The sequence below is a fragment of the Nuphar pumila genome, chromosome 6, assembly GCF_984573655.1.
Source record: "Nuphar pumila chromosome 6, dmNupPumi1.hap1.1, whole genome shotgun sequence".
In the NCBI taxonomy this organism is placed as follows: Eukaryota; Viridiplantae; Streptophyta; class Magnoliopsida; order Nymphaeales; family Nymphaeaceae; genus Nuphar; species Nuphar pumila.
The window spans coordinates 124556416-124700594 of record NC_143254.1 but is presented as its reverse complement, the minus strand read 5'-3'; the positions used below and the strand labels follow the sequence as shown (position 1 = coordinate 124700594).

The 144179-nt window shown below is 36.3% G+C and overlaps 3 protein-coding genes and 3 non-coding genes across 6 annotated transcripts; 2 read left to right on the top strand and 4 right to left on the bottom strand.

The window, feature by feature from the left end:
- Positions 1-36130: 36130 nt before the first annotated feature.
- Positions 36131-38369, bottom strand: LOC149836052 (gibberellin 20 oxidase 1-D-like). The gene is made up of 3 exons (XM_090009693.1): positions 37810-38369; positions 37007-37328; positions 36131-36415 (listed from the first exon to the last, which is right to left on the bottom strand). Exons 1-3 carry the CDS (start codon positions 38367-38369, stop codon positions 36131-36133), a joined length of 1167 nt encoding a protein of 388 aa, XP_089865819.1.
- A 29756-nt stretch (positions 38370-68125) lies between these two features.
- On the bottom strand, positions 68126-68208 carry LOC149836051 (small nucleolar RNA R44/J54/Z268 family). The gene has a single exon (XR_016432913.1). It is a non-coding gene; the product is annotated as a small nucleolar RNA R44/J54/Z268 family (small nucleolar RNA).
- Positions 68209-68540: 332 nt separating this feature from the next.
- LOC149836050 (small nucleolar RNA snoR122) lies at positions 68541-68620 on the bottom strand. The gene has a single exon (XR_016432917.1). It is a non-coding gene; the product is annotated as a small nucleolar RNA snoR122 (small nucleolar RNA).
- Positions 68621-69319: 699 nt separating this feature from the next.
- Positions 69320-69390, bottom strand: LOC149836049 (small nucleolar RNA Z267). The gene has a single exon (XR_016432899.1). It is a non-coding gene; the product is annotated as a small nucleolar RNA Z267 (small nucleolar RNA).
- A 13082-nt stretch (positions 69391-82472) lies between these two features.
- On the top strand, positions 82473-123780 carry LOC149836048 (uncharacterized). Its single transcript, XM_090008951.1, has 12 exons — positions 82473-82701; positions 91042-91160; positions 91267-91373; positions 91490-91577; positions 91718-92792; positions 92897-92951; positions 93045-93126; positions 93615-93695; positions 104106-104210; positions 104312-104361; positions 114158-114281; positions 123508-123780. The coding sequence occupies exons 1-12, from the start codon at positions 82569-82571 to the stop codon at positions 123577-123579; spliced, it is 2091 nt and encodes a 696-aa protein (XP_089865077.1). The 5' UTR covers positions 82473-82568; the 3' UTR covers positions 123580-123780.
- An 18366-nt stretch (positions 123781-142146) lies between these two features.
- LOC149836047 (histone H3.2-like) lies at positions 142147-142748 on the top strand. Its single transcript, XM_090010768.1, has one exon. It carries the CDS (start codon positions 142205-142207, stop codon positions 142613-142615), a length of 411 nt encoding a protein of 136 aa, XP_089866894.1. The 5' UTR covers positions 142147-142204; the 3' UTR covers positions 142616-142748.
- Positions 142749-144179: the final 1431 nt, after the last annotated feature.

Genomic DNA, 144179 nt, shown 5'->3' with positions numbered 1-144179 from the left:
TTTATATTACTAAAAATTAATTAAATAGCTCAGGCCTGTCGGCCGTATCCGGTAGCCCGTGGGCCAACCCGGTCCTAGCCCAGTTTTGGCCTGGTAGCTAATCTGTCAGGGCTTAAAAACTTGACCCAAACCCGACCTATGGCCGGTTTTACTAAATCCAGCCCAAAGCCCATGGTTCGGATCTTGATGGCCAGTTCACCAGATGGCCGGTTCGTCGAGATCCAAACCATGTAAGTTCTGTGTTCTCGTGTGATTGTAATTTGTGTGACCCCTTTCACCTTGCGCTCATTTAAGGATACCCTGATAATAAAATTGAAAAACACATCAATATAACAAGGATCCTTGACATAAATAGCAAAATAGTACATCTGGAATGGCTCGCATGTTGTAGATTACTCAATAAGATGCTAGATTGACAGACATTGTGATGCCCATTTGTAGTCTTTTCTGAAGGAGATGAATTCTTTGGAAAATCATTTACAGTATTTGATTCTTTTTTTTGTTTGAACATTGCGATGCCCATTTGTGGTCTTTTCTTAAGGAGATTAATTCTTTGGAAAACCATTTTCAATATTTGATTCTTTCTCAAGGATATCAACCACCTCATTTAATAGGAAATTCAAGAATTCATGTGCATCCTACACCCACGTAAAAGAACTGCAAAATTGAGTTACCTTCCAAAAGAATTGAATATGTAGGGACAGCCACCACACCTTATGCATATAACTACGAAAAATCTCATTTTGTTTCTTCACTCTCTGCACAAAACGTTTGGAGCAATAACACCGGTTTTCTTCTTCTGAGAGGCCATCCCAACTTCCCTCTAAATGTGGGAGACTTATCTTTACAACCTCATTAGGTGGGAGACTTATCTTTATAACCCATTAGAATGGGGTTTATTACATTTTACTGCTACATTTTATATTCTATAATTGTTGTGATAATTCTAACACTCACCTCAAGTTGGAGTGTGAACATCTAGAACGCCCAACTTGATTTTCAATTTCATGAATTTCTCACATCCCAACTTCTTTGTGAACATATCCACACATTACAACGAAGTGGTCAAAAATTTAGTTTGAATCAGTCTGCTTTGGATCTTTTCATGAACAATATGACAATCAATCTTGATGTGTTTGATGCGTTCGTGAAAAATAAAATTTGCAGCAATGTGGAGAGCTGCTTGATTGTTACCTAAGATCATAGGTTGTGGGTGATATATCTCCAATTCATTCAACAAATATTTTATCCATGTGACCTCATAGCATGCTGCAACTATAGACTGATATTCTGCTTTTGCCGAGGACCTTGATACTGTCATCTGCTTCTTGGTTTTCCATGATATTGGGCTTTATCCTATCATAGTGCAATATCCCGAAGTTGATCTCCTAGTCATTGGACATGCAACCCAAACTGAGTCACAATATCCAAATATTTATAATTCACTGTTAGAAGACAACAAAATAAATTGCTTGGGAGTTGCCTTGAGATAAAACAGTAACCGTAAAGTTGCTTCTAGATGAGGTTTACAAGGCCTGCCCATAAATTGGCTAAGAATATGAACAACATAGACTATGTCCGGCATCGTAATAGTGAGATAAACATGTCTTCCTATTAGGCATCAGTATTGTCCATGATGATGAAGTTCCTTTCGATCAGTATTTATTGGTGAATTTATAGTGTTGCTCCATTGAGAAATCTGCAAGTTTGGATCCAATATATCCTGTGTAATTTTGATATTCAAGGCATATTTTCGCTATTAAAGAAAATTTTCTTTCTTAGATCGGGAAACTTCGATTCCTATGAAATATTTTAGACGACCCAAGTCCTTGAGACGAAACTTCTTGTTGATGTGATCTCTCAAACTAGATCACTATTGTTTAGTTGTTTGAGTTAAATGAAGTAACAATATATTTAGCCTGCTAGCCTTTTTCGCTTTAGTGAATGCCTTTTCCCGTTTTTGTTCTTTATGTTTCAGATAAGTTATGCTGAAAGGTATTGGGGTGTTAGAGCATATTGCACTTTACGTTGATGTGTAAAAGGATATTTTATTTTAAAAGGATTCAGTCTGCCCTTTCACTTGCAGTGATTTAGGGTTTTACCATTCTTATCATTGTTTCATTTGATTGTGCTTTTTGTTTTAGTACTTTGGTTAAATGGCGTTAACATTTCATGTGTTTTGTCTATGTACGTAGTTGTTGGATGCACAACATTATTAATTATCTTGAGAGTAAGGATTTGCGAGCAGTTGGTGCCTGCATTGAGTCTCTTCAATCTTTTGGAAGCACTTGTTCACTCTTTTCTACTTTCCTTGGATCTTTTACATAGAGGGTTATTGTTGTTCTGGATTTCTCGCAGATCACGTTCGCTATATACAACTTGACCAAGAGAATGGAACTTGGATTTAAGACATTTTCGAGTGGCATGATAGTCTGATCTAGTTAGTTCTTTAGTGGTTTGCCTTTTTTATGCCTATTTTATTTGAATCTAATGGCTTGGTGCAAGTGCAAGCGTATAGTTCCAGGACTACTATACTTATGATTTCTCTTCTTTTCGTATGAAAACTGGTGTTTAATAGGGATTTTGTTTTCATTACCTTTGGATATGTGGTCAATAATGGAGTTACTATTTGTGACTCGGATGGTTTGCTACCTGAGGCTTTTTTGGTTTGTGGTTGATAGGTTTGAACCTTTATTGGTTGTATGGTTCTTAAACTCCTATAGGGGAATGACAGAGCATTTAATTGGCCTTTAGTGAATATTTTGGGTGTAATGCCTTTTCCGTTTTTTGTTCTTTATGTTTAAGATAAGTTGTGCTGCAAGTTGCTGGGGTGTTGGAGCATATTGTGCTTTAAGTGGATGTGTAAAGGATATTTTATTTTAAAAAGATTCAGTATGCCCTTTCACTTGCAGCGATTTAGGGTTTTACCATTCTTATCACTGTCTTATTTGATTGTGCATTTTGTTTTACTACTTTGGTAAAATGGCGTTTACATTTCATGTGTTTTGTCTATGTAGTTGTTAGATGCACAACATTAATTATCTTGGGAGTAAGGATTTGCAAGCATTTGGTGCCTGCACTGAGTTTTTTTTCCTTTTCTTTTTAGAAATTTAGTTTCTCTTTTGATTTTTGATTACCTGTTGGTCCACGCCTGTTTGTGCTAACTGAAAGATTTTAATTTTGCTAGACTGCGTTCAACAACATTTGTTGTTTGCGTTAATTTCTTGTTATTTTCTCAAAACTTTGGAGGGTCATTCTGATGGTTGTGGTGTTGGATGGACAAGTGATGGGCTATGTGCAATTGTTATAGTAGATCTTAATTGATGGGCGTTATGTATATAGCTCCATGAGTTTGGAGATGACTATGTAAAGCTTTTTTGGTACTTGTATGGACTCACTGTTGTCATATATTTGTCTTTAATGTAAATAGAACTGGAGCCAATCTAGGGGCCATGGTGTTCATTATGATATTATATTAAAATATTTTGAAAATTGACTTTATGTTCGCACTATTTATTTCGTTGTTTTCATAATTTGATTTAGAGAGGTTCTTATATATCATAGTAGAGAAAAAGAAAACATTTTTTATAGGTAGAGGAGAAAAACATAATATTATTGTAGGGTATTTCTATGTTGGTACAACTTATAGAGGAAAAGAAAACATTCTTATATAGTAGAGAAACACATAATATTATCGTAGGGCATTTCTACGGTGGTACACACTTGATCTACTTAGATCTAGGCTTCTAACCATCAGATCATGTTTAGTATATTTTATTTATTACTTTCATGTGTAGTAAATAATTCATGCTAAACATGTCTCTACTATTAGATTTACAATTAATTGGAGGCTAGATCTATGCAAACAACCATATAATTTGTTCATTATTGTATATTAAAATCTCATGGGATGTGACTTCAAAATTTGCACAGATCATGCTATGTACAGAACCAGCATATAATTTTTCCATTATTGTATTTTAAAATATCATGGGTTGTGACTTCAAAAAATGCACAGTCATGCTATGGAATAATATTGTTAATGCGACTAAATTTTTTATGAAATATGGTATATTAAAATATTCTGACATGTGACTTCAGAAATTACAAGATTTCATATCATGAAATAATTATATAATGTGAAATGCGATTTTGTAGGATGCAAAGATTATAATGTTCATATTGTGGTATAGTAAAATATCATAAAATGTGACAGGCAACTCCTTCTAGAAGGAAGATAGCATCACAATTTTAAGTTCCATATAGAAGGTACCAGAATGTGGTATAGTTGAAATGCATCTTGATGGTAATATGGGCTTAAGTTTGTTTCTTGGCAATATGGTAATGTAGGTGCGTAACATTGCTCGTGATAATGGATTCATGGATGCGTTGGATTACATTGTGGTAGTGTAGGTGCATAGCTTGTATTTCGGTTTGTTCCCACATTTAAGTGTTTTTTAATTTTCAAGTGACCACCTTTTTCTTATTGTCATCTCCTAATTAATAAATCTATCGTCTATTTGAAAGTTGTTTTGATCTTTGTAACTGTTCTTGTATCCTTTCTTGATTGAGTCCCCTTTTGGCATTTCTTCACGAAGAATGTTTGGTGTATGCTTAATTCAGTTCTGTTTTTTTTTTTATTTCTTTTAACAAACAGATATGTGTCTCGTGTTGGAACTATATCATGGACATGGCATAAAAGGATGAAACAGAAGGGAGATGTCCTGCTTGTTGAACACGAGAAAATTGTTAGAGCAACTGCCAACTGTGAAAGGTATGCTTCTTTGTAGCTCTTACATTTCATAAAATTTCGTAATCCATGGTTCAGATCATTCGACCTTTTCCTATTTTAGATGTTACTCATGGGATGTGAATGAAAATGAATTTCTGTGACTCATGGTTATAAACTTGTAGTCATGAATTTTCATTTAGTTTGCGACATCCTGTATGTTTTAATCTTCTTTCCAGTTCAACTAGGTTGGCAGAAATGAATTCTGAGAGGAGATAGAAATTATAGAAATCAAAGTCTAGAGCATCAGACGGACATAAGCATCTCAGCAATGTCCGGGTGTGTCAGAGAAACCGAGTATGTATTGTCCGAATACCTCCTAATTTAGCAGAAGAAGAGGTATATCAATTAACTCTTGTCTATTTTTCATGTAGATTACCCCTCCGTATCCTCCCGTGCACCTAAAAATTCTCATGCATTGATGTTTGAGTTTTGGTTATCATTCCTATAGAGGTCATGATGAATATGCATGGTCATGATTTTCGATGGACTGCCACAGCAGCCCATGCTATATGCCATCCAAATACGATTTTAGGTTTGTAAAATTAAGTCGAGAGTTCAACAATTTTTGTTTACACTTAATAGATTAGTCTACCTTCATATAGTTCTTTTAAAAAATATTGCACTTCATTATTTAATGATTTATAGCAGAAAATTAAATCATTATTATGTCAAACATCATTGTTAATCTCTTTCCTATTCAACATTTTGTTCAAGTGATTTTAAAAGAAAATCGCTATTACATTCTGTAGATCTTTGTTTTAGCAAATAGTTGTCAGAAAATTATGAGTCCTCGTGCCTTAAGGCAGAATAGACATATAATTACTGAAAAATTGGAGCTCTGTCATTCTCATGCCCTAGACACTAGAGTAGACATAGAAGAGCCCAATCATGAGAGATGGTTGCCTGAAAGTGGACTTTCCAGAAAATGGAAGTAACCCTATAGTTGGAACTCATAGGGCTAGGCTGTTTTGACCAAATCCGAACTCATGGATGTGTGTGTAAACCAAGGTTCTATTCTCTCTCTCTCTCTCTCTCTCTCTCTCTCTCTCTCTCTCTCTCTATATATATATATATATATATATATATATATATATATATATATATATATATATATATATATATATATATATATATATATATATATATATATAGGCTTCGAAGGGACCTACACCAACCTTCTAGAAACCGTGGGTGTATGCTGCATCTTCGAAATCAGACCTTATTGATGCATTCATGATGGTTTGTTTGATAGAAATCATACCTTGGATCATATTTATTGGACTTAAAAGTAAGGTCTTTTTAAGTCATGAAATTTTGGTATAATGTGAACAGTTCATTTTTGAAGATCGTGAAAAACTACATGCACGTCACAATCATTTTTGAAGTGCCCTTTTTACTTTAAAGATGAATTAAATTTGATGATGCTATATTTCAATGCATCAAAAATCAACTAAAACCGACATCTAAATAGGAAGTTATGGTCGAAACAAGTTAACCTGACAGGCTTATTTTTACCCAATTTTGCTGACGATGAGTTAAGTTATCTTTAGCAGTTGCCCAAAAATGCTAATGACAAGATAACTTGTTGTTAGAGGTTTGAAGGTCTCCTCAACATATTATTTTATGAACAATTATCGTCAGAGGTCAAGAATTGTTGTTAGAGTCTAACTTTAACAACAACTTAACTTGTCATTAGAGAAACATGTCATTAGAGTAACTTGTCATCAACTACCATTTTCATGTAGTTAGCCACCTTTTTGACAGGCCTCTTGGATATGATTCGCCTCCTCAACCTTCAAAACTCATATTTGGAAAGCTTTCAAGTTCTAAAACCCATTTTCTTAGAAAAATTCATATCCTAGGTAACCTACCTTAGCTAAATCTCAACCCTTAATTCACAATCTGAACTGAGTCCAGAGCTTTGAATTCCAGATATGCAAGAAACACGTTCAGATCCATCTAAAAAACTATAAATAGAGAGGCATTCCCTATTCTCCATCCACTACAAGAAAAATGTTAATTAGCGACGGAAATTTGCGACGGATTTTTTCCGTCGCAACTTTGCGACAGATTAGCTAGAGAAAACTTTCTTCATGAATCTGTCGCTAAGTAGCGACGGATTAGCGATGAAAGTTGTTTCATCGCTAAGTCGCCGCTAATTAACGACGGATTAGCGATGAAAGTTGTTTCATCGTTAATCCATCGCTAATTAGCGACGGATTAACGACAATGATTTTTTCATCGCTAATTCTCAATACAAGAAAAAACATTTTAGCGAGGGATTTAGCGAGGGAATTTTTTCGTCGCTAATCCGTCGCTAATTAGTGACGGATTAGCGACGGAAAAATTCCCTCGCTAATTTTCCATTTAACAGAGCGCGAAATTTTCCCTCTCTCCGCGTTCGAAATTTAAATCGGCTGCGCTCGATTTAAACCGACTTCTTTGGAGGACGGCGACGACGGAGAGCATGACGGCGACGAGGCAGTTTCACGAAGGACGGCGACGCCGGAGGACAACGACGTCGGAGGACGCTGGAGGACGGCGATGCTGGAGGACGGCGACGCCGGAGGACGCCGTCTCACGAAGGATGCCATTTTACGGAGGACGGCGACGAGGCAGACGCAAAAGCGGTGGCCGGAACCTCAGCTTTTGGCAGCTCGTTGGAGCCGAAGATGGCGGTGCCAGCAGCTGCAGTGGATGAGAAGAAGTGGCCGGCCTCTGGACTGTCAAGGAAGGACAATATTGAAGACGGAATGCTGTCTTTCTCCTCTGCGATCGTCCTTCCGTTCGGGGTGAAGTCGGAGGGAGACTCGAACCACTTTAACCTCGAGGCATCGGTGTGGGAGGCCGGTTCACGGAGGACGGCGACGCCGGTTCACGGAGGATGACAACACCGGTTCACGAAGGACGGCGACGCCGGAGAGCATCGGTTCACGGAGGACGGTTCACGGAGGACGATGACGTCGGTTCACGGAGGACGGCGACGCTGGAGAGCACTGGTTCTGTGTAATGTCTGTCGAGTGCGGTATAAGTCCGGCTTATTGCTGCCGGAATACCGCCCGATAGGGATCAATTTTTTTTATTTTTTTTTTTAAATTTAGCAACAGCTTAGCGACGGACATTATCTGTCGCTAATCTGTCGCAAATTAGCGACGGAATTAACGGCAGATAAGTTTTTTCGCTAATTAGCGAGCAAAAATTCATGATGGTCTCTATCCATCTCTAATCCGTCGCTAAACTGTTTAGCGACGGATTAGCGATGGATAGAGACCATCACTAATCCACGATTTTCTTGTAGTGATCTGATATTCATTTAGTGTTCACGTCCCTACTCTTAGCGAGTCTCTACAAGGTCTAGCCTAGCCAACCTAGCCTAGTCCACCTAGATTAGCCAACCTAGACTAGCTTAACCTAGGACCCAGATCTCTTGTCTAACCCCTTTTTTGATCCAGCACCTAATCGAAGTGTCGCTTGTGCTCCTTCATACTCGTTAACCATAGAAAGGGCTACCTAAGCCCGAGGTGAGATCCAATTCTTTATTTTTTGTCTATTTTATTTATTTTATGTTGTTTATTAAGTTTGATTTTTTTAACAAATATTACATTGTGTTTTATATTTTTCTCAAGTTTTGGTGGTTTTTACCACCAAAACTCACCTTTTCTAGGAATTTGTGCCTAAGGTACACCCACATTCTCAACGCAAGCTCTAACAACAATGATCTTCAGTCTTTTCTCTAGCTTATCCATGCTCAACAAAGGAGGAAAGACATGAGATCTTGAAGAATAATTTGCATAATCTTCTCAGATTCAGATCTAAATCTTGGATTAATTTTCTCAAATATTTTTGATGAAAAACTTGTATTTTTATCCCTTGAAAAATTCATGATCCACAGAATGGCGATTGTGATGAGACCATTCATGTGATTTAAAGATCGAAGATGCTAGGATAGTGTTACGAGGTTAGTACCATTTTTCGGATCCGGATCCACCTCAATTCCAAATCCTGCTTTGTTTTTTATTTTCTAGCACTATCGTAGTGACAAAGCCATATCTCTACCCTTTTAATTCCCTTTTTCACATCCTTAGATTTATTGGAAAGCAGATGAATGTGGCTATGTTTCACATGTTTGGCATGTTTTTAGATTTTGTCTTTGCTACCTCTATAAATAGGCATGAATAGTATAAAATAATCATTTTAGTAAATATTTTCACATAAATACCTATTTTTTATCTCTATTTAAGTGATCCAGTAACAAAAACTCAAGCTTTTGAGCTTAAAGATGAGACTCAGATCAAGATCTGCATGGTTTTGAGTCAGAGCCAAAAACTCCCCTGGAGTGCTCATTTTGTTGGAGGAGTATGGAGTATGTTTTCAACCTAGATATAAATCCTTAATTTTTTTGGATTCAACTTCATGGTAAGTTAGCATGGAGTTACAAGGGAGGTGTATCCTCTGCCTGTAAGGTGGGTGTTCAGGAGCGGTAGCCCTGAGTCAATTTTTTTTAAGGATAGTTTTATAATTTTACCTTATAATCATTGTTATATTCAACTGCACTATTAGACTCCATGTAAAATTAGCAGATTCCTCCAATTTAAGGAGACATCTTCCTCTGTATTGTGTAACTCAATCAAATAAAGAAAAAGGCTCAGTGTGGTTGTGGACATAGGCAGTTCTTGTTGAACCATGTAAAATCCTTGTTTTCATGTATGACTATTGTCTCTTTTTGCTTTTTTCATGCTTGTTTCTTTGATCCATCTGTAGGTCCAAGGGTCATTCCCTAACACACTTTTTTTATTCAAAAATTGGCATTGGTATTCCTCATGTGTTGTGAAATAGCCAACTAGTCTATATTCATGGAGGATTATCTCTCCATCCAACTATCAGATCATTATGATTGTAAGATCCATAAATTTTCAATAAATTTTTTTAAAAAAATGAGAGGTATTTTTATGTAATTTCATCGTATTGACATGAAATGTGAAACAACAGAATTTTGCAGAGCCAATTATACTTATGACGTGTATATCCTTAGGGTTATACATTTAAATACTTAGAGAGTTATATCACACTCATTTGACAAAATGAGAGAATTTTGCAGAGCCAATTTGTTTCATCTTGTCTAAATGAAGAGAATGGCATACTCATTTTTTTCGCAAAAAATATTGATGAAACCCCAAAAATATGTGGGCCCTATATAAATATCTCGTGGTCTCCATATAAATATCTCATAAAAATATCTTGTGGGCCCTACATAAATATCTCATGAAAATATCTAGTGGACCCCGCAGGGATATGCATGTCATTTTATTACTTTAGCCTTAAGTTTGGATCTGGATAAAATGATCTGAATGGATCAGATCCAATCTCTACCCAGACCCAAGATTCATATCTTGGGCTATAAATAGGAGGAGACCCCTCCCTTTTAGAAAATCATCATTTTTCTCTCTCTCCCATCTCTCCTCTTTCTCTCTCTTGGTTCTTGCCTGGACCAAGCCCACTAGACATGAGCTTGGACATGCCTGACCTAGCTTAAGCCCACTTGGGTCAAGTCTACTTAACCTACCACATTAGCTTTTCTCTCTCTTCTTTTGTTTTTGGTCTTAGCATGGGTCAAGTTCACTTGACATAGATTGAGCCCACTTGAGGTAAGCTTGGATGTGTCGGACCTAGATTGAGCCCAATTGAGTCAAGATCCATGGACCTTGACAGCTTGACCTCCTCTATCTTTTACTTTACTAGGTCTAACCCATCTGACCTGGACTAACTGGTGTAGCACCGACTGTGAGTTGGTTTGTAGTCAAGACTTCGGTCCTATTAGTTTTATTGCAGAAGCGAGTAAATAAAAGGACCTAAAATAATTGGTGCAACACTGCCTGTGGGTCTTTTCGCAGCCGAGACTCTAGTCCTATTAGTTCTATTGTGGAAGTGAGGAAACGAAAAGTTGAAAACAAGACAGAGTCTGATAATACTACAATTCGGTCTAGTAAATCACATAATTTATAAAAATGGTAAACTGAGAAAATATAGTCAATAAAATTATCTTCTCAATGCAATAAAAAATAGAATTTTTTGATATTGGAGTGCGGAGATATGATCTGATGAACAAGATAGACTGGTATATTTTGGAGACTGTCACACTCCAGACAGATACTCTGTTCACGTCCATTTTCAAGGATTCTATGTACAGAATCTACAAATAGTCATAACATAGAAGTTTGAGGTATTTTTGTTACCTCTCCAACAAATCCAAGAACACTGAAAACAACTATTAGGTTGAAGAGATATTACCCAAAACATTGAGATTGTCTGACACACTAGGACACTGTTACGTGAATGACAGAGTCCTCTATTCGGGTCAATTTTTTTGGAGACTATAGGAATAAAGTATTCCAATGGACTTGGATACCAATATTGATGTGGTACCAATTGTGGATCGGTCCATGACCCATGATTTGAATGGATCAAACACGCAAAAGCACTAAATGGATATCCAAAGTTTTGACAGGGTTTAGTTCGGAGGGGTTTAGACTCAGCTACTCGCCTAATCTAAAAATTGAGACAACACAAAAAGTGTAGATAACATTTTTTTCCTTTCTATAGAACCTAAATTCATAATTTTTTGACAACGGGTTTTTGAGATACAGCTAGAACAAGGGGACACGTTGTTGGATTTATAAATTATCATACTTGGGACAGACCAGAACAGGCACTAATTTTATTGTTTTTGTCAAAGAACAAAACATAAAAGTTTTAGATAAATTTATTTTTGTTCCAACAAAACAAAAATCAGTAAAATCTGTGTTCGAATGTCTCAAATATGACTCAAACACTAAGCCAGACTGGTATTGGCCTGGACAGTCACTCGAGTGGTTGTCCTCTTTGTTCCGGAGCATTTTCAACAGAGTTAATGCCTGAATCAGGAAACGAGTAAAACAATAAATTTATAGGGGCACTTGATAGCTTTTTGAAAAACTAAACCACACAATTTTTTGACGCTAAAAGAGGGAGTTATACTCAAAATACTGACAAAGAGTCTTCTTTGACAGAATTTCAAAATTCGCCGAATCAGTCATACAATTTATCAAACATCAAATTATATTAATTCAGTTTTAGTTTTTACTGTTTAAAGTTTATCCTGCAGAGAAAGACACTTCAAGTGGTAGTTTCTACAATGCGAAAATCTCGTCCTCCTTAACCCGACTTCAGTTAGTCAAAAAAAATGTCGCAAATAGATATTCTATTTTACAATTTATCTTTAAAGGCAACTTAGAAATCTATTTCTTTAAAGCAAAGCTAAACCAGTTTTCTAATCTAAAAATCTCTCAAGTTCAGGTCAAATCGATGACGAAGACAAGAGGATGTAAGTTCCAGCAATGGCTCGGATATTCAACACTAATAAAGATAATGGTTCAACAATGACAAGTATCTGCTCAAGTCGGCAAATGGTTGCGGGACAACCGCAACAACGTGACAGCAGGAACTCTTGGTATGCTGGTGGTTCACAGCAGCAGTGTTTCATGATTAGCAGGCTCACCAGGGAATCTCTCAACAGCTATGACAACCAGCAACTCAATCGAGCACCAGCCACGAGTCTGAAAGTCCAATGAAAGCAAGATGTTGTTCACGGTTTCACCAAAAAAACAGCAACAGTCTTCACAACATCGAAATGAGTCACACGTTCAAGGACCAGCAGCTTCATGACAGCAGTAACAACGATGTCTCCTTCAAGGAACGACACCGCCAAGAACATGATGGAGAGTTAAAGTAGACGACCCCTCCACTCAGCGTCTCTTACGCCCAACTCGATTTTTCCCTCAAACTTGAGCTATCTCAGCTCTCTAGGGTCAGACGTCCCTCACAAGGGTCTCTCCCTTTTTTCCCTTCAAAATATTTTTTCTCAAAAAAAAAAAAAGATAGCAAAACTGCTCTGCATGAATTTCTCTAAAACCTTATAGAACTCAGCAAGGTTGAGTTAATTGTTAAGGTTTTTTATTCCAGTGCCACCTCCAACGTGGCCAATTGTTGCATTTGAATTAACTTAAAAAAAGGACTTAACTCACTTTCTCAAATAGTCGAAAGAATAAAGAGGCTTCCAAGACTTTTAAGAAGTCTGGTAACTTTTTTACACGATTTTTGTAGAGGATTTAAAGACTAGAAATTGGGTCCATATTAGTTTAATAGATATAGGTGCCAATGTAGACCCAATACTTTGGATCTCTTGCAAGATTCAATACTTTCAAGTTAAACCACATTCAAAAGAATGGATCAGCATCCACGATCAAAGTTGATATAAAAATAAAAAACTACCCAAATACCACATACACCCCTCTAATGCCCAAAATAAATTCTAACAGACGCCAGAACTATCCAGATCCGTAGAATCCAACACCTAAAAAATAAATAATAAATAAAATAAAAAAATACAAGGGCGATTCTAAAATTCACAAAAATATAACCACTAAACAAAAATATATTTTTTGAGATGATAAGAACCAAAATTCTCAAAAAATAAAATATGTATAATGATGATTTTACCCTTTAGATCCATTTGGACCTAAATGGTCTGGATTTGGATTAGATCTTCTTGGGTATCTCTTTCCAAATTTAGTATGCAGAGTTGAATTTGCATCCAACTCTACATCACTAGCCCACTTGAGGTAGTTTGAACCTAGTTGGACCTAAACTAGGGTCAATCCATTTTTGGCCTATACTTTTTTGTTTCGCTACGTCGATGAGGTCTACATGAGACACTCTTGGTTGTGACTATACCAAACATAAATAAGTATCAGTCATGACCTAGGAATGCCTCTACGATGTGCTAATCCACATCTATCGGATTTTTGGTGGGTTTGCATGCCGCTCGCTCTGTTTCAAGTTATAATTGTCGTGTATGGTGGGATTTTCCTTATTGTACACCTTTCTAAAACAATATATGGTCATAGTCCTTGGTTCATGCTCTCTAGAGCACTGCAAGCTCGCTTTGGTGTTCATGGGTGTGCCCTTATGACACTTCATAGTTTTTGCAAGAAGTGTCATTTTGAGTCAATCTTTTAAAAATGTCTTCGTTTGACTGCATTTTGTCTTGCTTGTTTCGTCTTGAAATTAATAGTTGGTCATTGGCAAGACATCCCACTTTACATAGCTACTCATTATGTCAGAAAGACTCTTGTGTGAAATAAGGTTATTGCTTTATCTTAAGACCGATGGTTGGTCATTGGCAAGACCCTCCTACCTTGAACAACAGAACATTAAGCCAATGAGTAAGGGACATCTGAAATTGCATTCTGTCAACATAGTTATTATTCATCAAATATGATAATATCAACTTTAAGCAAGCTAATGACAAGTGTTTTCTATATTATTTTCTCAAAAATTTGATCTTGCATGCATTAGAAAATTTGTGCTAAGAACTTGTTGTAGGATCACCTTGATTAAATCGGTAAAATCAGAGCATTTTATCATGCATCATCATGTCATGTCATATGCATTTTTCTGCATGCTACTAACAAGATTTCTTAATGCTGACAGCTCTTAGGAACCTAGTTGTCCCATGTCCTATTAGGAAAAGCCTAACTAGTCCTATCTTAGAATTATCCTATAGATAGATGGACATTAGGTTCATAGGTTGTCACACAGATTGATGGAGCAATCCAATAACACATCTAATTAGCACATAAATTGTCCTAAACCCAATCCTGTTTTTAGAAGTGTGTTTTCGAAGAAGGTATCATTTCATTCCATCCAGTTAAAAGTCAAAAAGGTCTCAGTTTTTTTAATGTTATTGCCCAAAAAAGTTTGTCTTTGTCTTTTCCAAAATATGTCTTTGTCTTTTCAAAAATAAGTCGTTGTCTTTGTCAAATCATCGGTTGTCTTTTATGTGATTTCAAGCAACATGACACGTGTTTCATCTTTGTTTGACCTCGTTCATCAAGACTTTTCACTCACATCACTGAGTTCAAGGAAAAACCCTTGTGAGAAACAAGGTACTAGCTTAATTTGTAGACCAACTTCATTTGGCTAGATCTCTCTGCCTATATGAGCCAAAAACCATAGAGAGACCCTCGTGTTGGACTATGTACACATCTTTAGCTAACATCACCTTCAAACCATTTATGTCTTTGTCTTTACAAGATTTCTTTTCAAAAATTTTGTGTTAGAGTCAATCCTTTCATCTTTCAAATCCAATGTGTATATCTTTTTGTTATCGATTGAGTTTCACACACTCAACGACAAAGAGGGGGCATCAGTAAACACCCAAATTTTGATTGAGTAATTAAATGTCATGAGTTGTGTACCAAAATCCAGTGTTTTCGGGCTGTTTTAAAGTTTTTTGAGTTTCAGCCTCATTTTTTGCCTCCTCCAAGGAATGGGCGTAAACCAGATCCACCTGAAACCCTATAACGAATTTGTGTCTAAATTGGGTCCCCTGGGTCGGGTACAGACCCAATCCACCCAGAACCTCATAATGGGATCGAGTCTGGATCGGGTCCTCTAAAATGATTACAGAACCAATCCACCCAAAAACCCACCAATGGGTTCGGGTCTGGATTTGGGTCCTGCCGAGTCTGGTGTAGACCTAATCCACCCTAAAACCCTCTAATGGGTTTTCAGACCCGGTTCGAGTCCCCTCGAGACGGGTGCAGACCCGATCCACTCAGAACCCAGGATCAAGTCTGAGTTCAGATAAGGTCTCCCACCCTGATCGGGTTTTACCATAGTGATTACAATAAAACCTAATGCCTCCTCTCCCAAAAAAGTCGAATGGCTTTGGTTTATGAGGATTCCACACACACACACACACTTTTGGCCTCTGTCGCCTGCTATCACCTCCAATGGCCAGCCCCAGGTGCCACTGACAATGGCCAGCCGTCAGAGTCCCATGCCATTTGCCGATGACTACGGCGATGGAAACCCAACTTAGGATGGGGTTTTGCCCCCTTTCACCACCTGAAAACACAGGTAGCAGTTGCCACCACCTAGGCTCAATCTTAACCGTCGACGATGACGTTTGGCCTCTGGTGGCTTGCTTTTGTCGTACTCGAAGAAACTGCCAAAGGCGGCAGCCTACAAGAAGGCCTACACTATTGACTATGGTTGTTTATAGCCACAGTCGTCGACAGTTTCCACTGGACGCCTTGAGTGGCTAGCCTTAGGCAGCTAGCAATGACGACCAGCCTCAGGTGACCAATTGCTGCCTAGCATGGCATGACCTAGCCTTATGGCCTCTGCGGTGGTTTGGTGATGGTGGAAGGGTTGGCTCCTTGCAAGGCGGGGCTCCACTTACCTAGCTAAGAACCAAATTCCAGCATCTTAGCTTGTCGGTGGTGACCACCGCCAGCCTCTGCAGGGAAACAACTACTATTGTCGACCCACATGCAGTGGGTCGCCAGTTGACGCCCCTTCCCTCGTCGCTAACCTCCCAAAACCAAATGGGAGTTTTGTAAGGGAGAACAATGCCGACAAAAAATTTTGGTGAGCGCCGCATGGATGCCATCGCACCCACACCCCAAACATGCGCAATGGAAGTGTGGTGGGCCCATAACCCAATATTGTTGGCTTAAAATTGATCGAGAAGAACCACTTATTGGATGTGGTCATGGACAATCTAAACATCACTTCAGTGAAGGTAGGTGGTTGGCGTTCTCCTCATCCAATCAACGCCCTCAATGAGCCCTGGCTAGAATGCCGAGAGTTCAGCAAGACCCTTGAACCCCATAAATGGTGAGAGACCGAGAACATGTAGGTAGTGCTCATCACACTACTACGGGTCTCCTATTTATAGGGACATATGATGGAGCTCCATAATGAGCATGCATAGACATTTATGAGTCTTGTAACCCCCAAAATCCAAAAGACTGTCTCATGTATGTCCCTTGATTTGCCCATGTCGATATGGGTCATATCCAAGTTAGATCTGATCTGATCCAAAATCCAACATAGCAGACTCCATGTAAAATTTATAGACTTCTCCTATTTAAGGAGACATCCTCCTCGATATTGTGTATCTCAATCAATAAAAAAGAAGGCTCAGTGTGATTGTGGACATAAGTAATTCTTGTCAAACCGCATAAAATCCTTGTTTTTGTGTAACTGTTCTTTCTCTTTTTGTTTTCTCGTGTTGGTTTCTTTGATCCATTGATAGGTCGAAGCTTCGTTCCCTAACACACCTGACTGGATGTGGATAAGGTCTAGGTTACTTTTACCTTGAGAGCAAATCAAGTCTAAGGGGCCTTATTATCCAAGGCACCTTGGATGTCGTCCATCAAGAAAATGAAAGGGTACCCAAAAATGTACTGAAGCTTCATCCTAAAAATATACTCAAAGCTTCATCTTTTGGACAATTTTTTTTAATCCATCTTTTGGACAAATTTCAATTGTACATCTTTCTATGATTGATGTCATTCATGTAGAAAGTGGATGACATAATTTTTTTGGGTAGAGCCCATTCTATTTGATGGGTTTTCAGTGTCGTTTATATTTTAGATGAACGACATCCAAGGTGCCTTGGACCTGCTGCTTTCTTAGTTCACGTGGATCATCGTACTTAAAAAATATTGCACTATAAAGACTACCAACTAACTTTCTCATAGACGTTGCACTTATTTAACACTTTAAGCAGTCGAAGAATATGAATTGCATTGCCCTCTTTTTCATTGGGTTACCACTAGGACCATCCAAAAATTATAGTTTTAAGTGTTTTATGCTAGTTTTGTACCCTTGGATATCTTTATCATTGCTTATTCAATAGAAAATATGTGTTTAATTAAGCATCTTCGTGCTCACATATGTATTTTAAAGAGATAAAATATCAATTATTGATATTATACTAAAATTTGATAATAAAATATTCACAGTTTTATATTAAATCAATTCAAAACAAAGCTTGCTTCTTAAATAAACAATGATAAAGACATCTAACAGTCCAGATCTAACATAAGAAACTCTACATAAAATATAAGTGAATAATAACCAAATATTTACAAGGATGAAGAACTCCACATAAAATATAAGCAAATAATAACGAATATTTGTGAGGATAAGGAAGTCAGCATAAAATATAGGCGAATAATAACCAATATTTAAGAGGACGAGGAAGTTTGTAAGGTATATGTGAACTTAGTCCAATATTTGCATAAAATATATGCGAACTTCATCCACTATTTGTGAAGTTATGTAGTTCAATTTAACTTCACATATATTTTCATAAAATTCACGTGTATAGAATTATGTTTGCACAAATGTATTTGTGAATTTTCTGTAACTGAAAATGTTGTTACTTCACAAATAGTGCATAGACAATTCACAAATTTACTGAAAACTTAAATGTGAACCTCCCCATATTCGTCATTTTTTGCCTATATTTTATGTGAACTTTGTGAGGTCTTTTTGTTAAAATATATGTGGACTTCTTCATCCTCGCATAAAATATATGCAGACTTGTTTGCATTCATTATATTCTCTCACAAAATGACGGCACTCATACATTGCAATCATTTTATTCTTACACAAAATAAAGGAGTTTATACATTGCACTCATTTTATTCTTTTACAAAATGAAGTCGCCTATACATTGCATTCATTCTATTCTTTTACAAAATAAAGTTGCTCATAGATTGCATTCATTTTATTCTTTCACAAAATGAAGTTACTCATATATTGCATTCATGACATTCTTTTATAAAATAAATGAATGGTAATACATTGCATTCATTATATTTTTTCATAAAATAAAGTCACTCATATATTGCATTCATTCTATTCTTTTTACAAAAAATCTTGCTTATCATTGCCTCTTTGATGGGGGAGAAAACATTGTTTGTGCAGTGGTATTTTCATCTTTTGGGCTTCAAGAATGTTGTATATCACTGCATCTTTAATCGGGAGAAAACATAATATATTATCATTGATTCAACACTTTGTGTTGTTCTCTTAATTTTTCTTATCTCACCCATGCCATGTGATCAAATCCTAACTGTGAGATATGTCAACTTTGTGTTAATGGAGAGAAAATACAATATAACATCATCATCATCGTTTACGTTCTCTATGATAAGAATGGATTTTTAGTTGATCAACTGCAACACTCATAAACAACTTGTAGACTCAGGAACAATTGTTGTTCTCTTAATTTTCCTATCTCACCCATACCATAAGATGTCTTTATCGATAAAACTCATCGTCGATGATTTTCTACTGATGAAACGCCACCAATCTTCTCACTGTCAATGCTTGGCCCTTAAAAATGGTCATAATTTTTTACTGTTTGAAGACCACAAAATCTGTATATTTTATAAGAAGATCGCATACCTAATTGTGCGAAGAGACGCAAATATGTTGCATCCTGAAATTTCTCAAAATATGTAGTTTTTCTCATGAAAATTATATTTTATAGGCACCATATATATACAATTTTGCTAAAGTATTTGCAAAATTACTATCATAAGAAGGTTCACAAAACTTGTTTTTGTGCGCTTTGTGAAAACCACAAAAAAATATGTGTGAACATACATTTAAGTGAGGGTTAAAGAAAAGAAAAATAAGGTTAGCAGGGTTTTTCGCGACTTTGATATAAAATATGTGATTTTATTATGGTATTTGTGATTTTACGATTACCAGAGAAGGCCACATAAATAACATAATTTATTGCGATCTCCGTGAGGTCCACAAAAAAAACATGCAAAACTCCTTTTAAGTAAGAGTTTGTGATACCGGACAAGTAGAGTGATATCTTGCGCAAACTTCTTGAGTTTTGCATATGCAAAGGGTAAAAAGGTCTTAATAAAGATGGCTACATGTGGTTTTGATCATGGGGCAGATTTTAGAAAATTATAGGGCTTTTAGGGAATCATCATTTTTACCATATAGTACGGTCATGTTCTACAATGGTTAACCATCAGAAATAAAAATAAAAATAAAAAAGATTTAAAACCCTTTAAAATATTAAAAAATTAAAAAACATTAAACCAAATTGGCTCTTTAGAAAATCGATTGTGAGCCGTTTCGGTACCCCGATTTGCAACGATTCTTACAACAATGTGGACTAGTGTTTTGTATGATGTTCATTAATTTATAGGACCATGTTTCTTTATGGCATACCTTATAAGACAATCAATGCAATGGTGTGTCACACTTGCAAAAAAGTGTACGCCATTTTTAGTTGATCAGACCAAGCTCTATAAACCCTTCCTTTTTGCTGCATGACTAAGCATACAATAAGGCATAGAGTGGACATATCTTTACTCATTGGAAGACATGTTTGCTGCTGCTCTTTTTAGGGAAATGTTAAATGCCGTGCCATCTTTTTGTCATTGCATAGGTGACATGATATGGTGGAGGGACTGTTCTTGGCTTGATAGAGCCAAGAAAGAATGCTTTTAGATGTGGATAGGGGTGTTAACGGGTCCGGTTTACCTAGACCCAACCCAAACCAAACCCTATAGAGTCCGGGTATGATGATAAATAAAAAGACCCATCATCGGACCCAGGTATAGTTTGTGAAATCTCATACCAGACCTGGGCCCAACCCTTGTTCCAATTAAGACCCGCAAATTTTCAATGTAAAAAGGATAAAAGTATTATTTTAGAGGGTATGGTCCAGGTCTGGTTCATGTAGTTCTGATCGGGTCTGGGTATGGTTTCTCTTATAGTAGACCCGATTAAACCCTGGTTAAGACCCAATACCATACCCAAAAATCTAGCCCAAGTCTGGTTCTACCTGGTTTCCAACCAAACCCGACCCGTTGACACTAGATGGGGCCAACCCTAAAATGCTCTCTTAAACTTGCCTAGACAGGTCCTGAGCTATATACCCAGGGATCTAAAGTTTAGTCACCAATGTAAGCACCTTACACATAGGAAATTAAATTGTTGGCAGGTCAAGACCTTAGTTCGAAATTAGGCCTAGACTGGGGGTCCTATTTACTTTGGCTAGCGAATCCTACTAATGATGTGCGGAAATATCTAGTAATTATCATCTCTCTCTCTCTCTCTCTCTCTCTCTCTCTCTCTCTCTCTCTCTCTCTCTCAACCCATTATGCCACACAAAAAAAGAAGATAAAGACAGCTATCCTTGTGTAAAATTATATTAAAAATAGTATAAAGGGGACATGACACAGGACTAGGGGTGTCAACGGGTCCAGTTTGGTTCAAACCCAGGTGGAATCAGACTTGGACCAGATTTTTGGATATGGTATCGGGTCCAGACTCGGGTCTAATCGGATCTACTATAAGAGAAACCATACTCGTATTTGATAAGAACTACATGAACCATACCCTGTAAAATAATATTTTTCATCATTTTTACATTGAAAATTTGTGTGTCTTAATCGGAACTCGGGTCCGGTCTGGGTATGGTATAAAATTTCACAAACTATACCCGGATCCATGTATTAATCAGACCTTCTAGGTCTTAATCGGGTCTTTTTATTTGTCACCATACCCGGACCCTATAGGGTTAAGGTCTTAATTGGGTCTTTTTATTTGTCACCGTACCCGGACCCTATAGGGTTTGGTCCAGGACAGGTCCGGGTAACCAGACCCGTTGACACCCCCTACACAAGAGTATCTAGCACAAACCCTCGTTTGAATGACAATATGGTGATGTATTGCCTTTTGCTATATCGGCAAGTTGGTGACTCAATGATTTTCTTTCAAAATTGGAATTGCCAAAATGTTTGGTAAGAACATCACAATTAGTGGATGAATCACCAACCCCTCCTCATCTTGAGATATATTTCACAATTTTTTTGAATTTTATGAAGTCAAAGCTTGTACATTTTTTTTTCATCAAATTCAACTTTCTCATCTTGAGATCAAATTTTATATGGACAATGATGTGGATGGCACTAATTTTTTAGCACAATACCATAACTGTCCGTGAATTAGAAAATATAACAAACATGGTCAATTTACTGTTTTCTTGACATTTTTGCTCTTTTGTTTGGTTGACATCATGACACTTGATTTTTTCAGGCGACAACTTACATGGTGCTTGATTTTTCCGGGCCACAACTTACATGGTGCCTAATTTTTCCAGGGGACAAAATAAAATGATTTGCATCCAAACCGGATCAAACTCAAACCTTGTAAGGCTTCACATGGTATCTACATACCTCATGTGAATCCGAGCCAACGGGCTTTTGAATTGCTTGATTCTCTAGGGAGATCCATGGGCACGTGGATCAAGGTGTTAGCCCCATGCCTTGATCTGTCTTCCACTCAAATAAGGGATCTCATATTCAAAGATCTAAGATCCTTGATTTAGGCTAATTAGTCCTTAACTAGAGATCATTGGGTCTTAAATCCCCATATCTTTGGGCTAAGACCCCTCGGATTTGATATGCAGATACAAGGGATTCAATTCAAATGCACCCTATGGAGAATCCCCAGAAGCTAATGTCCTGGGTTCTATGATCAATTATGTTTTGGGTTAGGTTAAGGGAAATACCAATATTATCAGTATCGGCTGATGCACATCGTATCTGCAGAAAATCGATATGCTTCACTCTGAATCGGCTATTTTTTAAATAAATGCAAAAAATACTAAAAATTATTTATTATTATTATTATTATTTTAATGGTTTTAACACGTTATGATTGACACAATATTTTTTTTGTTATATTCTGGTTGATACAGAAGGATTCACTTGAGTATCGGTATCGGCCGATACAGCTGAATCGGCGGCCCAATGATTCAGGGCCGATACTGATACTAACAACATTAGGAAAACCCTCTATTTACCGACCATACATTGGCAAGCCTCCTGTTGGGTAAAACCCTTCGGGTCTCCCTTGCCCAACTTGGACCTTTTGGCAAGGGCTGCATTAGAAAATTAGTTGGACATGCCAATGATGCATGGAGAAATCAGGTTCTAGGCTCATACACATATTGCAGCTGGATACTAACATAAGCTTTAGTGGGTTTTTCACAATCTGACCTTGCAGATGTATTTGATATGGTCCATTTGCTGGAAATTGAAACTTGGATTATGTTTTTCACTGAATAAGTATGACTTTTCTTTAGCTTGAATACTTATCAAAATTTTATGTTATTGATTTTCAACTCTTAAAAAACCTGCTCATATGTCGTAATCAGATAATCCAGTAGTTAGTTTATACAAAATAAGCATAAAGAATACATCGGTATGGTCAGATTTAAAAAAATTTGAAAGTGCCAAAAATGCTGATTTTTACAGCGGTTTATACAAACTTGATTGGTGTGAACAGCATGTAGGCCAACTATGTAGGTGGAATCCTGCAAAAAAAATGACATTTAACTATGGTCACTAAAACAGCGCTAAAGGCATCCAACTTTTAGCAGCGGTTTTGATGTCTTCTATACTGAACTTCATACTAATAGGATGGCTAATATTTTGACCCTTCAAGTATTTTTTTTTTCATCTAAAACACATGATCCCAATCAATCAACCATATCGAACACATCTATGGGTCGAAATCACAGAAAAAGCACTGAAAAGGCTGAAAACCCCATTTAGCATGTTTACATTTAGCATATTTTATTCAGTATGTTTGCATCTCTCTCTCTCTCTCTATTTTCAGGCAGACCCCGGTTAATTTCAACAAGTTAGTAAATTATATTTTGGCGGATGTATACGCATCGTTACGCATATGCCTTCCGGATCTTCAACGCCACTTGCCGCTAAGGCCTCCCCCGGATCCAGACTGATCGCCTTGGTTTTTATCTGTATTTTATATCTATTTTTGGCTTATGTGTTCTTTGTCTTGTTTGTCGGTTTCAACGGCTGTTGAACCGGTCGTAATGTTGATATCTTTGATTCGGCTCTCTCTCTCTCTCTCTCTCTCTCTCTCTCTCTCTCTCTCTCTCTCTCTCTCTCTAAATTGATTTTATTGCGAGATTTCAAAAATCAATATAATCCTAAAAAATCGTAATAGTAGTACCATACATTGGACAGGAGTTATTGGTCAACCGTATTGAATTGTATAAATAAAGGAACATGAAACGAAGAAGATGATGCAAGTTGAGAGTCACTGGTCGTGTTCCTTTCCGCAAGATCGAAGCTGGGTGTACTCTCCGGTGGACAGGAGGGACCACAAGGGTTTTTTCAACCGGAGGTCAGCCAATGTGGTTGGTGAGGTTATTCCCTTAAATTACCTAAAAAAAAGTTGGGTATAGTGTGTATATATATATAGGGGCTGAGACAGGAATTTAAACTAGAGTCAGCAGGAATGTACAGTAAAAAGGAAAAATAAATCCTAATAAACTATACTAACAACATTTTAAAAAAAAACTCAATTATTCTAAAGCATAACTTTTACAAAAAAAACTAATTCCTACAACTGTCATAATTATGCATTTATATTAATTGATTAAAAACAAAACCCTTAATATTTTAACTAAAATCCCTGAAACCATAAAAAAATTTATGCCATTTTTTAATAAATCAAATCAAAACCTTGAATCCTAACAAGCATTGCTCTTTTATAAGCTATTTGGTAAAAAAAACTGAATTTTTTAACTAAAAACAAAAAATGTGGAATCATGTTTAATGTTGATTTAAGAAAAACAGAAATACCTAATTAAATCTTCAACTTATTAGAACACCACAATAAAAAATCAAATTGCTAATTAAAAAAAAACACAAAAGACCCTAAAAACTAATTAAATTTTCATGCCACTAAAAAACCAAAAACCTATTTCCTAACAAACATTATATATTTATATATACTAATTGAGAAAAAAATACAAAACCTCAAAAAGTTTAACTAAAATCAAGCATGTGGAATACCTAAATAAATATTCATCTCATTTAAAAATCCTAAATAAAAATCCTAAATGTTAATTGAAAAATAAAAAAACCTAAAACTTAATTAAATATTCATGATATTTAAAAATTAAATCAAAAACCTATTCGCTAACAAAAATCATTCATATATATATGCTAATTGAGAAAAAAATAAAACCCCTAAAATTATAACTAAAATCAGGCATGTGAAATCATATCTAATGTTGATTGAAAAACAAAAAGTATAGAAATACCTAATTAAACAAAAACCCAAATGCTAATTAGACAAAAAAAAACACTAAAAACTCAAAACCCTAGAAAAAGGAAAAGCACAACAACAACAACACAACTAAATGATATGCCGGAAAGGCTGTCGGGCGGCAAACAACCAGATGTAAGTGGCATGCCTAATGCCCTAACCCTTGAGCAATCAACAGAAAGAGAGAGAGAGAGAGGTTGGGGTTGGGGTTGTGCTGGGGCACATCGCTTTTATGATGTGGGAAAAACCCCCAAATTCGGCCTTGATACCCCCTATTTGAGGATTTTTAGGTCTGGGTGGGCACGTGCCCACTCTGGCTACAACATAGAGCGAGAGAGAGATAGGTATAGTGTCGAACTCACAAAGAGTTTGACACTACGTTGGATGCGTGCGGCACATGCACTGTTAACATTTTTAGACCATTTAGCGGTGGTCCTGGACCACCGCTAAAGGGTTCAAAAAAAACATGCATGCGATGAGCGTGCATTCGATTGAAGTTCAATGATACCCCTTTCGTATAGAGTAATGCATTCCTTAGACCCCCTTTTTCGTTAGGTCTCATTAGGCCCCTTCAAAAATCATAGTTTAAGTATTTTTTTCTCACATCTAATACCATAGTTGTGATTTATAGGTTTTTTTTTGTGGGAACCAGGTTTTGGATCACCGAAAGTTGACATGTATACAAGTTTTTTCGGTAATCCAAAATCAAAGGCTACGAAGGTACCAGCTTTTTCTAGCTCATAAAATCATGTTTTTTTGTCAAAAAAACATGATCCAATAGTTAATTCCGACTAAATTGATCATGTTGAACACATCTAAAGGTTCAATGTCTATCATAAAACATTTAAAACCTATAGGGCAGAACAAGGCAAAACGAGAAATGGGGCCTAATATGTTCAGTATATATATATATATATATATATATATATATATATATATATATATATATATATATATATATATATATATATATATATATATAGAGAGAGAGAGAGAGAGAGAGAGACTAAAATATGAGAACTAATGTGTGAATTGTGATTTTCATGAGTTTTTGTACTTTTCTCTTGAATCTAACTGTATGGATGTGATCTACATTCTTGGTTTAATAAGAACCCGCTCTTGAATCATCCAGTTTTGATGCTTAAATAAGATTTTTTTTAAGGCTTTAAAATCAATGGCTCATAATCTTCATAAATATTCAAGCATTCAAAAATCATGTTTTTCATCCAAAATACATGATCCAATCCAATGGTTGATTCCTAGCAAATTCACCATGCCATGCACATCCACATGGTTCGATTTGCAAAAAAAGTGTTTAAAATGCTCATATTTCTAGTTTACATATTTTGGTTCTCATATTCTAGTGACTTATATATATATATATATATATATATATATATATATATATATATATATATATATATATATATATATATATATATATATATCAAGGTTGTTAAATGCGATGAGGCGAAGCGAGGCGTTGAGCCTGTTATGAAGCGAGGCGTAAGCCTCGAGGCGTTGAAGCATAAGCTTCATGATCAAAAAAATAAAATATATAATATTAATAAAAAATGAAATTTTATTAATAATTTTACCGTAAAACATAGATGATAAAGAACATTCATTTTTCACTTTAGCACCACTATAAAAATGCAATATGTTGCTTTGGCATTATATTGGCATTTTTAAAGATCTTGCTTTTGGCATTATATCGGTATTTTTAAATATCGCTTTGTATGTGTGTTTTTAAAACACACATCATCAAATTTGGCCCGAAACAAATCCCCCCCCCCCCCAACCTCCCTTTCTTCCACTGCAAGCTTCTTTCTCTCTCTTTGGTTCTCATTTTGATCGTCGATTCAATCTATCGTTCTTGCCCTAATTTTCATCTCCAATCAATGATGGACGCCGCTTCCTTGCTCTCCTGCTTGGAAAATCTCAAAATCAAAAACCTTCGTCAGGACTTCACCGCCTTCTTTCAGCCTCTCCTGCAACACCAGAAGGAGAAGCAGAAGAAGAAGAAAAAGGGGTGCTCCTGCAGAGCGCCTCCTGTTTCAGAACTCGCTCGATGTCTTCCTCGAAGTTGGAGATTGTAGAGCTCAGCAAAAATCGTAAGATTTTTGGGGATTTCGTGAGGCAGATTTCCTTTTTTGGCATTCTTTTTTAGTTTACATTTGCATTTTTTTTCGTTACGTAGGCAGAGCGCCTTCTGTATAAGAAGATTCAGAACTCACTCCTCGTCTTCCTCAGAGTTGGAGATTGCAGAGCTCAGCAAAAATCGTAAGATTTTTGAGGTTTTTTAGTGTTTCGTGAGGCAGATTTCCTTTTCTGGCATTATTTTTGAGTTTAACAGAGAATTTGCGTTATTTTTCTTTTTTGTTACGTAGGCAGAGTGCCTTTTGTATCAGAACTCGCTCTTCGTCGTCCTCAGAGTTAGAAGTTGCAAAGCTCAGTAAAAATCTGTATGATTTTTGGGGATTTTATACTTTCTCATGAGGCAGATTTTTTTTTTGGCGTTCTTTTTGAGTTTAGCAGAGAATTTGCGTTATTTTTTTTCGTTGTTGAGCTCTGCGTGGAGGCCGGGTCTGGTGTCGCTGATGCTTACGCCTTAGAAGCGAAGCGCGTCTCGATGCGAGGCGCACGCATCACTCATGTGAAGCGTGCGCTTCAAGACTCAAACGCTTCACTACAACGCCTCAGTACCTTCAGCGTGCGCTTCGCCTCTGAACAGTACGCTTCAGGTACTTAGGCGTTCGCCTCTGACAACACTGATATATATATATATATATATATATATATATATATATATATATATATATATATATATATATATATATATATATATATATATATATATATATATATATATATGAGTGCTTCTATGGTGGTAATGTGGTACACACTTGATTTACATAGACATAAGCTTCAAATGCAAAATCTTGCCTTTGGATCATGTTTAACATGTTCTATTTACTATCTCCATATGTTAAAGTTGGCTCAAATATGATGTTTTAGACCATTTCTAAACAACCCTTATTTTCATGAATTGCTAGCCATTATTTTTCCCGGTTTCAAAAATAGGATCTTATGATATATTAGACATGATAAAACATTCTAAGATACAAGAGTGTACCACCGTATGTTATCACATTACAGAACCACCTTTTATATATATTGCCACTAGAATACGTGAACAGGAAATATGTGAACAAGAGTATGAATTGAGATTTTCAAGTTTTTTATTTCAAAATAAAGGCCTTCTTCCCCAAAGCATGAATCGAGTGAACCGCCTCATGTGCAAGAAGGCAGCAATCATGGAGATGGCGACCCAGAATGAATGCGATTGAGCAGTAAAGACGAGCTTGTCAATGATCTTGTTGAACTTATTCGTCGAGAGACTTTGAAATGATCTTAAAGGACGTGTTTAAAAGTGAAATATAGGCATAAATTTTTGAGTATCTTCGCAAGCCAATTATTTGGGGATAAGGACTAGAAGAGGACTTACCCGCGGGCAATTCCTTGACATCCAATCCCATTTCTTCCAAAGAGAAAGGTAAGGTCAAGAAGGTGAGTTTATTGAACTCCATGGCACTCATGTCTAAACTTGCACCACGTGGAGCCCCCACCCACTCTAGTTATTGAGTTCATGCCATAAGGCCTTTTTGCATGCACTTGTGGTTGGTCCATAAATGAAAGCCAAGCAAAATAGGTCTAGACTATATATGGGAACCCTCAAATGAATTTGTGATCGAGAAACTACCGACCATGAGATTCGATGCAGCCAAGTGATTAGCATACCCTCAGCCCAGTCATTTGAAGTGTGAACCTTCCAAAAAAAGGTGAAGCCGATCAGTTACACCATCATCCCTGGGAGTAGGGATGGCAGTGGGGCGGGGCGGGGGACAAGGTCTCCACCCCCGCCCCGCCTCAAGATTTTATCCTCCACCCCCGCCTCCATCCTCGGTGGGGAATGGATTTTATCCTCCATCCCTGCCTTCATCTCCGTTTCATGTCCTCCATCCCCGGTTCAAACGGGGATGAGGTGGGGCGGGGATATTGCGGGGAAAAGTGGTCGGGGCGGGGATGAGGCGGGGACGGGGTGGGGCGGGGAAAGGTGCATGTCCATCCCCGCCTCCACCCCCGGATGGGAATGGATTTTAACCTTCGTCCCCGCCTCCATCCCCGTTTCATACCCTTCATCCCCTGTCCAAACGGGGCCAGGCGGGGCGGCGCCCCGCTTTCCCCCGGTCCACTGCCATCCCTACCTGGGAGAAGCGCCAACCCTCCTTGGGTGGGGTGCTTCAGATGTGACAGCTACACTATGTTCTGGTACTGACATTTGGCCTTCCATGTTGCTGGAGATTCAACCGAAAAAACGATCGATGGTGTGCTGTATTTTCCAACGAAGACCTGTTCTATGCTAGTTTTTATAGGATTCTCACCCCCTGATAGCTGCTTTAGACCTTCCTCTCGAGCAAAAGTAGGCCACACCCAATGGCTTGTATAGAATCCATCATGTGTCAGCATCGTGCTTGTCCGCAGCGGCAGCTGTTTGAGGAGCCATTGAAGTTGAGTTAATTTGTCACATGAATAATGGGAATCTACCCCACGAAAAATGCCTCGCATATTCGATTATGTTGAGGCTCCCTGCTGCTTCTTCAAAGGCTCTACCCTATACAGAGATGGATGCTCTATATTTCTCCTTATTTAATCGTTACGAAGCTTCCTCCACTGTCAGCGCCACAAAACCAGCAAGTTTGGTTGTCTTTCTTTACTCCCTCTATAGAAGAAACACCAATTCCTATGTCGAAAATTAAGTTTTCCATATTTTTTGCACCACCAGTCGCCCGTCCTGGCTTGTGTGGTGGCAGTTCAACGAAGGAGTCGAAAGATACGTTTTTCCCTTTTGGAAATGACTGTACTACGATCGGAGTATTCCATCCTTGGGTCGCTATAGAAGAATGGGATGTGGACAGTTCGCAACCTTCATGAAGCAGGGATCTTCGGTGGGACGCTTCTTAGGAAATTGATGATGAGTTCATGTTGGAGAGAACCCACCTCTAGGCAATCCTTCAATGCTCTAGCAAGTCTTAAGAACTCCTGATTGAACAATTTCAGATCTGAGGGACAATAAAATCTTCAACTAAGGGCCTGCAGATAATCACTGTTTGTCGCCTTGTCTTATGCCATTGCAACCCCCATACCTTATCCTCATGAAGGGTAAGCGTGCGATTAGCGGGTTTCCTTCCATAGCTGGGGACCCTTCATTCATCACCCCAAGCATAATTATTACTGTGATGGTATTGCTGGAAAAATCTCACTGTTGTTGTGGTCCAAAATCTAGAAAAAACAATGATCCAGGATTCAAACTTCACCTGATCCGGTCAATAACATGCTGCTCTCCTACAAATAAAAAAGTTAATAAAACACATGTTCACACTAAAATAAAGGAGAAGGAAACTTGTGGAGTTCATAAGGAACCAACTTGAAAAGCAAAGAAGGAAAGTCGAAGATGTCTCTCCCTCTTTCTGATGCAGCACATGATCCACCATTGAAGACATGCTCCAAGAAGACATACCCTTAGCATACCCAAATCCAAAATGGCCCAATCGAGGGAAAATAGGGTATAAGGGTATTTTTATATTTTTATATTTTTTATTGTCTAAGCTTTATTGTCATAGATATCTCAAAATTTTATTTCGATAATTTAATTTTAAATATAAGAATTTTTATAGAACTATAAAAATATTTTTTTTTTTTTGAGTAAGAACAGAATTCTACTTATCTGAATAGTTATAGTACTCAATAAGATCTATTTTGGGTAATAGAAGGTGTAGAGGTAATTAACGTGAGTAGATTTTTTATTTTTTTCAGCAATAAATTGAGACCTTGATTCATTTTTATTTTGAATTTAGAGAATCCAATTCACCCCACAAGTGGATCCTTTTTATGAAGGTGGTCTCTTGAAACGTCCAATCCAAGAGTGATCACGTCATTAGTTTCTTATGGGCCAATAAAAAGGTGATTTCTCAAGAAGTTCACTTCACACATTTTTTATTGTTCTTTTTATTGGTTGAAAAGAAAAGAGAATAAGACAGGCTTGCACGCCTTGCTTTTCACCTCACATGTGAGCCAATAAGAGTTAAAAGGCTCTTGTCTTCTTTAAAAAAAAAAATCCAAAAATGTTGGAGGGGTCTTTTTTGGATTTTTTTTTGGACCAACCACAAGAGTTAAAATGCTGTCTTTTGAGCTTAAAAAAATATATAGAATGGAAATGGTGGATTAAACCTTATGTGTGAAAGATGAAGGGTGTGTGAGGTTGAGAGAGAAAGCTGGATTGTAAAGAGATCGTCCAACGCCTCTTCGTCATGTTCCTTCATTGGGACGTCAACCATTGTGATTTTTTTTTTTGTTCTTGGAGTTATTGCTGCACAAGCTGGGTCGTTAAACCACAGTTGAACCTGTTGAACCTTTGGTGGTAGACGTCTTGGAGCTACTGTACCTGACCTTTGGTGATTTTGAGCAGCTGAGTAATTCATTTGCTGGAAGAGTCGTCCCCACTGGTCGCTAGTCTTTGAGTTTGCAATCTCTAGTATCTACATTGTGCTTGGCCGTATTTGCTATATATTTTTTTTTAATCTGTTAAAATGAGCTTGGATTGAAATATTTTGTTGCTTGTTTGAAATATAATCAACCAGGATTGTTATGCAGATTTCTTGTATTGTTGAACATCATTTTCACTCTTGAAAATCAAGTTATATTTGGGGAATCTTGATCAGTGATAAACACAGAATATTTGCTTTCCCTGGTATTGATTGGATTGTCGTGCTTCTATTCTTTTAAATCTGCATTAATATTGAATTCTGTTACAAAATCGTTTAACTGATAGTAGGACAGCTTTATTGTTGTGCATTTATTTTCCTAAACATGCATCGAAAATCTGTTTGGACGGGAATCAATAGGTGTTCAACTAATTCACGATTTTCTAATATAAGACTATTTAAATGCTTGTCAAACTGAATCCATTTCAACATTAAATAGAATTGGTTCTGCTACCGACGCTAACTGTGTTGACAGTCTCTTAGAAGGTAGCATACTGGAGGTTAAAATTGTTTCTTTCCCTGGATTTTTGTGTTTAGAATTTTCTGTTGTAACTGGTCGCAAGTATTCATTGTTTAGACTCTACACAAGTGACTGAATCTTTTCATTTTTGAATTTTGTTAAGTCTGGTAAGTGATTATGCGTAAATCTCAGATTTAATAATTTTTATTTGTTATTTAATTACTGCATGTTAAATCTGAATTTGTGAAGCCTTTGTGTGTGCTTACTTGTTCAAAAATTAAATTTACAAAAGCGCATAAATTTCAAAATTTTAAGCTGTATTCTCAATATATATTCCTTTATATTCAAATCTGATTTGAGTGGTTCAAATCTATTAAATTTGGTTTGCTTGTGTATTAAGTCAGAAAAGTGTTTAAATTCAGATTTAGTGTGAGTCGTAATTGCTTCCACATTCAAATCTTACATTAGATCATGTTTGTGAACCGTCGTAGTCGGTTGCACCACTTTTCCCACTTTCCAAATTATGAAAAGGGTCCAGCAAGTCAAAAAAAATGCTTAATTTATTTTTTTCGATAAGTTTAAGTTGTACTTAGGATCTGGTTATGATGAGACTCCAGTTAGTCCAATTGACCCCTCCCTAGGAAGTTAGAGAAAAGTGTGGTTCATAAGAGGGCACCAACTAGTAAGGAAGAAAAAAAAAAGTGAAAAATGTCTCCCCCTCTTTCTCACTTTTTAAAATATGAAAAGGTTTCATTAAGACAATATTTCTTTTTCTTAATTTATTCCTTTCTAATTAGGAAGGAGATTCAGTCAATCAATCTAACTGACCTCCTCCATATTCTAGTTTTGACGGTCAATTAGGTCTTATTTTGGCGTATGAGTTTTATGGGTTGAATTTTACTTATTAGAATTAGACTCAAACTCCGGCCAAGCATTATAAATAGAGGCATTGAGTCCACTTGTTTTGGTTTTATGATTATGAAACTTATGAATTGAAATACCTTCTCTCTTTTTCCTTTTTTTTTCTGGTTCATGTGAAGGTCAGGCTTCCCTCGGTTGGTTGATCACCCCTTTCAAAGAGCCCAAGCTCTTTGGCAACAAGATTTGTGTGGTCTTGACTGGTGTTGCTGCGTAGTGAATCATGCTTCAGCATTCCAGAATATAGAGAACTTTTTCTCAGTATGCTATAAGCTTATATGTGTTTGCCAACCTTTGATCCTAACCTTAGCAAAGTCTCTACCTATTTTTTTAAGACTTGAAAACCAAAATTGAATCCCACCATTAGACTGGCCTACCCGATTAAATCATTTTGGTAACCCCTAACTGTTCACAACCTCTCCATCAGACCAGCCCTTAATCAGACCCTAACCAACATCTTAAACCTCTATCACCAAGCTCGAGAAGTTTCGTTGAACTCCTGGGACAACCCCTTGAACCTAGCTCCTTCAACCAACCTAAAAGAGTCCTATAGATTAGGAAACTAACTGCGGTTTGGATCGTCTGACCTCACCAGCACACACCAAACTCCTACCTTTTATCTCAAACCTTTGGAGACTGTATCAAACCCCTCAACACGTCCCTAGACTAGGTCTCACAAGTTTTAGACCTAGATCCTTACATGAAACTCTCAATGAACCAAAATTGTCCTTACCCAACTAACCCATTTGACCCAAACCTATCGCACCTCTTCTTCTGCAACTTCAAGAACCCTACCACCTCTTTAACACAATGCAAACAAGGGTGCTGACCTTAATCATGACCATAACCCACAGACCCAGGCCTAAGTGACAGCAGGTCCGATTTGTTTGAGTCTTGGGGACTCCAATTAAAGGATCTGGATCTACCAATCGAACCCAATTTTGATCCCAACTCCGGTGCATATATCCAACACCACTTCAAAAAATTCTGGAGGGCCAAACACATGCAGATCAGCATGAGGGAAGCTCCCCCATCCCGCTTGAACAAAGAGAGGTTGATGTTATGTTTTAACTTTAGGAAGGAGGGCAGAAAAGATGGGTTTCTTGCAAGGCAGATTTTGGACCTTAATGGGGTTAAAAGAAGATCATAGTTTATCCATAGTGATGGCCGTCCAGGAGCAACCACATTAATATATGGGGCTATTCTTCCCCGGCTGCAGGCTCTCATGCGATGAAGTGAACACATGGGCTATGGGGACTCCTGCCCTCTTTGAACCCAATTCCACTCACGGTCCCCTGTCATTCTTATCTTCATACCTCATCTTGGGTTCATGTTGGTGCAGGTTTTGATCAAAACTCATTGCATAGACGTAATCCACATGGTCCATTTAGTGAATATATAACAACATTTGAATGGCCAAAATGCAACCGTATAGGATTTTTTTTTTGGTGATTTAAAAGTTAACGGTTATAAAACATTAAAAAATCATGTTGTTTAGCTAAAAAATGCAATTCAAGGGCTAGTTCCTTTCAAATTGACTATGGTGAATCTATCCATATGTTCAGATTTGATAATAAAACAACTTGCATCAATGAGGTTCCACATGGGGTTATGATGATGGGACGACATAAAGAATGAGTGTAACTAACCAACCAAATAGATGAATGGTAAGCAGGGTCGTGTGTCAAATCTGCCACAGGGGGGGGGGGGGGGGTCCGCTTAACCCCAGCTTGCTAGGGATGGCAGTGGACCGGGGGAAAGCGGAGCCCCGCCTCGCCCCGTTTGGACCGGGGATGAAGGGTATGAAACGGGGACGGAGGCGGGGACGAAGGTTAAAATCCATCCCCGTTCAGGGATGGACTTACACTTTTCCCTGCCCTGCCCTGCCCCAATCCCCGCCCCGCTTCATCCCCAGTCCTTCTAAAGGATGACAATAGACTACAGGGAAATGGGGCCCTGCCCCGCCTCATCCCCGTTTTAACCGGGGATGGAGGTGGAGGTTAAAATTCATCCCCGTGGGGGGATGGGATGGAGGCGGGGATGAAGGTTCTAATCTTGAGACCGGGCGGGGGTGGAGACCCTGTCCCCCGCCCCGGTCCATTGTCATCCCTACAGCTTGCCTTTCAAAAAAAAAAAGATGAACTATATGAAAAGTAATGTTGTCAGTGTCACTGTGTCAGGCCGATGTATTGTTTGGTCAACGATTCAGGGGAATTGACCGATACCAATACTCAAGTGAATCGTTCTGAATCGGCCAAAAGATAATTAAAAAATATTATGTGTCAATCAAGATGTGACACCTGTTGAAGTTATTAAAATAATATTTAAAAATAATTTTTAGTATTTTTTACATTTATTAAAAATAGCCAATTCGAAGGTGAAGGGTAAGTATCGATCGGCCTATACAGGCCCATACTCACTGATACTGACAACACAACATTGGTGGAAAGCCCATTTCCACCTGTGGAAGGCCCTTTTTGAAGTTTGTTCCAACCATCCGCATGCTAAGTTTTGGTCCCATTAATCATCTCAAAATGCACTTTTTCTGCAATTGTCCGAACCATATCATCCACTCATCCCTATCGTCATGCCCCTTTTAAGATGTCATTGTTACAAGTTGTTTTGGTCAAATAGAACTTTATAGATGGGATCTACATGGTACATTTTAGTAAATATCAGCATTTGAATCGGCCGAATCTAACATGCATGCATGATTTTCTGACGATTCAAAAATTGACAGTTGAAGATTTTTGGTTAAAAAATATTTTTTTTTAATTGAAAAAATATTATCCAAAGATCGTTTCCTATCATGTGGACCATGCTAAATCCAATCTAGGGGGTCCAATTTGATCCAACCAACTTGCAACAGTGGGATCCCCAGGAGAGGTATGATGATCGGGATGATTTTTAGGAGTGACTTGATGTGGTTCCACATTGGCATAGCATGCATCAGCACCAAACAATTATACACCACACACACACACAGGTGAAACCGGCCTTTCTTTTGGTTTATAGACCAAAACAATAAAAAGGAGATTCAGTGCTCGACTCCAGTTATTGCTCTTCATTTATGTATTTGACTATTCCTTCTATAATAAATGGCATTTTCAGGAGTGGATGACCCAAAAGCATTAAGTATCTGACACTTGTGGTGCAGCAGATGACAAGTCTTTTACAACTATACTTGCTCCTTTATGTAGCCATTTACTCTCTCCATTTGTACAAATTCCCTATTATTCTCAATTCCTGGCTAGCAAATTCCGGCAACAGGCTGAGGAAAAATAACAGAAAGGGATGCAGGAAGAGAAGATAGTTTAAATCACTAACAACCATCTATTCAGAAACATCAAGTGATCTTTTGTTTGGTGTCTGAATCCACTGGGCAAAGGTGTCAAGGGTTTTCATGTCTGCTCTATAATGCTTCTGGGTGAACTCAAGCAGGGCCGACCATGTGAAGTCAGGGTACATTCTTGGGTTCTCTTCGTCTACTAACCCTCTTGGAGGTCTCACAATCTTGTCCATTTGGGGACACAGAAAGAAGGCCAAGGATTTCCTAGGCGTTTCACTGTTCACAACTGCCCTGTGCAGACAGCTCTTGTACTTTCCATTGGACAATGCCTGCAACAGATTGAAATTCATCAGTTCATTTCTCCTAACAAAGCCATCATCTATGTTGGTTAGATTTAGAAGTGGGTGCAAGAAGCTATGCACAAATCATGAAGTGAGAAGCAAGTATTTAAGAAATGTACGAAACATGAAACTTTTAAGAAACAACAATTGAAGTGAGCAAATTTGGTAGAAAAAAAATTACTTACATCATCTTCTAACCTTTTCTCAAAATAGCCATCATGTGTGTAGGTCTTTAAATGGAAGAAGTCAAAGCACAATCCATAAAAGTGAAATCCTTTTAATGTTATAAAGCATTTTAAACATCAAGAAAGTTTGATTTCATATTGAAAAAAAAAACAAGCTTTTCAATTTCCAAAAAAGAACTTCTCATAGTGTTTTGGAAGCATAAAAGAAGCAACTGATTTCATGATTGAGGGAAGTAAGCTTTCGAGGTTTTCAGAAGTTTCTAGTAACTATGGCTTTAATTATATTTGTTTAACGTTTATATCAAATTAAGATGGAAAGGCTTGATGATGATGAATGAGGAGAAGCAAATAATTAGCTTTAAGAACTTAAGAATAACAAAAATGAAATTCTAACCATGAACGTATCGCCAATGTTCACTACAAAGGCGTTGGTATTGGGTCTAATTCTATGCCATTTCCCATCAACGAACACTTCTAGACCACCAACATCATCTTGGTGAAGGATGGTGAGAGATGTAGGATCGCAGTGAGGTCCCGTTCCGAGCGTAAGATCCGGCCTTCGGCATGGGGGATAGTAATTCAACCTCATAATTGAATTGTTCCCTTGGAAAAACTCTCTATAATGGATCCGATCCACGCCTAGGCTCATTGCCAAGACCTCCATGATCACTAAGGACAAGTTGCTCATGGCTTCAGAATACTCTTGGTAGACCCACCTAATTTACATACAACAAAATGCGTACTCATAAGCCTTCATTCAATTCATAAGAAACAAACAAGCTATTTGGCATTCGAGTACAATCTTAAAAATCTGTTTCTCAGAAAATCCCACAATATTTGAAAATTTTTTAGTTTTTCGTGAAAATTTTCAGGAAAATGTGGGCATATATAAAAAATATAGATAACATGTAAAGCATATACAAAACCACGCATTTTTTGGGCATCATCATATCAGCCTTCCATCCTGATATTTTCAAAATATTGTTGACACTTACGACAGCCAATGCTAGCTGTTGGATGCATAAACAGGCATACCCTACGGATCAGATTTTAGAAAATGCTCAGGATGCAACCAACCAGTGTAATCACTATATTGGTTTAATTTAATTTTTTCTTTTCTTTGAAAAAAAAAAGGATGGGACTAATCAGAGGTATATAAGAAAAGAACAAATATAAAAATATGTAGAGTTTGCTCACCCTGATTCTTCAAATTCATCACCAATAACCCTTTTGAAATATTGATGCACGGTTTGTGGATTTGATGAAGAGTACTCCAAAGAGAGCGTCTCCTTCCATGGAAGCTTAGAAGAAAACCTCTTAGTAAAGCTGCTGGCATAGCCACAACTCTCTCCCAACTCCCTCTGAGCTCTCTGTTTCTTAGACAGAGGCAAGCTGAAGAAGGAGCACATGTGAGCATGAGCAGCTGCAATAAGGTCTGGGCTAACTCCATGGTTTATGACTTGGAAGAAGCCATGCTTCCTGCATGCTTCACCAATCATGGTGACTGCTTCAGTAGCAGCAGCACTCTTGTTGTAGTTGTTGGAGGAGAGGAAGTTGGAGAGGTCGATGAGAGGCACATGGAGATCCTCTAACTCACAGCTGCGCTCCTCTTCCGGCCACACAAATTCTTTGGGGATGTTCTGTTGGTGTTGGATGAGTGCAGCATCAAAGACCAACTCTTCTCTTCTGTTGATGTTGGTGTCTTGATCACTGAGATGGGGGGTGTTGAAATGCAAGTGGGTAACACCACAATCCATTTGAGTGTATACAGCGGAGCCCTATGAGGTTTAGTTTATATAGAGGCAGCTGGAGAGAGAGAGAGAGAGAGCCCACTAGGGTGGTGGGTGACAAGCATTTGCAATCCAGCTGATCCACATTCCACCCCATTGCTGTCGTTTTTCCTTGGAGGAAAGCATGGAGACCAACATGTATCAATTTTAGAAAGTCTCACTGCCATCGTTTTCAGCTGCTCGTCGTTTCTCTCCAGTTTAATTCCCTGGTTTTCCTTTTTCTATTTCTTTACCAACTTTTCTGGAAATTCGGAGAGAATCTAAAAGGTCAATATGAGACTCTCTCTCTCCCTCTCTTTATATTTATATTTATATATATATATATATATATATATATATATATATATATATATATATATATATATATATATATTCCAACATGACAACCCACGTGTGCATGTTTGCATGATAGAGAGAGTAAATCACGGTGTAAAGATTAATGACAAAAGAGGATGGAATGAGAGGGAGAGAGAAAAAGCCTAACTATAAATATCAACATTACTAAAAGGGTCAACAAATATTGAACCTAGGGACAACGCAAAACAGGCTTCAAACAGACCGAGAGCACATAAACAAAACTAAAAACAAAAAGAACAAAAACCAGACGAGATCAGTGTGGTTCAGAGAGGGTCCAAGGCGACAGAAAGCGCTGAAGATCGGAGATGATAATGCGCAAAATGGCGTATACATCCGCCAAAATACAATTCACTAATTTATTGAAAACTGCCAAAACTTGGCAGAAAATTGCATTGTTGTGAGTCATCCAAACAACCCACCAGGATTAGAGAAGTCACATTCTCCAAATAATATGCCAATACTTGCAACTGCCTGGCTGAGGGCCCCACAAAAGGTCTTTAGCGAACGACTCCTGACACATACTAACGACAAGCTTATTTCAGGTAACCTTAAAGAGGTTCTAAAAAATAGGGCACTCGCAGAAAAGGTGAAACGCAGATTCTTCGGTCGCCTCGCACAGAACACATTTACTCGAAAGATGGAAACCGATAGATTTGAGGAAGTTGTCCACCTGCACCCGTTCATGAAGGATTAGCTATGCCAGAAAACATGATCAAAGAGTAGGTCCTTTGTCCTAGATAAGGCGTGCAGGTAACTAATCCACCCCCGAAGGAAGGAGATAAAGGTAACAAGCTCTTGTGTGGAAAGAGTTGTTAAGAGCGAGAGTGCGACGAAAGAACTGGGCCTGAGAGACATCATCGCCCTCATTAGCAAAAGTGACAGACCAAGCTTGGATCCACGAGCGACGCAGCTGCGAAACAGTTGGATGTATCACGCGATGGTCAACAAACAACGATTCAACTGATCCTTATTTAGCAAGAAGAAAGCTTTCACATGGGGACCCCAGTTGGTGCGCAAGCCAGCTTTGCTTCACGACTAGAACAATACTTCTCAACCTGGAATCCAGAATCCCCAACCCTGCCCTATTCTGAGGAAGCATTAGAGATTCTCAACCCACCAGGTGGCGCTTGTTGTTGGTACTTCGCCCAAATTAAAGGATATTTGCTAACAATCGAGAGAGCTTCTTGTTGACCCCATAGGCATCAGTAACATAGACAAAGAATTTTGGCATAGCATTTAAAACATGCTTGATGAGAGTAAGTCTACCAGCGACAGAAATGTAGGATGTTTGCCAAGCCAATATTTTAGTCTGAACCTTTTGAAGAATTGCATTCCAGGTTGTCGATGGGATACGCAAGATCTGTAGCGGCAGACCCAGGTAGGAAAAAGAATTTTCCGAAATAGTGCATCCAAAAATCCGCTGACCAATAGCCAGCATAGAAGGAGGGGCATTTATCATGGACAAACAGTACTTATCATTGTTCATAGATAAACCTGACATCGATAGAAAAAAAAGAAGGATAAGCTTGATTCTTAACATTTGTTGGATAGAGGCACTGCCGAAAATTATCATGTCATCGGCATAAGTAAGAATATGACTAGGGAACTCCTAGATTTTGAGAGAAACAATGAGACCACACTCTACGGTCCTCTTAAACAAAACCACAAGGCCTTCAGAAACAACGTTAAAAAGCAAAGGAGACAGAAGGCATCCTTGCCGAAGACCGCGACCAAGTTTGAACTACCGATCACGGACCCCGTTGATCTGAATTTATAACTGAGCATTTGTAACCAGCTCACGCACTCAACTAGAGAAACGCCATCCAAAACCAAAGTTTGTCAGCATGTGAAAAAAAAAAGGCCAATGAACTGAGTCATAGGCTTTGTGGAAGTCAAGCTTCAGAGTGAAGAAAGGTCGCCCACTGATCTTGAGAGAGTGTAACACTTAAATGGCCAGAATGAATGAATGTTGCAGTCATCTGTGAGGGATGAAGGAGAATTGTGCATCCGAAAAAATCTTAGGAGCGACTGAACGCATCCTATTCGTCGTGACCTTGGCGATAATTCGGTATATTCTCCCTAAAACGAATATGGGGCAGAATTGTGAGATGTCTGATGAAGCTGCTTCTTTAAGAATAAGATAAACAATGGTCATGTGATAGTGAATCAGTAAACAATAGTTGCGATGAAACTCAGCGAAAATACTAAGAATGGGCTAAAAAATGCGAAAGAAATCCACAGGATAACCGTCAGAGCCTGGAGCTTTCCAACCCGACGAATCTCGCACGGCAGAATAGATTTCTTCTTCAATGAAAGAAACTTGCATAGACGAGAAAAGAGCATGGTCCATTGACCAAACGAATGCATGACTCATTGAACCACCGACCGAGTGGCTGAAGGAATACAGATTAATGAAGTAATTGGTAACCGCTAGTAGAACATGGTCGCCCGAGTAGGAGACACCCTCATTGAAAGAGAGTGAATGACTTGCCTCCTATGCCTATGAGATGCAAAGGAATGAAAAAATTGGGTGTTCCCGTCACTACGCTTTAAGCTAAATCACGTGAGACCGCTACTTCCAGCGAATCTCATCCTTCAGTCGCCAAGAATGCAATTGCAAAGTCAGCTCAGCAAATCTTGCATTGAAGCTTTCAATATCGAAGGCATACAGGGAGGTCGTAGCTGAGAGAGACTGATGAATAGAAAACAGTTTGTGCTTCTATTCCCCCAGATTCTGGAATTTGCTGATGTTACTGAAAATGATCCAAGATTTGATGTCGCGAGATAAGCGAAGGAGCTTGACCAGGCAACGGGTTGCCGCCCTAGCCGCAGAGCAAGGTCTACTCCAAGAATGGAGGACGACCGACTCGAAACCAGTCTCCTTAAGCCACCATTGCTCAAATTTGAAACTTTTGTAGCCAAAGAATCCATGCCCCCATCGGATAACAACCTGACTATGATCCGAGATGGATTGGGGTGGGAGACAACACGAGATATCATTAAGAGAGACCAGCAGAACCGAGGAGACGAACACGCGGTCGAGCAGGCGGTAGCATGGGCGAGATTGCCGATTGGACCAAGAGAAAGCTTCACTGATATGGGGGATGGGATACAGCTGGTGCATCTGAATAAAGTTTTGGAAGTCAATCATAGAAGCCGAATAGGAAACAAGAATGCTTGAGTCAATTGATGACAACAGGCAGTTGAAATCGCCCATGATAAGATATTGCTCCTCGAAGGACTGAATGACCCTATTCAGGTCCGACTAAAACTCCTTCTAACGGCTCTGACGGTGAGGACCGTACACCATGGTGACCTCGGCCAACACAGGCTTGGCAGGAAGAGAGAGAGAGAGAGAGAGAGTTTGTGCATGTGTTTCGGAATTATGGGCTAGCTACTTTTGGCACTAAGCTCTTGAGAGTGTGCCTTCCCTTGTTACGGGCCCCCTCCTCCCAAGGTTTTGACCCTTTCTCAAAAGGGTAAAAAGGGGGAGAGAGGACAGTAAAGTTAAAATCACACTTAACCACGAGTTTCATAGTTTTTCACCGTCCTTTCATCTGTGATTCCATCATGTAAACCTGCCTTTTGCATTTCTTTTCTCCACGTTCCCTTCCTTGTATTGGGACGTGGAGAAAATAAATGAAATCAGATTATAGAGATATGTGAGACTTATGCATGCATATGAGATAGAGAGAAAGGTGCTTGAAGAAGACCTTGTTCTTTGGGTAAGCCACTGATTGGTCTTTCACATTTATTTAGATTACTATACAGTGCTCAAGTTGACATTGTTTTTTCAGTGATAGTCAGAATTGACATTGCTTTAAAGACATGCACTTGACGTCATGTGCATGTATATCCACTTGAAGTTGCTTCAAGTGCATGTATATCCACTTGAAGTTGCTTTTACTTCATATGCCACACTTGTCCGAGGGAGGATCAGGTGCCCACGTGATTGAACATTTTTACTGTGCTGTTGTGTCAGGGAGGATTAGGTGCAATGTGATTGCACACTTTTAGTGTGTTTCTGCATCTGAATACAGCAGCGCACTAAAAGTGTGCAATCACATTGCACCTGTCCTCCACTTGTCCTCGAGCATGTGTGGGTACTGTCGGATAATGTTTTCTTTGAGTTTGGCATTTGGGACACAAAAGAATACAGGGAACCACAATGTTTTCTTTGAGTTTTTTTCATAATCATTGCAGACTTATATGGATCATACTCAAAAACATCTCCACCTTATTTGAATTTTCAAAATTATCATTATATTTCAAAATGCAACTCTTCTGTCATGTGACATCTAATTACCTTAAAGATGGTTTTGCCATGGTTGTCAAAAAGGTTGGGATGATTTTGAGAAATGGGATAAAGCAAGGATGATTTTGAGTTTCCCTTATAAGGAATGAATAATTATGAAAAAAAAACACTTCTAGATGTTAATTGCACCACCCCAAACTGTTGTTACTTTTGTCACCATGCTCATGCAAGGTCTACATCTGATATCCCGAGAAAAAAAAAAGAGGAAAAAAAATTCAAGTTTTACGTTAAAGTTCCTACTAGAAGAAAAAAAACAATGTACACTTTGAATCTGCAGAAAAAGTGGGGTGTTTTTTACCTTACGTTGTCTACCACTAGTGCCACTCTTATTGTTCCTTTAGGTTGTAACGTGTGATGCTTCATGTTCTAAACTTTGGTCCGTGACCTACCCCAACTTAATAATTTCACCTATGCAGGGACACACAAGTAAAGAATCTAATAAATAAAATATCAACCTGATCTCCTTCTACGTTTGTTGTTTCTAGCTAGAAAACATATCTTCCTATACATAGCACACCTTTTAGACATGTCATGATACATATTTTCATGCTAGAGCTAGCTTCTTGGGTTTTATGCACACCATGTCACGTCCCATCTTCAGCACTGGATCTTTGGCTTGGATCATAGGGATTTGACAAATGATCAGATCTTAATATAAAGTTTGTTCATAATGGTTTGGACATACTGAGAGACTGTGTCGAACATACACTACAAGAAAACTAACCTTTGTGGGTGCTAAAATAGCGAAAGTAAAGGCCTCAACCAGGCTAGTAAAAGACTTTTATTGGCGTTATTTTAGCCCCAGTATATGGTGCTAGCGGTAAAGGCTTTTCCGACACATTTTTTTAGCGTCGGATAAAAAAGGCTTTTCCTGGTGCTATTTTAGAGACAGAAAAGCGGTCTTTTCTGGTGCTAATTTAACGCCAAAAAAACCCTTTTCTCGCCAGAAAAGCCTTTTTATGATGTTAATTTAACGTCGGAAAAGGCCTATTTTATGACACTTTATTGTTAATTTAATTTTTTCTCATACATTCATTCAATAATAATTATGATGTATGCTTCAAAGAATGAGGTAATTCATTCAATAATCATTCGATCTGAACCATGGGATAATCAACCAAGGATCAATCATGTGTTTTGCTTTGCTCGACTTGTCTAAATCAATGTTTTATTCCTCAATGCACAAAGAATCAAGTATGCGCTATAAACTTTGGAAGAATGTAGATTGAAAGTATGAAGTATGCTTCATAGATTGAAAAATACTAGTATAAAGGACACTTTGAAAATCATGAATTGCATTGAAAAAATACTTTGAAGAAAAGGAAAATCGATTTCTGAAGAAATTCTTATGTTTTGAGAAAATTGATTTTGAGGAGGAAGACTTAGAGAAAATCAATTTTTTCTGATATGGAATTGAAAAATATCAAAAGGAATGGGCATGTGCCCTGTGAAAGTCTTTTCATGGTGCAATCTAACCTAGATGATGTATGAATGCAGTTTACAAAAATATTTTTTGAAGGATTTCTGGAAATCATTGATAAAAAAAAATGTGCCTTATAGAACTTAGATGAAATAAATTTTTTATATATCCCTGACTATGGCCACGAATATGTATTGAATATAGTTCATTTGATTCTAAAAGAAAAAATACTTTGAAAAGCTTTAAAAATATGCAATAATTTCTGAAAATGTATAAGAGTGTTAGGTCATTTGTGGCTTAAAAGAAGATGATAAATCTGGATATTGTTCGTATTCTGACTATGGCCACAAATATGAATTCAATCAAGTTTATTAACTCCTTAGAAGCGAGTGCACGTGTCATTCGTGTAGATCATGGTGAATTTAAATATGCATGAATCATCATCCATCACACGAATCATATTATTAAAAATAAACTATATGCAATGTTGCCATAATCTAAGCAAGAAAGAAAATTCTTATTCTAATATTTATATTTACAATTTACATCAAAAACAGAAAAGAAAATAAAGAAAAATACACTCTTGAGTGTCTCTGCAAAATTAGCAAACTCATTAGTGGATATATAAATGTCGGATTTTCTGGATTTATCCAATAATATCTGAAAATTGATAGATTTATCCGGATATAAGTCTTTTTCCATGTTTCTCTGAAATAAATATAATAAAGGATGATGCAAAATTGAATAAATAATAAAAATAAACAACTTTGAAATTCTGAATTTTGAGAAAAATGGCCAAAATACCCTTGAAATTTGATTTTTATTGCAAAATAGGGTTTAAAATAAGATTTTTCAGAAAAGATTTTGGTAATTTGTTTAATCAAGGGATCAAACGAATTAAAAACAACACCAAATCGGATGAAGGGCACCCTAATATGATTATAAACATGATCAAACCATAAAAATATAGATCTTTTCATGAAAAGATCAAAATATTATAAAAAAATCATATTTTGCCCGCGTTTCGTTTGAATCTGGACTCTATGGGCATCCTACTTTTATAAAATAAGCAGATAATGCATCAAATGAATGCCAAAGTTCACAAAAATCAACATAGACACTTCTAATAACCTTAAAATTAAAATGCAATAAAAAATACATTTTGGTATTATTTTGATATAAAAAGTAAATAAAAACACAAAAATATACAATTTTGCCCGCAGGCACGTACCTGTCACAGTGTCAGACTCGAATCAGGTATCAAACAGTGGTGAAAAACTGTAAAATTTCACATAGAAAAATTATACAACTTAACAAAAATAATCTTTTTTACGGATCGGAGAAAGCATATTCGGTTAGGGAGATATCATTCCGAAAACATACGCTTGATTCTGGAGAACTCATAACGGTTCTAAAAAATGAAGTTTTGATTTCAGTTTAAATAAAAATAGCAAACAGAGTTCAAAAATTACCAAAATCACATTAATAAAACTATACATGTTGAATCTGTGACTTTTTATGGATTGGAAAAATGATCTCTGGTTAGGGAGATATAATCTGTGTAAGTTGACCTAGAGTTTAAACAATGCATAACGGTCTCTGAGAAACAGATTATGATTTCTGACAGAGTAAAAATAGCACATGGCCATAGAAAAATTTAAAAATTTCATAAAATATACTAGACATTCTGAAAAATACACTTCTTTTTATGAATTATCGATCGGATCTTCAATGAGGGAGATACGACTTCGACAAGCCATCCATGATTCCATATAGCGTTTTCACAGTATAAGAATCAGAGTTCGGTTTTTATTTTTTTAGCAAAGTTACAGAACTCAAAATAACCCAAATTTTTTATTGAAAGTCACTAACACAAGCATGATTCAACCCTAAAAAAAATAGATTTTATTGACAAAAAAACGCACATGAAATAATGTTGTTTTCGCATGGCTAGAATCAAGATGTGTATATTATTGATAAAACACATGAGTAGCCCTAATCTAGGCATGAAAAATCATAAAAAAAAATGTAGAAATCATATAATGAATCATGATTGGGTGCTTGAACAAATAAAGTAAACATGAGCTGATAAAATATAAAAAAAAAAATCAGGGATACACGATTGAAAATTTGATTTAGCCTTTGAAAGAAGGATTTGATCTATAGAGGGATAGAATCTTATCTTCTCTTTGGCATAAACATAAAAAGTGATAACCTAAGCTATTTCAACAGATTAAAAACGTAGAAATCACCTTAGCACAGCCCTACATCGTATTCTTGAATTTGTTCCATGGTTCTTGAAAGAATAATACACTTGAATCCAATACCAAGGGGGGCGGCAATGACTAAAATATTAAATAAATTAATAAAAACTAATAAAATAATGAAAGAAACCTTACCTTAGGACTACAACAATGGAGGAGCCTTGGGAGGAGAGAAAGGGAGCAAGGAGAAGAAGAGGAGAGATAATGAGGGTTGACCCCTTAGAGGCCTTTTTATAAAAAAATTCAACTCTTAATTAAAGAGTTGGGTTTTTTTAAAACACTTTAATTAATTGATTAGGATAACTCACAGGGGGGGGGGGAGATTTTTCTTGAAGTGTTCTAACCTAACAAGGCACTCATTACTAACCCTATTTGAGCCCTAGTTGAATTAAAATCATCTCAAATGTGGTGCCACTCCCTCTGGGCCCACTTTTGGTTTTTCAAAGTTTTAATTAGAAGTTAAAAATAAGTTTTAAAACACTAAAGTGAAAATGGAATTTTTAAAATTGATTTTGACTCTTTCAAAATTCTAACTTGAGTAAAACACTGACTAAATCTAAACTAACCTAAGCACTCTCTGTAAGGCCCGCAAATTTTCTGAGAAAATTCAATGCATAATAAGAATTTTTAGAGAAAAGTTTTTGTATATCTACGAGGATCTTTGCATACACATGTGTGTGTATGTGTGTATGTATATATATATATATATATATATATATATATATATATATATATATATATATATATATATATATATATATATATTAAAACAAATGCATATGTATGCATATTACAATGCATTTTTCATCAAAACCCTAAGTTTTATTCAAATTGCATAAGATCAATCAAATTATAAATCAAAAGTTTAAATGAATTAAAACCTTTTCATTTTACGTAATTTGACAAAGAATGTATTTTAAAGAAGTATGGATCTTACCGGAATTGAAGCGGAGCATTTCAACTATATATATATATATATATATATTAACACTAAGTGTAAAATGCTAATGAAAAAAAAAATCAACATTTTTGTTTAAGGGTTTGGTTGGGCTTGATTGGAGGGTCAAACCTAGCCTTGGCTCGACCTCACTGGGCATCACCCATATGAGGGAGCCAGCTGGATGAGTTGACCAAGCTGGGCGGTGGCAAGAAGGTAAGAAAGGTAAGCTATTCTAAAGGAGATGTGTGGATTGGCCAAGTGGGCGGCTGCCCATGGCATCCTTGTAAATTCAAGAAAGGTAATCATTAAAGAAGAGAGCTCTCATTGGGTGCATGGGGCGGCAGCCCCATGGCACTTTTGAAAGAATGAAAAGGAGATTTAAAAAGGAGAATCTGATTGGGAGTGTTGGGCGGCCATGCAAAGATATTGCACCCTTGCCATTGCCGAGAGGGGTGTGAGGTCATTCTAAACCGTAGATCTTCTCAAATCAATCCTAGTCGTCCATTTGTCATGCATACATATAAAACCTTTTTAGAAAGAAGGAGAGCCCAAAAGTGGCAATTTTTCTTGAGCTCTCCCTCTCTTCTCTCTTCTCTCTTCTCTCTTCTCTCTTCTCTCTTCTCTCTTCTCTCTTCTCTCTTCTCAGTCCCACCGAATTTTCAAGTGTGGCTAGTGTGGTTGTGTGTGTGAGTTTGTTGTGGGTTTCATTTCCAAGCAAGAGAAGAGACTATCTTCCCCTTCCTCAAACTAAATCCGAAAAAAAAAAGTGAGATTCTTCCTTTCTTATACCATTTCCATGGTGTTTTTTGTTAGTGTTCAAGCATGAAGCCGAAAATCCCATTTGCACCTGTTGCATGCAATGATTTTTGGTGGATTAGTTATTGCATTTGATATATTTTGGTTGTGTTTCACATTTTGAACACACACACACGTTTTTGTTGCTATGATGTTGTGTTTTTCTCTGTTGTGGTTGGGTTTTTCCCACGGTGTTCATCGTAGCCGTGTGGGGCTCCAGCTGAAGGGAAAAACCGTGTGGAATGGCCGGAACACTCCTTCGTCAAGTTGTGGTTCTGGCATTCCCTGTTTCTTCTCCTCTTGTGCTCGAGCTCAAGTCCTATTTTCCCTATGTCGGTTGTCCTTTTTCTATTTGCTGTTTTAGTTTTTTGCTTAGTTACAACAGCCCCCCCCCCTCTACTCGGGCCTGTTGTAGCTCGCTTTTTTCGGCCTGACATAGTCCAGACTGATTCAGTCCAGACTTGTGAGTGGAAAAGCTGGTCTGAACAGGATTCAGTTAGGGGTTTCTTGCCCTGCAGCCATGCGGTGTGGCAAGCATCCTGGCGCAGGTCGCATGCCTGCGTCGTCCCTCTCTTTTGTCGTAGGGCTACAGCAGCATCCCAATCAAGGCCTGTTGTAGCTTCTTATGCTTCAGCTCTGGCCAGTCTGAACCGCCCTGGTTCAGACCTTGCCAAGGGCTCCCTGGTCCGAACGAGGTTCGAACAGGGGCTGCTTTGCAAAAATCTGGTAGCCGGGTGCAGGCTGCACCCGAATCTTGTGTGGGTTGTGTGCTCTCCCAATGCAGGTCATGGCCTACACCAGTGAAACCTGGACTAAACCACCCTGGTTCAGACCAGGGTCTCTCTCTCCCCCTTTCGTTTGGTCAGCTTGGTCTGGTCCCGCATGGACCAAACCCAACTGGTGTGTTCGGCGTTGGAGCGCCCGGACTGGCACAGTCTGGGGCTTTTGACTGTGGGCTGCACTGCACCCCCTGGTCTGAACCGCCCTGGTTTAGACCAGGCGTGGGTGTGGTTCAGGCTGGTCTGGTCCTACAAGGACCAGACCCTATTTTTGTTGGCGTTAGAGCTTGGATGCCCAGACTGAAGCAGTCTGGAGCCATCCGCAGCAGGTTGGCCTTGCAACCTCAATGTTTGATGCCATCGGCGTCGACAGGAGGCCATGCCCTACTGTTGGCCGTTTCCAGCATTTATGCAAGGCAGAAGCCCTGTTGTGTTAGCAGCATATGCGCTGCTATGCTTCACAGTCCTACGAACTGTCGCAGAGTATGTCTCAAGGAAGCAGGTTAAGCTACCTTGGCGCTCCTTCTTCCTGCACATTCGTGCTATGTATATTGTTGCAGAATGCAGTCCTTTATTCCCAACACTTTGGACATATATTAATTTTTTTTATTCAATATGAATGAACCCTTACAATCATTTATTCATTCATTACCAAATGAATATGTTTATACATACATACATTCAAAAAAAAATATGATCATACATACATTCATTTCATTCATTCCAAATGAACTTGTTTATTCAATTCATTCATTCATAAATGAACATATATGCTCTTACATACATTCATTTTTTGTATTCAATATGAATCAACTCTTGTAATCATCCATTCATTTATCACCAAATAAACATGCTTGTACATACATTCATTCAAAAATAAACATGCTTAATCATACATTCATGTCATTTATTTAAAATGAATATGCTCATTCATTCATTCAGAATTGAACATGCTTATACATACATTCATTTTTTGTATTCGATATGAACTAACTTTTATAATCATTCATACATTCATTCATTACCAAATGAACATATTTATATATTCATTTAAACATGAGCATGCTCATACATATATTCATTTTTTTTCATTCAATATAAACCAACTCTTACAATCATTTATTCATTTATTTGTTCATTCGTTCATTACCCAATGAAAATGCTTATATATATTCATTAAAAAATGAACATGTTCATACATATATTCATTTATTTATTCAAAAATGAATATGCTCATACATAACTTCATCATTAATTCAAAAATGAATATACTTCTATGTACATCCATTCATTCATTCATTTCAATAATGAACTTGCAAGAAACACGGCATTTAAAGTATACATGCACAAACAACTATATATGTTTTTTCTTTTAACTTTTCATAACTCCAACCTCTATAACTCTAATATTTATATTTAAAGCTTTATAAGAAACATAATATTTAAAGCATATATACACACAACTTTTTTTTTTTTCTTCAACCATCCATAACTCTAACATTCACATTTGAAACCCTGTAAGAAACACAACATTTAAAACATACATACATGCAGTTATATATATTTCTTCCTTCAACACTCCATAACTCTAACTTACATAACCCCAATATTTACATTTGAAACCATGTAAGAAACATAACATTTAAAGCATATATGCACACACAATTATATATATTTCTATATTTAACCCTCTATAACTCCAATATTTACATTTGAAGCATTGTAAAAAAATATGATATTTAAAGCATACATATACACACAATTATATATATTTCTTTATTCAACCCTTTATAACTCTAACATTCATATTTAAAGCCCAATAAGAAATACAACATTTAAATAACACATACACACATAATTATATATATTTCTTCTTTCAACCCTTTATAACTCTAACATTTACATTTGAACACATATAAGAAATACAACATTTAAAGCATATATATATACACAAATATATATATTTTTTTCCTTCAACCCTTCATAACTCCAACATTCACATTTAAACTTAAAATATTTTAAAAAAAATCATCTAATAAAAAAAATCTCAAATATATACAAACAAATTTATAGTTCATGAAATAATGAAAGGATGGTAACTCATAAGCCGAAGTTTTATAGTTCAAAATAATGCATCAATTGTAATCACTAATGAGAAATGAGGTAAGGTAAACATGCTATCAGGTGTTCATCGAGAGTATTATTTTATTTGATAATCTAAGCTCGTGCATGAAGTTTCTTCAAGCTTTTGTGTATTCCTTCAACACTCATGCTTTTATCATCTCAGGAATGTCAAACTTTTTTACAATAACAATATTTATATCTTACCTATAGTTCAATGAATAAATACTAAAAAATACATTATATATATAAAAAAAATATGCATACCAGCATTAAAGTTCAAGCATCCTTCTTGTAAGAATCTAGTAATGTATACCAAGAAATAAAATGTAAAGGTGTGTAGTCAGGATCTCATGTGATTGTTCTTATGAAGATACTTAGCATTTGTGTCTCTCGCCCTATGGGTTGGTCATGAGTATTAATGTTAACCTTATGCTTATATCTTTGCATCGATGCTTTTGAGGATACACAACTATGACGCATTTATTAAAAATTTAACAACATTTATGACAAAATAAGCATTCAAAATAAGCATGCATTCAATAATATATTATAAAAATATAGATATTGCAACAAAGAACAAACATATCACTAAATAAATGAAAACCTACCACTATCATGTAGACATTCTTCTATGGATATATCAATTGGGCTTTCAATGTTTGTTTCACTGATATTTGTTCTGACTCAATCTATATCAACATTATCATTTACACTTTAGACAACTTCAATAACATGTGGTTTACTATCCCAATATGGTTCTGGCTCATCATCGTTCATGTCATGCAATTCACCTACATGTTTGTTGCGCATATCAAATAAAAATTAAGGTTTTTTTTCTAATGATAACTTGCCAATATGCAGCAGTAGGATCTTGCGTATAAAAGATTTGTTCTACTTGATATGCAAACACATAGAGTTCATCCTCCATGCAACGCAAGTTCATGTTGAGAAGTGTGAAACCCAATTCATCTTTTTGTATCCCTTTTGCATAAGGAATAAGGGCAGCATACCATTCACGCATGAATAGAACAAAGTGCATATCTCTAGGATATTCAACCTCAATAATGTAAGTAATGTATTCATAATAGATGACATCACCAACTATCAGGTTTCTATCTTTTGCACTTGAATAACCTGAAGTTTGGGCACTGACAATGACACCACTATTTTGGAACTTATTTCCTTCTTCATATCATTTTGTATGAAATTGAAAATCATTTATTTTAAAACTTGTGTATGTCCTTGCAACTTTTTGAAGATACCGAGAAAGCGATATTATCCCATTCTGAACTTCATTGTTGGTACGACAATACATATTCCTAATTAAATAGAATGTATATATGAACTTAGTTTAATGTTGGGGCAAGAGATTAAACAATTCGTGTGTACCCAACGTATATCCCCTTCACAACATTGAGTTACTATCAGCTGCAACACCAACATCTTCTTCATAATTTCTTTCTAGCCTATTGGATCTTGTCTCCACACTATGTGAATATCTGAAGCAAAATGTTAAACTTTCTTTAGCCAGATATCTCTCAGTGATTGAGCCTTCAAGTTGACTTTTGTTGTGCACATATGCTTTTAAAATACATAAGTACCTAGTTTTAATATGTACACATCAATTGTAATCATTGATAATACATGATTGGTTAAAAAATCAAATATTTTTGCATTTATAAAGTATTTTTGTTTATACCTTTTGATAGGATACATCCATCAGTATGCAACTAGCCCACCCAACCTAACCTTTCATGCTAGATGAATTGGTAAATGCACCATGATATCACAAAATGAGAGCAAAAAAAAAATCTCTAAATGACATAATATCAAAACAACATGCTCTTTCAGTTGCTACAACTCATCCTCGTTCACAGCCTTTAGAGCACAAGTCCTTGAAAAATGTACAAAACTTAATAAGCACTGCATTGTGACCTTATTTGGTAGTCCTTCTTAGTGCTAAAGGAAGAAATTGATGAATAACGCATGGCAGTCATGACTCTTCAAGCCAAAAATCTTATGATCTTTTGTGCGTACACATCGTGACATGTTTATTAAATAATCATTTGAAACTTTTCTATTTTTCAATACTTTATATAATGTAGTTTTCTCCCTCTTGCTCATAGAAAAGTATGTAGCAGGTATGAACACTCTAGTAGAATTAGAATGCCTTCATGGATGAAGTGCATGTCTTACATTCATTGCTTATAAATTGAGTTGAGCATTGAGATGATCCTTCTTATCAATGTTCAATAATGTTTTAATGATGTTGTTGCATATGTTCTTCTTGATGTGCATGACATCCAAGTTATGACAAAGTAAATTATTCTCCCAATAAAGCAACTCAAAAAAATTATTTTTCTTCTTCCAGTTACATGGAAGACTAAGTTCACCAATGATTGAAATATGTGCATTAGTCAATTCCTGCAATGCATTCATGCTTGAAAGAATAGTTGGAGTTGTATTTGTTTCAACCATGTCATTGAATGCATGGTTGTCGCACTGATATCTATAAATTGTGGGCAAGAACCTATGATGCCTGATATAACACATTTTCTTGTTTTTAACTGCATAGAACATGTATCCTTATGGCATAACGGGCATGCTAACTTTCCTTTTGTACTTCATTCTGATAGATTTGTGTATGCAGAAAAATCGTTGATAGTCTACATCAAAGTTGCATGCAAATGAAAGTACTTGTTATTTCACGCAAATGAAAGTACTTGTTATTTAATGCATCATAAGTGCGAACATCATTGGCCCACAATGTCTTCAACTCCCCAACAAGAGGTTGCAAAAACACATCTATGTATTTCTTGAGAGATTGTGGTTTAGAAATAAGCATTGACATCATCATATAAGATTGCTTCATACACATTCATGGAGGCAAGTTGTATGCAATGACAACGACTGGTCATATGTTGTAAGTGGTGCTCAAAGTTCAACAAGGATTGAATCCACACTTGCCAATCTGAGTCTAACATTATGAATGTCAACTGCAAATGATGAATGCAAAAGATCAAAAGTTTTTCATATATATGAGTTTGCAAGATGCCTTAGACTGCCATCTTTGGCACGCCCTTCAACATACCATCTCATTTTTTAAGCAGACTTTGTTGACATAAACAACCTCCGCAGCCTCAGAATCAAAGAAAAAGACTAGAACCTCTTTGTTGGACACATTACCTTCACTCTTTATTCATCTTAAAATTTCACAATGCACGCATTTCTCCTTTTTGTCTTCTTTCTAATATAACATGCAATTTTGGGGACGTATTTTTTTTTTGTGTAACACAATCTTAGTTTTTCAATATTTTTTTGTCGCGTAATAATTCTTAGGTAATTATACACTAGTAGAAAAAAGTTTAATGCAATAGCACTAGCAACATATCGAAGGACTTATTACTCCACATGTTAATGCGTTTCATATGGAACAAATGCACGAGAAAAGACAGTTTAGTAAACTTTGAGCATTCAGGGTATAATTCATGTGTGTTATCATTTATCAACTTGAAATATGCATCGCCTTCTAGACTTTCACCATCAAGTACAATATCTACGTGGTCACCGAATGTCAAATTTGGATGTACTACAAATCCATCTGCTATCAACTCATCCATATCAGTTGGCGGATCACTATCACATGGTCTCATTGGTTCACCATGAAAATGCCAATTGACTTAACTTTCTAGAAATCCATTAAACATTATATGATCGAACACATCCTGCATTGGTTGCCATAAGATATTAACAAACTTTCGGCATGGGCACCTGAGATTTTCCTAACAAATAGTAGTATTGTTCTCGACAACTTTTAAGAAATTCTTAACTCCTTTCAAATACAGATTAAGGTCGCTCCTATGAAATGAAGGTTATTGAGGACATGTCATCATCAACTATTGCATTCAAATACAATCCTAACTTGCATATAAAGTAACTCAAAAAAAATTACTTAAAGTTACCTTCAAATTTGGATCCAACTTTTATCGTTCATAATGTAAGCACACTTCTTCAAATATGCGTAATTTCAAAAAGTATTGCCTAACTGAATATCATGTAAAATATATTGAAGTATTATGTACATATATATAGTTTTATATATTAAATTAATTAGAAAACCCTGACAATCTGGATACATATACACACACACATTTATATATATATATATATATATATATATATATATATATATATATATATATATATATATATATATAATTACAAACATATGTTTTAAAATGCAAAGTCCCTAAATTATAAGTCATATATGAGATGCAAAGCCCCTAAAATCTAACTCATACTTGAAAAAAAATTGGATTTAGCATGCATTCACTCAATTAATTACACAAAATTAGAAAATATACTACAAGAAAATAAGGTTTTTATTGGCGCAATTGTTGCACCAGTAAAGGTTTTACTGATGCAATTTACATTCGTCAGTGAAAAGATCTTTTCACTGGCACAAATATGACACCAGTAAAAAAATTTCACTGGCACAAATTCAATGCCAGTGAAAATGTTTAGCTAATGAGTAGCTTTTACTGACGTTGAATCTGCACCAATAAAAGTGATAATAGACAAAAAATATAAAGCAGCACGCTCTAAGATTAGGAGAAGGTTGAAAAGCCTTATTCAGTCTCCTCAAAATAAAAATAAAAAGAAGCATGCTCTCCTTTTCTACACAATTAGCTTCCTACCCCATGAGTTATTCTCCCACTTGTTTTTCACATCTGTAATCAATATGCATTGTATTATATGATGCCACAAAATAAGAAAGGATGATTTAATATCACATAAAAATCAAATCCAACTTGCAGATGGGGTGACAAGCCCCATCGTTGAGGAAGGAATTAAAACGTCAAATAGACCCAAGCTGCACTAATCCAATGTCAAATTACATTTAGACAAGGCTATGGTTATAATATGGAGCATCACAACAAGTTTTAACTTTATACCTACGGTCTCCGTTGTTGCAATCAAGGACTTCTTTTTGGTGATCCTCGGGATGTCAATCTTGATATTCTGTCTTTGTTTACTCTGAAATTCCCAAGTTCCTAGTTCCTTCTGTAGTTTATGTGAGCATGGCAGAAAACAACTGTCAGTTTGTGAAATGGGGAACCATGTTGGTCACAAGCATTTAGTAGCAACAGGATTTTAAGTGTGTCCTTAAGATACCACAAAAACAATGACTTGAATATAACTAAGACAAGCACACTGTACTACAGTAATTTGGCAGCTACTGTGTAAGGCAAAACCTTTATAAGTTTGGTAAATAAGGATTGTAAAAATTGAATAATGCAGCCATGATTCATTGATTTTTTTCATTGAAGTTTCTGAGGATATGCAGACAACTTGAATCGATCAGCCAATGGAACAATTAAATCTCTAAGGTGTTAAATATATATATGGCTACAAAGTGCCACAAAAGAAGGGTTAATATATTGGAAACAGTAATATAGAATGCATGAACAATATATTTTTATATATTGGGATATAATTTGTGAAGGCTTCCATGATCAGAGAGTTGTGACTCAAGCTCATCTACACACCTGCAAAGATTGGATTTAATGTTGCATACCATTAATTCCTATCCTTACATTTCCACCTTTTGCAGACCCTACAAATAAAGAAAGAAAATGCCAGTTTAATCCACCCTTGCTTCTATTAATTAGTGTGGCAGACAAAAAAACTTGTCGTCTTTCTTATTGTGAACTTTTGGAGGCATCTCAGTGGCTGCAGCTCTTACAGGTTGCAAACTCTTGGAATGCTGGAGCCTACACAACACAAGGTGCGCAACACAAGGTGCATAGTCCAATAGGCAATTAAGTATGCTTTCATCATCATGATATTTAAGTCAGACTATGCCTCCAATGAAACTACATTGAGCAGATGGACGCATGTGCAAGATTTGAGTATTAAAAAAGATAAAAAAATGGTAGATCCCCAAATACAAGCTAAGGGTGCAAATCAGCTTAAGAAATCAAAATTCTCCAAGCTCATCTACACACTTACTGTATCAAAGAAACATTTCCAAAATGATAAGAGTAGCCCAAGAAGTTAGCTTGGAGCCTCCCCTGCTGCAGCTTAAGCTTCTCAAAACAAGACCTCTGTCAAACAAAAAAAATCAAGAACCTGTGAGAAGTAAATTCAGAAAGGTAAAATTGAGAATAAGCCAGTGGTCCCAAACAGTCAGTTACAAAGTGTTGCAACTCCATGGTGCGAAGATCATGTTCTAACGCACTTAAACTTATAGGTAGATGTAGATATGTTACATCTTAATCACACATGTTCCGAACAATTATTTCTCTTACTCAACTCAATTACGACTTGACTTAATAATATAAAGAACTACATCATCGCTAGATGTGCTTAAATTTGAACAAAAGATAAATGGCCGAAATTGAATCTAAAAAGTCAAAAACTTCAGTTGAGAAATATTTGAATATAAGCACAAGCAACCTCCCTAAGATCTGGATGAAGGACTAGAGTCAAGAATGATGAATTGGCTCACCTTAAAACTAAACCTTTATACAAGTGAGAAAAGAAAAACAATGAAGATTGACTGAGACGAACAAGTTAGAGGGAAGAAAGGATTATCTCACAAAATCGAAACAACAGGGAAATAGAAAATCATCTCACAATGATAAAGCAACATGGCAACAGAAAATCATCTCACGAAAAGAAAACAACAGGAAAAGTACAAAACTATCTCACAAAATCAAAACAGGAGTAAAAACATCATACAAATTGAAAAATAAATAACAAGATTGAATAAAATGCCAAAATATGCTCAAAAGATAATGTGGATACGCAAAAACTGCAATCACAACCCATGAAGGACAAAAAAGATTATCAATGTTGTGAAGTCTCAAAAGTACTACATAAATCAATCGGAAACGATAGCTTAAATATACAAACTACATAAAATAATCACACGTACAAGCACAAAACACATAAAAACCAAGCAAGCTCTTCAAACGAAAGCAAGTAATCGGTAAAGGAAATGTAAACACACAAGTGCCCTTGTGAAAACTTGGAAAATGATGAAAATCCCCAAAATTTTAGAGTGAATCTCGAAAAGTTGCAATTCCAAACATAACTCTGCACGATCTCGATTAACACAGAAGATAATCCAAAAAAAACATTGGAAACCACGATGGCCTTGAGGCCGAGCACTAATCGGGAGAAAAATCTTTAAAAATCAAATCTCCCAAAAGAGTCAGGATCATCACACGAAAAGGAGAAGAGTCACCAAAAACCATTCTGTAACCTCATAAAAGGCGCCAAGTCGCAGTAATATCTCAAGAAATCACGAAAAATTGCTGAAAAAGCAGAAAATATAGAAAAACTCATTAGAAAAGAAGACGATCAAAATTTATTAACCCTAAGCGACGCCACAAGCAGCACACACAGAAAGCTCAACATCAGAAGTTGTTTTGATCGCATCCCAATCCGTAGGCGTGTCATATGCATGGTCCACCAACTGAGGATCGTGTGTTTCAATCGCCAGCATCCAACCTATGTGCAGGATTTTCCGACGATTCGAAAATCAGAGAGGGGAAAGGGGAGCGGTCGGTCCTGCTCCGCCGTGGGGAAGAGAGGGAATCAGAGAGAGGGGAAAGGGGGAGGCGACGAGAGAGATTGGGTGATGGAGGGAGATAGGGGGAGGGGAAACCTAGCACGAAAAACTGGAGGGAGAAAGAGGGAGGGGGAGTTAGCGCCGAAATTAAATTGAGTTGTTTACTGGCGCACTTGTAAGCTGCACCAGAAAAAGGCCCTAAACTGGTGTAAACTTCCGCTGCGCCAGTGAGTAAAATCTCATGTTTTACCGGTGCGCCCGTAAAATATTTGTTTTTATAGTGATAACGCGTAAAAGTCCTATAATGTCATATATATATATAATTAAATTTAGTATCCATTCATTAAATATATTACAAAATTAAGATTTCAATTGCAAAACTCTTAAAATCTAAAATCATACATAAAAAAAACATAATTAGCATGCATTAACAATATAAATTATACAATTTTGAATTAAAATACAAAACCCTTAAAATCTATCATACAACAACTACGCCTTCATCCCAAAACAATTAGGGTCGGCGATATGAACCAAAAAAGAAAATCATTCTGGGTCTTCCACATGAATCCTTCTCCTCCAATCATTTTTATCCAATGTCATGTCCTCAGTGAGATTCAAAGCATTCATATCCTTTCCTATCATCTTCATTCATGTCTTCCTAGGCTTACCCCGACCTCTTTTAACTAATATATTAGCATAAATAAATTACATAACTAAGACTTAAAGTGCAAAATTTTTAAAATATAAATCATATATGAGAAAAAAACAGAATTAGCATGCATTCACTCAATACATAATAAAATTAAAAATTAAAATACAAAATCCCTAAAATCTAAATCGTACACGTAAGAAAAAATAAAATTAGCATGAATTCACTTAATAAATTACACAAAAGTGGTAATTAAAATACAAAAATTTTAAAATCTACATCATATATGAGAAAAAAATCCCTAAATAGATTTAGCATGTATTCACTCAATAAATAATAAAATTAACAATTAAAATATAAAATTCTTAAAATCCAAATCATATATGAGGAAAAAAAATTTAACATGCATTCACTAAATAAATTATACAAAATTAAGAATTAAAATGTAAAACCCCTAAATGTTAAATCATATATAAGAAAAAACAAATTAGCATGCATTCACTTAATAAATTATATAAATTAAAAGTAAAATAAAAAACTTCTAAAATATAAATCATATATAAAAAAATTTAGATTTAGCATGATTTCATTAAATAAATTACATATTTAAAAATTAAAATATAAAATCCCTAAATTATAAATCATATGTAAGAAAAAATAATAGATTTAGCATGAATTCACTGAATAAATTGCATAAGTAAGAATTAAAATACAAAACTCCTAAAATTTAAATCATATATAAAAAAATTAGATTTATCATGCATTCACAAAATGAATAATAAAATTAGCATTTAAAATACAAAACTCTTAAAATATAAATAATAAATGAGAAAAAAAGTTTTAGCATGCATTCACTAAATAAATTATAAAATTAATAAATAAAATGCAAGACCCCTAAAATCTAAATAATAAATGAGAGAAAAGTCAAGATTTAGAATGTATTCAGTAAATAAATAACAAAAATATTGATTAAAATGCAAAACCCTTAAAATATAAAGCATATACGTTTTAAAAAATCAGATTTAGTATGTATTCACTCAATAAATTATAAAACTTTGGATTAAAATATAAAAGCCTTAAAATAAAAAGTATAAATGACAAAAAAAATAAATATTTAGTATGCATTCACTCAATAAATTATAAAAATATGGATTAAGATACGTAATCTCTAAAATCTAAAGAATACATAAAAGAATTTGGATTTAGCATGCATTCACTCAATAAATTATCAAAATATAGATTAAAATGTGAAACCCTTAAAATATAAAGCATACATGAAAAAAAAAAGATTTAGTATTGGTGAAAGAGAGAGAGATAGAGCACCTTCGATCAAATGCTAGAGAGAGAGAGAAAGAGGTCGGTGTTCAGCAATCAAATTCCTCAGAGATAGAGAGAGTCATCGACAATTGAACACCATAGAGAGAGAGCCTATGAACTAGTGAAAAGGGCTTGAGGTTGGCCTATTTTTTTTTTATTTAGACCTTTCTTCTAGCGCAAATTTTATTTGTGCTAGAAAAACTTATTTATACTGATGCACTTTTTGTGTGCATTAAAAAAAGTTTATGATATTTTCGCTAGATGGGGTAGTTCATCTAGCGCCATTATAACAAGCATTTTCATTGGCGCTACGTAAAATAGTGCTAATGAAAATGCCTTTTTATTGGCATGCCAGTTTTACTGGTTTTCTTGTAGTGATATGTGTGCATTGGATTCGGATTTTGATCAATATTGATCTGATTTACCTCATATGCCATGTAACGAATTGATCCATATCTATATAGAAAACATTTCTGAAGATTGCAAATCCAATACCGAAACATAATAGTAAAAGCAAACATTTCTGGTCTTGGGGGCATTTGTTTCATTCCCTTTTATGTGAAAGAGGCCTTCTTGTGGCCTCTTTATTAAGAGAGTGAAACAAAGATCTCTATAGGAAACATGTGGTGGGGGCCCACATAATAAATGGAAAAAAAATCCTATCAAAATATGTTCACACCTCTCTATGGAGAATCACTTTCCCTCTTGCATGGGCATCCCTTTCAAGAGAAAGTAGCTTTCTTTGGTTGGGACTGTAATAAATACTCATATTTTGCTTGCATGCCGTCTCAAGCACATCTCTCTTTCTCAGTTTCATGCCTCGCCTGGTCAGGAAGGTGGAGTTTCAAGAAAAACTTGAATCCTCAACTAATCTATAACTTCTTTTATATTTGCACAGAGAAACTGCCCACAGGATCAAAGACCTAGTCACGTTGGCTTTGCCTGCCATACTTACGATTGCTGTCCTGGCACTGTAAAACTCTGTGGGCTTACCCCTTGGCCCCATGGAATCACCACACTTAGGCTGGCGCAAGGGGTGACACCCATGGGATTTGAACCTAGACCGAATGCCTAGCAGCCTAGGCCCCATCCCACTACGCCAAACCCCTTTGGGGTTCAACCAATCTATAACTATCTTAACTACTCTTCATATGGATCTTCATCATATGCCCTGTTGATCCAACCCAAATTCGACATGCATGATAACCAACCATGGAAAAAACTCTGGAATGTGGCTCTAATACCTGAATTTATAACACATTGTGGCCCCATCATGTGTGTGAACTTTCAATTGGATATTTATATCACACTGTAGCCATCTCAACCCAAGTATGTTCTTGTTTGTAGGGCAGATTGGAACAAGAAGTTCTTTGCTTTATCAACTACTTTAGTGAACCTCCAGCTCTCCATGTTCCAACCAAGTTGGACCAAGAGACAAAGGAGCCCAACATGAAACACTGGCTAAGGTCATGTAAAGAATGAATTATGTACATCTTTGCTTTATCAACTACTTCAGTGAAAGTGAATTATGTACAATACATGCTTGCAATATTCCACTCTTTTGCAGAAAGACTTTGAGATGTGTTGCTGAAGGTCGTTTTATTATGTAAGATGACTATTTGCTTCGAATTGAATCGGCCCCAGATAGATTTGCTTCAGGGTTGACTTGGCCCTATATACTTAAAAAATTGGCTGATTCAACCCTGGATCGGCAGAATTGGCCTGATTCGAGCAGGATAGTGTATTGAATTAGCCCCTTCTTATTTTTTGTAATTTTTTATGTTTTTAAATTTTTTAATTTAAAAACATTAAATCAACCAATTCAGCCGGATTCGATTCGAGCCTGAATCAGTCGATTCTATGAATCTTTTTTAAAATTGATACAGTTCAGAATCCGATTATGACAACATTAAGGTTTTTTAAATCTGGTTAGTGAGCTACTGAACTGGCTTCATTAAATGCATTACGCCATACTTTCTGTTTCAAAACATCAACTTGTTAATGATCAAAGACGATGCTCAACTGACAAAATGGTTTTCTATATGTTTATCGGTGCTTAGAACTTGTTTGTTCGAGTACCAAAAGCAGAAGTATATTCAAAGAATAAGGAGATCAGATGGTCTTGGTGATTTTGCCTTAGTTGTTATGGAATTCTCAAGCATCAATGATGCTAAGTTCTTTAAGCCTGAGGAAGGGGCATACGCAGGGTGACCTGATCTTCCCCTCCTATTCATTTTAGTTATGGAACTACTAAACTACTTTCTCAAGTGCTTGAGAAATGTACAAAGAGGTGAACTTACAGAGCAAGGAGCACTTCTCTTACATTTGTTTTTTTGCAGATGATGTGCTAATCTCTGGCAAACTTCTAAGGGTAATATATGTTGTTTGGAGCTTATTCTTAAGATTTTTTCAAAAATTTCTGGTTTAAAAGTAAATATGAGGAAAATTAGCTTAGATTTAGTGTGAGAAGGAGTTGCCTATGAAATACTTAAGAATTTCATTGCATAGAAGGGTGACAAAAGTCAATCTTTGAGCATCAGTGGAGGTCAGAAGTAGATGCAAGTGGAATCATGAAAAATCTAAAGCCTTGTCAAAAGCAGGTCAATATGTATTAATTAAATATGTCTGGTTGCTCAGTACACTATCATCCTGGGCAAAATTGATATATCACTTGCCATAAAAATCAAGTTCTTTCTTCTAAACACTGTCAAGATTACCCTTCTTCTTGGAGACTCAAATGATGTATCAGGAAACTTGCTTTTTTTTTTCTTTTTGTGACTAGGAACAGAGATCTTAATGGGTACCAACCAACCACCTCAGGTGAGTGCCCTAACATGCAAAGGTAGGCTGACAATGAGTCGGGTTTGTACTGGGTACCCGACCCGCCCGCAACCTGAATTTTTTAATATGGACATAAAAATTGCCAACCAGAGTAATATGTGGATCGGGTTTGGGTTATGATTATTGCTGGATAACTGAACTGACTCGAACTTTTTTTTTCAGATATCCTACCTAACATAACTGTTTAATATATATTTTTAATAAAAATGTGTTTCTAAAATTATAAATATGTGGGTTTGGTTTGGGGTTTCATTTTTAGGACCCAGCAAATCTCACAACTTGTTATTTGGCAAGTTTGGGTACACAGTGATGGGTCAGACACCCAACCCATTGACAGCCATAGGCAAAGGACACCCACCAGACAGACCAACCAAGGGATCCGCCATCTTACCAAGCACCCCCCTAACCACTGGGCGACCTGGCTGGGCAGGCTCCAAAACTTGCCTTTTAGTTAACACAAAATTTAAGAGAAGTTAAGAAGTTAATTGTGAATTTCAAATAGGTATTTTAAGACAAACCTGATTTACAAAGGGAATTTCTAAAAATATATATTAAAAAAAATTATGAGAGAACTGTTAAGAAAATCTAAAAGTATTTTTCTCTTTTTCTTAATCATGCAGTGGATTGGGGGAAAATGGGCCCCACCCTTTCTCGCCCTGTTTGGACAGGAGATGGAGGGCATGAAATGGAGATGGAAGCAGGAATGGACATTAAAATCAAAACCCGTGTGGGGATGGGGGCGGAAATGGACATACGCTTTTCTCCGCCCCGACCTGTCTCCAATCCCCACCATGCCCCGTCCCATCCCCCATCCTTCTTTAAGGATGGCAGTAGACCAAGGGGAAATGGGGCCCCACCCCGTTTAGACCATGGATGGAGGACATGAAACGGAGATGAAGACGGGGATGGAGGTTAAAATCAAAACTTGTGCAGGGATGGAAGCGGGGATGGAGGGCAGGATTTTGAGATGGGGCAGGGGTGGAGACCTTGTCCCCTGCGGGGTCCACGGCCATCCCTATAAATGTATTACATTAATGAAATCATCACAACGACCCTAATCATGAGCAAGGATATATATATTATTGCTCAAAATTCCTGAAAAAACAAATCAAACTTGCCCCATACAACCACTTCAACTATAATAGTTGCTCGATTTTAAAAATCTACTACTTTATAGTCTATATAAAATTAAAAATATATATATAATTTATGAATAAAAACTAAAAAATATGAGTTCAACAATAAAGTAAAAAATGGCTTTTTTATAAACTGTATAAAATTATAAAATTGCTTTAGATTTCATTAAGCATTTCACTACCTATAGATTGTAATGTATTCAAAAGTAGCATCATGTTGACCTAATTTTATTGCATATTTAAAATAATAATATGCTACCAATCTCAAAGCACCAAATTAAGTTTTTGTTTCTTTTTAAATATAACTTCTCATAATTTCAACATGATATTTACAATTTTGATGATAAATCACAATTTAGAATTTTGATGGCTAATCACAAGTTGCCAAAAAGTTTTCAGGTCAAAATGCACCAAATTTTGTTTGGATTAATCACAATTTGATAGAAAAGAAATTTTCCAAGTAATAATTAAGGTCATGTTTGGCCACTATAATTAGGGCTGGAAAATGAGTGACGCTAGGTTCGTTTACCAGCCTTAACTATAATTTTATAACAACTCAATCGGGCTTACCCTAATTTTTTAAGTGTTTCAAGTATGACTTGCTTCATATTGTTATGAGCATAAATTGATTGCAGCACAAACAAATTCCATTGAAAGATGGTTTCCAAACTGGATCGGTCAAAGTACCTACAACAAAGAAATAGTTGGATCGGATACAAAACCAAATCAGGTGGAACTGACTAGTTTTCAAACTGATTCAAGCTTTGAACCCACTCAACCTACGACCCCACTAAAGTCAAAATCAAATCCATTCAGTGGGATTGATGCCTGAGTTTAGAGCTCTGTTTAGAAACTGGTGACCAAAATGAGAGTTTATGCATTTGGAAAAAATCTGTTGGAAAATTTTTATAAATGCACTTAAATTTGAGCATCAATAAATAACAGACAAAAGTTTTAAAAAACTTTCAAAATGCACCTAATTTTTCCACTGTTAATAAAAAACAAACCTTCATCTAACCCAAGATGAGTTTAAAAGTCATTTTACTAGTTTACTCCTATTGACCGCTTCCCTCTTTTTTGATTTTGAAAATATGATATTAAGAGTAAAATGATAATTCTAAGTCACATTTAACCAATGTTGTCAGTATGGGTATCGGCCCTGAATCGTTTGGCCATAGAACCAGCAGTATCGAATACTCAAGTGAATCGTTGTGTATTGGGCCAAAAACAATAATAAATTATTATATAAGAATCTTAAAGTCACTTGTGTTAAAACTATTAAAATAATTTCAAAATAATATTAAAATTTATTTTTTGTATTTTTCATATTTATTAAATATAGAAAAAATCAGGCCCGATTTTCTGCCACTACGATGTGTATCGCCTGATACAGGTCGACATGCACCGATACTGATAACATTGCATTTAACAGAAAACTTGGTGATAAGTAAACTCTTGGATCTTTTTATAGTTTTTTTAGATGCATTTTTTTAATTTTTCAAGTGTTTTTTATTAATGCCCAAACTTTAAAAGCCTTTTTTGAAATTTTCCCAAACTTGGTCAATCCTGTTGATGGTAGATGTTTTTTAAGAATTTGCAAATGTAGTTCATATAATTTTGCCTTAAGTAAAACCACATACCCTTTATATTTGCACCAAATCCTAGATCTGATGACTATTGCTTTTCCAGATACTTATTTAACTCTTACAGGGCTATGGCTATGGCTCGAGAGAGTGATAGGTGGCAAGAAAAACTGAGGCTCACTTTTACCAGCATAGATTTGACGTTTGTCTCACAGAGACCAAAGTTAAAAAAAAAAGGACACAATCACAACACAAAATAAAATAAAAAGTTTTTGTAAATCTCCCATTTTTTGGGCAAAAAACTAGCAATGAAAAATAAAGTAAAATATAAAAAATAAAATTTTACAAAGAAATAAACACAAAAAAGACGGATGTTTTATGTTAAAAAAGACAATAAAACATAAACATTATACATAAAATGAAATATTTACTCTTTACAACAAATCATGAGAAATTATGAAAATGGAAAAGAAATTGCCATTGTTAACCATCACATAATTTTTTATGAGATTTAGAGTTTACACAATTGGGAAGTGAGACCTCACCACCTTGTATTTGAATCAAGTCTTGGATTTGGTATGGTCACTTTTTCAAATGCAACAAAAACATTACCAGTTTTGAGTTCTAAACAAATCATGGAGGATCAAACAATCAAAAATTTCCAACTTCATCAAGTCTTCAGCTAATCTATGGGCGTTTACATAGGCATTACTGGAGAGCAAAGTTAGACTTAAACAGGAAGAACCTTTCGGATCTCCATTATGAATATCAATCGTTAGGTTTTTTTGAGAAAGAGTAGCCCCATTGGCGAAGGCGGTAGGAGAGGTTATATAATTGCAGAAAACTGTCTAACCAAGAAACTATGATAGTCTCCACTAAAAAGGTTGCAAGAAAAACTTTGTTCACTAAGGGTATGTTTGACTCACTGGAGTCCGGACCCATTAAGGCAGACCGGGGACTGAATGGCCCCTGCCCGGCTTTTGAAATGGGAATGTGGATCCCGTACCAGACAGGACAAACAGACGGTCCTTCGTTTTAAATGGGGTATGGTAGAATCACTGGGGTGCATCCCACAGGTCCTGAACACCCCTCAAGGACCAACCAAATTTTCAGAGACGTCATGTCTAACAATGTGTCAAAGCCACAAACAAAGTCCTAATGCACAGTCCACGGCCCTAGTAGTATTAGGGGATAAATTCAAGTTAAATCTCAGAAAGGAAATAAGATTTATGTGAGCAGGAACATTAAAAAACTAAGAAGGAAAAAAAGAGGCCATAAACAAAAGAGTGATTACCAATAAAAAAGCAACAGAAATCGTAAAGTAATTTCCTCAAAGCTTCCCTTTTATATGCCAGGAAACAATGAAGCCTTTCAAATTTGGAAAAAAAAGGAAGCGCAAGAGCAAAAAGAAATCTGTAGGTGGTGGTAATCATACGGGAAGAATATGAAAAAACAATTATTTTATAAAACTCAACAACAAAAAATGAAGTTCAGCCTAATTGGATGAGTAACCAATGACTCAAACAAAAGGAAACTGAAGACATGAGGAAAGATGTGTGTCCAAAACTTGACTTCGAACTCCTTGAACAAAACTCAGCCATTGTAAAACTCAAAATCTGTTAATGCATCAGAGAGATTCCCAAGACAAGTCTTCAGTCTCCATGAGAGTGCAGATGTCCCTGTCTGTTTTTCATCACTTGCAAAAACATTTTGATTTGCATAAAACAATAAAGGTTGGGTCCAGATTAAAAGAAAAGTGTATCAAAAAAATAGGAAAGCTTATAAACATATAGCAAATACAGCTTACCGAACTTGAAACTCTTCCATGGTATTTATTCAATATATTAAATCCATCATAGGAACAAAGATAAAAAATGATCAATGGGCAGTGATGATAAAATGCCTGACTAAAGAGAACAAAAAAAGATCTTAGCAAAAAAATGATAACTAAGTGGGGCAGATCAAAACTGGTAGAAATAAAAAGGTCACCAAGTTTAAATAAAAAGAAGAGATAATCTAAATGATAACTGTGAGAATGCCTCAGAGGTAGTGACAATCAAATGTATCATCATTACATAATTCTGATAATACGTGCAGGGTCAACACATCACTGGCAATCTAAATCCCAAACATTAAAAATAATTAATTTAACCGTTACCAAAAAAACTGATGAAACTAACAAGAAACGCCCCAATTGAAAGATAATCACGTGATATCGTGATAAGCATTCAAACTGAATTCAATGCCAAGTCCACAAAACAAAAAAGACTCAACTGGTTTCAAAATACTCTGGTGATAAACAATTGATAAAAAATGACCCCATAATTATGGTAGAATGTAGAACATAAGAAACATATAAGATTGGGTCATTTTCTAAACAGAAATATTCAAGGAAAAAGAAAATTTGATTACAGAGGATCATTACAGGGTTGATTATCAGGTCTAACGTTGAATATGCATTACAGCAAGTAAGATGTGTAAAATTTTGGTGCAGGAAAGGTCCACCAAGGATAGAGTTTTGAATAGTGAGGGCCAGATAAGACAAGTAAGATGCACGGATTTGATGGTCAATGCATCTACGGAGGTTCACTTATTAACAGTTACACTCACAAAAAAAAAAACATTCAATCCTTTTCAATCAAATATATTAACTTCACCTACAAATCTGTCAGCAGATATAGTTGAAATCACACTATATTTGATTCAGTCCGCCAATCAGCCAATCTCAAAGGACCAAAAGATAACCATGACAAAAAAGAAAACACAAGCTAAAAATCAATATAAACATATAACATTGATGAAATTTAAGCCATACAAAATGCCTCAGAAATCCTTTCTTTTCATAATAGTTACTCAAAGTATATTTAAAACCATCATGGGCATCAATCACGGTCATTCATCCATACCTCGACCCAATTAACCAAATAATTAAAAAAAATGAGGGAACAAGGAAAACCCATCTTGGGTACAACAACAAAAAAAAGATTAAGAGATGAATAACTATTATCAAATCAACGAAACCAACCATTAAAAAAAGGAACATATAAAACACTAAAAGGGTGGAAAAAAACAAATCATTTAAAGGAAATCATTAAACTATACAGCACGTCCCAGAGTACCACCATTTCATCCTTCAAAAAAACTTTGATTACAACCATCGGACAGTAAAACCCAATAAAAGAAGGAGAAAACATCCACACAAAATAGATCTAAGAGAAGAAAAAAAACACAAGCAGCATGATTAAAGATACAAAATGGTGAACGACCAAACCAACCATCGAGCCATCGATTTGGAGAAACACTAAACGTCGTATTGCCCAAAAAAATAACAGTAACCAACCATTCACAATCAGATCGAAGTAACGCATTAGCAACGAAACGATTCAGTACCGGCAGCAACGAAATAGTAATAACAAAACCCTAGAATTTGGTAGAAGACAGGAAAGCGGAAGGAGAGAGGGGTCAAGGTTTATGGAATCCCGTCAGAAGAGAGGGGTTTTTATCCCTTTCTCCTAGGGTTAGGGTTTGGGTTTTGGTTGGGGTTTTCGATCTTTTAAGATGGACGGTGGATCAGCCGGTGTTAGTTTTCTGTGTCGGATGTAAACGGTTCGGATAAGGTTCGGATGTAGCCAATACCAAATCCGACTAATTGAATATTAGGTAAACGGATTCGAATTCAGATTAGGATACGGATGGTGAAAAGCTCGTACCATATCCGGTTTTAAACATGTAATCGGATTCGAATATTTGTCGGATCGGTAGCATAAAGTCAGAACTATATCCATATCCGGTTATAATATGATATTGTTCTGGCTTACCAAATCTGACTAAATGGAATCAGATTTGGTTGGTTATTGGATAAAATCTGATCCATTGACGCCGACTCTACAAACAAGGGGTTTGAACAGAGTAGAGTGTGTGGGCTCAATGAGATTATACAGTTGTGCCTACAATTGGGATCATGTATTGTTTTATAAGCTGCAAAATTTATGTAAAATGTAAAATGAATTTCATTCTTAATTGAATATGTTTAAATGATAACATGATATGCAATATGATATGACATTCACATGAACTTATGATAGTAAATTTGATGTCATGATATGCATTATATTGATATATGTTAATATTAAGTGTTATGAGACATGATATGCATGCTTGCACATGTGAATGCTCACGAATGAGCTTAAGGTTCAAGAAATGAATTCAGTACACACTTGATATGTTACGTATGCTTGTGAATTTTGTGTTCTAAGACATGAAAATACATGTTTGCACATGGCGTTTCAGTAACATTCATTAATGTATTCACATGATTATTTCAATAACAATGCACTTTCACATGGCCTCATCCAACCCATATATAGCTCAATTATAGTTGTTATACGATCTGTCCCGCTTAAACTAAAGCATATCCTCACACATGCATAAAAAATAATACAAATGTATATCCACATCAAATCCATATTCATGGCTACATTTAGTTTCATGAATATAGTTAAAATATCATATTCATACCGTAGCTAAGAAATCAATTCCAAAAACATAGCTACAAATCGGATTCATAATTATTGCTAAAATCGGGTTCACAAACATATCTCACATTAGATTTGTGAGATATGTAAATTCAGGTTCATGAACATATCAAAAATCATATCTACAATTTCCAAAATCCATATATATATATATATAGTCATTTTCAGATTTCAAAAATTTCAAGAATATCACATACATGTAATCATTTCCCATATTCACGATTTTAAGAATCCACATATATATGCATTTTTCATGTTCATAATTTTAAGAGCCCACATAAGTATGCATTTTTCATATTCATAATTTTAGAAACCCACATAAGTATGCATTTTTCATATTCACAATTTTCATGAAACACACATACATGTATTTTCATATTTCTAAAAACATATACATGCATTTCCAGATTTCTAAAGTTTCATACATGCATTTTGAAATTTTCTAAAATTAACATACATGCATTTCCAGATATCTAAATCACATAAATGCATTTCCAGATTTCTAAATTAATAGACATGCATTTTTAGATTTCTAGAATCATATACATGCATTTTCAGGTTTCTAAAGTCACATATATACATTTTTAGATTTTCTAAAATCAACATACATGCATTTCCTGATTTATAAAATCACATACATGCATTTTCAGATTTCTAAAGTCACATATATGTACTTCTAGATTTCTAAAATTACACACATACATTTTTAGATTTTTTAAAATAGATATACATGCATTTTTAAATTTATAAAATCATATCATGCATTACCATATCCATATTTGCATTACCTAAAATTGTCTTACACAAAAACCCATTTCTGAATTTTTTGAAGCTTGATTAACCCATTCCAAACTCCAAACCATTGAAAAATGTAGAGCTTGTACCTTAGCTACAGATTGATGGAAGATTCGGTTCCTAATGGAATGAGAGAGATTGGAATCGGTTTCCTAAAAAATGACAGCACCCCTTCAAATTCTAATCACTGGCATCCTCCGAGGTAGGTCATTCTCTAAGCAAGGTGAAAAAAAAGGGCCTACACCAAACCGTGGTGCCAGATTTCTAAAATCAATATACATGCATTTTTAGATTTTTAAAATCATATATATTCATTTTTAGATTTTTAAAGTCACGTACATACATTTTCATATTTTCTAAAATCATATGCATGCATTTCTAGAGTTTTAAAATTGCATATATATATTTTTAGATTTTCTAAAATCAACATACATGCATTTTCATACTTATAAAATCATATACATATATTTTCATATTTCTAAAGTCACATATATGCATTTTCAGATTTCTAAAATTATATACATACATTTTCATATTTTCTAAAATCAACATACATGTATTTTTAGATTTATAAAATCATATACATGCATAACCATATTCATATTTGCATTATCTAAAAGTGTCCTAAACAAAACCCAATTTTAATTTTTTTGGAGCTTGATTAACTTGCGCCAAACTCTAAACCATCGAAGGATGTAGAACTCGTATATTAGCTACGAATTGATCAAAGATTTGGTTCCTAATGAAACAAAAGAAATTAGAATCGGTTCCCTAAAAAATGGTAGACCCCTTCAAACTCCAGTCACTGGCATCCTTCGGAGTAGGGGCATCCTCTAAGCACGGTGAAAAAAAAATGGGCATCCACCAAACCTTGTGGTGGTGGTGGGGGGGTCTTAAAAAAATGGGTGAGAGAGAGGCATGAGATGAGATTCACAAAAATCACAGAAGACGCATATTAAGGAGGAGGATGTGCGCCATGTCTCACCAAGAACAAGTCAGAGAAGGTAGTGTGTGCACCGGGCCTCACAAAGAAGAAGGCGGTGTGCGTGAGCAGGGTTCAGACGAATACTATGTCAGCTGGGGTGTGTTGACTCTTGCTATCCGGGAGGGAAGAAGGATTTCACCAGGAAAAACACAAGAGAGGAGGGTGTCAACATAGTGAGAAAGAGAAGAGAGATGGAGTTCTCTCTTTTCCTTTTAATATGCGTGAAAGGGGGAGAGGGCGTTGTTTGAGGTGAGGAAGGGAAGAAAGGAGAGAGATGGAGGTTCCCTCTCTCTTTTTCTTCGTAAAACACATGAAAGGGGGACTCTACCCCTTTTTTCACTTTTGATAAAATGGGTTAGGGTTACCTTAACCTAACCCTCCCATTTGTAAGACCCATTTCTTATTTGGGTTCAATCTGAACTCTAGAGGGGACCACTTGGGACGCCCCACCTCGGGTAGGTTCCTAAACCCTTTTTTTTTTTTTAAATCCACATACACATGTCTCCACCTCACGTGAGAATCCTGGTGGCAACTTCATATAGATCTCCTCATCAAGATCTCTATGGAGAAATGCATTATTTACATACAACTGATGTAAAGGCTAATAAGACTTAGCGGCAACGAAAAGCAAGCACCATATTATAACTAATTTTGCCATAGGAGAGAAGGCATCGTGATAATCTACCCCTTCTTGTTGAGTATACCCTTTTGCAACGAGCCTTGCTTTGTACCGTTCTACAGTCCCATTGGATTTGAACTTAATTTTGACGACGTACTTTGATCTGATGGCTTTCTTTCCCGAAGGCAAGTTAGCGAGTGTCCAAGTTTTGTTTGCCTCAAGCGCTTTGATCTTAGCTTCCATGGCTTTTCTCCAATTCTCATCTCCCATGGATGTATGGTAATCTCTTGGCTCATTATGTGCGAAAATCGAGACAAGAAAGGCTTGATGGGCGGAGGAGAATTGCGATAATGAGAGAAATTGAACAAGCAACCCTTCAATTTAGAAGTTGATGTTTGTGCATAAAGAGCATCATGATTATATTGGTAATCATCTAAATAAGCAGGTCTAATTTTAGCTTGACTGGATCGTCTAAGAGTAGCTTCATCAAAGGACGGTTCATGATGATTTGGATTAGCATTGGACTCAAACGGGTGCTATGATCTGATGGGATCATTGATCACATCATCACCATTAAGTGGCTCATTAGATGCAGGTTGGCCATCATCAACAGGTATGGCCATTTCAAGAGGGTCTAATTTTTGTCCTTTATTTATGGGTAACGGTAAAACCGTATCATGAACTAATTTTCCCATTAGATTCTTGAAGAAAAACATGTTTTCATAAAATATCACATCTCAACTAACAAAGATGGATTGAGTTTCAAGATCAAAACATTTGTATTCTTTTTTATCAAAAGGTTAGCCCACAAACACACATCTACGAGCACGAGAATCAAATTTGTGCTTGTAGTGGATGTTATGGGTGAAGTAAAGACAACAAAAAATATAAGTGCTTATTAGTGGGTTTGATTTTGAAAAGCATTTCGTAAGGTGTTCTCTCAACTTTTTCTCTCAAAAAAGTGATAGGGGTACGATTTATCAAATATGTAGCGGTAAGTATGTACTCCCCAAAATTTAACAAGCAAATTTGCTTGAAAATGTAATGCCCGTGCAACTTTAAGCAAATGCATATGTTTGCGTTCAACCACCCCATTTTGTTGCGAGGTGCAACACAACTCTGATGATGAGATATCTCATTTTAATTAAAAATTAATTGGACACCATGAGAGAAAAACTCAATTCCATGATCAAATCTAATTCCCTTGAGAATTGAATTAGGTCGATCATGATAAAAAAAATCTGCATTTTTTTTTCATTTGAGATTTGTACCCCATAAAAAAACACAAGTAGTTCTACTAACATCGTCAACGTCCATAAGAAAATAGTGTGCCTAGTCATGGAGGCTGTAGAATATCCACCCCAAATGTCAAAATGAACAATGTCAAAAGGTCACAAAAATCGACTCTCGCTAGTTGGGAAAGGCACGTGAGTTTGCTTAGTAAGAGGACAAATATGACAATGACAATTATTTAAATGAATAAAATCACATGTCTGAGATAAAAGTTTTAAACGATGACTAGATAAGTGACCTAATCTCCAAAGCCACAAATCAAAATTAATAGAATGACTAATAGAAGAAGCTGCAACTTTATTCGAATCCAAGTTTAGAAAATATATCTGGACTCGCACTTTACCCACTCCAATCGTCTTCTTTAATCGAGGGTCTTGTATTTCACAATGACCAGGAAAGAAGATGACATTACAATTTAAGGACTTTGTGAGATTACTTACAAATATCAAGTTGAATATAAATGAAGGAACAATAAGAACATGATCAAGCTCAATATTAGGAGTAATACATGCTTTACCTATATGCATGATAGGAGAAAAAGAACCATCAACCAATTTCACAGGTTTAGAAGAAGGATTTTTTTTAGACAATATAATGCTCGAAGAGAACAACACATGATTTGTCGCTCCCATGTTTAAGACCCATGAATTAAAAAAAGGAGGCAATAGTTGTGAGAGTGTTACCTGTCATGTTTGCCATTGATTGGGTGTTACCTGCCATAATGAGATATAAGAGTTGGGTGTATTGCTCCATGATAAGCAGAGGAACCAAGCTACTCAATGCATTCTCATAGCACTTTGATTCTTTGGAGGAAATCCATGGCGAATATAGCATTAGTCTTTAGTGTGACCAAGCTTTCCGCAATGATCACATTTGGGGTGATCCTTGAAGAGTCTTTTTCTACGTTTTTCTTTTAAGAAATGATTAGGTATCCCTCCTTCTATAATTGTTGCCATGTTTCCTTTAAGAGTAAGAGTAATGCACAAATCTCTTTGCCACTCTTATTGTAGCAAAAGTTTATAAGCCTTATTCACAGTGGGCATGAGATCCATTATCAAAATTTGACCACACACTTTAGTGTACAACTTATTCAGTCCCATCAATAACTAAATAAGTCTTTTTTTTATGAATATCAGTCAAAGATTTAGACTCACCACAAGAACAAACAAGAGGAACTATATGAGTCAATAGTCCATCCCATAAAGAATTCATCTTGGTGAAGTATGCCACAATGGACAAGTTTTCTTGATGTAAGGTCATAATGGCCAGTTGGATCTAAAATATACGCGGTCCATTGGTTTGCAAGAACCTTTCTCACAAATCATTCCATACTGTTGTCGCAGTTTCTCCATGAATGACACTTTCCGATAACTCTTTTGAGATTGAATTCAAGAGCCAAGAAAGTATCATATTATAGCATTTAGTCCAAGCTGCAAGATTAGATGATGACGAATTTGGTTTGATGACAGTCTCATCAATAAAGCTCATCTTATTCTTAACTGAAAGGGCGACAATCATCACTCTACTCCAAGACGAGTAATCATCACCAATCAATGGACTTGATACGAGGACTTGATCGAGATTTTCGAAATGGTGCAAAAAGAAAAAATTATCAACAGAGTTTGATTGGTTGTGCATGTTGAGAGTGCTTCTGCCAACATAGTCTTTGCTGCTCATGTTTGATGTGAATGAGAAAACACAAGCTCTTCACAAATAGGAAGCTCCACACCCAGGAATAAGGAATAAGCAGCACGAGGAGATCAATGCTTTGATACCATGTTAGTGAATGGATTCACGGAGAAAATTGATTCAATGTATTCAATATTGAATATGACTCAACCAGAAAAAACTAAAATAGCTAAGCGTCCCACAAATTTAGGATCTGATAGATTTTACGAAAACAAAAAAACTATCTACGTTACAAATGATACAAATGAGAACTTATACTTTACAAAAGGGAGTCCTTGAAATAAGGAACTACCTCCCTTAATCATGCACTTTTGATATTCAACATCAGTTGGCATAAGGAGGATAACACAAACATGCATGCATATCTTTCACCTGGGTGACATCCAAACTGAGAATGGTTTAACACTAGCAGCTCCTATCAAACAAGTAGAGCCCCTGTTGGTAAAACAAATGGTTTTTTCTTATAATATGTTTGGATTTCTACATTTTTAAATAATGATGGCCCATGTTACCCTTTTTCTTTTTTTTATAATTGAAGTTCTATAGATTTTGTAGTTCTTGGATATCTATCCAAGAAATACAATTTTGTTTTTAGATGTCTAATGCAAATGGGGAACGTGGGTTGATAATCCACCAGATTGGTTTCCTTCATACGAAGCCCACAAGGGCTCCACTCATCTGATAGGGACAACTTGTAAATGTCACCAAGTTGACGGGATGTCGTGAATTCAAAACCCACAAGAAGTGTCCCTTGTTGCAAGGTCAAAACTGGGTGCACTCTCCCGTGTGTGTGTGTGTGTGTGTGTTGGGGGGGGGGGGTGTGTGTGCAAGGGGGGCTCAAGGTTTTTATCAAACGGATGTGGCCGGTTAAAGGGGGATTTTTCCTTCGGCCTACACAAAAAAGAAAAATGAAGGTATAGGAATGTCTTCCATAGCATACCTCCACCAAGAAACAAACCAAACAAATATATGAAAACCACTGTATTGGAATTTTGGAACCAAGCAGGTGAGATTTGGCATATGATCCCATGACACTTTCAGCCTTAGGCATGTACATGGCCTTAAATGTGGAAATATGAAGGAGGAATTATTGAGCAGATCCATACATGTAGGGGTCCTGTTGGATATGACCAAGTACAAGGGGTAAACCCTTGAAGTTTTACAACCCTAAGCACTGTAGGTTGAGTCAGTGTGGCTAGGTCTCTGCACCTGGGGTGGTTTCTCCCAGTAAAAATAAGAGGTTCAAGTTTGAGATCCTTACATGGGGGTCGAGTTCAATACTTCATAGAACATGGTTGGATCCATATCAGAAATGGGTGTGTTCAGTGATTCCAATGCACTTCTTGTGACACCATATGGTCCCAAACTTAGTGGTATCTAATATGCTTTGGTTATTCTAGTTGTGGGCCCCAGGATATAAGCGCTGTGAGGTTGGGTCGGATATTGAGTTTTTTCATGCAAAATGAAATCTAAATCTTACTGTGGATTTTAGTAGACTCGACTCCCTTTATATGTAAATTTAGATCTGATTGGGATAAATATATTGGGTCTGGAGCAATTTACATGTGGCTGTAAGCATGCCTCCTGGGTGCAGTTTGATAAATGAAGAAAAAAAAAAAACAATTTAAGTGTGATATATGTCGCACTAAATATGCCAAGATTTTTGTTTTGGCTTGACTTATTTGCTAAAGATTAGATACTGGATTATGTTTTTTTGTTGAAAAAATATAACCTTTTGAGTAGGGGTGGCAATCGTGTCGGGTTGGCGGGTCAGCATACCTCAACCCAAACCCGACCCGTTTATTAAACGGGTCGGCTGTGGCAAACACGAACCCGGCCCGTTTAATAAACGGGTAACCCGACACGACCCGCCAACCCATTTAATAAATGGGTTGGGTCGGGTAAACGGGTTCTCAGGTTCGCGGGTCGGGTTGACCCGCCCACCTAACCCGTTTATTAAACGGGTCAGCCGGGTTGGCATACCCCAACCCGAACCCGACCCATTTAATAAACGGGTTGGGCCGGTTGACCCATTTATTAAACGGGTTGGCTTAAGCCCAACCCAAACCCGCCTAAGAGGCGGGTTGACGGGTCGGGTTGGCAGGTCGTGTCAGGTTTTGCCACCCCTACTTTTGAGTCATGAAATTTTAGTACATTTTGAGCCTTGATTTTTTAAAGCCTTTGAAAAATCTGTATGTATGCCATAATCACACGATTCAAAATTTATTTTGTACTAAATAAATATTGTGGGTCCGATCTAAAAAAACGCAAAAAGTAAAAAAACAAAAACAAAAAGTAAGTGATTTTTTTAATAGTTTCATGCCTTCATTAGTACTAAATACTCTCTCTCTCTCTATATATATATATATCTATATATATATCTATATAGTAGCTTCCAACCACTTTTCTTGCTAATCGGGCTTTTGAAAGGTTTTTTCATATTTTACTCAAATAATGTTTTTTAAATAAAAAGATTCAAATAGTTTTTTTATGGACGAGTAAAAGAAGAGGGTAAAAGTCAGTTTTCATCCCACGGTCATGGGTGGGAGCTGGACCACCAACTGTTGTCACTTGCTTGGATCATCCTTTTGTGACTTCTACGTTTGGGGATTAAAAAATTTTAGCCAGTGGATTTGTTCTGGACCGAGCTTTAGGAATGGGGGCATGTGCAGTGCTGGGCTCTACTTATGCCCCGCCATTGGATTCATATCCAAAAATATCATGCCGGTCTCTGATCCGATATCCAATCTTATCTGATCTGTTTGCAGCCCTAACTCCACAAGGTGACCCAGTTGGGTAGGGAGAGCTTCCAAATGTCTTGAGGCTTCGAATGTCACAAGTTCAATTCTTCTTAGATTCAAACCTGTGATTGGGTATAGAGCAGCAATGTTGGCTGGTCCAATCTCTCGGAGTTTACCAGTATAGGGTAGGTCCAATTAGAGTCCAATCCGACCTCATGCGGGAGTCTTTTATGAAGTGTGTATCCGTGAGAGCTGAGTCTGACACCGTCCATCTATGGATGAACGGACTCCAAAACACGGGTCCCACAAGTTTTTTTTCTGGACCATTGATGCTCTAGATAATGAGATCTAGATCATTCAAAATGGACGACTGAAATTAATCCCAATACCATGTGTTTGGGAGGCCGTTAATCCTATGGACGAATGGATACGTTCCCGTGTGTGTGTGTGTGGAACGGTATGAATACAGTCACAACTATTCAAGACGAGAGCAGATCATGTGATCTCTCAAATCACTTTACCAAAGTGATTTGACATCTTCACCGTCCATTGCTTCTTACGGCGAGGTCCTTGTGTACATTGTGGGCGGGGAGATGCCAAATCACTTTTCTAAAAGTAATTTGGCAGATCACTTGATCTGTGATCTACTCTTGTTTTCAAAATATCACTTAATTTTGAAATATCACAATTTTATCATGATATTCTTGCAATGTTAACTTTTTTAATTTGTTTTCTAGCAATTTTACATTGTACATATTTTCTATGTCTGTTTAAATTCTACATACGTCCATGTTTTCATGTGTTTTTCTCAAAAGAACAATTATCACAAGATTTTCCCTTGCCAATTTTTTCAATTGATTATAAAAAAAAATCCAGTTAAAATTTAGTTGAAATTGAAACTCACGGTTGGCGTCCCTTGCTGTCAGGTCGAAGCTGGGTGTACTCCCCGATCAGCAGCGGACCGTCAAGGTTTTACCAACCGGAGGCCAGCCAATATGCAGTCGGTGATGTGGGGTTTTCCGTCGAAACTATAAACCGAAAAAAGTTTGAAATGGCAACAATGTCTTCCTACAGATCAATTGTCATTCTAGTTGCAATTTGTTAGATGGTCAAGTTTCACCATATTGAATAGCTGGATGAAGGGACCAAGGAGGGCTCTGTGTGGTTGGTAGGAGCTGTTAGTGCACGTCGCCATGTGGTAAGACGTTGCAGGTTCAAACCCCAGTGGTACTTTGAATAATAACTGGTGGGGGTCTGCCTATCCCCCACCTTGCCTTTAAAAAAAAAAACAGCTGCATGAAGGGCTAAATCGTTCCAAGGATCTTCTCAAGTGAGCAGTTATATTCTAATCGTGAGCAACACAATAACTATGCCACAAGAACACGTCGTTTCGGGCGTACGTCTTTGGTAACACGGACACGCTATGCTATTAAAAATATTTCGATAGAAATACACTTTTTTGTATTAAAATATCAAAAAAATAGTTTCATTGATTCAAAAAATGTACCCTCCATGCCTTATTTTTCGACAAGTTATACGAGCTTTCTCTCAAAAAGAAAAACAAGTTATACGAACTCGTGTCATAACGTGTCTTTGTGACATAAAACAACAACGATAATTATGTAGGGTGAGTGCTAGCTATCAAGGCACACGTTTTCTTCAGTGGTTGACATAATCAATGCTTTTGCTTTTGAGGATGGCAATGCCAAGCTGGTGATAGAGAGAGAGGAGGTCAGGTACTCCTTCAAAGTGGGTCTCCCATATCCCTCAAGGTTTGAGATTTAAGACAAAAGGACTTCAAGGGGAAGTTCATGCCAACATTATAGGAATACTTTGCATGCTTAACAGGCTACCAAGCAAAACCACGGCGGGGTCGCCGACGCGGCCAGTAGGGTGCTGAAACGAAGACACCATGTCAAACTTCGCCGGTGTACAAGTGTGTCCTTAACTTTCAGAGGTGGGCCGCGGAAGGCAGGGTGGTCATGAGGCCCCACCCGGGGTTTTCCTTGCTTCGGTGAGGGTTCCTCATCATAAAAAAAAAAAAAATGCTACCAAGCAAAATGACAGTTACTATTGATAGCTAGGATTCACACCTATTTCTCATATAAAAAATGATATCCTTTTGTAATCATGTCTGGAATATCTCAATGATTTTCAATCCTTCAAATACTGATGCAAAGAGACAATGACTTTACATTCTTTTGGATATCGGCCTGCCTATAAAGCTTCACTCATATGGTAGGAGCGGCTTGTGAATGTCACCAAGTTGAAAGAACTTCACGAGTTCGAAATCCATGAGTACGTGTCATTTGCAAGGAGAGACTTTGAGGTTTTTATAGGGATGACAGTGGACCGGGGGAAAACGGGGCCCCACCCCGCCTCACCCTATTTGGACCGGGGATGAAGGTTAAAATCCATCCTCATGTGGGGATGGACTTATGCTTTCCCCCACCCAGCTCCGTCCAAATCCCCACCCCCAATCCTTTTAAGGGATGACAATAGACCGATGGAAAATGGGGCCCGCCCCACCTCACCCCGTTTGAACAGGGGATGGAGGACATGAAACGGGGATGGAGGCGGGGGTGGAGGTTAAAATCCATCACGTGCAGGGATGGAGGTTCGGGTTTTGAGACGGGACAGGGGTAGAGCCCTTGTCCCTTGCCGCTGTCCCGATCCATTGCCATACCTAGGTTTTTACTAAATTAAAAGAGCAAGGAGCGGCTAAATGTCACAAGCAACCACATGACAACCATATCCTAGTATCGTCGCCGAGACCTGCTAGCCACCAAGTAGCCCTTGTTTCTGATAACGAGAAACCCAGAGCCTATAATTGGGTCCGGATCAGGTAGGTTGAGTTGGTCAACAACGTCAAAAGGGGTATAAACGTAATTTATGAAAACCGCTAGGGTAAATCCGGAAGATAAATGAGCGAACTTCTCGGTGAACCGACGGAGAGTCGGAGACTGTGGACCGTGGGGGAAATCAGAGATGACCAAAATGCGAAGTCATCGTACGACGTCTAATGGAACATGAAAGTCAAGCCCGTATACAAACCAACCAGCTGTACAAAACAGGGAACGTAAATGTAAATTTAGAGAAAAATAGTACATTTCAGGTTAGAAAAGCTCCTACTTATTACGTGGCAATTCAATATGAAGAGACTTATTTTACAAGTATGAAGAATGGAAATAATCTTTTGTTCTCACTCGTATTTTCACGTTCGCGAAAACCCGTCGTTCGTAAATCGCAATCCTCCGTCTTTTTTTTTTTCCTAATTTTCTCGTTTCTTCTTCATTCTCTCTCTCTCCTGCAAATTTCGACGCTACTAAAACCCTATTCTTCGAATTCTCTGAGTTTATTTTTTTCATTTTTTCCGTCATCTTTGGTTTTTTTTTTTTGGTTCTTCGATGGCGAGCGAGGAGCAAAGGAAGGAACAGACGAGAAGCGACTCCTACAAGATCAAGATGGTCAGTTTCTTCGATCGGACGGTTCCCATCATCTTGCAGAATGATAACGGGCCGTGCCCTCTACTCGCTATCTGTGAGTTTCCTTTTCCTTTTTTTTCATTATTTTTGGAAAGCCCATTTTGAGAATTTGTTTGTTTTATAGGCAATTTTGCTCTTTTTTTCGATTTTCTAGGTTTCTTCCCTTTTCTTCTTCGTCGTTTGTCGTTTATCGATGCTGGGAAATGGTTTTTTTGTCTTCATGTTCTTCGGGGATTTATTTGTTCCTTTGATTGAATTTCCATGTTGTTGTTGTTGTTGTTGTTGCGATAATCATATTGCGATGGGTTTTGCCGTCACTGGTACCATTAATTGCTGGGACTGAAACCAACTATCATTTTTTTTTTCAATTTGTAGCGGTTTTTGATATTTAGCATTGGGGTGGTGAGAAATAATGTGATATTGAATCGAGAGTTTTTGTATTTTGAGGATTGTTTGGTGATGAGAACGTTTCTTCTCTGTGTCTGTTGGCAATCGTTGTGATGGTCGATGTGGTGGACATTGCAATGAATTTGTTAAAGGAGTTGTTGGACGGTTTTGTGTTAAAATTAGAAAGCATTTCAGTCTGGTGGGTTGATTATTTTTGGGAAAGTTGGAATTGAAGAAATGGAAGCATAATGGTTGAAGCTTGTTTTGTCTGGTGCTCATAAAACTTGGGGCACTTCTTTTTTCTTCTTCTTATTCCTCTCTCTCTCTCTCTCTGTCTCAAGTGGAAGTTACAGTGCTGAAAGTAGCATAAGAAAAAAGGAAAAAAAGGAAAAAACTGAAGAAACCACCTAAATAATCCAATGTGGCAACTCATTTTTGTTTTGGGTCAATGAATGGTTTGTCCAATATCTGGATCAAATTCTATTGGGTGATTCATGGATGATTCTATTGCTTGATTCAGAATTTTTCTTATTTGCTCAAATATTAAAAAAGTGACTTTTGAAAGTTATTTCAATTTGATTTTTATAAATAGAGCTATTTAGATATCCATCTTTTTTTGAATGCCTTTAGAAAACATGTTTTCTTTTAGGGCGAATGAAATTCAATGCATAAATCTGTTAAAGATACAGTAAAAAAAAACTTTTTGTTGGCATAACTGGGCCATTATGGAACTGAACTAAAGACCTTGCCAATGAAGTAAATTATCAAACCTATGATCAACCAGGTGGGAGCGAATTAGTAGATTCTTTTTGGGAGAGAGATTTTCCCTTCTAGAACAGGCACACAACTCTCCGAGTCTCCATTCCATGTGTGCTTGTTCCCACCCCATTTTGAGATCGAATCCACCCTAAAAACTGATGCTTTTGCTAGATCCTATTCCTAGAAGTATGGTTTGCCTCAAATCTCACTCATTTTCATCCTACCCAACCTTCTTTTTGCTTCTAACCCTCAAAACCAAACCCTAAAGCCCCTCTTTTACCCTAAACCCCCTCATTTTCATCTTGCACACATTTTTTTAACTTCTAACACTAAAAATCGAGCCCTATGGGTTTGATTTGTGTGATATTGAAGTTGGAAGAGGGTTTCAAGCATCAAAACCAAGGGTAAGCTCATTTCTTTTGATGTTTAATATTTTTTTTGCATTTAGCTCTTTTTTAGTCTTAAATGTGTTGTTGATCTTAGTTTTTTTTCTTTTTTTTATCTTAAATCACCCATTTTTTATATTCTTAAATATCAAAATGATGCCCTAAAAGTCGATGGATGGTGGAGGTTGTGTCAAATAATCCAATATGGAAATATTGTAAACTTGTGGATGTAGGTACACCTTTAAAAGGAATAATACAATATAACTTTTATGGTTTTATAATGCATGGTGGATTGTATAGTTGGATGTAGGGCATCACAACTCTACTGTATGGTTATGTACTCATCGTATTCCTTCTGTTGTTCGTGTCGAGCTTCTTACGAGTCTCATACATGATAATAAACAGAAGACACAAGTACATGCAACATTCATGGGAGAAAAATTGCCATAAGTTGTTCCTAATTCAGAAGATGAAGATAAACCATCAACATCTCAAGCTATAGAACACTTACGTAGCAGCAATGAATAAATTTTTTAGTTTGTAACCTTGTATAACCTTTCTTGGTCTTATTTGTTATGTAAAGTTGTATACCTTTTGACTTTGGTATGTAATGGTATTTTACTTTAAGTTTTAATTATTTGTATTTGTGATAAATTGATAATTATATTTAATAATGGTTGGACGTGATGATTCGGTGTGGTAGTTTTGTGAGATTGCTGACGATATCGGGTGACGTAATGTATTAAGATGCAGATTTTGTTGTAAATTGATTAATAGAGGTGCACATCGCATGAAAAAACACATTGTTCGAGAACCTGATGTTTCAGTGCGACCATGCATGCGAGCTCCAGATGATGCACGTGCTATAATATTTGCCAATCTTAGTGAGATATATAGAAGGCAAGAAGCAAGATTACAAGAATTGGTATGTGCGCATGACCTTCATTCCCTGACACAATGCAATGCAAAATCTGATTAAGATGAAGAGCAACAGAAGGCACAAGCCCCACAAGTGCCAGCTGCCTCACAATAAAATGTCATTTCTGATTATGAATGAGAAATGTTTGACAATGAAGATGATTGATGAATCTTGTTGCAGTGCATTATGCAGTTGTAGTAAACTTTTGAGTCTTTTCACTTTTTTAGTCATGTTATCAGCTATGTAGTTGTACTGTTGTAGTGAACTTTTATGTTATTGACTTTATGAGTTTATATAGTGAACTTTTGAGCATTTTGACTTTTGTAGTCATGTAACAAACTATGCTTTTTGTGTTTTATCAAGTATCAAGTTTCACTATCATCAATGTTATTGACTTTATCTAATGAATTACTGAACTCTATTTCATGTGAATGACATGTTAGTGGTCTACTATGCTTATTTTAATATAATTACTTTTTTTTAATTCTCATACTCATTTTTGTTTATTTATTTTTTCTTGTGTTTTACGTTATATATATATATATATATATATATATTTGAAAATTTTCTGTTTTTATTTTAAATTTTTTGGCATAATTTAGCCTTTTCTTTTTGTTTTTTCCCTGTATCTTACGATATGGATTTCTATACACTAATTGCAACGTTGATAAAAAACCCCATCAGATACCTTATAGTTAATGTCATGTACATATATATAATCACTAGAACATGAGAACTACCATGTGAACCACGATTTTCATGGGTTTTATGTTCTTTTCTCTTAAATCCAACCATATGGATATGATCTACATGCTTGGTTTTATAGGGACCAATTCTTGAATCATCCTATTATGATGCATAAGCAAGATTTTTTAAGGCTTTAAAATCAACAAATCATAATCTTCATAAATATTCAAGCATCCAAAAATAATATTTTTATGTCAAAAGTACATGATCCAACGGTTGATTCCTAGCAAATTCACCATGCCGAACACGTCAGCATGGTCGGATTTGTGAAAGAGTGTTTGAAAAACCCATTGCGCATGGTAGTTCTCATATTCTAGTGGCGCTATATATATTTATATAGGGAAGTGTTAGAATGTGCAACCATATGTGCATCCTAATAACATGCACAATTAATTTGGGGATACTATATTACCCCTGAAAGTGGCTTTCTTGTCATTCTTTTGTTGGGCTTTCTTGTCATTTGCTTAAAAATAATTTTTTAACATGAAAACCTAATGACAAGTCTAGCCTTCCTTTAAGACCCTTTCCCTAACCTCTCTCCCCTTCCTTCAATGGCTGCCGACCCATGATCATATACACACCGGAATACAATCCGGCTTGATACCTTCTAGCATCTGGCTTCATTCAACAACTCCATTATTTATTTCTCTCTCTTTCATTTCAAAGAAACAAGAGGCATTTCGGTGCTCTAAATTCAAGTTGTGTTTGATATCTAGGTTCTTTTTCCTGGTAAGCGTCTTTCTTTCTCTTTTTTTGCATGCCTTCTCTCTAGGTATGATTGTGGAGTGTTGGGGTGTTCTGATTAGTGTTGAGATGCTGCTGATATAAGAAAAGAGTTGGAGTTTTAGTGATCAATTTTATCCCTCATTCATAATTAAACATCTCAGTTGAGATTCAAAGTAGGATTGCATGTTGCGTGATTGACAATGTCACCATTTCTCAAAGCTGCTGAGCATTTCAGAATTGTTGCTTCACTTCCAATTTGAAATGATGGTTAGTAGGTAGCAGGGAACACAACACTGTCGATAGCTCTTCTGCTATAAACTTTTAGTTGGGAGTGTAATTTTATGGATTTTTTTTCTCTATTTTAGCTTGTATTATAGCGACCCTTTTAATTTGTTGGGGAGCTCTGTATCATTTCACTATGACCATGATTTTTTTCATGGAGTCCACCCCTGGTTGCGGTAGGCCTGTGACAGCCAGCATAAAAACTTTGTCATATCCTATGAAAATGAACCAATATGAGAATTTCGTTGGGGCGTTCCCTACTGAGCGACGCGCTGTACTCTCTAGGCCCGGAGGCAGTGATAAATGTGCAAGGGTTGCTAGGTCGTCGCCCAGAAGCGACGCGTCACACCGGCGCCCGGGTGTGGTGTCAAATAGGCAAGGGTTCCCTCACTTTGTTGGACGGGTGGGGGTAAAGAAGTTAGTCCAAGACCATAAAATTAGGTTAGCCACTTGGAACATAGGGTCTTTAACTGGTAAGTTGGTAGAGTTAGTAGATGTTATGTGTAGGAGAAAGATTGATATTTTATGTCTTCAAGAGACCAAATGGGTAGGTGAGAAAGCTAAAGTGATAGAACCTTGGGGATATAAGATTTGGTATACAGGAATAAATAGGAATAGGAATGGAGTAGGGATTGTTATGAGTCGTCAGTTTATAGATAATGTAGTTGAGGTCCGTAGGAAGGGTGATAGAATTTTACTTATTAAATTAGTATTAGGTACGGATATTATTAATATTATTAGTGTTTATGCACCTCAAGTAGGTTTAGATGATTCCATTAAGCATCAATTTTGGGAAGATTTAGATGGAGTAGTACAAGAGACATCTTATGGAGAAAAGCTTTTCATCGGCGGTGACCTTAATGGACATGTAGGCATTAGTAGGGATGGATTTGAGAATATCCATGGAGGCTATGGTATAGGAGAAAGAAATGAAAGTGGAGAAAGGATTTTAGATTTTTGTTTGTCCTATGATATGATCTTAGCAAACACTTGGTTTAGGAAGAGGGAGTCTCACCTAGTAACATTTAAAAGTGGGGTTAATATGAGTCAAATAGATTTTTTCCTACTTAGAAAGAGAGATAGGGGTTGTTGCATCGATTGTAAGGTTATACCAGGAGAAAGTGTAGCTACACAACATAGAGTCTTAATTTTAGATCTTAGAATTAGACAATGCCGCAAAAGGGATAGACATAGGATAGATCCTAGAATTAAGTGGTGGGCACTGAAAGGAGCTAAACAAGGAATGTTTGTAGAGCAGGTAGTTAAGGAAGTTGATTGGTGTCTCGAGGAGGATTCAGAATCAATGTGGAATAAGATAGCGGGTGGTATGAGAAAAGTAGCTAAGGAGGTATTGGGTGAGTCTAAAGGCGGTGCACCACTAGGTAAGGATACATCATGGTGGAACGAGGATGTCAAATTAGCTATTAAGGTTAAAAGAGAGTGTTATAGAAATCTAAGTAAGAGTCGTGATAATGAGAATTTGGAGAAGTATATGATAGCAAAGAAGGAAGCTAAAAAAGTTGTTCGAAACGCGAGGGCTAAGGTATATAAGGAGGTTTATGACAAGTTGGATACCAAAGAAGGCGAGAAGGATATTTATAGGCTTGCAAAGATGAGAGATAGGAAATCGAAGGATTTGGGTATGGTTAGATGTATCAAAGATGAAACGCAAAGGGTTTTAGTCAAAGATGAGGAGATTAAGGAGAGATGGAAAGATTATTTTGATAAGCTATTTAATGATAGTCATGCTCAAGATCTTGGAGACTTCTCCATTCCTTTTCATGAGATAAATCGTGACTTCATGCGCAAGATTCAAAAGAAAGAAATTGCAGAGGCTTTGAAGAAAATGAAATCAAGAAGGGCAGTTGGCCCAGATGGTATACCTATCGAGGCTTGGAAATGCTTGGGAGAGAAAGGTTTAGAATGGTTGACAAATCTTTTTAACTTGATTTGGCGAACAAATAAGATGCCTAATGAGTGGAGGAAGAGTACTTTGGTGCCTTTATATAAGAATAAGGGTGATATACAAGATTGCACAAACTATCGTGGTATAAAACTCATGAGTCATACTATGAAACTTTGGGAGAGGGTGATTGAGTCTAGGTTGAGGAAGGTTGTCATGATATCGGAGAATCAATTTGGTTTTATGCCTGGAAGATCAACTATGGAAGCTATACATCTTCTTAGACAACTTATTGAAAGATATAGAGAGATGAACAAAGATTTGCATATGGTTTTTATTGATTTAGAGAAGGCATACGATAGAGTACCTAGGGACGTTCTCTGGTGGACAATGATGAAGAAAGGTGTTTCTCTCAAGTACATTAGTATAATTAAAGATATGTATGAAGGAGTAGTAACCAATGTCCGCACTTGTGGAGGGGTGACAACCAATTTTCCGATAACGGTTGGGTTACATCAAGGATCTGCTTTAAGCCCTTTCCTATTTGCGATAGTGATGGATGAACTTACGAGATCAATTCAAGAAAATGTACCGTGGTGTATGTTGTTTGCTGATGATATTGTTTTGATTGATGAGTCTAGAGCTGGGGTTAATGCTAAGTTAGAATTATGGAGACAGACATTGGAAGCTAGAGGTTTTAAGTTGAGTAAGAGTAAGACTGAATATATGGAATGTCGGTTTAGTAAGCAACGAAGTAGTGATGGGAGTGTAGTGAAGCTTGGTGAGCAAGATATACCGGTGAATGATTATTTCAAATATTTGGGATCCATCATTCAAAAGTATGGAGAAATTGATGGAGATGTAAATCATAGGATAAAGGTTGGGTGGATGAAATGGAAAAGTGCTATTGGAGTGCTGTGCGATCGTAGAATGCCATTGCGGTTGAAGGGAAAGTTTTATAGGACGACTATTAGACCCGCTTTACTATATGGTACGGAATGTTGGGCTGCCAAGAGACATCATATTCAAAAAATGAGTGTAGCTGAGATGCGGATGCTTAGATGGATGTGTGGAAATACAATAAAAGATAAGATTCGGAACGAAGAGATACGTAAGAAGGTAGGTGTTGCACCCATTGAAAATAAGATGCGAGAGAATCGTTTACGGTGGTTTGGACATATTCGGCGAAGGCCTAATGATGCTCCAGTTAGAAGGTTGGAGAAATGGGAAAATATATTAGTTAAAAGAGGTCGGGGTAGGCCTAGGAAGACTTGGATGGAGATGATAGGAAAGGATATGAATGCTTTGAACCTCACCGAGGACATGGCGTTGGATAGAAATGATTGGAGGAAAAGGATTCATGTGGAAGACCCAAAATGAATTTCTTTTTGGTTCATATCGCTGACCCCAATTGTTTTGGGATGAAGGCGTAGTTGTTGTTGTTGTTGTAATTGTAGTCCACTCCTGGTTGCTATTGTTGTAAATTTTACAATGAATACTATGATTTTTTTTTTGTCAAATGAAAAGAATAATATACAACACTAAATGAAATCAGTGGCGGCAACCAACATTGGGTTGGATTCAGGTACACCCTGATGGAGCTGCTGAATGAGGCCGGACGCTAGAAGGTATCACACCAGATCGTGTTCCGTTGATATTTCGGTGAGTGTACGATCATGGGTGGGCAGCCATTAAAGGAAGGAAATAGAGGTTAGGGAAAGGGCAGAAGTCTTAAAGGAAGGGTAGACTTGTCATTAGGTTTTCATGTTAAAAAAATATTTTTAAGCAAATGACATGAAAGCCCAACAAAACATTTACAAGGAAGTCATTTTCAGGGGCATATAATGTCCCAAAATCATTTGTGCATGTTATTAGGATGCACAGACAGTTGTGCTTCTAACACTTCCTTTGTGCATGTTATTAGGATGCACAGACAGTTGTGCATTCTAACACTTCCCACATATATATATATATGTGTGTGTGTGTGTGTGGTACTGAACGATCATAACTTATGGTGGTATACTTTTGATTTACATAGACATGATCTCCAAAAGCAAAAACTAACATTTGTATCATGCTTTGCAAATTTTATTTACTATTTTCATGTGTCAAACTTGACTCCAAAATCCTAACTTTGTTCACGGTTCATAACATCAGATGGAGTTGTCCATCTCTAAGTAATGAGAGGTTATGATTCTTGGGTGTTTGATAAGGGCATGCAATGGAGTTCTGCTGAGTATGTCATATATGTGCAGCAGCTAACATTCTGTCTAACATGTGCAACAGGCAATGTCCTGTCACTGAGGAACAATTTGAACCTTAATTTGGATGCACCTGAAATTTCACAACAGAGATTGCTCCATCTTGTTGGTGAACGATTACTTGATGCCAACAGCAATTCTGAGGTAACCATTTTCTTAAAATTTGCTAGTGCCTTTTCAGTTTATCGGGTTCATTAGCACATTCTAAATTTAGTATTTGTGAAATGGTCCTTATTGTTATTTGGTGCAGAGCAAAGATGCTGGATATGTGAAAAATCAATTGCAAAACATCGCAGATGCAATTGACCTTGTCCCTTCTCTTGCAACTGGAATAGATGTCAATGTTCGTTTCAGGAAGTGCGCATTGTTCTTTTTTTGCAATACCTTATTGCCTTTTGTTATATGCTAACATGGATCTTTTCTTACATAAAAGAGATATTTGTTGAATTGGCTAAATTTGATTCATTTTTCAGCATAAGTGACTTTGAGTTCACACCAGTCTGTGCCATATTTGATCTTCTGGAAATTGACCTTTTTCATGGTTGGATAATTGATCCTCAGGTATGCTTTTCTCCAAGCTGTTTGCTCTTTATAAGAGTTCTCACTATTATCTTTCTTATCTTGATTTTAAGAAGACTGAATAACTTTCTGTTTACTTTCTGTTTTCTGATCATTGATGAATTTGTTTTGTTATTTATCAGGATGCTGATACTGCCTCCGTAATTGGATTAAACTCATATAATACCCTTATGGAGAAACTTGTGGCCCTTGAAGCAAGCGATATACAGCATGAGAGAAACTCTGAGGAGGATTGTGTAGATTTTGCTGCTGCAACGACTGCAACTTTGGGAGTTCCATCCCCATGCCTTTCAAGAGTCAGATCTTTTGAAGATCCTCCTGTTGCAGTCTCTCTTCTTCAAAGCAGAAGGGGAGATGACGAAGAAGCAGAACAACTTACGAAAGTCTTGGAGCTCTCAAAAGACGATGATTCAATTACCGTTTATGGATGTCTATCTCCTGATACAAATGTACTGCCTTCATCAAATATGAGTGAGAATACACGTGTTTTAAGTTCTGAACCTGTTGGAGTTTCCAAACTCTCAGAAGAGCATAAGGGTGGTGAGGGTGATAGGCCTTTGGAGCCAGAGGAAGGTAAACACGAGGAATGCACCACATATACTGCTTCTAATAGCAGTGGGTGTTCATCAGAATCTACATCTGAGGCGAGTATTTCATTACCCAATGTGGCATCTGCAAACTGCATGGTTCAGACATCTGGAAGTCATGTGATATCTAGTTGTTTGGAAGAAAATGACATAACTAATACATCCTATCAAGTTGAGCCATTCTGTTTCCCTGATGGATCAGGTGTCTCTCCTTCAAGCAATATATGTGAGAATCACACATATAGCTTGACAAGGGAGCAGGAGTTTCTGCAGACAGGCCTTGAAGATTCTTCAAACCCATTCATCAAGAAATACAGAAACAATATTCCTTCCATTGCTGCAGATACAACTGCAGACTTTTCTGTTACTGATGGTGAGCGAAATCTTGTTGATGTGCCTGTGGATTCAACTTCTAGCTTGGATGGTAGTGAGCCAATATATGAAGGTGAGGACTTTGTGCAAGATGCGGGATTTGCTATATATGAAAATCCAGAACCCATGTATGAGGGTGAAATGGTACTTGCCAAGCAAGCAGATAGAGAGAAAGAAGATGGTTGCAGAAGCCAACCCATTGATAGGAATGAACCAGTATGTCTGGCTGCAAGAGAAGGTAAATGGTATTCTGTCATTGTTTTGTTGTTTGTTCCTGTATGTTGTTTGTTTTTTGGGCATCATAAGATAATTTATTTTTTTATTCTTTTAATCTTTTTTCAGGAGACTTGATACAACATTTCTTGTCAAATAATGCAAGCCAGTTGACTATATACGGGTAAATTAATTTCATATATGCCACATTATCTGGTTGTGTCCTTTCTTTTCTGCTCCCCCCTAAGTTCACTGTTTTTGTTATTCCTGTTTGCAGCTTATTTTGCCTACAGGAACATCTGAAGGAACACGCGATCTGTGTTTTTTTCCGTAATAACCATTTCAGCACTATGTTTAAGGTAAAGTCATCTCACGTTCATTATAAATTCTGTATTCTTCATAGGGATACAAATCTGTCAGAGCTTCCATCCAGATCTGTCCATAATGTTGGATCCAGGTAGTTTATGTTTAAATCTGTATTGGCTTCCAAACAGATATGGTTAAGTCAAGTCTGATCCAAGTCTGAATCAGGTCTAACACAATGCATTTATCTTTTCCCATATGAAAATAATAGATTTACCTATTTTCGGCAGACCCAGTACCACAGGGACTTGTATCATAGTGAGAATGGGGACTTTACCGTGAGATCCAAGACAGATCAGAATACAGAATTGGACCCACTAGTCAAAAGTCAGATCCAATGTTGGTTCATGCATGACCTGATGTATATCTGACACATTTGCATCTCTATTTCTTTGTGGCTTTTTGGGCAACTGTAGTAGCCATTTGCCCACTAGAACTGACCTTAACTAACAAATTCGACTAATTTGCTTTTCTATTTTTGTAGCATGAAGGGCAACTTTATTTGTTAGCAACTGACCAAGGTTACATTAACCAGCCTGATTTGGTGTGGGAAAAGTTAAACGAGGTAACTTTTATGGTTTCATTCATAAAAGGCTCTGAATACTCTCTTCCTTTCCTGCTTTATTGTTTGCACCATGCATTGGTCTGAAGGCTTAAGGTGTCAAGGTATAAGCTTCTCCAAAAAAGTTTATAGAAGTACATATTTATATGCACTGATAAATGAAAAGAAAGCCAGAAAAGTGTAAAATAGTCAGAGTTCTGAAGATTGATGACTAATCACAGGAACAAGTTGAAAAGCAAAACCATATTTACCAAAAGAAAAAAGATACTCTTAACATTTCTTACACAAATGCTCAAACCCTAAAGCTGATTCCATTGTCGTATAAGTGAAAAATAGGGCATCACACTCAAAATTTACAGTTACTCCATTTAGGGGGTGTTTGTTTCAGGCACGACATAGATAAATGGGTTTTATGTGAAATTCATTTCAAGGGGGAAAGTAAAATAATATGAAATGGGTTTCACAGGAAACAATATTTTTGGATGTGATTGTTTAATGGTGAAGAGGTAAGTAAATTCCCACATGGAATAACCCCATTCACAACGGCTATGCATGCAGAGAAAGAGAGAGAGCAGGTTTTCTACAGCCCCAACGGAGAAGAAATGGGGGTACAAAGAGAAAGAGGGGTTTTCTGCAACTCTAAAACAGACAAGAAAAGGGTTTTCTGCAACCCAAACAGAGAGAATAAGACTTGCAGAGGGAGAACTTACATGGTGGAAGAAGGGCTGCAAGGCAATGGTGATAGGGAGACAAGGCATGAGAGCTTCATGCGTAAGGGGGGAGGTATGGAAGCATTTTCGCACAAAACCAGTGGTCAGCGGGAAACTGGCATCCTCGTTGGCTCTAGGCCCCACAAAATCCCTCCCGACGCATGTTCATTTCACTGTCTTGAGAAGCTGCTCATTTTCATATGAAGTTGAGCTGTTTCATATGAAATGAGCGTGAAACAAATGCTGCCTTAGGATAGGGGATAATTGGTGTTGACTTTTCCATTCCTCAGTTTAAAAAAGTTTAGGGCTGCACATGAGCCTTTACGAGCCTAGGTTTGGCTTATACAAGCTTGGCTGGTCAAGATTCAACCTAGTAGTGCTTGTCCCAAGCAGAGAGAAATAGATAGGGGAAGGGGGACAAAGAAACAAACCCTACCTAACCTTAATCCTAAAATCTTAAACTCTAGGAAGAAAGATGGAAAAGCATGCCTCATAAAGGAATATGAAGAACGGAGGAGGCTTTGCATCTCAAAGGAGGGTAAAAGTGGAGTCTATGGCGGATACCTCATCAAGGAATAAGAAAAATGGAGAAGGCTTTGCATCTCAAAGGGGTAAAGTGTAGTCTGGGGCACTGAAATGCCACCTTTTTTAGAAGGTGATGCCCTCAAACCTGAGCCTCAGCATAGCAAGGAAGTGGAGGACTTTGATGCAGTAGAATTGGTTCTTCTCGATGTCTGCTTTGTGATCGTCATTGCTGAAGGAGGAGATGGAGATTCAACATTTGATGGTAGAGCCACGACTCCAAGTTGCATATGGAATGTAGGTGAGGCACCTGGCAGCGTTGTGGGCATTTCGGAGTACCCATGTAAGCTGCTTTGCAATCATTATCGTCAGTGTCTCTTGCAGCTCTCCTTCGCTGACCAATCCACCACCTTCAGTGATCTCACCAGGCAATGAGTTCCATTGATCAAAGATGCATCAATTTGGCTCAAGGCAGAGAAGTCTAAGGCTTTGTTATGATTCAATAATAATAATTGCATAGGCACACACATATTAGATGACTTGATCAAATGTGCTCAAGCTTAACTCATATTCTAGTGATGGACATCAAAATATTTTTCAGTTGATAGGTTGCTTTTGTCACGAAGTATGCGGAAGTACAAAACAACGTTCATAAGCACAATTACAAATCCAAGAATGGATAAACACAAACACAAAGTCCAGCCAAGATGGGCATTTAAGAGATGCATTCACTGATCCAACAATCATAACAGTCTCATAGGCAGTCACTGTTCCAACAGTCTGTTGGAACTGTCCCCAAAAGTGACTGTTAGAACTTAGAACAGTCTCATAAGCAGTCATTGGAACAGTCCCAATAGTCCAACAGCTAGTTGGACTATTCCAACAATCATATAAACCCCCTATACTATACAATAAAGACAAAAATACAATATTGTCCCTAGTGAACAATCACTATTTACATGAAATAACAAGACCAAAATGCCCTAGAAGAGCATTACCTATTACATAACATACAATATATCAATATATATATATATATATATATATATATATATATATATATATATATATATATATTAAGACCCTCCTCAAACTTACGGTGGGATAATCGAAAGTTTGTTAAGGAGAAAAAAAATCGCAGTGTAGAAAGAGCTTTAGTGAAAAAATCCGCAAGCTGGTACTCAGGTATGACATATGACAACTCAATGGTTCATCTTAAAAATTCTTCACGCACGTAATGACAGTCCATCTCAATATGCTTCGTACATTCATGGAAGGTGTGATTGCTGGCTATGTAAATAGTACTTTTTATTATCGTAACACATTTTCGAAGGTTGTGAGATGATTACACCTATGTCCTTGATAAGACTCTTTAGCCATACTAGTTTCATTATAGTTGTTGTCATTGCTTGGTATTCGACTTCAGTGGAGGATAAAGAGACCTTATGTTGTTTTTTGCACCTTAAAGAAATTAGAGAATCACCTAAAAATACACAAAAACCAATGGTTGTGATCCTATCATTAGGATTTCTCCCCTAATCAGCATCAGTACATGCAAGTCTAGAGAAGAGGATGAGGATAGAAAAAGCCCTTTGCTTATTGTATTTTTAATGTATCTAACAATCCTTAAGGCAACACTCATGTGCACAGTTGTTGGAGCATGTTGAAATTGGTTGACAACATGAAGGACATGAGCTATGTCAGGTCTGGTAATAAAGAGGTAGGTGAGAGACCCAATCGGTTGACAATAAGGCATAGGATCTTCAAAAAGAGTCTAGTCTTCAAGTAGTAATTTGTCATTCACAACCTCAGAAGTCTCCACCTTCTTGTCGTCGAAAATTCTTGACTTAGCACAAATATCAATTGCTAACTTCATTTGAGACAAAATATAACCTCTGGGAGAATAAACTACTTCAATACCCAAGAAGTATCTTAGAAATCCCAGGTCAAACATATCAAAATTTTCTTTTAAAACGTTTTTAATTTCATTGACTCCCTTTATATCACTTATTGTTATTATTATATCATCTACATATAGCAACAATACAACAATATTTATATTTATATTTGTATTCTTAACAAAGAGACCAATATCGATATAGCATGATTGAAATCCCTATTTGATCATAATATCTCTAAATCTATCATACCAAGCTTTAGGAGCTTGCTCAAGACCATATAAGACCTTTCTCAGTTTTAAAGTCTTATCATTTTTAATATTATATTCCGGAGGGGATCCATATAAATTTCCTCATGAAAATCACTGTTGAGGAAAGCATTCTTAACATCTAATTGGTAGATATACCATTTTTTAATGAAGACAATGACTATTAGAGTTCCAACACTAGTTATGCTAGCTACAAGAGCGAATGTTTCTTCATAATCAATTTTATATTCTTGTGAGTATCACATAGCCACAAGTCTAGCTTTGTATCGTTCAAGAAACCTTTCACTTTTAGTTTTAACTTTGAAAACCCACCGACATCCAATAAGTTTCTTTCTTAAAGGCAAATCAATAATTTCCCACGTATAAGCTTTATAAAAGGCATTTAATTCTAAGTTCATGGCTTCAACCCATTGAAGACAATCTTTGGCTTCGTGATAGTGAGAGGGTTCATAATGTGAATGAATTGCAATAAGACATGCTTTATAATTTGGAGAGAATGAGTCATAAGACACAAATTTGCTTGGTGGAATAGATGCTCTATTCGATCTCCTAAGAGTAATGTTTTCTAAAGTAAACTCTTGACTATTACCTATAGGAATATCTTGGGAAGTTTATCATAGGCACATGTTTGGGTATCATTTCTACGACAGGTATAAACTTGAATATTTTGAGAAGAATTCTCATTCAATTCATTAACATCATAAGACAAATCATTGTCATCGTCTAAAGAATTTTCACAATAAAAAAATGTTTCACAATCATTGGACTTACATGAGTCAACCTCTTGTCTTGGCAAGATATCAAACAAGAATGCATAGTCTACTTCATCTTTGTTACTTTATTTGTCAAATCCATTGTCATTTTTTAAAAAGGTTTTATCTTTAGAAACATAAAGCTTGTTTTCTTCAGAGTTACCAGTCAAGGAAGTGGGAGCGGGAAGCGGGAAGCGGGAAGCGAGGCACTTTCAAAAATTTAGGAAGCGGGGGACCACTTAGAAGAAAATTCCGAACCGTCTCGGAAGCGACCTAGGAAGCGAATCGGAAGCGAGGGGGAAGCGAAAAAAAAACGGGAAAAATGGGGAAGCGTGGGGGAAGCACGCTTCCCAAAAAAGGGGGACGCTTCCCCTCACGCTTCAGAAGCGCGACGTTTCGCGCTTCTGAAGCGTGCTTCCCCTTTTACCTAGGCGCTTCCGGTAACTTTGGTTTTCTTTATAATCGAAGCAACAATATCCTTTTTTATCTACACCATAACCCATAAAAACACATTCAATAGCTTTTGGTGAAAGTTTATCTCTTTTATGAGTAAGAAAAAAGCATTTAGAACCAAATATACGCAATCTTTTGAAATCGGGTGCAATCTTAAACAAATTTTCAAAAGGAGTCATATTTTTAAAGAAGAAGAAATCATTCTATTTATCAGATTCTACATGATACAATCTATTGATGAAAAAATAATTTCACACCCATGATCGATAATTTGAAAAACCCCAAAAAGATTAAGATTGAGTTTTGGAACTACTCTTATTTTGGAAACAAAAAAAGGTTTAAGATGCTTTTATATCCAAAGTTTCAATACTTTTAATTTTTAAAGAAGTTCCATCAACGGTTGAAACATAAGGTAGATTTGTTTTGGTGCATACATCGGAAAGGGGATTCTCAAAAGGGGTCATATGAAAGGAGGCATCCAAATCAAGGATCGAAGAACACATATCAGGAGGAGAAGAGGAAGCAATAACGACACAGAATGTAAATGATACTTTGAATATTTGTTGAAGCACCTCCGTTAGTTGAGAGAGGGAGAAAGAGTCTTTAGAATCGCCTCCTCCTCTTTTGTTTGACTCTTCCCTCTTTGGAGTAGATTCCTCAACCAAAGCCACCTTGTTGATCTTTGGACAAACCAATTCAATATGACTCGACTTATTACAACAATGTCATACAATTCTTCTACCTCCACCATAGTTATTTTTTCTTTCAAAGTGTGGAGGCCTATAAGTTTTTACATGGTTACCGGGCCTAGATATGGCTAAGACTTCATCTCCTTTTCTTGTCATTCTAAGACGGGTCTCCTCTTGACATACTTTGAAACAATATCCTCAAGAGGTAAAGAAGCGGTTCTATGAAGAAGAGAGGATCTCACTTGCTTGAATTCGAGACGGAGACCATATAGAAATTGGAAGAAGTTTTCTCTTTTCAATTGCTCTTGTCTCATTTGAATTTCTTGAATGTGAACCCATTTGTGTTCAAGAATAGCTAATTCATCCCACATAGGAGATAAGGTGCTATAATAGTCATGCACATTCATGTCTTTTTGCTTGGTGGTTCAGACCTTTTCTTCCAAATAATATTGCCTTGCAAGATCCTTTTGAGTGTAAATTCTCTTCAAGAATACCCAAGTCTCATTAGCTTTTTGAAACTTGAAAATGTTGCCACATATTTTGATGTCAACATTATTCATGAACCATGCAAGAATTTTTGCATGATTGCTCTCCCAATCTTCTACTTTATTTTGATAGTCTTGAATGACCTTGATACGATCATCTCCTTTAAGGGCTTTATCTAGATCTCCTTCTTTCTTTGTGAGCACAAGTTGGGGTTCGAGAATGGTTCTCATGACGAAACCCCAAAGCTTTTTGCCCTTTAGATTGTTTTCCATTGTGGAGGCCCACATCATGTAATTCGTCCCATTAAGCTTGAAGGAGAGGTCGATCTTAGTATCAGAGTCCGCCATGGATAATGGTAAAGAGAGAGAAATAGTAGTCTTTTGAGAACCACGAGCACAACACTAACTTCAAGCACCACAAACAAGATGATTTTGCACAATCTTGAGCACCATGAAGGCATGAACATCAATAGGGAATTCTCCACAAGATCAAGAGCCTATGCTTTGATACCGTGTTACGAAGTATGCGGAAGTACAAAACAACGTGCATAAGCACAATTACAAATCCAAGAATGGATAAACACAAAAGCACTAAAGCACTATACAAGCACAAAGTGCATACAAGGTTATAAAGACCCAAATGAACAACATAAAAAATATACACTTTATTGATCACAAATGCTTAAACAAAGCCTTATCTTACAAAGAGGAGAAAGACACTATGTATATAAACCCAAGATGGGCATTTAAGAGGCATTCACTGTTATAACAGTCAAATTTATGACTGTTGAAACAGTCCAACAGCTAGTTGGATTGTTCCAACAGTCATATAGACTCCTTACATTATACAATAGAGACAAACATAAAATAAAGAACAAAAATACAATACTGTCCCTAGTGGACAGTCACTATTTACATGAAAATAACAAGACCAAAATGCCCCTAGAGAGCATTACCTATCACGTAACAATATAACATACAATATATATATATATATATATATATATATATTAACAGCTTTGCTTCCAGTTTCTATAAAATGACTGTTGGAACAGTCCAACTAGCTGTTGGACTGTTCCAACATGCATCATTAAGTCTTTGACAGAAATGGGAACCCATGCAATTTTCAATTGATTGAGTAATAGGCATCGAATTTCTATGAAGGAACCAGAACCACTTAAATCCACTCCCAGAAAGCACCAATTGTAGTATATTGTACTGGTGCAAGAGGTGTTACTTTGAGGAACATAACTAGGCCTGACTGTCACACATACTTCTCTCCTCAATGAATTGTTCCTGTACCACAAGAATCCACCTTTTTATGAACTAGGTTTTTCTAAATCTAGGTTGAATATGCTTTCCAACAAAGATGGCATCGGATGATCCAACATGGCAAATGTGGTACTCAAGTAATGAGTGAAAACCGATTGAAAATTGAGTGCAACTATTGCCATAATATTTTTGTGTATGTGATATGAAGGTACGAGTCTTGTGGCATGTTCTTAATTGCAAGATATTTAATATTTTGCATTATTCTTATGAGATAGTTGATGTTTGGTGATGTCTTATTCAGCTCATAGAGACATAAATGCTTCATATGTGATTGTATGGTTGCATTTTGTGCATTTCATCATTGTTTTGTGTGTTATGATTTTTTAGATTTTTTGCTGTTTTTTTTTTATTTTTTAGAATTTTTTATTTTTATTTTTCAAAATTTACTATTTTTTACGATACTATACATATCTTATTTTGGGCCTGATCGATATGGGTTACGATATGATACTTACAACCTTGAATCTAACCTTACAGATATGAACTACATGGTCTATTGGGTAGAGAATGACTTTTAAATCATGGGAATCTAGCTTTTGTACAGGATTTTTTCGTGATCCAAAAATCAACTGCCAAAACTACACTAAATTTTCACGACTTAAAATAAGACACTTTTATGTTGAAAAAAACATGACTATAGGGTCGATCTCTAACAAATTGACTATGTTGAACACGTGCAGGGTCAGATTGAGTCAAAACAACTTGCACCTATGTGTTCAACATAGTTAATTTGTTAGAGATTGACCCTTGGGTCATGTTTTTTCGACAAAAAATACCTTTTTAAGTCACAAAAATGTAGTGCATTTACAACCATTAATTTTTGAATCACCAAAAAAAAATGTGTAGACACACTAAATTTTGGTGAGTCAAAAGTCCATCCCCACCAAACAAAGCATGTAGATCATATCTGGAAGGTTGGATTCACTTAAAAAAGCATGAGCAAAAGGCCAATGAGATATTAGTTGTTTCAACTCATTGATACTATATGCACATCTGCACCATAGACTTATGTGTGTGTGTGACCATCAACTTGTCAACTTAGTTATGCCTTACACCACATTCCTTGAAAAGCAATTTTTGTTATGCCCTAGATTGGCCATCTGAAAATGACACCGCGTTTGAGGTTCAAAATGAATCTGCATGCCACACTTCTAAATCATTCCCAACTTTAACTTTAGCAAAATTGATTAATGGACAGTTGCAGCTTTACTTACCTGTGGCTACCAGCTTCATGCTTTACATGATGCTTCTTTCTAAGGCTGCTAATTGAACAAAGAAAATTCCTGTCACATGGGTGTGGGTGTGGGTGCGGGTGCGGGTATGGGTACGAGTGCGACACGGGTGCGGCGTAATTTCAAAAATTTTGGACACGGGGACACGGCTATATATATATATATTTTAAAAATATATCTAAAGACTGTGCTGCTGCACAGTTTGCTAAAGACTGCTGCCAGACTGTGTAGCTGCACAGTCTGCTAAAGACAGACTCTGCAGCTACACAGTATATATATATATACATATATATATATATATATATATATTTAAAAAATATATATATAAAAGATCATTTTTTTTAGTTTTTATACATCTTTTGCCCTAAAAATGGACAAAAATAGACTCGATCAAAGTTGACCGAGTCCAAAATGTTGACGGACTTGGCCCCAGTGCGTTGACCGAGTCCGACACTTGGTTGACCGTGTCCGCCCCGTGTCGGGGCGTGTCGACGCGGGTGCGTCGACCTTATAGCCGAGTCCGTGTGACTTAGGAAAATTCTTAGTCTAGTTTCATTTGTAGATTAATTCAACTCTTATGGAATATCTTTTTTTGCTTTCTACCTTAAATTTCAATCTCATACATCATAACTTTTAGCAAAAGGAAGACATCAATTCTTTGCAAAAGAAATGGAAGAAATCTGTGTAACAATCATGTTTTACTTGTTAGCACAGTTGGCAAACATGGCGATCCGACTCAGGAATCGCCCGAGTCGGATCGGATCGCCCACTAACTGGGCCGCTGATTAAGGGCAATCCTGTTTTAACCAGGATTGGGCTTCAATTGGCTGGGAATCGGCTGACTCGGCGACTCACCGATTCAGTCCTGAATCATACGATTAAGGACTAAGACACCACAAGACGGTTCGGTTATGATTCACTGAATCAAATCGGGTTTCATGCTGGGTTGTTTCAATATGAACCGGTTTTAACCTTTTAAAAGATTGTTTTTCAAGAAGGGTCGACAATCGACCCTTCTCGTTCTCTCTCGACCCTTCTTGAACCCTAGGCGGCTGCCGGCGACCACCGACGACCGCTGGCAGCCAGGCTCTCTCTCTGCCTTGTCTCTGTTGTGGCCTTTGGGGCCATAGATTTCTTTTTTTTTGTCCAGACTGATGGGGGTCTCACACTTTCCCTATATTGCAGTGTGCACGATGCACACTATTGCGGATATTAATTGTTTGTCCATTTTATAGTTTCTATTAGTGCCAAAATATTACAAAATGATGCTTGCAACAGGTTGAAATTTGAAAATTCAAAATTTCAGGTGTGCTTCTCTATTAGTTTATTCTGTTATGCTATGCATTAATTGCATTTTATGATTTAGAACTTAAAAAGGTAGTGATTATTAGTTTACTTGTTTCATTTCATTGTTCTTATGTATGCAGCTATGAACATTTTTTATGTTTTTATTCAAATATTTTGTAGTTTCTATTCTTTGATGCTTTGATTTAGTGAATTTGCTGCTTGGAGTTTGATTATTTGCATTCACATTGTAGAAAACATAGTGTTATATTCAATATTTAAAAAATTAAAGTATAATAAAAAAACACTAAAAAAATTTAGTTCCTAATCCGTCCAAGTTACCGGGTCAACCTGCTGACCTGCAAGTCAGGGGTCGGTCTGAGTCATGGGTTTGCCAACTATGCTTGTTAGTGGCTATGAACTATTAGTGGAAGCATTCAGCATGAATTTACTAAATTCCACATTTTGGAAGTGGGGTATAGCTAAAAGCATGCCCATAAAGATTACAAGATAACTAAGATTGACAAATGAGTTGTAGCTCTCTCAAATTTGAATGTAAAAGAATCAGGAATGCAGAATAGGAATTTATGCTGTTGGTTGCATGGACATTAGTTGTTTATTGCAGCTTAAACTTCACCATGCTTGACACCTGCAAGGATTAGGCACAAACCTACTCATAGTGGGTCTGGGAACTTGGTTTTTTGATCCCTATGCATAAGCAATGAGATAGATTCATTGCCATTTTATGGTATTCTGTAAATTTGATGCCTGATCACCCATTTGTCAGGTCAATGGAGATACAGTGTTTATGACTGGAAATTTTGAAGAATTTAAGATTGGAAATGATGCCAGTAGCTCGTGGGATGAACAAAATGCCATGAACAATACTTCTGTGTGTAAAATTCTTTAGATTCAAACACCGAGTTGCAGTTCTTTATGTTTTATGGTATTATCAATATGAACATCTGATTGTTAACTTATTCCATGGTTCAGGAATATCTTGCCAACATGGACAAAGCTACGTTGACAGATTCAGCCATGAGGTACACCTTCAAAGTACTTGTTAATCATTCACAAATATGATAGAAAGGAAGTTTTTGAGAATCCAATGACATTTAGTTTTATTGTGGTCCATATCTTAAACATCCTTTGATTTTTTTCCCTAATAAGGCATGAGTGCTGAGCATAGTTACCGGAAGCGCTAGTATAAGGTGAGAATCCCGATTCCTAGGAAGCGGGAACCATAAGCGGTGTGGAATCGCACTTCCTATGCATGGGAATCCTGATTCTCACCCATAGGAATCCTGATTCCCATGTTTGAGTTTTTATTTTCATTGGAATTCTAATTTCCAAGTTGAGGAATTATATTCCTCATATATAGGAATTCTAGTTCCTCACCATATGTAGTGCTAAGTCACACGGACTCGGTTAAAAGGTCGACGCACCCGTGTCGACACGCCCCGACACGGGGCGGACACGGTCAACTAAGTGTCAAACTCGGTCAACGCACCGGAGTCAAGTCTGTCCACATTTTGGACTCGATCAACTTTGATGAGTCTATTTTTGTCCATTTATTAAAATTAATTTTGGACTCGGTCAACTTTGACCGAGTCTATTTTTGCCCATTTATAATAAGTTTTGTTGTTATCACACTCACAAGCTTCTTTATGTGTTATATTTTGGTAAGTTTGTGTTATTACTTCAATAGAATTACTTTTTTATTTTTGCTTTAAAATTTACAATCTTATTATTGTTATATATATATATTTTTAAAAATATATATATATATCAGTGTTGTGAAAAGCGTTGAGGCGTAGCGAGACGCTCCACCAAAATCTGAGGCGAGGCGTAAGCCTCAAATTTTTTTAAACTTAAAAAACTATAAAAAATATCTAAAATTATAAATAAAAAAAATGCTTTATTGATGAAGCAACAACCAACAAGAAATAAAAAATCTCAAATAAATACTGAAAAATATGAGATTAACATGTAAAAATAACATTAATGCAACAACTTGATCTATGTAAGTATCTAAGAAATAAAATATGAGCATTCATTCAATAAAAAATTAACATTAACAACAAAATGCATATTAGCATTAACAATATCATGTCATAATTAGAAAATGCATATTAGCATTAACAATATCATGTCATAATTAGAAAATGCATATTAGTATTAACAACCGAATATTAAAGCGATAAAGAGTGCCCTTACTGAATAACCCATGCTAAGCAACATTAATCAAGTCACTTATGATTATAACCAAACCTCATGGCATCACTAACCTCTTTGACTCTCAATTAAAACAGGCTGAACAGTCCTTCTGCTCCAGATCCTGAACTATAACACATTCATCAAACATATAGTTTGGTATGTGCACTCTCCAGTCATAATGTACAACACCGAAATTTGGGATATCATGCACGATTTAGCAAGCTACTGCTACATTTTATAGCATCAAAATCTTCAAACTCTGAAATACACGTACACTCAAATATTATAGGACATACCATTCTTAATAGACAGCCCTCTGTAGAGATATATTTTATTATCACATGCTGCACAGTGCTGAAAGTTCTGAAAAAATGCCTAACTGAACCACATGCCACACGATGCACCATTGCCCAAAAGCAATATTTTCTGGTCTTCTCTATCCACAAGTTTCACAAGTCTCATTTTCTTAAATGAAACTTCACTCAAAACTCGTAAACAATTTGTTTCTGTGATCCCCATATAATACACACACGATGAAAACATCCCCAATCTCCATGTGATCCCTCCCCCAAAAGAAAATGAGAAAAAGCAGTAGACTGCATGTGAGAGAGGTAAGAGTACCTGTGTGAGAAAAATATGAGAGAGAGGGAGAGTCTGCGTGTGAGAGAGAGACTGCGTGAGAGACAAGAGAGAGCCTGCATGAGAGAGAAAGAGTATGCGTGAAAACATAAAAGATTAGGGTTTGTTTAAACTTTAAACCTTAATTTTTGGTCAAATGAGGGATTTGACCCTCATTTGACCAAAAGCCCCAGGCGTACACGCCTTAGTTTGAGGCACGCCTCGCCTCAAGGCATATGATGTGCACGCCTCGAAGGTTTTGCATTTTATATACGTGCCTCAAGGCATAAAGCCCCTCGCCTTGAGGCGAGGCGCATTTTTAATAACACTGATATATATATATATAGCCGTGTCCCCGTGTCCAAAATTTTTGAAATTGTTCTGCACCCGTACCCGTACCCTCACCCATGTGACATAGTTGTAGTGTGATTTTGTCTAACACAGCCACAAACCCCTCTTTTTTCCTTGCTCATCTCAAATAAATGCATAGATTTAGTATATAGAATATAAATACACATGACTTTTGATTTTAATCTTATTGTTTTGATTGCAAAAACAATTCCTTTTATTTTTTTTTGAATTACCATATCTAGTTTGATATGTTTTTCTATATGCATGTTGGATTGTAATGCTCTCTCTTAACTTCTGTTGTTTGTTCCATATTTCATAATATAGCTACATCTTTTCAAAACTTCATATTGCTGAATTCTTGAACAGTGGAGAAATAGCTTATCAGCTATGTCACATGGACTCGGCTCAAAGGTCGATACACCCGCATCGACACGCACCGACACGGGTGCGGCTCAGACTCGGTCAACCCGACCCTAGGTGCGGTCAACGCACCCAGGTGTTAGAATTTCATCTGCACTTGCATCAAGAGAGAAAACAGAGAAAGAGAGGGAGAGAGACGAGAAGAGAAAACCAAAAGGGGCCTCTGCGGCTGTCACGATTTCTGTATATCAGAAATCGTGACCTAATGCATTGTATAAAGGCACTTAAGTGTACATGGGTCGTGTCGGGTCTTATAAAATATCCGAACCCAACCCAGAAAAAGAAATACATTTAAATTTTACACTAATACATAAAATGGAATGAACTCGTGTCTGGTATAGGATCCAGACCCGAAACACTATACACCTTTTTCACCCCCCCTCAAGTTGATCATGGTTATGAACCATGCACAACTTGCCTTTGAGCGTCAAAAAACGATCCTTTGTTAATCCTTTCGTAAATAGGTTCGCAGCTTGTTGTTCAGTATTGACGAACTCAGGCTCAATCTCTTTTTCTTCAACTTTCTGTCTCACAAAGTGTTGGTCAATCTGAATGTGTTTAGCACGACTGTGATGTACTGGATTGAATGACATGTTAATAGCACTTTGGTTGTCACATAGCAAGGTAGTGTGAGAGATCTTTTCTCCTACTTCAATCAGTAGATGTCTGATCCATGTGACTTCGGCAGTGGCAGAAGCCATAGATCTATATTCAGCCTCAGTACTTGATCTAACGATAGCTTTTTGTTTTCTACTGCTCTAAGAGACTAAATTTCTTCCAATGAAGACACAATATCCTGATGTAGATCTTCGTTCATCAGGATCCCCAGCCTAGTCTGCATCACAATATACAGCGAGTCCATGCTCATCTTTGTCATATGACTGTGGTGAGTATGTCAATCCATCCCCAATAGTCCCTTTCAGATATCTAAGGATCCTCTTGACAACTTCCATATGTCCAGTACGTGGCGCATGCATAAATTGAGATACTTGATTGACTGAATAAACAATATCTGGTCTAGTGAAGGTCAGATACTGTAACATTCCTATTATGCTTCGATACCTGGTGGGATCATCACACAAATCTCCATCATGGGAACTAAGTTTTTGATGCAGCACACTCGGAGTTCCCAGAGGTTTGCAGTCTTTCATACCTGCCTTGCGGAGAACATCTACGATGTACTTGTGTTGTGTGAGTGTCAAGCCATGAGTTTGATTATCAACTTCTACACCAAGAAAATAGCGTAGAGTTCCAAGATCTTTCATTTTGAACCTCTGACCTAGTAAGTCTTTCACTTCTTGGATGTGAACCACAGAGTTTCCTGTGATAACAATATCATCAACATAAATTAATAACAGAGTGATCACAGTCTGGCTTCTAAAAAAGAACAATGAGTGGTCTAGCATGGAACGCGAAAATCCATGTTTCTGATCTCTAGTGAGAAGCTATCAAACCAAGAGCGAGATACTTGTTTCAGACCATAGATAGCTCTCTTTAACCTGCACACATGGGTTTTACAATTTTGTTCTTGATATCCAAGGGGTTGCTCCATATACACTTCCTCCTTCAAGTCCCCATGCAAGAAGGCATTCTTTACATCAAGCTGACTCAACTTTCACCCATGTTCAATAGCCAGAGAGATAATAATCCGAATTGTTCCCATTCTTACAACCGGACTAAAAGTCTCATCATAGTCTTGCCCTGCTTCTTGAGTGAATCCTTTTGCTACGAGCCTTGCCTTGTATCGCTCAATAGTTCCATCTGGCTTGTACTTTATCTTGTAGACCCATTTACATCCAACAACATTTTTGTCAGGCGGTCTGGGAACGACTTCCCAAGTTCCACATTCATGCAAAGCTTGCATTTCATCATTTATAGCTTCTACCCACTTGGTAGAAGTGGCTGCCTGGTAGTACATAGTGGGCTCATCTTCTTTATTGAGAGCACTTAAAAACAGCTAAAAATCCAAGGAGAAGTTGTTATAGCTGACCCACCTGTCAATGGGATATCGTATGCGGCTTGATTTTCTGATCTCAGGAGTGTGAGAAGGGGTCGGATTGCTGACTGAAGCATGATCTGAATGGCTTGATGTCATCGGTCTCTGTCTGGAATAGACAATGCCTTTGTATCTGACAGGTATTTTTTCTGAATTCTGTGACCCCGACGTCTCAGTGTTTTCAGACATCTCTTCTTCTTGCTGCACGCAATCTGGGGAACATGCTTCGCTGGAGCTAGCAAAAAGTTCTGAACTCAACCAAGGATAGTAAACTTCAGTTGGTATATTGGTTGCATCAGCTTTGTCATCGAAATTTTGCTCATCAAAGACAACATTTCTTGAGATTCTGATATGTTTGTTGGTAGGATCATAGCACCTATATCCTTTGTAGTCATCTGCGTATCCCACAAACCTACACTTCTGGGCCTTGTCTTGAAACTTTTTTCTCAAGGACCGATCAACATGCACATAGCAAACACATCCAAAAACACGCAGATCATGATAACTAGGATGAGCTCCAAAGAGACAGTGATAAGGAGACTTGTTTTCCAGAATGACCATTGACAATCTATTTATCACATGCACGGCAGAATGAAAGGCTTCTGTCCATAGGTTGGTGGGAAGATTACTGTCATGAAGCATACTCATGGTACTTTCAACGATATGTCTATGTTTTCGTTCAACAATCCCATTTTGTTGAGGAGTGTGAGAGCAGGACACCCTTCTTCCTATTCCGTTATCTCGAAAAAAAAGAAATAAAATCATGGGATGAAAATTCCCCACCTCCATCGCATTGGAAAAACTGAATGGACTCAGAAAATTGGTTTTTGACTAAGGAAAAGAAATTTTGAAACAAAGAGAAGACTTCTGACTTATTTTTTATGAAATATATCCAAGTGTATCGAGAATAGCTATCAACAAAGATTAGATAATATCTGCTTCCAAACCCAGAGAAAATTGTGGCGGGTCCCCACACATCAGAACAAATGATCTCAAAAGGTTTTGAAGTTCTCTTATTAATTGAATGGAAAGGCAATACATGACTTTTGCACAAAAGGCAACTGGAACATTTATGACTACTCTCATCCCCTTTAAGACTTTCTTTTGGAATGAGATTATTAGAAACAAGTTTCTCAATAAAATGACTCCCACAATGTCTTAACCTACTATGCCATAAGGATGGCTTATTGCATTCAGAGATACTAAAAACACTAGCAGAAGAGGAGGAACATGACTCTGATGAAGGCTTCGAAATCAGGTGAGAAGGGCGAACATCACGACATGGAGCTTTTTCAAAGACATACATGTTGCCTCGTCTCTTTCCTTCAGCGAATGTTTCCCTCGTGCGTAGGTCCTTGACCTGCACAGAGAGGGGAGTGAATTCAACTGAAGCATTATTGTCATCAATAAGTTTAGAGACGAAGACAATATTTTTCTTAATGTCAGGGGCATGAAGAACGTCAGAAAGAGTAAGAGTGGAATGTGACATGGGGATAACAGTTTTTCCAACATGGGAAACAGGGTGGTGGGATCCATCTCCAGTGACAATCTTACTTTTTCCAAAATAAGGAATAGGATTAGAAATTTTACTTGCATCGCCTGTCACATGAGTCGCTGCTCTGGAATCGACAAACCAAGTGCCTTCATCATTCTGCTTCAATTTTAACTCTGACAAGGCAGATATCAGCAAATCTTTAATCTCTCCACTGTCTCTGGTATTTGTGAACTTTCTCTTGATTTCTATATGTGGACTCTTTCCTTTATTCTCTGGATTATGCCAACAATTCGCCTTGATATGTCCCTTTTTGTTACAAAGGAAGCAAGTAGGGATGGATCTTGTTCCCTGCGCATGAGTAAACGTGTTTGGAGTGGGAAGCAAACCATGCCCTCCGTGTCCACTTCGCCCTTGTCCTCCTCGTCCTCTAACATAGGTCACTCCTGTAGCAAAAACTTCTTGAGAATTTGAATGATTATGAGTTTCTTCAGAGAATCCCTTTAGAGTCATTTCATATTGGATCAATTTGGCTCGTAGCTCATCAAAGGTAGGAAGAACAGGGAGACACAATAGTGAAGTGACTATCATGTTGTAGTCAGATCCCAATCCACTCAGGGTTTGTTGCACCATGTCACTGTCACTAACGGCACACCCTATAACTGCAAGTTGATCTGTGATGGTCTTCATCTTGTTCAAATATTCCATGATGGTCATGAAATCTTTCCTTAACAACTGAAATTCTTTTTTTAAAAAAACTACTCTTGCTTAAGAAACCTGCGAATACGTCTGAACCAGTCGTTCCCAGAGTTGTAGAGCTGTACAATTGTCAGGAATGGCAAGAAGGATCTCTTGAGACTGGGTGGATGTGATGTATGCAACAACTGACTGGTCTTTTCTTTCCCAATTTAGGAATTCAGCATTTTTAACATACACGATTGAACTCGCCCCTTTGTCATCTTTTTCTTCTCTCGGGCTAAATTCTGGTGGAACTGAAGTGGTTCCATCCAGGTGACCTAAGAGGCCTTGACTCCTTATGAAAGGAATAATTTGCCTCTTCCAGATCAAGAAATTTGAGGTATTCAACTTCTCAGAAACAAGTTGGTTGAGAAAACTTGAAGAAAGATTTGATTGAGGGTGGTAGGGATCCATAGAGAATAAGAATCAACAGATAGAGAATAAGAATCAGCAGACAAAAAGTTCAACCAACACTCCTTTTTTTTTTGCTATCTGAGAATCGTAGACTGTTAAAATCAGAAAATGAAGAAACTTGGGCCTTTCTGTGCACCAAAAAGGGGCTTGCGCGAAAAGAAAATCACACGTTAAGAAACCCCTCCTTTTGACTGTTTCAGCAAAGGGCGATCAAGAATGATAATGTGCAGCAGAGCACAGGAAATCAAAGGGAAGCACTATAACAGAGAGATTTTGGAAAAGACAGAATGAAAAGGGCATCAAACGATTAATAGGAACAAATTTAATATCTCACGTGAATCAGTTCACGAATTCACGTGAAGAGACGTTAACCCACGATCTGGGAGAAGACCGATGCTTCACGTGAACCAGTTCACGTGAAATGCAGTCAATCCACGATCTGGATTCACGTGAATAGAGTGCCCGTGAATCACAGATTCACAAAAATGTAACTCACGTGAGGTGTGAGTACACAGGAAGATTCAGAAAGGGGGAAAGAAAAGAGGCGAAGGAGAAAGAAGAACAAAAAGAAAATGTGAAGCGAAAAACCTCAAATTTTTTTATCGTTGTCATGAGTCAGAGTTCCTTTTTGCCTCTAGAAGGATCTACGCTCTGATACCATGTTAGAATTTCATCTGCACCTGCATCAAGAGAGAAAACAGAGAAAGAGAGGGAGAGAGACGAGAAGAGAAAACCAAAAGGGGCCTCTGCGGCTGTCACAATTTCTGTATATTAGAAATCGTGACCTAATGCATTGTATAAAGGCACTTAAGTGTACATGGGTCGGGTCAGGTCTTATATAATATCCGAACCCAACCCAGAAAAAGAAATACATTTAAATTTTACACTAATACATAAAATGGAATGAACTTGGGTCTGGTATAGGATCCAGACCCAAAACACTATACACCTTTTTCACCAGGGTCATTTTGGTCCATTTTTTGGATTTTTTTTTTAATTTTCTGGGCTATAGAATTAAAAAAAAAAATCTTGGGGGGGGGGGGCTGCACAGTGGACTGTGACTATGTTGTCTTTGCACTTATATATATATATATATATATATATATATATATATATATATATATATATATATATATATATATATATATATATATATATATATAGCCGAGTCCCCCTGTCCAAAAATTTTAAAATCGCGCCGCACCCGTGTCGCACCCGCACCCATGTGACATAGCTTATCGGTCTAATTTGTATTACTTTTTGCCATAGTCACAAATATCGGTATCGGCTATATCTCGGTGAGGCTATTTCTCGCGATATTATAGGTTTGGTGATAAATCTTAAGAAAATCTCGGGGCTTAAAAAATATAAAAAATAACAAAATAATTAAGAAAATATCATGTTTAGACAAAAAATACATAAATAATAAAAAATAATTAAAAGATGTAAAAGAAAGAAGAAAACATATTTAAAATGTAAAAAATAACAAAAACAGCAAAACTAATTGATAATATCACGATATTATCAAATTGGCCATATTTTGAAAATATCGTGATATTTTACCTATATTATCATTTGCATTAATTTACAGCAATAATATCTTGATATTTTGAAAAATATCGCCGATATCTGTGACTGCTTTTTGCACAGCAAATATGTAGGTTTTATGCATCTTATGTGAAGCTTTATTATATTACAATTACTATATTCATACCTACATTAATATACAAACATTAGCAATACATAATTAGCTGTATGTTGTTAGATGTTGTTTTGTTAGCATATATATATATAACATTGTCCACTATTGTACATTTCATATTGTTTAAAGATATCATACAATAGTTGATTATATTGTTAGGCTTAGCTGAAGTCTCTTAAAATTGTAATATGTGTGATGTGTTACACATCAATTGGTGCACAAATTTTTTGTTATTTCAATGCTTTGTATCCAAACTCCGAAATAAACTTATGAATTTGTAGTTTAAAGGTTTTGCATTTTTATTGATTATATATGTTATTTAGTTATTCTATTAAATGATCTTAGGTAGTTTTTCTAATAAAATGATATAATTGTCCATTGTGGACATCATTTCTTAATTATCCATTTTGACACACTTCTTTTTCCTTCAAAGAACTTCATTATTTAAAAGTTATCTTTTTACATCAATCATTTTATCATTATTTCTCATAGTTTCTTTTAACGCTTCCTGAACAATCCCCCCTACTGCTTCCTATTCGCTTCCCACTTCTCGAATCCTCCAAAAATTTGGATTGACTGCTTCCCCTTCCCGTTTTCGATTCCCGTTCTGGCAACTATGGTGTTGAGAGTTGTAAGAAAAGTTCCTTATTAGGATATACTTCCTTCTGAGAGTTGATTCTCTTTCCAAAAGAAGTGGCTAAGTAGTTAAAATAAATTAATACATGAGAAGAGACATAATAACTTGTGGGCTTATGGAAATCTTACCATATATTCTAGTGACAACTGCACAAACATCCTTATAGCAGAATCATAAGTTTTCTATCTAGGTATCATTTGTGATGTGCTTTTTGCTTCTAAATGACAAAATGTGTATATTGTCTTCATTAATAGCTCTGATTTGCAACTGGCGATAGCACTTCAACAACAGGAATTTGGAAAACAGCCACAACATAAATCACAGAATTTGCAGCAACCATCTGTTCTAGGTGGTTCAAGGCTTGTTACAGGTCCAGAGGTAAAGACTGGGATGTCATGGAACCAAATCTTCTTCATAATTGAGAGTTCTGCAAGTTGAAATTGTTGCTCTGCATGCATATTCTGTGGTATTTCACTTTTGTTTGCTTCTTAGTAATCACTTGCTACAGTTTACCCTTTCGTTTCTTTTGTGAATCAAAGTATGTGTGCAGAAACCACCAACTCTCCTTCCTTTTCCTTTTTTCTTGTGCTTTGAAATTTAAACAATTTTCTAATAAAGTACTTCAATTCAAAATACAATAGCCATTGAAGAAGCTCTATAATAACACTGGCAGGATATACATGTCTCTTTAGTGGTTCTCAATTTCTGTTTCACATTATGCATGGTTGTGAAATGCACCAGTCGAAAGTTGAAAAGGAACTCAAGTGGTTACTGTTGCTCCGTTGGTTTAGTTGGACACATTGGCGGCTGTTGAAACCACATGCCATGCTCACGATTGAGGGATTAACAAGAAAAGGGGAAGACCCACTAACCCTGTCATTCTAATTTCTAAGTTGGATCAGATACCAAGAAACCTAGGTATAATCTTTCAGCCTTGCCCAGATACCCAAGCTGAAAATTTTACTTTCGCTGTTGTAAAAACTGATATATCCTCAGTTTTTTTTAGTAAAAACCTTCCTAGACTTGAGAGGGGCAGTTTCTTTCACGAGTTCTATGATATGGGAAAGATTTGAGAGAGAGCAGTTTCTTGCAAGAGGCATACAATATGGGGAAGCCCTCTTTTTTTCTTTTTAAAGTGGTCCATGGTAAATACTTCCACTTAACCTACGTGCTTTTATCCAGATTCCTTTTAATATTTTTCCCTAGCATCAAATCAAATCTCAGATTACTTTACTGTAGGTTGATCATGTTCATTCTCTTGTAAACATATTCAAGCCTTAGTGGCTTTTCTTGTTTCTGCATCTGCCTAAATATTAAGACATGCAGGAAGTGAACATGATAAAGTGAGGATTAGATTTGTGGCATCTTATTCCGGGAATTTTATCACTCAAAAGCGTCAAATCCAATGCTTTTCAATTTATGTGTTTAGAAAATGTTGGCTAATTGGGCAGGATGTCATATAAGCTTCTAATAATTCCTGCTCCTTTCCAGTGTCCACTTAAAGGAGTCGCCTCTAGATTTCATCATGCATGCATTATTGTGTTTTGGCTTGAGGAACATTTAGAAAAGATATAAAGTGCCAAAATGGCATCTTTGGATAAGAATGCCTTGGAAGCATGTTTGGATTTTTAAGATTCTAAGGTGGCACCCCTTCTTGACTTTTCATAAATTAGTCTCATATTGATATCTGTGCCATTATTCTACATTGACAGAACTGTGCTTGGAAGCTTTTTGCATACAACTCCCTAAAGCATGGATTTTTTTTATATGCTATTCTGAAATGATACTTAAATCTTTTGAAACCAGTGAAGCTTATCACTGTTAGGAAACTACTTGAGCGGCAAAAAACCTATGCATTCTCACAACATACATGCCACATTGCATCCTCTGGTTTGAATTTTAATGAATAAATAATGAATGAGAAGTCTCATAGAAACATACTCAATCTGAGAACTCTTATTATCATTTATACCTTTTTGTTAACATAATTTTTGGTCAATTATATGACGAACATGTCCAACTTTAAAATACATGGGATTTATTAAGCCTTTTGCTAGTGTTCTCATTAAAAGTGCAAGATTTGTATGCTGATATCAATGAGCCACAACTGGCTTATGTTCACTTGTATTCACTGCGGGGTCCTTAGGACCTCAAAGATGTGCTTCCTAGGAAGTTCATTCTGGAATTGAAACTACATGTTTCCAAAGCTTTATGAGAAATGCAATCCTGGATAATGGAAGCTTGCTTTCTTCAATATGCGACTCAAACTTGTCTGACACTGAAAGTGTGCTTTCCTTGTTAGAGGAACTTTACTTTCTTTTCACAAGTTGTGCTTTCCCTATAAAACCTGCATATGTGATTGGTACTTTTGATTGTCTGAAAAATGTATTCAAGTAAAAAACGTTTCAGCTAATGTTTTTGTATCACTTTATGCTTTCTTCCATTGCCACTTTCTACTTGCTTCCCTAATGCTTTCCCGAGATTTATGTTTTATGCATCAACATACCTCTTAGACACTTGTTTCTTGAGAAAACAGTCTGGATGAACTGAAATTGGTATCTACTTACCTATCTAGAAAATGTCTTTGTAACATTGGTGCTCGTAGACGCCCAAAGCACCATATCAGATCCACATCCACATCCACACTGCACCTATTTGACATAGGTCCATAATTGTTCAAGTTTTCAAAACTTAAGAAAGCTCATCATATATATATATATATATATATATATATATATAGTCACAAATCTCGTTCTTGGGATATTCTCGGCTAGGGAATATCTCGGGATATTTTCAATAAATGTGTTTTTCTTAGAAAAAATTGCGAAAATCTTGGAAAATATAAAAAAATATAATTATATATTTTGTCAGAGAATAAAAAGATATTAATTTGGATTGGAGGGAGAGAGGGCATGTAGTTTTTGGGTGAGTATTATGTTTCCCATTAATGTATGTGATTAGTCCCATATAGAAGAGAATGGATGAGAGAAGCCTCCCACACACTTTATAAAAGGGGGCTCTCCCTCCATTTTGTTTAACAAGAGGCCTGCCCATCTCACATTGGGTGGGCATTAAATGCATCATTTCTTTCAAAAGTTTGGGGCATTAAAAGCCTCTCCTTTTCAAGTAAGAGAGGTAAAACGATGAACATCAAAGGCTTCTCTCTTTTTCAAAAAGGCAAGAGAGGAAATCAAGGAAAGGTTTGCTTTTTTCTATATTTTAGTTATGTTTAACTAATCGCAATGATATCACGAGATTTTGAAAATCTCACAATATTATCGAGAATATTACATTTTGTGAATATTTCACAATAATATCATTAAATTTTCAAAATCTTGGTGATATTTGTGACTATATATATATAGGGAAGGGGGACCATCAAACCAAAGGAAGATCCAAAATCTACAACTAACAACAATCAGACGACTCCCCTTCTCCAATGCTTGAGCATCTCATCAATCAGACCTCATATATTTGTTCTTTATAATTTAGTAAGAAATATGCTTTACACGAAGACTCTATGACATATAGACATTTTTCGAAATGTGAAAAATTGATGGCTCACAATGCATTTAAAACTTTACAATATAAAGTTTTGTGAATATTTCACAATAATATCATGAAATTTTCAAAATCTTGGTGATATTTGTGACTATTATATATATATATATATATATATATATATATATATATATATATATATAGGGAAGGGGGACCATCAAACCAAAGGAAGATCCAAAATCTACAACCAACAACAATCAGACGGCTCCCCTTCTCCAATGCTTGAGCATCTCATCAATCGGACCTCATATATTTGTTCTTTATAATTTATATAGTAAGAAATATGCTTTACACGAAGACTCTATGACATAGAGACATATTTTTCGAAACGTGAAAAATTGATGGCTCACAATGCATTTAAAATTTTACAATACCAAGTATTGTGGGCTGTTGAATTTTAACAGTTTAAAAAATACATCTAAACATTGAAAATTCATAATCCAAAACATGACACTCATTAAATAAATGATAAAAATCTAATGTGTAATGTCTGATAAAACTCGATTGTTAGAGAAGGAACGCCGTCGATTGTCATCAGTTATAGATTTTGGACCTTCCTTTGGTTGGATGGTCCTATATATATATATATATATATATATATACAATCACAAAGCCACAAAGGCAATACGCAAGCCTCTAACAGGCAAATACAAGGCTCCAAGGGCACACTTCACAATAGCTCACAAAGACACAAAAGAGAGCACTCTAAAGTTCTAAACTATAAAGATCCTAAAACAAAACTATCTTCTATAGCCTATTTGCCCAACATTAGGATAATATTTTCTCAGTATTGCATCCAACTGCCTCCCGATGATGTCTTTATCTTCGGCAATTTTTTTGGCAATTGGGTCATCATCATCATCTTGGAACAATGGTTGGAAGGCCTTCATCTTTGTATTTTTGCAAAATTCTTCTTCGAATTTCTTCTAGTTCAGTAATAACATCAACATGAAAAGTGGCAGGAATCGATGGAGAATCACATGGACATACATTTTGATCTTGACTTGCAATATGTTGCTTAAATTTATGCAGTCCACCTCTAATAATAACGAAACAAACATCTCAATGATGACCCTGGTTATGGTACATCATCTATGCTTTTGCAGTATCGCCATGTAGGATCATCTCTACAACATGAACATGAAAACGACATTGAAATATCTAAAATAAAACATAACCAATTAACCACTAAATAAAAATATAGGAATATAAAATTACAAATATTCAACAACAAGTTTACACACACATAACAAACTTAAGTCCTAGCAGTTTTCCCCTCAAAACTCAATATGAATCAAAGAATAGGATTTTTTACCTTAACCCATTCCTTTAAGTGAAAAAGGGTGAAAATGTACTCTTACTTGAGAAAATCACAAAATCCCTCTCTCTTTCACACAGATCAACCCCAAATCGCTCTCACGACTCATAGGGTGCGTGGGTTCCCCTCTAATGGCCTCTACACGAACGAGGAAGTCGACCCTCAAAAGGTATTTAAAACCTAAAAAGTAAAAAAGTAAGTTTCGGTTTTTTTAAAGCGCGCCGAAGGTGCATCGTACAATACTCCCTATATCGTGTAATATGGGTCGATACAAGTGTACATCGTACGATACGGATACGATACACACTCGTATCGCGATACGAATGTGTATCATATCAGTTTCTCTAAAGGTAAGTATTGGTTTCTCTAAAAGTAATGATACGTACAACATTGATCCTTCCTGTTAAGATTTTCTACATTTTTGTTTAGACCGTTCCAGAGTAATGCAGGTTCTAACAAAGGCCCTGGGTAATCTTGACAAGCATGGCCATTCTATTACTATCAAGGGAATGCCACAATATACAAAGGGGCACCATTGAATATATTTTCTTTGGCCATATTCTAAATATCCTTCAACTTCCTTGGTGGGGTCAATCTATCAAAAGATGCCTCCCACTGCAACCATTTTGGCCAAGCATATGGTTGGCTATTGAAACCTTAGTCACTGATATCGCTGATATTTTGAAAATACTACAATAATTTCAGCATTTTAAGCTATGCCGATAATATCAGCAACATATCATGATATTTTCAAAGTACCGGTAGAATCTAAAATATAGCAATTTTATCACGATATTTTTGCTATATTATTGAAATAACCATTTTTATATTTTATGCCTACTTTTTCTATTTTTTTATTTTCTATTTTACTTGTTTCTTTATATTTTGCAACAAAAGTAATGGAAAACTTACTATTTTCTTATGTTATTATTATTATTTATATTTTTTTCAAAAACTCTGAGAAAAGCCTCAGTGAGAAATTGCCTTGAACGATATAGGTGACTATGGTTGAATTTCTAAAATGTTGTCTTCCTGTTGTTTGAGTTGTTTCTCTAGAATTACTAACATATTACCTTTGTTTACGAGATGGACTTGACCTTCGTGAATATGAATGAGATAGGCATTTCATACGAAAAGGCTTCTGTCACCATTAAAAACCCAACTTTAAAGTGAGTTCTCTGTGTGGTTTGCATGGTCCCATTTTGGTTGTGTTAATAAATTATATCCTATGCCATCAAACAATAATTGATATAAATATTTATTAGGATTATCCTTTGCTTACTTTTTCACTCTAGTTGGTGCGTCATAAGTCTCATAAGTCATAACTGTATAGTCTAATTTCTCACAGAAAGGGACTGCTTACGACAAGATTGTTTTAGTTTCTTAAAGGTTTTTTTTTCAAGTAAAATAAAAGCTTTATAAATAACTAGATTATGCCATGGCTTTTAATTAGAAATTCATTTTTTGAAAGGCTTAAGCCTCTTTAAGAGGCATAGGCCTCTTTGCCTACTAATGAGGCTTAAGTTATTGAAGCATATAGAACCACGAGGTGTAAAAGGCATAAGCCTCAACCATAGCCTCTTAAAACCATGATAGTAATTAAGTAGGTTAGCTAGCAATTACACCAGTGCCAGATCAGATGAGTGTTTTCTGTTGTAATCCAAGTATCAAGAGTTCTGGTGAGACAGCCTATCCAGCAACTCATGTTGTCTTATATTGTTGACATTTTAGCAGTTGGAAAGTCTAATTCTAGATCCTGTGGCCATTTGTCCAGCCTGAACTTTTGGAAGTTCTTCGGGCATAATTTTAAACACATTAAAACCATGATAATATTAAGTGGGTTAGCTAGCAATTACACCAGTACCAGATGAGTGCTTTCTGTTGTAATCCAAGTATCAAGAGTTCTGGTGAGACAGCCTATCCGGCAACTCGTGTTGTCTTATATTGTTGACATTTTATCAGCTGGAAGAAGGTCTAATTCTAGATCCTGTGGCCATTTGTCCAGCCTGAACTTTCGGAAGTTCTTTGGGCATAATTTTAAACACATTAATGGTTGATTGCTGTTCAGTTTCCATGGTACAATCAGAAGTTAGAGGCTGTTACCCATTATTTTGTCCACTTCCTCTTCCAGTTGTCAACCATTACATATTTTGGTACCCTCATACTTGGAAGCCATACAATGTGAAAGCTTTAGGTTGAGAGTTTTGAGTCTCAGACTTTTGATACTTTATTATTATAGCTATGCACTCCAATACCAACATACCAGGATAGCTGTCACTACCTAGGTCACATGGATGCAAGTGCGGGACATGATGAGGATACGCTTAGTACGATACAAAAATTTTCAAAAATTAGGACATGGGGACACGGCCATACACACAAATTGATGTATGTATGTGTGTGTATAAAACAACAATTTTAAATCACTACAATTAGGAACATCAAAAAATGAAACTAAGTTGAAATTGAAATGTAATGTAATTGATGACAAATTTTAAAAGGAAAATAACTCAATTGAATATGAAATAAGTAAATAAGATCATAAAAGAAGATAGATAAAATTAATGACACAATGTTGACTGTGTGAAACTGGTTTGACTATGTTGATGAAGTGTCATATCGTGTCCGTGTCCGAGTGTCATGTTGTGTCGGTACGGGATATGCATGCTAAGTGAAGTGTGACCCCCACCTACTTGGCTGCGCCTCAACTCCTGCTTCCCCGGGGGTACAGCAGGTGTATTGGCTCCGCAGTCGCCCTTCGATGCCTGTGTGACATAGGTCACTACACTCTTACTTTCAGTGCTGCTTGCCAAAAGTTTTGCATATTCACTTTCATGTTACTTGGATATATCTCATAATCATTAGACATAAATATACATGTAACTTTTTGAGACCTATAACAACAATAGCTTTGTGCTTAAGCAAACTGACATCTTGAATCAAGCTAACCACCTAAAGCACACTTAATGGGTCAGGTTTTCTCAAAATGCAAAAAGGAGAGAGACACACAAAGGAAAAGGAAAAACTAGTCTCCGGACCCAACCTAACTAGATTAGTTGGTTAATGAGATACTATATGTCTGCCTTGCTCTTTGCTTGGTCTACAATCAAAGTATGATGTTCTATGCTTTCCATGGGGAATTTGGTATTATCAGCTCAAGCCAGACGTTCATTTGTCTGCCAGATGAATCTGGTGAGCCTACAGAGTATTTTTTTCTTCTATTTTATGCTTCTACCATTTTAAGCCCAACACTCCAGTATGATTCTTATATGTTGGCAGTATGCCTGCAGTTTGACTCGGATTCTATTTCTCAATCCTTCATTGGTTTGGATTTTCTGTTTTGATATCAAGCCAAGGTTGACTGAACAGACTTGTTGGTGATTTGCAGTCTCTCACTTAATACCATATAAGTTAATTGGACATGGATCTGTCTCTGATCGCAAGAGCTGGGTTTTTGAAATCTGAGAATAGTTGACGTCTCTCTATGGTCTACTTATTGGCTGCTTACAATGTGGTTCCCAAGAGTTCAAAGCAGGTGGAGGTTCAAATGGGCAGTGTAACCATGTGATTTTTCTTTTTTTTTCTTTAGTTCATACTTCTTTCCCCCACAAGGAGTTATCCATGTATACTCGCTTAGTTGTAAAAAACTGCATAGGTTCCTCTGTATTATAGGCGCTTAGGAGACCAGCTTCCAAGTGTTGATTTTTTTTTTTGGTGGTGGTGAGAAGTCAAAGTTCTAGTGCTAATCATAATCAGGCTTGGGTTGCAGTGTCTGCCTCTTCTAGACAACAAGTCATAAGAAGGTTTTGTGGATGAAAGGGTATGGTTCTTTGCTCCAAAAACCAGGAGGATTTTATTTTCCACTCCCATGTTGGTAATAATGCGCGTAATGTAGGTACCACGGGCTGGATGTGTCATAGAAGTATCAGTAACTTTGTGGACTTTGAATTATTTCATGCCAAGGGCATTGTCTTGTCTTTTTCTCCTGTTTGTTTATCTGTGTATACATCCGTATGTTGACTCCGAGGACATGCATCAATTAGGACAGTGTCTTTTGGTGATGACAATCATTATTGTTTTCTACTCAACCTAAAATGTAGGCTGTGTTTGGCTTGTGAGTAAATGATTACGAATTTGGAGTAGTTGAGTAGACCATATGCTTGGGCTCGTCGGGGTCTTAATTCCCCCAGCTCTGTTGTGGAGAAAGGAAATGATTAAGAATTTTGAGTAGTTTGATCCAATTCTGTGATCCATTTTCTCATCAGCCCTACTTTATGGTGGCAATAATCTTGTGTTATGTTACAGCAATATCATATGTTTGCCTTGCACCATCAGAGTATGATATCACAATTTTGCATTGATTTGCATGTGGTTCTGGTAATCTTACTGCATGGCATCGTTTTTCTAAAGTTGGTGTCATCCAGATTATTGAGTGCTCGGCACCGTGTTTGCTTACAACTCATGGTTGCGTTAAACATCGATGAATGGGTTGTTCCTTAATACCATAGGGCCTGCAATGAGGCAGTGAAACTAAAATGCCTTCTAACAAGGTTATGCATGAACACATTAAGCCGGGTTGTGATACGCATGTGGAGTATCTTATTATACTAGTGTCCTAGATATTCTTGTTTTGATGGACTACATTGCATGGGCACCAAATTGCCATTTCTTCTCTGTTCAAAATGCATGTCGATGGAAAACATCATTGACGGCATTGCTTTGCAGGTTCGCAGGAGCACTGTTGCTACTACTACTAGACATGAAGCAAAATCAAAAGAGAAGTGTGTTGTGATGTAACACCAGGATAGCAGTTGACATGTATTTATACTGTAAAATGATCTCTTCATGTAATTGTGGGAAATCGTTGGGCCCCATCTGTATCTTCCGAGCATTTGGCCAGTTTGTATATCAGAGAAAATAATCAATCCATGTGTTAATCCAAACGATTTTTTGGGTGTAAATTCCGACATTCAATGGGTATTCCCCAATTCTTGAGAGTATATTATAGACTTGGAAACAGACAAACGGCTTCATATTGCTCTCATCATCATCAAACTAATTGAAACTTGAAGGAAATAGGCCTATCCTTAACACCCCCCCCCCCCTGAAATCAGATCATAAAATCATTCGAACTGATAAAACCATCTTTGTCCATGTCAAATAACCTGCTTAAATCATGCTACTTCGGTAGACAACATGAGAATCTCAATAACCCATTTTTTTCTGGCGAGTTTAATAACTATGCACTTGAGAACGTCTACTGTATATGATCAGAAGCATGCATTTTCCTCGTGTATGGGTCTAAAGACTGCAGCATTTTCAAACTGAAGGAAAGCAGGTGAGAAATGTGGAGTTGGAGACTGCACGCTCATCTGGTAGGGGCAAGTTGTGAATGTCACCAAGTTGACAGGACATCACAAGTTTGAAATGCATAGGTAGCATCCCTCACTGCAAGGTCGAAATTGGGTGTACTCAATGTGCAAGAGTTTTACTAAACCGGAGGCCAGCCAATGTATGGTCGGTTCCCTTTGGACTATCGAAAAACTTGGAAGGTTGCAATCTCACCTGTCCCCTTTTTCTTTTTATTTGGAGGGAAAGACCCGTCTTCAAACTGATCCATTCAGGTATGTTTGATCGCTTGTCCAATGTTGGACGAAATGAACAAAAAAAATGGAACAAAACATTGGTTCTGTTCGTTCCGTAACAACTGTTCCAAGTCCAATGTTTGTTCGGACCGTACTCAAATGCTATGTTCCAAATGTTCTTTGTTTGATGATGATGTATGAACAACTTGGACATTCATGGATAATGAGTCAAATTCGTTTTGGATCGTATGACCCGGTCCATCCACCATTTTACATGTTTTACCAAATTTATTATAGTTTTTTGCTCGGATATAGATCCAAATACAAAATTATATCTAAAATCATGATTTTTTGCAATGAATATGGATTTAAAATTGAATTTTTGCCCTGAATATGAACCTTGAATGGCATTTTTTGCCCTAATTATGGATTTTTGCTCCAAATAAGGATCTAGAATTAGATATTTGCCCCAAATATGGATCTCGAATTAGATTTTTGGCCCAAATATGAATTTTTGCCTTGAATATGGATCTCGAATTAGATATTTGCCCTGAGTATGTATTTTTGCCTCGAATATGGATCTCAAATTGGATTTTTGCTCCGAATATAGATCTCTAATTGGATTTTGCCTCGAGTATGTATATTTTTACCCAAGCCACATTCGAATAATCGTAATAACTTGCTTTACTAAAACATATTTTATAGCAAAAAATAGAACACGAGAATTTGCGTGGATTTTAAGTAATACCTCTAGTTGGATGTCACGCAACAAAATCAGATACAAAAACTCCATAAATCAATACTATTAGAATTACAAAGGCACCTTATTTAAATCTGGGAGGAAAAAAGGCATTCGCTTTAACACGTTTCATTTTTTACAAAATTCGACATCTTCAATTCAGTATTATCTTTCAAGGGAACATCTCAGACGACCGACTAGTTTGATCAGCTTCTCACCCTGAAACCGTTTCATTTCTTTGTAGCCCAAGGAATGAAAAAAACATGCACAGTATAACTATGTTTTCAGCTATAGACAGGCAGAGATTCTATGCTAACAGGAAATCATTCTAAAGAGGCAAGAATGAGCTACATGCCAAAACTTATAAAACACATACGCATGCATTAAGTTCACAGGCTTAGAGCAGTCAAGCTTGAGAAGTTATAAGCATTAGAGCAAAGCAGAAGTAAGCTGAACCGACTCAATAACCAATAAAACTACACCTCCAAAACTAGCGACAAAGTGATAGACACACATGATCCAAAATTTTCAAATGGGTATCACAAGGAACAAACTCATTTATCAGCCATATGGAATATATAAACCTATCAACAAAGAAAACGCAGCAAACAATTGAGCCCTTCCAAAACTGAGCAGCAAGACAGAAAAACCATGAAAATCACCAATATCACCACAAGATGAAAGATTCACTCTCGTACTGCCACAGATGCTGCTTATTTATCATAAAAATACCAGTTGCAGTAAGAAGCTGAGTTTTAAAGAATGTTTGTCAAGGCTGAGGAAGGCATTCCCCAATGCTAAACTTATCTTTGCACTTCCAAACAGTTCAAAGGATATGAAACATGTATCTGCAAAATCTCCGGTTTACATTGTACTTAACATGACCATGTAGAATTTGCAAAGTTCATGAACATTGCAAGAGTAGAATCTATTTCCTATCAATCAGATTGATAAATATATATCAATAAAGTTTCTTGTGATATTGATGTAAACAGATTTGATGCAACCAATATAATTCACAAGCGCCAGCCAATCTGCACATGAAGATATATGTAACTTATTTGAGAACAAATAAATTTAAAAAGTCAATGCTACCATAACAACAGGAGAAAAAAAGCAAGCATTCCATTACAATTTTTGTCGGTTTCCTTCCAGCTTTTACACTATGACACCACAATGAAACACTAGAAAAAAAAAGAATAACCAAGTCCTGCTTTAGAAGTCTCTGCTTCATTCTGTCACCTTACACTTTTCAAAGAGGACGATTGCATCTTTCATCCAAAGGTTTACAAGATAACAGCAGCAATGATACAACGAAGGCCATCATTGGCTTTTTTTTATTTGATTGTCTGATTTCACCTCCATGTTATCGTGTTGTGATAACAATGCAGTTGTCTGATTGTGTAGCTGCTAAGACATGCATTTACATGCAAGGTTGTATGAAGATAAAATTTTCTGCTTGTTATAAGGCCTGCTATTTTTTACGAATTGAAGTAAACTCATGTTTATGATTTTCTTTTCATTCTTCATGTGGATAACCTACAAAACTGAGTGCTTTTTAAACCATGTTGATCTTCAACTTGAATGACACCACATTGTAACCCACAAGATGTTTTTGGGCATCACAGTTACTGGAGATGTTGATGAATAATTGTGGGGAACATATTCACAGGATGGTGGTTGAAACAGAAACCCTACAACTGCTGGTGAAGATTGTAAAGAAAAAGGTTTGATCTCTAATACCTAGATATATGCACCATTCAGCTATGCATACATCTCCCTTTTCCCATAAATAAACTATGGATGCTTTTTTTTGGCTATTGTTCTTTCTTTCAATGTATGTTTTAGAAGAAATTTGATACTGCATTTGCATATGGTTTATAATCAGAGCTGTTTAAAAAAAAACACTGGATCTATGATACCCACAACCATATGATACAACAAAAGCATCAGTAGCTCCAACTGGGCAAATGATGACAAAGATAAACACTGGATCTATACAAAGAAGGCAAGCATTGAGATTCAACAGCATTAACAGAAAAATTCATAGAAATATGATTATTTATATATGTATGTATGTATATATAATTCAGAACATGTTAACAAAAAATTTCAGTATATATTAACAAAAAATGGAAACATGCTTTTACAGAATACACACACAGTATACATAAGCAAAAATACATGTACAGTATATAAACAGAAAACTTCAACGTATATTAACAGAAAAATATATAAAGAGTATATATAAACCAAAAATATGAAACAGAATATACAGTACATATAAACAGAAATATAGAGTATATAGGTTATACAACATATATAAACGTGAAATATAGAGTATATATATATATTTCTACTATACGTGAATGTAATTGATTAGTTTGTCATGTATGTGTGCAAAATACAGAAATTCATTAAAATTGACTGATTTGAGTAAAATTAATTTAATTACAATAAATTTCTATATTTTGCACACATACATGACAAACTAATCAATTGCATTCATGTATAGTAGCAATATATATATATAATCAATAAAATTAGTCAATTATAATTAATTTCTATATTTTGCATACGTACAACAAGATATATTTCAATTAACTATAAGGATGAGGGTCAATAGTAGTGACTCTTTAACTGTGACAATAAAAGTCACTGCTATTGATCAAGCAATAACTGCAAGATTTTTGTCCCTGCTACTTATTAGGTAATAGCCGCGACATAAATATCTCTACTATGGCCATGAATCTCACCATTATTGTTGCATCAATAGCAATGAGATGGACCATATCGTGAATGCCTTGCATCTGCACACATGTCATTGTTATAGATATATTTTAACAATGATATTACCTGGTTGTTAAATATTATCGTTAAAACACTTTAGCGATAATATTTAATGGTCAGATAATCTCGTTGTTAAATATCAGTAGCGGCGATATATAAATCTCGTTGTTATAGGGTTTAATTTGTAACGATGACTTTGTATATCGTAGTTAAAGACATGTCTTTAACAACCACATGTGTGGCCGTTAAATATTGTTGTGAAAACATTTTTCTAGCAATATTTAATGTCCATTGAATGTCGCCGTTATAAAGTAATAACGATGACATGTCAGTGTCACCATTATAGGGTTTACTCTATAACGGCGACATGCCAGTGTCACCATTATAGGTTTTTCTCTATAACGACAACATTTATGTTTATACATCTTGAAATATATAAACTAATTTTAAATATATATATATATATATATAAATTGATATATATATATATTCATTAAATTAAAGCTGACATCCTCTTGAATGTGAAAAGATATTTTGTTATTGTTATCTTTATGCTTTTTTAGATTCTCATGAAAGTGCAGGAAAAGGAGAAAGCATTATCGAGCCTTCAATCGTAATTGATTAAAATATATGTAAGTTATCAGGTTGAATTTTCATATTGCTATCATCATCATTAACATTGTCATAATTGTTTCTTTTTATAATTTGTTTTTAATTGTCAGATTGTACTCATTCTTGAAGTGTGTTTATTGCAAGTTTGCAGAGGATGCATGTTTATTTTTTGAAGTGTACGTTTATATTTGAATGTATGTTTGAAGTTGAATGTTTGAGGGTGTTGGAGATGAAGAATGTTTGAGGATGTTGGTAAAATATATATTTATATTTGAATTGATGTTTGAAGTGTATGTTTATATGTTTGATGATGTTTGATGATGTTTGAATTATATTTATCGTTTTGTTTAATATAATGTAAATAAAATTAAAACTAATATAAAAAATTTATTTTTGAAGGTTTAAAGCCTATAACAGTGGCATTCATGTGTCAGCATTATAGGCCTTAACCCTATGTCGCTGTTAGAACTTATAACAATAACTTAATTATCATCTTCGTAGTCATTGCAAAAAACAAACATATTTTTTATTTAAAAAAAACAAAAGTGATTAGTGTTTGATTAAGTCGTTAAACAAAATGAAACAGTGTCTTATTTAGTCATTAAACAAAATGGAACAATGTTTGATTCAATCATTAAACAAAAGGGTAGACTGTGCTTACCAAAAAAATACGTCATTGATGGTTCAATGATAAAATGCCTTCAATGAATAATAGCTAGAAATAGTTGCCAAAAATATTTGACAAAAATAGTTGCCAGAAGGAAAGCCGGTTGGGGACCACTGGTTGAGGACAAAAGACAAAAAAAAACCTAGATTATGCAAAAATAATCAGGTTGGGGACTACAACGGGTTTATATATGATTTAAGAAAATATTTCGCAACAAATAAGCAATATCGCATATGTGTCATGCATTCGCAAATAGTTAAGTACAATATTTGTGATATAAGGCGATTCATAAATTACGTTATGCAAGAACATGTAGTATATACGAATAAGTAAGATATTTGCGAATTTAGTAGGGTTTCACAAAATGGAACAATGTTATAAATTTATGTGATATCGTGTCGTATATGCGAATAAGTAAGATATTTGCGAATTTGGTGGTAAGTGCAATTTTGCACATAAATTTATGTGATTTCGAGAAGTATATGCGAACAACTATGATATTTGCGAAATTAGTGGTAGGAGTTTCACAAATATATTTATGCAAAATATGAAATATATGCGAAAGAGTCGAATATTTGTGATTTTAGTAGTTTCAGTCTCACCGAGATTTCGCAAATTAATTTATGTGAGTTCGTGAGCTCTAAATTTACATAAAAAAACCTGTGATTTTGGATTTAAGTGGGTGTTGGACATATTCGATGGGCGATACAATTTTATCACAAAAATGCTTAAATTTGCAGTTGCAAAGGATAAAAGTGTCCTAACGATGTCGGATATTTGCGATTTTGGACATAGAGAGGATTTCAAAAATTGAAGAGTTTTTAGAAAATCATATCAAATTACTCATAGAGTACGATCATTCTTCGTTAATTTTATATAAACTAGAAATATAATTAATTGGATGTATGAGAAGCTAAAAACTTTTAATTATTACTATTTACAAATGGACTTGGGTTGGGCCGGCTCGATGCCCACCCTTACCCTAGGGTACTCTAAAAGTCCCCTCATGCTTATTCAAGCATTCCATAATTCAGACACCCTGCACAACCTCTATGACTGCACCACTTTGCCTTGGTTCCCCTACAGCATCTTCAAAGGTTTCACTTTGACATGACCGAATAGCATCCTGGAAAACCATGTTGCTTCAGAAGAAGTCGGTCTGAATTGTAAATACTCATCACCCTTTCCATCGTCTTGGCCGAACCTCATGCCACCTCCTATCAGGAGGCTGCGATGGATGGACACATGCATTGTCCTGTGAGTGTTTCTGATAATCCTTTCTTGCATCTCACGATCCTCTCCAAGTTCAACCATTTTGGTCTCATCGAAAACAACTGCTACCTGACTCAACGACAGAGCGAGCTGCCTTGTGGCCTAGCAGTCGTCCACAAAAACGTCTATATGGACACCTATTCTCTCCCCATTTTTCAAGCTTCAGCCTATTTCTAAGTAGAGGCTGCCACACTTGAACCTTACACTTGAACCTTTTGGGAAGAAAGAAAGAGAGAGAGAGCTACAGAGAATCTGAAAGCCCACAACAGCTCAGGCTGCCAGAAATGGAAAACTCAGACAAATGTTGAAAGTCTGCCTCCTCAAACGAAATACAATGCATCATGAATAAGTAAAATTCTGTCAAATCATATTAATTAGCTTCCAAATACCACAAACCTTGCACTCAGTAAATGCCATTACCTTAATTCTGTTCCTTAGAGAGTCAGAAAAGTCTTATACAATTTCCAAGCTTCCACTGTTGTAACCAACACCAGGAACATCCACAAGTTTGTTGCAGACACCTAAATCCAATTCTCGCAAGGCCGTCGAGTTCGAAAAATCTGATATCTTTTCCAAAGCAGAGGGGTATAGGCAGGAAGACATTTGCAAATGTGAGAGTATCCAGTAAAAAGAGGTTAACACATTCTTGGGACACATGGTTGCAAACATCGTCAAAATGTGCAAATCTCTGCCAAAAAAAAATGATACAGGCCGGAAGACATTCGTAAATACAGTACGACCTTCATAACTCATGGTTGCTAATGTTGTATTGTATTTGCGAGTGTCCTCCTGTCTGTGCTGTTTTTTTACAGAGGGTTTGCACATTTTGGAGACGTTCGCAATAAGAGTTGCAAAGGTCGTGCTATATTTGTGAAGAGAGTAAAAATGTCATAAAAATGTGAATCAAAATTTTAGATATGAAAAAGATTTTGTCAAATTGCTAGGTATTTTAGAAAGTGCCATTTTGCAACAATATAATCATTTTGTGTTGAAAACTTCATGAACATCCATGCAAGCAGAAAAGTGCAACCTCAAATATTAAGGGCAAGAAGAACTTCACCTCCATTCATGATCTCTCTCAGCTTCTCCAACAACCAAGCAAATCCAATCTCACAGTCTCTAAAGAGCATTCATGCTTTCACATCTTTTCTTTTTGATGAATAGATTATTGACACCGGAGCAACCTATCACATGACCAGCAGTATGGAACATATATTTAATTTGAGATGTGCCAACAAGAGACCTGTTAGCATTGCCAATGACACACTTGTCTCTGTGCAAAGAATGACCATTGTTTTCCTTCTAAGCAGTTCAAAAACCTCTAAAGCCCTCCACATTCCTTCCTTTCCCATCAACCTAATGTCATGTCAATAACATCACCAAGACTCGTAACTGTGCCGTTACATTTCCCCCTGAGCTTGTCATTTTTCAAGACCTAAAAATCAAGAAAGTGATTGGCAGATGCTATCAATCAAATGGACTCGATGATTGAAGATTATGACACTCTAGACTTGGACTCTATCTATTTTTTAACCAAGCATTTTTTAATTAACCATCAAGATAACTTACTAATTATATATGATTGGTCAAAAACTGTTTGTGATTAAGATAAAATCTTTGGAAACCTCATTTTACCTTATCAACCTATTTCTTGAAATTTTGAATGCACAACTCCTCTTGAATCTTGCCAAAGTAAAACCTTTTTTTTACCAAAGTTATGCAGCATATATTATGGGCTGCTCTCTCCATCCCTTACCATGGGCCTAGGGTGTAATTGAGTCAAATTCCGGCCAGGACCTGTTAGACCTGATTTTGAATCAGATCTAGAAAATAGACTTAAACCCAATCCAATCTTATTCAGGTCTAAGTACTGAAATGGATGGAATTTGTGGTCCCGTATAAGTTATTGGATTCAGTACATGCTAGGTCAGGTTTTGAATAGACCTGTCTTTTAATCAGATCAAAAAATTAGACCAACAGATACACTTTGATTAGGGTCAAAGTCTTGTTTTAGTTAAGGCATTGGTATGATTGAGAGTATGCACCCAATTACTTTCTATCAAAATTAATGTATGATGACTATACTTTAAGAAGATTATATGCTAACAAACTTTATTATAAGCACTAAAATTGCAAAAGCTTAATAGAATCATTATTCTAAAGCATGACAAAATTTAAACATAAAAAGAACCAATTCCTCTAGTTTCTCTTCTTACTTGTAATGGTGGATCCCAACAGATTCGGGTTTTAATTGGGTATCGAATTGTGTATAAACATGTTCCTGTTCGGATTCGGTATGAAACGGGTTTAGGTACACACCTGATTCATGTTCGGGTAAAGATTGCGTGGAACCCCTATATATAGGCCCATTATTTACCTAATAACATCCCAACAGTTTGTCACAGAGACACGCTCAAACAGACATAGGAAATCACATTTTCTGCAATTTCACATTAAAAATATTCTATAAGAATTACATGACATGGGTGTAGAAGTATTCCTATGACATAGCCTACCTGTGCCCTGCATTTACAGCACCATATTTCTACTAAAAAACTCTATTATTGTTGGAGAGAGATCCTCAATCATTTGAAAAACCCTTTGAATCTTGGCTGTTGGAAAACCATATAGATCTTCTGATCTTAGCAGGGGCAGAAACAAGGGGGGTTGGCGCCAATTCGGTTCCACTCATCCTTATCTTTATGCAATGCCTTGGGATTTCATTGGTGCAAGTTGTTTTAATCAAATCAAACTCCATATATGTAATTTGGAGCATTAATATAGTGAAGATCAGCATTTAAATTGCCAAAATTCAACTTGTATGGCGATGTTTTTTGGTGATAAAATCAATGGTTGACACAACACATGATTTTTTATTTAAAAAAATAAATTTTTTTATCAAAAAGTTATAATCTGAAGGTTGGTTCGTATTAAATCGGACATGTTGATTCAGATTTGATCAAAACAACCAAAATCAATAAGATTTAGAGAGATATGAAGATGGAGGATGACATAGGGGATGCATAGAGAGTGCATATACATACCCATCCCAGAATATATATATATATATATATATATATATATATATATATATAGATATAGATATAATGTTCTAGAAGGGTCCCATTTTCGTTAGGCCACAAAGGTCCCAACAAAAAACGTAGTTATAGGTATTTTTGCTTGATCTAAACAGATAGATCTGTTTATCATAGTCTACGTAGCAGATAACATGCATTCAATTAAGGAATTTTCACACACATATGCGCCTTTTTAGAAGGGTGAAAAAATCAATGGCTCATATTGTGCTGAAAATTGATGATAAAAGATTCAATTTTTTTGTTAAATTGATTTGATCCAAAACATGTTTCGTGATGAATAAACAATTGTGAACACATCTAAGATTTGACAAAAAACATCTATAACCATGTTTTTTTGCTAGTATTTAACTTGGGACCTAACAAAAATGAGACCCGACTAAAACATTGACTATATATAGAGGAAAGGGAGACCCTCCAACCAAAGGAAGGTAAAAAATCTACAACTAATGATAATTGATGGCATTCCTTATTTAATGATTGAATTTTCATCAATTGGACTTTATATATTTAATTTTTAACATTCATTTAGTGAGAAACATGTTTTGGATTATGAATTTGTGATGTTTAGATGTATTTTTTAAAGCACTAAAAATCAACTGTCACAATGTTTTTTTTTGTAAAGTTTTAAATGCATTTTGAGCCATCGATTTTTCACATTTCGAAAAACATGTTTATACTTCATAAAGTCTTAGTATAATGCATATTTCTAACTAAATAAATTATAAAGAACAAATATATGAGGTCCACTAATGGGGGCTCCGTGTGGTTGGTAGAAGTTGTCACTGCACGTATCCTTGTGGTGGGATGTTGCAGGTTCAAACCTCAGTGGTACGTTGAATAATAACTGGTAGGGATCTGTCTAACCCCAACTTACCATTCAAAAAAATATATATATGAGGTTCAATCAATGAGATGCTCCAACATTAGAGAAGGGAAGTCATTCGTCATTGGTTGAAGATTTTGGATCTTCCTTTGGTTGGACAGTCTTCTCTCTCTCTCTCTCTCTCTCTCTCTCTCTATATATATATATATATATATATATATATATATATATATATATATATTTGAATAAGAAGAGAGAGAAAAATATGTCAAAAAATAAGATTTAATTTTTGTTAAACCCTATGTTGCCATCTGTACGCCTTATGATTGGATCCAAAACCAAACAAAAAATGACCATACTATATGCCAAAAAAGATGCGTTTTTTAAAATATTGTACAATTTTTGAAATCTACCCGATGTCCAAATTCATAAATGTTTTGTTGTAAAATGACTTTTTTTACCTTTCACATAAGTGAATTTCTTCTAGGTATGTGAACTTCCTCCCAAATATCCAAATATGTGAATTTCCTTTCACATATGCAAATTCCTTCATAAATATGCTAATTTCCTCCCAAACATGAAAATATGTGAATATCATCATAAATCTTGATTTTTCTCCCAAATATGCGAATGGCGTAATATATTTGCAAATGCCATCATGTCTATGTTATTTTTTTTAACGAAGGTTCACACATGTGTGAGAGCATCTACGAATGTGGGAGTATTTAGTAAAAGGAGGTTCACATATTTCAAAGACATTTGCAACCTAAAATTACAAATATTTTTTATGTATATATATAGTGAGTGGTAGTTGCTTACCACTCACCTGACAAGATGCCAGTGGACTCACACAACTTTTGAAGTGTCATTAAAGGTTTTTCACAACACTTTTGCTAATATCAAACAGGAGGCTTTTTGCGCTTTTAAATCATCACTGAAGGTTTTAGCAGTGCTTTTGAAGTGCCACAAAAAGTTTGTTTTACCTTTAACTGCACTTTTGCAAATACTAGACATGCGACTCTTTATCTCACATGTTATGACATTCACAAAAACAATACCACATTCACAACGAAGAGTTGCAAAGGTTCCCAAAATGTGTGAACTCCTTTTACTAAAATAACATAAGGGGCACATGCAGGAGGACATTTGCAAATGTGTGAGGACATTCGTATGCAAAAGTTAGAACATTCACAAATGTGGGAGTATTGGGTTAAAAAGTTCTTACATTTTAATAAAATCGCATAAAGGGCACATGTAGAAGGACATTCATAAATATGTTAGAGGAAATTCACATATTTATGAGAAAATTCACATATTTATGAGAAAATTCACATATTTGGATATTTGGGAAGAAGTTCGTATACCTGAAAGAAATTCACTTGTACAAAGTGTAAAAAGGTCATTTAAAGCAATTTTTTTGAATTTGAGCATCGAGCAAATTTCAAAAGTTGTAAGGCATTTCAAAAAATGCATTATTTTTGTCATAAAGTGAGGTTATTTTCGGGATTAAGAATGATAAAAAAAAAGATAAATCCCACTTCTTTATGACTTTTTAATTTTTTTTTTACATAAAAAATTTGAAAAAAAAAGAACATATTGTATAACCAATTTGGCACATTTCTCAAAATACCCTACAATTTTTTATATTCTCCCCATGTTCAAAATCGTAAATAGCCAGCTTTAGAATGTCCTTTTCACACTTTGCATGAGTGAAACTCAAGAAGTTCACACGAAATATTGCTTTGTTCATCGGGTGCCGCATACTCTCACTTAAAATGAGGTCTGCCTATTTTTTTGTGGAATTCACGAAATTCACATAATATTATTTGCAAACATCCTTTCAAACTCGAACCTTGAAACATCGTAAATGTCTGGCTAAGTGCGCATAAAATTATATGTGAACATCATGTTCAACTCAAACCTCAAAACTTCGCAAATATCAAACTAAATGCACATATATCTCAAAAGTTCACATAAAAATAGGTGTGCACATCCAGTTAAACTCAAACCTCATAACCTTGCAAATACCTAACAAAGTGCACATATATGTAAAAAGTTCAAAGAAAAATAGGTGTGAACATCATCAAAAACCTTCAACTTCACCAATATTTGACTGAGTTCACATATACCTCAGAAGTTTACACAAAAATAGCCTATTAAACTGAACCTCGTAACCTCAGAAATACTTGACTAAGTGTGTTTATACCTCACAAAGTTCGCATATACCTCATAAAGTTTACACTCTTTAACGATTGAGTAGAAAAACTAGTTCTCTAAACCTTAGGGCTTTTTCTGCTTGGTTTTAGGGTTCTTTGTGGTCCCAAACTAGCTTTTCATCAGCCACTATTCTGACAACACTTCATCCTTGAGTATTTCAAAATCATCTTTGTGGTCACGATGATTTTTTGTTTTTACATCTTTAACAATTGAACCAATTATATTTTTGAAATAACATTTTTTCCATTTGTTTCAACCATTTGTATGTATCTATCCTTCTTTATCCTCCAATTTAGTTGTTTATATGTTGTGCATCTTGTATGATAAAAAATAGTTATTTGTGTTGGTTTAATGTGCACAACCATTAAATAGGGGTTAAGGTGTTATTGTGAGTAGTTGGTTTTTAAAGTGGTTATTGTAGATAGTTATTTTAATTGATTGTATGAAGTGTATATGGACAATCTTTTATCACATGTTATTTTTATTAGATGAATGATATATTGTGTAGTTGATGTAGGCAGTTAATGATAGACTCTAAAATGGTTAAAGTACACTATCGTAGCACTAATTGCCTTACTTAGAGATCTATAATCATCTCCAAAAATAATAGGTACAACAAATTTATGACTTTTATGTCTTGTAAAATCGGATATGTGGAAGAATCAATGATCCTTCGATATGGTTTTTCTCCGAACCTAGATAGCCAACATATATGGATGAGTGTATTGAATGATGATGATGTGAAATCTATGTTATTTTGTAGTGATGTTTACTTAGTTGCTCGCAAAGCTAAAGAAGAAGTGAAGAATGCACATATATTGAAGGCACCATCTATAAAGCTCAATCGTTTGGCAATCATCCAACTATCACAAATAATGAATGATGTTGATGTCTTAAACATTCAACTTAGGCACGTGGAAGGCATGCAGTTGCCCGAAGTGATTATGGATTATATATAACGTGCAGACAATGAAGAACAAATAATTGATGTTGTACATGATCAAAGGATCATTGCAAAGGATGTGAAACCACGTGGGCAAATTAGTACTAGTGATCTTCATCACAATAATTTGATTGACATTCAGCATTCTCTAGTACATGACAAAGCTATGTAGAAGTTGTTAAACTATGGAATTTATGCTTGTAAGTGAAGTTTTCATTGTTAATCGTGAACATGAGAAATGCTTGAATGTTGAATGCATGAAAACAACAAAAGCGATAGATACAATGAATTTTGATTATAGGAGACATATGATTAAATTTTATGAACACTTGAAGAATGACACAAATTGTACGAAGGCTATCAAAAAGGCTGAGGTTGAGGAGACATCGAATAGTCAGGTGTCGGCTCGCAAGGCCTCGATAACTGAGCTGTGGATAATTCTAGAGACTTTAGTTTGGATTATCAATGTAATACTTAATCCTAAATTTGTATGAATTCAATGTTGGATCATATTCAATGTAAATTAAGATATGAGTTTAAATTTTGGTTGTTTAGTATGAATTTGAATTGTGAATGAATTTGAGTTGTATGGATTTTGTAAATAATATGTTTTGTATGAATTCTATAAATAAAATATTTTGTATGAATTCTGTAAATGATGTCTTGATGTGTTTTGTAATATGTTTTGCAAATGATATATTTTGATGTGTTTTGTAATATGTTCTGTTAATGATATATTTTTGATGTATGTAATGAAGAAGTTTGCATGTAATGAGGAAGTCCCTATGTAATATAGGTGAAGATGAGAATGTTCGCATACAATATAGGCAATGTTGGAAGTCCTCCTCTAAAGTGTTTGCGACAATATAGGCGATGTTGGAAATCAAATTCATGGTTAGTCCTATATTGTTGTATGCATAAAAATGTATGAAAATCATAAAAAAAACTTACATCAATCTTGCTCAGCCTACGCAACGATACAACCCATTGGGAATGTACAATGTGTGAACCCACCACTCTTCGACCAGTCACCTCTTCGATGTGTGGTTGGCTCCATATTGCCCTTCTATACAATGGAGTAATAAATACCTCCAATAACACCAATACCCCACCAATATTGTTTCTTTCACTTATCCCACTACTTAAACTTACATACAAGTATCCAAGTAAGGTTGCTCTCCTTACATATTCATTGATGCAATCAATGTCTTGTAAAAGCTGAATGTATGATTCATAAATTGACTGCGCACCAGTGTCGATGAATAATCATGCTCCAAAAAAGTAGAACAAAAATGTTCTCACCTCATTATCCACCCTACTACTGCCCTTCTCTCCAATACACAATAGCTTCCCCTTCATCATCCTCTCTCTACTGGGGTCATAGGGGTTTCTCAGTCATAATAGCTTCAACCTTTCTTCATCGAACACATTATCTTTCGCTTCCAAATAAAGCTCACACCAGTGCTTGAAATCTGTACACAAATGTTCATTCACTGGCTTCCCATGTTACTTGAATCCAGTGATTCGTGTCACGTCTTCCAATGTGATGGTCATCTCAAGATCTTCAAACCAAAATATGTTGGTTGCCAAATTTCATAACTGAACAATGACCTCTAAGAAGGGGTGATTGATGCTTCATAGTGTGATATCTAAGAATTATCGAAAATGCATCACATGCAGCATCTCTTTCGCTTCCTTGAATAGAGTTGGGAACCACTTATGGGCTTGGAACCTGTAGAACCGGCAAGTGCGAGATGTTGAATTTTTTGAATCTTTTGGTATGGATCTTGAAATCACAATTACTTTTGCTAGAATCAATCAAATTAATCATTAAATTACACACACATACAAATATAACATTTTAACAATCTAGTTATCCTAATTGTTACATATTTTACACATACATTATTCAATAAGAAAATGCACATAGATAGGCATGGAGAGATTTTATCTCTATCTAATTATAATACAGATAAATACAATTTGTTTTATGTTATAACTATCATTTATTGCTTAAAAAATAAATATATAATTGATATCTATCTGTGGGCCCCAGGCCTTGTTCTCTATTTTTAACCTCTTCTTGGAACTTTCACTTTCTCTTATAGGATCAGACGCTTAGACTCCTGATGATAATCTTCCTTACAATCGTCCAGTGCATTCTCTAGCCTAGATTGAATATCACCCTCAACATCCGATCCAACTATATGAGTCTCACTCAAATCCACTTCCTGAGGACAGTCTATATTAACCTCAACCTTAAGGTTTGCATCTTGCCCTTGGTGAGGTACATTTCTACTACTACTACATTAGGTTGCGTCTTTAGCTTCATCTATTCACGCATTGAGGTTCGCAACAACATCTTAGTGAGCCAATGAGTCACTCTTCTTTACCTTCGAGTCATCCTCCCTTTTTTTAAATGCTTTCGGGATGTGAGATAAGATTGTGGCCACAAACCTAACCTTTTCTACACATACTGCCTTAAATATGCGACACTTTGAAATTGTTAGTTGTAGTTTGCCCAACATTTTTTGTGTTCGTAGTTGATTGTTTAGGCACAAACTTTTAGGTTTATAGAGGGTGCCTTTTTTATAAAAAAAATGTCTGACAACCAAACTCTTGGCGGTGGATGTGGCTCCCTCTCCATCCATGTGTAGAGCAAACTCCATGCTTCATAGTATGCAAGATGACCCAATTCATAATTTTTTTCTTTGGCTTTTTTTGTTGTTCTCAAATAATAGAAGATGATGTGGTTATGGACTCCTTCGACACAGTCTTCTCGGTGACTATATTATATTACAAAAATTCAAATTTTTTTATGATAACAAGACTTGGAATATAGGTAAACAACCTGCCAATAGAGATATAAGACATAAGCTGTTAAAAAAGCACTTTTAAAACCTAAATCGTTAAGGAAACAACAAAGAAAATTAAACAATGTTCTCATCATACCATGTTTATCATACAAGATACACAACATATAAACAACAAAATTGGATGATATAGTAATACGAATTGTCGAAATAAATAAAAAATTTATTGTTTAAAATTATAAATGGTTCAACAATTAAAGATATGCTTACCAGAAAGAAGCACTATCGATGATTCCAGAATACTCAAGGATGGAGTGCCGCTAGAATAGTTGCCAGAAATGTCACTGGTAGGAAGTAGATTGAGACCACAAAGAACGCTAAAAAAAATACAAAAATAACCCTTGGGTACAAAGAAACAATTTTTATACTCAATAGTTAAGGAGTGCAAATTTCATGAGGTATATGTAAACTTCGTAAGGTATAAGCACACTTAGTTAGGTATTTGCGATGTCCAGGTTAACATGATGTTTATACCTATTTTTATGTGAACTTTTGAGGTATATGCAAACTTAATTAGATATTAGTAAAGTTTCAAGGTTTTTGAGGATGTTGACACTTATTTTTATGCAAACTTCTTACATGTATGCACACTGAGTCATATATTTGTGAGGTTACAAGGTTCAATTTAATATGATGTTCACACCTATTTTTATGTGAACTGTTAAGATATATGCGAGCTTAGTCAAATATGGGCAAAGTTTTGAGGTTTTTGAGGATGTTTGCACTCATTTTTATGTAAACTTCTTACATATATGCAAAGTTATTTGAAATGTTACAACGTTTGAGTTTAAATAAATGTTCGTACTTATTTTTATGCAAACTTCTGAAATATATGCACACCTTTTTTGATATTTGCAAAGTTTCGAGGTTTGAGTTTAATAGGATGTTTGCATATAATTGTATACATACTTATATATATGCACACTTAGTGAGGCATTTGTGAAGTTTTGAGATTCGAGTTTTAAATGATGTTTGCAAATATTTTACGCAAATTTCATGAAGTCTGCAAAAAAATGTGCAAACATTATTTTAAGAAAGAGTATGTGGCACCTGACAAATTAAGCAACATTTCACGTAAACTTCATGAGTTTTGCGCATGAGAAGGGTAAAAAAGATATTTCAAAGCTGTCTATTTACGATTTTGGACATGAAAAGAATATAAAAAATTGTAGGGCATTTTGAAAAACATGCCAAATCAGCTATAGAGCACGATAATTTTGTGTAAATTTTTTTTGCCAGATGACCAGTAATGTATTGTATTTAAGTTTAACTGCTGCTTTGGTTTGGACTAAAAACTAATTGCACTTAATCATTATCAAATTAACTCATTCTGATTGTGAGTATCCGAGTTTTGGCCCAACTCAGCTAGATTCAGTTCACATGACAGACTTATCTGGAAAATCTGGGATAAACCGAGATATTTCAGGCCGTTTTATTATGGAGGAATTTCAGTCCTTGTGAGTGAGTCCAAAATCCAGATACTGAACCCACAAAGACCAGGCTCAAAGCTGGTTTCTTAACAAGTGGGTGAGTCCAACCTCGAATGACGTTTCGTGTTTCTTACTCTGCAGTGGACACGTCATCGATCTGTGTGGTAGGGAAAAAAGAAGCCCGCTCTGAGCCGTCGATAGCGTCCAAAATCCAACGGTCCAGAGCCCTTCGTTCCAAAATCCCAAAATTTCCAAGCCCGCCATTCTCAGCCCCTTTAAATACCGCCCCTCTCTTGGTTCCATCAATTCATCACACAGAGTTCATCCTTTCTGTCTCTGTATCCCCCCTCTCTAACTCTCAAGAATCAATCAGATGGCTCGCACCAAGCAGACCGCCCGGAAGTCCACCGGAGGAAAGGCTCCGAGGAAGCAGCTGGCGACGAAGGCCGCCCGGAAGTCGGCCCCGGCGACCGGCGGTGTCAAGAAGCCTCACAGGTTCCGGCCAGGGACAGTCGCCCTGAGGGAGATCCGAAAGTACCAGAAGAGCACCGAGCTGCTCATCCGCAAGCTCCCGTTCCAGCGCCTAGTCCGTGAGATCGCGCAGGATTTCAAGACCGATCTCCGGTTCCAGAGCACTGCCGTTGCTGCTTTGCAGGAGGCGGCGGAGTCCTACTTGGTCGGTCTCTTTGAGGACACCAACCTCTGCGCCATTCATGCCAAGAGGGTCACCATCATGCCCAAGGACATTCAGCTGGCCAGGAGGATCAGGGGAGAACGCGCTTGATTTTGTTTCTTTTCCTTTTCATAGACTTCAAAATTGTTGTAGCGAGGTTTTCCTTGATGTAATGTTTTGTGTTTTGGGGTTATGGTTGCTGTAACTGATGTTGTCAATGAAATGGTTGGCCTTCTGTCTTTTAGTGCAAATCTTCGATTCTGAGCGGTGACCCAAAATCGCTTGTTCAAACAGGTTGGTGTTTCGATTCTTCGTTTTGGGATTTGGTTTTGATCGTGGTAACAAGGGAGTCGGTCATGGTGGTGGTGTTTAATTAAGGATAAATTTTGACGTTGAAGCACTTGGATCAGTGGCTCTCTTGGTAGAATTTGGATGGGACTGACCAGTTCTTTTATTACCTTTGATTTCTTCAGTGTACAGTCTGTAATCTTTTTGGCAAGTATAGTCCTGGTCCGAAAATCTTGTCACCGATAAAAGGAGTTAGACGCCCTAATCTGAAGATATAAAGACTATTGCCATTATAAGCCAAAGGGTTTCTACATTTTGTGAAGTACAAATGCATTTTGACCAAATTTCTGTTGCTTTAATCCGCGGTATTAGTTTGGGAAAGTCCAATTCAGGGCCTAATTTATCCTTAATTCTAAGTTTTTGAAGTTTCTTATATGTGCTTTAGGTTTTTCAGCAACCGTGCCGCTAATTAAATTCTTACTTTTGCTTAGTTCATTAACTTTGATTAAATTTCAGTTCAATTGAATCAAATGATGATGGCACACCTTAATTACTTGACCAAAATATCTACCCTTTTACTTGTTATGAGGGTAAACAAGTATTTTTTAACTTTAAATGGTAATATGGAACCTAAGGTCTTTTTTTTGTTAGTTTTTAGGTAGCTTATGATCATATCAAGAAAAATAAAAAAAAACTCATTTTTTAAATTAGGTGCAAAAGTTGGCATCCAAATGAAATTTTCCCTATTATTTTTTCAACACAGATCTAAATAGAATATGAATTTATATTTGAATTGGACTACATAGTCTTAGATATCAATGGATCAGATTTGATCTGGTACCTGACTGAATCTGACTCCATTTAGTCAGATTTTGTAAGCTGAAACCTTATCCGATTATATTTGGATGTGGATATGGTTTAGATTTTTTGCTACCAAATCTAACATATATTTGGTTTTTATGGATATTTGATTCTGTTTACATGTAAAAAACTGGATTTGTTTCAAGTATTTTTACCATCTGAATTAGTGTCTTAATTCAAATTCAATTAGCCAACATCTGATTAGTCAGATATGGTATCGGCTACATCTGATCCAAATCCGAATCATTTTACATCCCTAAGTCAACTCAACACTGACATGGATCCACATTGTCTATGAGATCTGAAATCAAATTGAGTTCAAATACTGTTGGGTTGTGCTTGAACGAGTAAAATATTCGTAAACACATTTTCAACCTTTTTGACCAGACTAATAGTACCAAATGATGTGGATCAGGTCAGGGGTACCTCTGATGATAAACCGTTAGAGGTCTCTTTGATAATGTTCATCCATGACGATGAGCGACATTAGTCATGGTATTTGCTATTTGTCTTAGTGGTCCATTCT

Bases quoted from the DNA above. Each gene is read 5' to 3' on its own strand.
- LOC149836052 (XM_090009693.1), bottom strand. From the start codon at position 38,369: ATGGATTGTGGTGTTACCCACTTGCATTTCAACACCCCCCATCTCAGT. The intron at 37,329-37,809 runs GTGAGCAAACTC...TATGTAAATTAG, and splicing joins GATGAATTTGAAGAATCAGG to GTGGGTCTACCAAGAGTATT. The intron at 36,416-37,006 runs GTTAGAATTTCA...AATCTGTTGCAG, and splicing joins ACATTGGCGATACGTTCATG to GCATTGTCCAATGGAAAGTA.
- LOC149836048 (XM_090008951.1), top strand. From the start codon at position 82,569: ATGGCGAGCGAGGAGCAAAGGAAGGAACAGACGAGAAGCGACTCCTAC. The intron at 92,793-92,896 runs GTAAATGGTATT...ATCTTTTTTCAG, and splicing joins ATGTCTGGCTGCAAGAGAAG to GAGACTTGATACAACATTTC. The intron at 93,127-93,614 runs GTAAAGTCATCT...CTATTTTTGTAG, and splicing joins ATTTCAGCACTATGTTTAAG to CATGAAGGGCAACTTTATTT.
- LOC149836047 (XM_090010768.1), top strand. From the start codon at position 142,205: ATGGCTCGCACCAAGCAGACCGCCCGGAAGTCCACCGGAGGAAAGGCT.